This window comes from Brachyistius frenatus, unplaced genomic scaffold (genome assembly GCF_029030835.1).
Source record: "Brachyistius frenatus isolate BFR_SWC_R1_liver_20210118 unplaced genomic scaffold, ASM2903083v1 Contig_120, whole genome shotgun sequence".
NCBI classification, from domain to species: Eukaryota; Metazoa; Chordata; class Actinopteri; family Embiotocidae; genus Brachyistius; species Brachyistius frenatus.
The window spans coordinates 36,404-180,582 of record NW_027210719.1 but is presented as its reverse complement, the minus strand read 5'-3'; the positions used below and the strand labels follow the sequence as shown (position 1 = coordinate 180,582).

Sequence of the window (144,179 nt, the reverse complement as noted above, 5' to 3'; positions counted from 1 at the left end):
CCCTGCCAGACAGGCAGCTGGGAGCATGCCAAAAGTCTCAGTAAATCCTGGGGCTCTGTTTACTTACGGTCATTCTGGTGATTAGATCAGTGACAATAATCTGTTGAAGGTTTCCGTTTGCAACCTTTACAACTATTCTGTTCTGCCAGTGCAAAGCCAAAATTCACAACTCACCATCTGGATGACTATTACTCAATTTGGACATTGACAATTTGTGATTAAGCCATAAACCAAATTAAATGACACTTTTGACCGTAGGAGAACCCAGGCACTGTTGCCATCTAATGTTTAGTAGTTTTCTGGACAATAGAAAAGTGGATGGAAAATGGGACAATTGGCCTCTTGGCAAACAATGTTGCTGTGTTGCTTCTGTTAGTGGTATTTTAATCAAATACAGCATGTGAACTTCACTGTTAAATTTTAGCTGAAAATTATGACAGAAGAAACATTTCTGCTGCAGCAGATCCACAGTTACAATCCTCTCAATAAATATTATACAAAAACTATAGAATCAAAGATACAAACTGTTATCAGAAATCTGCATACTGCTGCAGTTTATCATTAATTGCAGTATGCATTTTAAATAAATGAACAAAATGTCAGTCTAACCACATGATGGCAGTGTAGGCCACTTTTTTGTATTACTCCAGCACCCATAAGAAAGAGCAGTAAGGTGAAAACCATCTGTAATGGTGTGTGTGTGTGTGTGTGTGTGTGTGTGTGTGTGTGTGTGTGTGTGTGTGTGTGTGTGCACCTTTTTTGTGTCACTATCTACTCTATAATTTATGTGGTTGTGGTTATATCTAAAGAACCCCCTAAATGTTGGTGGCAGATGCTTCTTTAATGTTTTACGGTAAGTTGTGAAGGCTTTATGAAACACATGAACCACTGTGAAAACCCTGAATACCTGACACATGTAGTAAAAAGTGTGATCACAGCACACAGTGTTGCAACTAAACAGTCTGGGATCGAATGGCTCAATACATCACAAACCATGAAAACATAACCCCCGGGCAAAAAACATGATCCCTTCCCGTCACAACAGAGGGAACGCAGCCAGAGGCTCCACATGAAGCACAATGAATACCAACATACGAGTGGGGTGTAAAAAAAACTGGGAGGCCACGGAGATGAAATAAAAACAGCCTCATAAACACCAAAATGCTTCATAATTTTACATTTGAACCATCCAAATGCTGGACTGATAAATTGCTACTGATACCTAAAACTAAAATCACTTTTAATAAGTGAGATTAAAAAAAAGAGACAATATGGTGAGAGAGGGCTGACAAGGCATACTTATGTTTCACTTATGTGGCATGCTTGCAAGCATGTACTCCTACGTACTAATATGTAGCAGTTGTTCATTACCCCCCCTCCTGCTTACAGTGGCTAGTTAGATGAGTGTAAAGACTGCTTTTAGTCCCAGATGTGTGCCAGCTCATGTCTGCCTTTGATGCCCATTGCGTCAATTTTTCTTTCTTCTCTTTTTTACAAGGACACATTTGTGAGTGGACTTGACCGCAGGCAAGTGTTTCTTTGGAGAAACGTAAAGTAAAGGAAAACAGAACTGAAAACCAGTAACACTATAGTGAGGATCACGCAGCCACGTGTGCTTCATGTGGTTTGAAGACATCAGGAGTGGTATACAATTTTCTAAACGTCTTAAAACAGACAGACAAAGACAGACACGCATGCTCTCAAATATCCTTGCAGTTGCTGAATAAATGACATCAAAACATAGACCATCATGAGCTCTGTCTCTTCGTGGGTAAACCCAAATAGAAAAAGAGATGCTCTGTCTTTAAGTAGAAGGTACACGCGCAAGAATTGATCATGTATATAAAACTGGTTACATCTTCTGCTTGCTGTAAGTGGTATATGAAATGCACTTCAAGTTGATGTAAAATATTTGAAGAATGGATCTGAGGGATAATCATTCGGAGCCAGCTGTTTGATTGATGAGCTTGATTGCTGATTGGCTACACCTGGGTGAGTTTGAGCTTAGGGTGTTTAAAAACAGCTTGTTGAGCTCATTCAAGATGAGCAGCTTTTTCCATCAACTCACTGTACAGCTCATCATTGACAGTTAACAGCTTGCTTCAAAATGGGTGTGTTTATTTGCCTTTGCTTGTAATTTGTTGAAAGTTTTGGTTGCTGAAATGCTTCTGATCTGATGGGAAGTTAATCCAATCTTTTATTTTTTTCCTTTGCAGCAAAGAAAGTGTTGATTGTGTTTGCCCACCAGAGCTCCGGCTCATTTAGTGCTGCAGCTAAAGATGCTGCTGTGGAGGTTTTAACGGCTCAGGGCTGCACAGTTGAAGTATCAGACCTGTATGCCATGAAGTTTAAAGCTGCTGCTGCTGCTACTGCTGAAGACATAACAGGTAAATGAGTGTTTTCCCCCAAAGTGTAAAAATAATGTTTTGATTGCTCTTCACTACAAAGGAAACCTCCTTCATTTGTTGCAGGCAACATTAAGAATGCAGAGCACCTCCCTTATGTAGAGGAGACCAAACTGGCATGGGAGGAAGGGAAACTGTCTGCTGACATCACTGAAGAGCAACGTAAAGTCACCGAGGCAGACCTCATTATCTTGCAGGTAAAGCCTAATCAACAGTAATGTTTCTGACGTTTAAGCCCTTCAAATGAACCCTAGATTTAAACTTTTTTTTCTTTCTGTAGTTCCCCATGTACTGGTTCACTGTTCCTGCAATCATGAAGGGTTGGCTTGATCGGGTGCTCACGGTTGGCTTTGCCTACACACAAGAGAAGCGATTCACTCAGGGAGTCTTCAAGGTAGGTGAACAGTTCAGAGTTCTGCATTGGTGTCTCAAAATGTTTCTTTTCCTCACTTTGTTTTCCTTTGTCAAGGATAAGAAAGCCATGTTGTCCTTTACCACTGGCTCTCATGACCCCATGTTGGGTGCAGATGGCATTAATGGAGACATGAATGTCACACTGTGGCCGCTGCAGGTACAGTTTCACTCTACATTAAGCTGGTCAAACGATAAACGGGCTGGTACCTGAATCAAGTGACTCTAACAGCACTTGTTTCTCTCTGCAGAACGGCATCCTGCACTACTGTGGCTTCCAGGTTTTGGCCCCTCAGATCTTCTGGGCTCCATCTTGTGGTGCCTCTGAGGCCCGTGACTCCATGCTGGAGGGCTGGCGTAAACGACTGCAAGACCTCCTGGGAGAGGAGCCGACTTTCCTTTACTCCCTTGGACTGCTTTGACAAGGAGAAGGTTTCCTGCTGAAGCCTGAGGTCCATGAGAAACATGCAAGCAAAGAGTATGGACTGACGGTGGGGATCCACCTGGGGAAGCCACTGCCACCCAACAACCAGATGAAAGCTGGTGTCTGAAGAATGAGGGGGGCTAATGAAGTGTTGTGTCTTGTCCTGTGGTGAATAAAAGCTGATTTCATCTGATTTAAGATGTCTTTATTTCTTTTTATGATAATCTTCTGTTAGTTTAACAGTGGTAGTCCTAATGGCCCAGCCAGGTTGGTAGTAAATCAAAGGACTTCTAAAAGGAGACTGTTTCAATCTTGTACAATAAGCCCCTGGGTTGCCACTTTAGAAGTACAACTGTGGCAGCTGGAGGGGTCTCTGAAATGTAGTATTTACTGGGATACAAGTTGTACACTTATTTCTGAGGTTTAGACTAACTTTGCAAAGGGAAGTAACTTTCTCTCCTGTGAAAAGTGAGTATTGAACATGTTTATGAATTTATTGTAAGAAGACTACCATTTCCAAATTTTTACCACGTTAAAAGTTTTGTGGAACTCTGATCTTCTGCCTTCATATTAGCTCTCAAAGGAGCCACAATATTGTCATATTGGGAAATGGGACAACTGGAAGTGGTTCTAAAATATTTTTCCATTCTAAGCTGAGTATTATCTCATTGTCAATGTTTGACTCTACAGACATGAATGGCCTCAAATATTCTAACAGTTACTCTATCAAAGAGGTCAAAACAGGGACAAACATGAGCTCTTTTCCTTAAACCAAAATAGAAAAAGAGACTGTTGTGAAGGTATATCTGCAAGAGTGTTTCTGGTGTATAAAACTGGCAGCAACCTCAGCTTACAGTTAGTGGTACATAGACTCCACTTGTATCTAAATATGTTTCCAATTTCAGAAAGAGATAGACTGAGAGAAAATCCATTGGTGTCACCTGATTGGTTGGTGAGCTTGATTGCTGATTGGCAGCACCTGGGTGACGTTCAGCTCGGGGTGTATAAAAGCAGAATATTGAGCCCTTGTAGAATTATCAGCTTTTTCCATCATCTCATCAGCTCATTGTCCAGAGCAGACCACCTGCTTCAAAATGGGTGAGTTGTTGGCTTGTTTTTGCTTGTAATTGTTGAAAGTTTTGATAGCAACCTAGAAAGCTCAAATAACTCAAATATTCCTGATCTGTGGGAACTTAATCTAATCTTAATTTTTTTGCTTTGCAGCAAAGAAAGTGTTGATTGTGTATGCCCACCAGAGCTCCGGCTCATTTAGTGCTGCAGCTAAAGATGCTGCTGTGGAGGTTTTAACGGCTCAGGGCTGCACAGTTGAAGTATCAGACCTGTATGCCATGAAGTTTAAAGCTGCTGCTACTGCTGAGGACATCACAGGTAAATGAGTGTTTTCCCCCAAAGTGTAACTTTGGTTTTTTGATTGCTCTTCACTACAAAGGAAACCTCCTTCATTTTTTGCAGGCCAAGTCAAGAATGCCGAGGACTTCCGTTACGCAGAGGAGACCAAACTGGCATGGGAGGAAGGGAAACTGTCTGCTGACATCACTGAAGAGCAAAGTAAACTCATCGAGGCAGACCTCATTATCTTTCAGGTAGAGCCTGATCAACAGTAATGTTTCTGACGTTTAAGCCCTTCAAATGAAAACTAGCTTTTAAATTATTATTTATTTTTTTTTTTTTTTTTCTGCTTAGTTTCCCATGTACTGGTTCACTGTTCCTGCAATCATGAAGGGTTGGTTTGATCGGGTGCTCACGCTTGGCTTTGCCTACACACAAGAGAAGCGATTCACCCAGGGAGTCTTCAAGGTAGGGGAACAGTTCAGAGTTCTGCATTGGTGTCTCAAAATGTTTCTTTTCCTCACTTTGTTTTCCTTTGTCCAGGATAAGAAAGCCATGTTGTCCTTTACCACCAGGTCCAAGTTCAACGCAAATCAAATTAATGGAGACATGAATGTCACACTGTGGCCGGTGCAGGTACAGTTTCACTGTACATTAAGCTGGTCAAACGATAAATGGGCTGGTACCTGAATCAAGTGACTCTACCAACACTTGTTTCTCTCTGCAGAACGGCATCCTGAACCACTGTGGCTTCCAGGTTTTGGCCCCTCAGATCTTCTGGGCTCCATCTTGTGGTGCCTCTGAGGCCCGTGACTCCATGCTGGAGGGCTGGCGTAAACGACTGCAAGACCTCCTGGGAGAGGAGCCACTTTCCTTTACTCCCGCAGACTGCTTTGTCAAGCAGAAGGTTTCCTGCTGAAGCCTGAGGTCCATGAGAAACATGCAAGCAAAGAGTATGGACTGACGGTGGGGATCCACCTGGGGAAGCCACTGCCACCCAACAACCAGATGAAAGCTGGTGTCTGAAGAATGAGGGGGGCTAATGAAGTGTTGTTTGTCTTGTCCTGTGGTGAATAAAAGCTGATTTCATCTGATTTAAGATGTCTTTATATATTTTTTTTTTATCATAATCTTCTGTTAGTTTAACAGTGATAGTCCTAATGGCCCAGCCAGGTTGGTAGTAAATCAAGACTTCTAAAAGGAGACTGTTTCAATCTTGTACAATAAGCCCCTGGGTTGCCACTTTAGAAGTACAACTGTGGCAGCTAGAGGGGTCTCTGAAATTTCCAATTTACTGGGACACAAGTTGTACACTTGTTTGTGATGCTTATTTGGACTATATTTGGAAAGGAAATTAACTTTTTCTCCTGTGAAAAGTGAGTATTGAACATGTTTATGAATTTATTGTAAGAAGACTACCATTTCCAAATTTTTACCATGTTAAAAGTTTTGTGGAACTCTGATCTTCTGCCTTCATATTTGCTCTCAAAGGAGCCACAATATTGTCATATTGGGAAATGGGACAACTGGAAGTGGTTATAAAATATTTTTCCACTCTAAGCTGAGTATTATCTCATTGTCAATGTTTGACTCTACAGACATGAATGGCCTCAAATATTCTAACAGTTACTCTATCAAAGAGGTCAAAACAGGGACAAACATGAGCTCTTTTCCTAAACCAAAATAGAAAAAGAGACTGTTGTGAAGGTATATCTGCAAGAGTGTTTCCGGTGTATAAAACTGGCAGCAACCTCAGCTTACAGTTAGTGGTACATAGACTCCACTTGTATCTAAATATGTTTCCAATTTCAGAAAGAGATAGACTGGAGACCTGAGAGAAAATCCATTGGTGTCACCTGATTGGTTGGTGAGCTTGATTGCTGATTGGCAGCACCTGGGTGACGTTCAGCTCGGGGTGTATAAAAGCAGAATATTGAGCCCTTGTAGAATTATCAGCTTTTTCCATCATCTCATCAGCTCATTGTCCAGAGCAGACAGCCTGCTTCAAAATGGGTGAGTTGTTGGCTTGTTTTTGCTTGTAATTGTTGAAAGTTTTGATAGCAACCTAGAAAGCTCAAATAACTCAAATATTCCTGATCTGTGGGAACTTAATCTAATCTTAATTTTTTTGCTTGGCAGCAAAGAAAGTGTTGATTGTGTATGCCCACCAGAGCTCCGGCTCATTTAGTGCTGCAGCTAAAGATGCTGCTGTGGAGGTTTTAACGGCTCAGGGCTGCACAGTTGAAGTATCAGACCTGTATGCCATGAAGTTTAAAGCTGCTGCTGCTGCTACTGCTGAAGACATAACAGGTAAATGAGTGTTTTCCCCCAAAGTGTAAAAATAATGTTTTGATTGCTCTTCACTACAAAGGAAACCTCCTTCATTTGTTGCAGGCAAAGTCAAGTATCCCGAGGACTTCCGTTACGCAGAGGAGACCAAACTGGCATGGGAGGAAGGGAAACTGTCTGCTGACATCACTGAAGAGCAACGTAAAGTCACCGAGGCAGACCTCATTATCTTGCAGGTAAAGCCTAATCAACAGTAATGTTTCTGACGTTTAAGCCCTTCAAATGAACCCTAGATTTAAACTTTTTTTTCTTTCTGTAGTTCCCCATGTACTGGTTCACTGTTCCTGCAATCATGAAGGGTTGGCTTGATCGGGTGCTCACGGTTGGCTTTGCCTACACACAAGAGAAGCGATTCACTCAGGGAGTCTTCAAGGTAGGTGAACAGTTCAGAGTTCTGCATTGGTGTCTCAAAATGTTTCTTTTCCTCACTTTGTTTTACTTTGTCCAGGATAAGAAAGCCATGTTGTCCTTTACCACTGGGTCTCTTAAGTCCTCGTTTGGCGCACATAGCATTAATGGAGACATGAGTGTCACACTGTGGCCGATGCAGGTACAGTTTCACTATACATTAAGCTGTTCAAACAATAAATGGGCTGGTACCTGAATCAAGTGACTCTACCAACACTTGTTTCTCTCTGCAGAACGGCATCCTGAACTACTGTGGCTTCCAGGTTTTGGCCCCTCAGATCTTCTGGGCTCCATATTGTGCCGCTGAGACCCGTGACTCCATGCTGGAGGGCTGGCGTAAACGACTGCAAGACCTCCTGGGAGAGGAGCCACTTTCCTTTACTCCCTCGGACTGCTTTGAAAAGGAGAAGGTTTCCTGCTGAAGCCTGAGGTCCATGAGAAACATGCAAGCAAAGAGTATGGACTGATGGTGGGGATCCACCTGGGCAAGCTACTGCCACCCAACAACCAGATGAAAGCTGGTGTCTGAAGAATGAGGGGGGCTAATGAAGTGTTGTTTGTCTGGTCCTCTGGTGAATAAAAGCTGATTTCATCTGATTTAAGATGTCTTTATTTATTTTTTTTTCTTTTTTTTTATCATAATCTTCTGTTAGTTTAACAGTGATAGTCCTAATGGCCCAGCCGGGTTGGTAGTAAATCAAGACTTCTAAAAGGAGACTGTTTCAATCTTGTACAATAAGCCCCTGGGTTGCCACTTTAGAAGTACAACTGTGGCAGCTAGAGGGGTCTCTGAAATTTCCAATTTACTGGGACACAAGTTGTGCACTTGTTTCTGAAGCTTATTAGGACTAACTTTGCAAAGGAAATTAACTTTTTCTCCTGTGAAAAGCAAGTATTGAACATGTTTATGAATTTATTGTAAGAAGACTACCATTTCCAAATTTTCACCAAATTAAGAGTTTTGTGGAACTTGATGACCTTCTGCCTTCATATTAGCTCTCAAAGGAGCCACAATATTGTCATATTGGGAAATGGGACAACTGGAAGTGGTTCTAAAATATTTTTCCACTCTAAGCTGAGTATTATCTCATTGTCAATGTTTGACTCTTTAGACATGAATGGCCTCAAATATTCTAACAGTTACTCTATCAAAGAGGTCAAAACAGGGACAAACATGAGCTAACCAAAATAGAAAAAGAGACTGTTGTGAAGGTATATCTGGAAGAGTGTTTCGTGTGTCGACTAATGGAGGGAGGGGGCGTTTCCTCGAAGCGCGTGTCGAGGCTTGCTTCATTTAGGGGAGGAGCCAAAAATGATGAGGTCCGAAGCCTCGCTGCCCGGCTGTACCACGTGACTGCTTCGGGAAGTGGTTCAGATTTTGCCTGGAGGTTTGACAGCAATATAAACCCCTCAGGCTCCATTCAAAATGTGGGTTGTTGGTGGAGAGTTGAGGTCAGCTGAGAGTTTGGATAGTTTGGAGAAGAGAGAGAGATAGAGAGAGAGAGAGAGAGAGAGAGAGAGAGAGATAGTTTGGACATTTAGGAGAGAGAGAGAGAGAGAGAGGAGAGAAGGATAGGTGATAGGATGGAGCCAGCTAGGAAGAGGAGGATTTCCCCTGTGGGAACACTTTGATTTGATAACTCCTAATAAGGTAAGCTAAATCTAACTCTATTTCAGACACATTAGGTTTGCTTATCAAGAACTGTATTTTTCACAGTTTCTTATTTTATTCAAAGGTGAGGTGTTTATTGTGCTCCAAGGAGTTGGGGTACAATAACAACACCTCATCCATGCTGAGGCATTACTGTGCCTTGCATGAGAATAAGGAGGAAACTGGAGCTTCACCCAGCCAAGGTAAGTCATTACAATATTACAAATGCACCATCACAATTTTTCCCTGTTCACTTTTGTTTATTGTGCAAATAAAGACAGGTAACAGACACTGTATTTATTCTCTTTTAACCAGCCACCAGAAAACAAGAGCTGGATGAAGCCCTCGTCTCCATGATAGTGAAGGACACACAGCCCTTCAGTATTGTGGATTATGTTGGATTCAGGGCATTTGTGTCCAAACTGGATCCTAATTATGTTCTCCCTACAAGGCAGGTATGTATGGGTGCATGCATGAAACAAATGAGTACTTTATTGTGTCTCACAGTTCAGCACTATATATTTTTTCCTTTAGGCTCTGAAGGCCACGGTGGAGGCCAAGTATGAGTCAGGTAAGGAGAAGGCTTAGGCTAAAGTGGAAAAGGTGGCTGCTGTTAGCCTTACTTCTGACATGTGGACATCCACAAAACCAAAAACTGTTGAGAAACTGTTATTTCTGAATAAAAATGAATAAAATGTCCCCTGTCCTGTACATCATTGTCCAAGTTACACAAGCATATTCAGTCCCCTCTTCCTAGTTCCACAAACACTTTCACTGTCCTCTGCCTGCTTAAGCCCATGCCATTTTCCTAAAGTGACAGAAAAACATTATTACACAACCTGCCATATCATATGATACTACCATTTTGGGAAAATTTGCACACACAGGACACATTCAAAAAATATTTTATTATGCACATATGTGATAATTTATGTACAGAAATTATTTGGTCATACATTTCTGTAATTCATAGTCATTCCCAACAGCCATAACAGACACAAAAATTCAATGCATCACATGATGTGGTTCAGATACAGCTGCCTGTGATTATACACTCGGACAGTAGGTGGTTTCGTGTGCACATGAAGCTTCGAGAAATGAACCCTTTCTCGAACCAATTGGCGGAAGTGGTTCGATGCCTCATGAGGCTTCATCTCACCATCACTAACGGTTACTCTATCAAAGAGGTCAAAACAGGGACAAACATGAGCTCTCTTCCTTAACCAAAATAGAAAAAGAGACTGTTGTGAAGGTGTATCTGGAAGAGTGTTTCCTGTGTATAAAACTGCCAGCATCCTCAGCTTACAGTTAGTGGTACATAGACTCCACTTGTATCTAAATATGTTTCCCATTTCAGTAAAGATAGACTGGAGACCTGAGAGAAAATCCATTGGTGTCATCTGATTGGTTGGTGAGCTTGATTGCTGATTGGCAACCCCCATGGTTGACGTTCAGCTCGGGGTGTATAAAAGCAGAATATTGAGCCCTTGTAGAATTATCAGCTTTTTTCCATCACCTCATCCTCTCATTGTCCACTGCAGATGGCCTGCTTCAAAATGGGGGAGTTCTTGTCTTTGCTTGTAATTGTTGAAAGTTTTGATAGAAACCTAGAAAGCTCAAGTAACTCAAATATTTCTGATCTGATGGGACCTTAATCTAATCTTACTTTTTTTCCGCTTTGCAGCAACGAAAGTGTTGATTGTGTATGCCCACCAGAGCTCCGGCTCATTTAGTGCTGCAGCTAAAGATGCTGCTGTGGAGGTTTTAACAGCTCAGGGCTGCACAGTTAAAGTATCAGACCTGTATGCCATGAAGTTTAAAGCTGCTGCTACTGCTAAGGACATCACGGGTAAATGAGTGTTTTCCCCCAAAGTATAATTTAAAAAAAAATGTTGATTGCTCTTCACTGCAAAAGAAACCTCCTTCATTTTTTGCAGGCCAAGTCAAGAATGCCAAAGACTTCCTTTACGCAGAGGAGACCAAACTGGCATGGGAGGAAGGGAAACTGTCTGCCGACATCACTGAAGAGCAACATAAACTCACCGAGGCAGACCTTGTTATCTTTCAGGTAGAGCCTGATCAACAGTAATGTTTCTGACGTTTAAGCCCTTCAAATGAAAACTAGCTTTTAAATTATTCTTTTTTTTCTGTAGTTCCCCATGTACTGGTTCACTTTTCCTGCAATCATGAAGGGTTGGATTGATCGGGTGTTCACGCTTGGCTTTGCCTACACACAAGAGAAGCAATTCACCCAGGGACTCTTCAAGGTAGGTGAACAGTTCAGAGTTCTGCATTGGTGTCTCAAAATGTTTCTTTTCCTCACTTTGTTTTCCTTTGTCCAGGATAAGAAAGCCATGTTGTCCTTTACCACCAGGTCCAAGTTAAATGCAAATCAAATTAATGGAGACATGAATGTCACACTGTGGCCGCTGCAGGTACAGTTTCACTATACATTAAGCTGGTCAAACAATAAACGGGCTGGTACCTGAATCAAGTGACTTTAACAACACTTGTTTCCCTCTGCAGAACGGCATCCTGAACCACTGTGGCTTCCAGGTTTTGGCCCCTCAGATCTTCTGGGCTCCATCTTGTGATGCATCTGAGGACTGTGACTCCATGCTGGAGGGCTGGCGTAAACGACTGCAAGACCTGCTGGGAGAGGAGCCACTTTCATTTACTCTCGCGGACTGCTTTGAAAAGTAGAAGGTTTCCTGCTGAAGCCTGATGTCCATGAGAAACATGCAAGTAAAGAGTATGGACTGATGGTGGGGATCCATCTGGGGAAACCACTGCCACCCAACAACCAGATGAAAGCTGGTGTCTGAAGAATGAGGGGGGTAATGATGTGTTGTTTGTTTTTTCCTGTCCTGTGGTGAATAAAAGCTGATTTCATCTGATTTAAGATGTCTTTATTTTTATATTTTTTTTTATCATAATCTTCTGTTAGTTTAACAGTGATAGTCCTAATGGCCCAGCCAGGTTGGCAGTAAATCAAAGGACTTCTAAAAGGAGACTGTTTCAATTTTCTACAATAAGCCCCTGGGTTTCCACTTTATAAAAATGGTACTTTGATTGCTCTTCAATACAATGGAAACCTCCTTCATTTGTTGCAGGCGACATTAAGAATGTTGAGCACTTCGGTTACGCAGAGGAGGCCAAACTGGCATGGGAGGAAGGGAAACTGTCTGCTGACATCACTGAAGAGCAACGTAAAGTTACCGAGGCAGACCTCATTATCTTTCAGGTAGAGCCTGATCGACTATAATGTGTCTGACGTTTAAGCCCTTCAAATGAAAACTAGCTTTTACAAAAAAAAAACTTTGTGTTTCCCCATGTACTAGTTCACTTTTCCTGCAATCATGAAGGGTTGGTTTGATCAGGTGCTCACGCTTGGCTTTGCCTACACACAAGAGGGGTGATACACCCAGGGAGTCTTCAAGGTAGAGGAACAGTTCAGAGTTCTGCATTGGTGTCTCAAAATGTTTCTTTTCCTCACTTTGTTTTCCTTTGTCCAGGATAAGAAAGCCATGTTGTCCTTTACCACTGGGGTCATAAGTCCATGTTCAGCGCAAATGCCATTAATGGTGACATGAATGTCACACTGTGGCCGCTGCAGATACAGTATGGCATTAATGGAGACATGAATGTCCCACTGTGGCCGCTGCAGGTACAGTTTCACTATACATTAAGCTGGTCAAACAATAAATGGGCTGGTACCTGAATCAAGTGACTCTAACAACACTTGTTTCTCTCTGCAGAACAGCATCCTGCACTACTGTGGCTTCCAGGTTTTGGCCCCTCAGATCTTCTGGGCTCCATATAATGTTGCCTCTGAGGCCCGTGACCCCATGCTGGAGGGCTGGTGTAAACGACTGCAAGACCTCCTGGGAGAGGAGCCAGTTTCCTTTATTCCCGCAGACTGCTTTGTCAAGGAGAAGGTTTCATGCTGAAGCCTGAGGTCCATGAGAAACATGCAAGCAAAGATTATGGACTGACGGTGGGGATCCACCTGGGGAAGCCACTGCCACCCAACAACCAGATGAAAGCTTGTGTCTGAAGAATGAGAGGGGCTAATTAAATGTTGGTCTTTTTCTACCGTGATGAATAAAGCTGATTTAATCTGATTTATCTTTTTGGATTACACTTTCCTGATTGGTTCATGTCCTGGGTTTCGCCTATGGTAGTGTAAAGAAGTCTTAATGGGGCTTATTTAGATAACGTGTAATGAGCTTCTCATCGGTCTCTTTAGAAGTACAGACATTCCTTGTATTTGGTCACAAGTTGTGCACTTCAAGGTTTTTGAAACCTATCGGAGGAAAAGGCTATCTGCTTTTATAATTTATAGTAACCCTGGTTGTGTAAAAATGTAAAATTTCAGTCTGACTTTTAATACTTGGTATTGTACATAATCACAATGCTTTAAATGTTAAGTGGAAGCAGGTCTGTCAGTTGGCTAAAAGTCTGTCCTTGTGCAAATTTATTTTGTCACCACTTCAAGTGAATCTACAAATGTTCTACCTCATTGTTTAACTGACTCCAATGTTAACTTCCTGAAAGTGGAGGATTTGAGCTGTGACCGTCACATATTTCCCTCCCTCCTCTAAACACACCCCACCCAATTCTCCTGGTCTCTCTTGGGACTAACCCTCCTCCAGCAATACTCCCTGTGATTACTTTGATGGGGAAAAGGGATTCCAGCAAAAGCATGCTAAACATGGAGCCTGACAGTGGGAATCCACCTGGGGAAACCAGGTCTTATCCGAGAGACAGATCAAAGCTGGAGGGTAGTGATGAGCGCTCCTTGTCAAGTAAAGCTTGCACTTTGCCTCTTGATGTTTTTTGTTTGAGCTTTGACTTGGATGTTTGGGTGAGCTGAGTTCATGTCTGTTGTAAGTACTTTGTTTCAGACTGGTTATTTTGAACAAATCAGTCATTTCACGCGCACATCTGGTTGAAGCTGAAGGGTTCTGTAACTTGTAAACAGACTGAAAAAGGTCTGCTTGCATGCAGGACTGAACTCTGCAAAGAAACACAAGTGGCTGAGCACTTTTCCCAGAGAAGCTGCTTTTGTTTGGGTATAGAGGAAATGAGACAGGGTGGGGGATAGAGGGGCTGAGGCACACTTAAGGAAATGGCCTTGCACTCTGATGTCCAGACCACAGCCTCTGACATGTAGGAACTCGATGCCGTGTATATTTCACAGCTGAGGTTTCTCAAGGTGACCGTGTGTTTGTTTGCGTTGCGTCAGGTTCGGTCTCATAATCACCTGTCTCTGTGGCCACAACATTTCCAGATCCTGTCCTTCTGTTGTTGTCAGAAAACAGAGAAGAAATTTAGTGATCCTGAGTTAACTACTGACCTGTGTGAGATATTTAATTAATTAAATATGGCGCTAAGACTTGACAAGACTTCTTAGCTAATCTCTCTTTTACCACATTAAACGAGACGGAGATGACTGTGGTTGAACGATTTCTTGACTCTAAAGTGTTTCAAATGTGCGAGTCATTATGTGCTAATTTGCTTCATCCTTATAATTAAAATATTTGCATCAGCAGATGTATACTCTATCATTAACATGGTTATAACCAGAACATTTTGAGAAGCACTATTTCTATAGACATCATTGCCCCAGACAGAAATCCATAATGTTGGCGTTAAAATGGCCGGGTTTGTGGGCATAAAGTGTTTATGTATGTAAGGGCTATACCACACTCTCTGATTTGATGTCCATCCTGCTCTCCCATTGTCCATCCCAGTTCTCCCACCCTGGCTGCAGGGAAGGCCATTTTTGGCTGGTTCAATGGGAGGAAATGGGCACCGTCTTGTACCAGGCATGGAAAAGAGTCTCCGGAAGAACAATCCTGCTTCACTAAAAGCTCTAATGGACACATTTATTCAGATAAAACAGGAAACTAATGTTGAAGATGAAGTCTGAGATCTAGTGGACTTCTCTGACTTCTCATCTTTTCCCCATGTTTTAATAACTTTGGCCTGGGAATACAGTTTGACATTTTGTGAAGTATTTTTAATGTCAGAAAGCAATGTGCAATATTGCTGTAGATTCCACCAATGACCTGTATCATATAGTACACTATCCTAGCTGCACCTACTTGTGTCATCATGTCAGTTAGAGAGGGTTGCAGGTGATGGATAACAATAATTAATATAAAAGGCTTTGTAACATCATAAACATAATATGTTAATGCATTCACAATAACCAATACGCCAATTTTGTATCCTTTGAACAGATGCAGGTTTATTGTTTCCTTTTATTTACAGTCGTTGTGCTTAGCTACGCTAACCAGCTGCTAATTCTGCTGCATAATGAGAGTGACTAAGTGTAATTTTCATATGTCAAACTTCTTTTTAAAGAATTGTAAATATGATTAAAAAAAATATATATGGCATAAAACATCTCTTCTTAATCTTGGACTGCTGTGAACCAGATGTGATTAATTGTACTTCGTTGACTTTTGGGTGTTTTGATTAGGCCATAAATCGACTGCTGTGTTTGCACCAGATGTCACAGGGTTAACGACAGGCCAACCATTAAATACTATGACCCACAACAGACAGGGAGAGCAAGAAAGAGAGAAAAAGAGAGATTGTAAGGCAAATCATTTATATCATCCATCCTCTCACTCTTTCAGGGGTCTCATTAAAAACCAATCAATCATGCCTCAAAAAAAAAAAAATGCAGCTTCTTGAACTTTGCCTGTGTGTAAGAGTGGATGAAGGATCATGAGGAAGGTGAGGCACACTTCAGGACAGCTCTATTAAGATTGGCAGCAGGAAAGGTTTGTAATGAAGAACTACTGTTGCTAACTTTCCAACTACGCCCTTTACCTTTGAGTCACAGAGTGCCCATTGTATGTTCCGCATCATTATGGAACGGAGGAATTCACACTGACATCTGAGCACAATCATCCCCCAAAGTATCGTCTTAAATCAAGTTGTTCTTCCAACTTCCATTCCAATCTATTCCCACAGTGTTGTTAAAGAAAAAAATTCTGTCTGAGAAAACGCTTCTTTACATTTCTCTTCATCAAATATACCACATTGTTAAAATATATATATATATATATATATATATATTTTTTTTTTAGGGAATAACTTGCCGTTAAATGGACTGCATACCTGGCACAGTAGACAACATATTTCAGCTCGATCCTCCTTCGGCATGATGGGAAATAAAGCATTTTGATGGTTTTATTTTTTCATAAATTTAGGGCTTAACTACTTGCATGAGTACACACGTGTGTGTGTGTGTATTTGTGTGTGCATCAAAGATAAACCTCTCAGGCCTCTAAAGCTGGATGCTTATGATCACAGTCTGAACAGCTGGTTGGACAAAATATATAAAGAGGGTTGACTACAACAGCTGTGGAGGAACATGACCACAAATGGAGCCAAGGAGTTCTATACAAAGTCCATATAAGAAGGGAAAAACACGGGTGAAAAAATAACAACAAACACCACCTCCTTCCTCTTTTCATGAACCTCTGCAGGATGTGTCTTTCATCCGTTGTTCATTTTATCCTCATTTCCATCCTTCTTTTGTGTTACTCTTCTCCTCTCACCGATGTGAAAATACACAGGAAACTTTTACCACAATGGGACTTTTCACACATCTTTTGCTCAGTGGGGATTCGAATGTTCACTGCGGAGTATTTCTCGGGGGGATTGGACTGTAGTTCACCACATATGAACACAAATTAAACTCCTGACAAGCACTTTACTCAGCTCGGCTGGCAGTGACGGGACTCAGGCAAGCCTGCGCTTTGCAACTTTGTAACTTCCACAGAGGGCCTGCCTGCTATCGTGGTTTTGATGAATGGATGAACATCACGCTCTCGGCTTCCATTCAGGCTCTGATGTATGGGGTGCCTGGTACTGTGAGGCTGACGTGAGGCAGCAAAGCTGTTTCGTATTTACAAGCCAAGGTTGAGTGTGGCTGCAGGGAGGTTCACGGAGGGCTTTTGGTGGTTAGGGGCATCAGAGTGACAGGGTTAAGACTGCAGTCAGCCGATAGGCTCCTCTTTAAACCCTTTCCTATATTGTAATGAAAAGCAGATCTCTACTATCTCCACCACATGCTGCAGAGTGATGGGAGAAACAGACACATGGTGAACACAGCACATCCTGTCGCTCACTCCTGTTTCATCCTTCGCTCCGATTATGACTTCTCTTTCGTTTCTACCTTCTTTCTATCTCCCTCGGATATTTCTGCCACTGTCACACATCGGTACGAACAATGAAAGACTACAAATGGCTGCATATGTTTTCGTCTGTGTTTAATATCTGTAACTAGGAGCAGGGTTATAGATGAAACTATGAGAAAGAGTAGATGAATGGGAGTGCTAGTGCGACTGCCCCTCACGAGGAGCTCGAGGCAAACGGGGCTCTACTCCAGATGCTGCATGGCTCGCCACATCCTGGTAATCTCCCTGCAGTGCAGCGTTCACTTATGTGTGTGCGATTGGTGGCGAGGCCTTGAATGGAAACCACCTGGACTGGAGAAAAATGGCTTGCAGTAATTTTCCATCGCAGTTTGCTTGTGTGATTTTGATCAATCATTTACTGCTGCAGGGGCATTTCTTTTTAAAGGACATGATATTTACAATGTATCGCTATTTAGATCTTTTTCCAATAAACTGAGTCAGGCTTCATTCGGCTAACATGTTTATCTGGACTATTTATTCCATTAACTTGTTTGAACGCAATGGAATTGTGTTTATACCCAATAAAGCCTGCAGTGTTTGGTTTTCCTTCAGTGCTCATGCTGTTAAAAAAAAACTTGACATTTCACATTTGCAATTGAAATGTCACCTTGTCTATGTTAAATGAGACTGTTGACACAACTTAAAAAGTTTCAAACTTGAGCTGAACTTGATCTTCGTAGCAATACGTCAGCACTGAGGCCTTCATGTACAGCCATATTCCTGCGAGACACCAACGGGTAGTGTAGTTGGTGAAGCTATTGCTGCAGGCTTCTCCAAAACACCACTGCATTCCAGCTGTGCTGATGGTCCATTTGTCATTTAGGGTGACAGGACAATAGGGGTGAAAGTTACCCACCATATCTGTGAACCCTGTGTCAGCAGCATGGAAAGACGGTGTGTTAGAAAAGCACATATCAGGATTGTCAGGATTGAATTACTAGATTCGAGCTCCAGACCCCGGGGTACGCAGTTCGAAGAACACCTTCTCATGCAGCCTGTGAACAGATTCTGTCATTCACTAATCCATACTGGACACTGTCCCCTGGAGCAAGGCTTTTTCTCAGCTATTACCCATCCTCTTCATGATCCCAGTGACCTGACACATATTATTGAACATGAATGTGTATGTTGGTGTATGTGTGCAAAAGTAGAGAAAAGGTGAGGGTGAGCAGAGTAAAGCAGAACTTGTTTTTGGTCTGAGTTACAGAGATGATAGACAAAGTAAATGGACTATATGAGCTGTAGGCCGTCATGGTCCACGGCAAAGCTTGAAGGCACTGACAGATTCAATGAGGTATGAAAAAGAAAGAGATAGAGGGAGAGCAAAGAGAAAGCGCTTCCAAAAAACAAGTGGAAAACAATGGAAAAGATTAAAGCTGCTGTACGATACTCTTCTAATAGAAAATGGGGTCTGTTCATTTCATGAAATGTGAACAGTCTCCGTGTGATGAATCCACAGAAAATTAGTTAAAATTACAGTTCCCTTTAGATTTTTATAGTGTTTTAGGATCTTTCAGCTGATTGTATTGGTTTTTTCACCCCACAATTTAGTTCACTCTTACTGCTCTCATCAGCTTTGTTTCCATCCACATGACGCATCTCTTTTCAGTGAAAAAGCTCCAAACAAGCCATTTTAAGCCCACAGACAGTTTCGTAACTAGCAGGTAAACATAGCAGAGCATTCAGCTGAATATTTCCCTCAGGAGTTGGTGTAAAGCAAAAAGGAGAGTAAGTACAGGATACATTTCCCAGGTGGTCAGGGCCTGCTCTCTTTGTGTTGGGTGTTTAAAGAGTCCATTGTTTGCTAATATGTTTTCCATATTATCGTAAAAGCTTATAATATTCAAGGGCTGCCTGTTTTACTGCCCCCAAGTGGCCAGAAAAATCGTTTAATGGAAGTGTAAAATCTATTTCACATCTCTGTTTAACACAAAGCTTCTTTGATATATTTTCACCTTTTTTTTCTTTTTTGGTGCATGTTTGACATCTGAGCAGCTCTCAGGTTTCACTGACATTCATGAGCTGGTGTAAGGGATGCTCTGTCAATGTGAGGAATGCCTTGATTGCTACATTTCCCTGACAGGGACGCAGTCTTCCTGCCAAACATGCACCTGCATGAACAGATCCCGGAGAGACACAAAAGATCACCTCATCTAGAGTGCTGAGAATCTGAGCAATGAGGAAAAAACTGTCTCACTCACTAAAAAATTGGAAGCCAATTTATCAAATGGCTTTCAACCTTTTGTCCGTTGAATTGTTTTAAAAGGTTCCAGTGGTCTCCCCCATGTTCACACACTCCTTGACAAGCTCAATCCACTCCTCGTACATGCTGCTTTCAGCTTCACTCGCGCAAACCCTTCTCTGTTTGACAGGTAATTATAAATGAATACGTAATTAAGTGAAAAATGAGTGAGGTTAGAGCAGGGAATAAGCAGGAATGTGAGGGAGCAGAAAAAAAATGCAGGAGGGAGCCTCTGAGCAGGAGGGGAGCTTGACTAATAACAATGTGGTTGAGAAAGTTTGAGGGGGACCCTCTGAATAGACATTTGCACGAAAATAGACTGTCTCTCAGACCCACCACCATGACACAGAACTAGACAACAATAGAAGTAGCAGTCGTTTAAAACTCTTGCAAACTTTCTCTTTGCTTTTCTCATCCACAACTACACCCACCCTTTCTTTTAAGTTTTTGCAACCCTGTTTCCGTTTCTTGTAGTTGCCAATCCCTTTTGATATCCTTATCTCCTGTTTGTTGTAAACTTGGCCTTGTCTAAAATACTTTTAGAGGAGAGTAGCTCAATTCATTCCCCTACATTTTACTTGAATGATAGAAAATAATAACTCTTTTTAGTGACAGATAACTCTGGATGTCTTGTTTTGAGGGTAAACACACAAACAGAACACACAAACAGAACAAAAGTCAGCAACCAAGGAGTGGATTTTACAAGTGGATTTGACTAAATTACAGCCTGACAAAGTTATCTACGAAAGAGCTTTAAAGTTTTCACGGCACAAGATACCCTCGATCTTTCAATTTTAGATTCATATGAAGAAAATAAAAACTTGTCAGTATTCTTGCAGAATTGTAAGATATTCATTAGTTGTCGTATATATTCCATGATTATTTTCAAGGGAAGGATGACTTTAAACAAAATGGAATTATAGAATTATTAAAGCTAAAGTAACTGCTATTCTTCTACTTGGGGGCGGCCAAAACAAATCGTAAAGCCATCACAAACGTACTGTGTCATACAATTTTAGTTGATAAGCTATTCTTTTTGGCAAAGCTACTCTTTTTGTGTAACTTAATTTCATTTTCGCTGACACATTAAAAGGTGTTTGGTTTTACCTTATTGTTGTTTGTTTATGTTTGTGTCCGGGATTTTGCATCATTCAAAATGTATCTGAAGTAATCCTATTCAATCTGATTCTAGTTAGATTCTTATTGAGTGTATTTTTTGCCAGTGGAAAGTATATGGTAACCAATGCTCTTTTCTCAAACACCACACACACACACACACACACACACACACACACACACACACACACACACACACACACACACACACACACACACACACACACACACACACACACACACACACACACACACACACACATCCCTACTGTTCCCACTCAGGCCTTCATGTGAATGAGGACTGCAGAACAGAGGTTGGCAGCAGTCTGCGGGCTACGGATGCTTATCAGAAAGGCTTACAAATCCCCCCTGATGCTTCTGATATGGAGGACAATGGGTATGCGTGCGTAGTGGGAGCTCTCTTTAAAGCCTCATTGAAACTGACTTCACTTCTTTGCTCTTTAATGAGGTCAGAGTAGCCTGCTGGCTGCATTTCATCACTGAATTCAAGACTTACAGTCATAATAAACTTTAGTTGGGTGACCTGTGCAAGTCAACGATATGGTTTTCATAAGGAAACGTGCTTGACACATTGTACCTGGTTAAGTCAATACTTTGCTCGTCAAACATGACTCAAAAATAGTTATTTTCCTCTGACCTTGATCAAAGTATATTATCATGCTTTAACAAGGCAAACATCATCTATCAGTGCATTCCTTAAATATAATTCCACACTTTCTACTTTTTTGTGATCCTCTCTTTGTATTGAACTTGGGGTTAATTGCCCTGGTGGGAGCAACTGAGGCCACCAGAGTTGCAGGTGAGCTTTCAGCTGCTTTCAGTAAACACATGAGCTTCCCACACTGCTTTGTCCTGCTTCCAAAGACTCTTCCTGAAATGAGACTGAATAAGGCTCAAAAGACAATGAAACAACAAAGCTCCTGCAGCTGATGTCGTAGTTCAGTTTTCAGAACAAGGATAACATTAATTATTAAAATTCAGAAAACCTTCCTTGATCAGATTAGAATATGAGCCAAATCATGCCTCTGGTTTTCGGTTTTGTTCGTTATTCAGAGGGTGTTTTCAGTTACCTCCGTGGTCCTGATCGTTGGGTTCAACCTCTGTTGGTTTTGGGTGGAAGCTGAAGTCAGTGGATGTGGTTTACCAATGTCTGAAACTTTGCTTTCATATTTAGGTAATTGGGGTGGTGTGCTGTAGGGAGTACGAGGAGTTGAACTTGAATGGTTTATGTGTGTTGCATAGGCTATTATGCATATTATACATATTACCTGCATGTAGGGGTTTACAGGTTTGCATTATTTTATAAAAATCCAGTGTCATTTAAAATGCTAAGAGACTTAATGTAAATCAGAAATCCTACGATAATAGAATGTTCTTTTTGATTATATCCACTTTTCTACTGATTTCACAATCAGACTATATGCCTATTGCATATTATTTTAGACTTGTATGTCTTACAAAAACTTGAATTTAACATACAACATAGTAAACACCAGGAAAAGAAAATCATAAAACAAAAAATAAACAAAAAGCACTAAACATGCCTGCAGATACTTGTCAGAAATATATGAAATATTGTGCTGCATACTAAGTTTAGAATAAAAAAAAGTTGGCTATAGCCTGCATGCCAGAACAAAAGCAGGTTAAAGCTTAATGTTGCATGCAACATTTTAATAGGGTATGTATATACATTTTAATATTTCTTCAGTTTCCATGCAATATTATTGGATTTCTGCTACATGATAGACATTAAAAAAAAAAAAAAAAAAAAAAAAAGCAGTACAGTATACATAAGACGTTTGGTTTGGCTCACACAAGAATAAATTCACAAAACATTATTCAGGCATGAAGGACATGAATAGACCTGCATGCCATAAATAATTTGCCTGATGAATAACGTTTAGAAATGCAACATTAAATGCTGTATTAAATATACGGGGCGTTGTAAGCAGGAAATTCGGCGGTTTTTCATTCTGTGGCCGAAACCGAACGGGCTGCCTGACGGTTTATTGAACGCCTGATGTGATGCCATGTCAACACGCATTGCTGGTAGGACCAGCCTTGGAGGCGTAGCCCTTCAGAGTATCAGCAAGTGCAGAACAAGGAACAGATTCACATTCATCTAAGGAGGCGGAGGAAAGCACACACAAGTTTCCTGCTGTGGGGCTGAAGTTATACTTCAACATCAAATCTAACCGCAAGCCAATTTCAGATTTCAGAGGGAGAAAGACAAAACAGGTAAGTCGCTTGGAGGAGCTGTCGTTGGGGAGAAAAAGTGTAGTTTTTTGGCATTTTAACACCTCTTTGAAGGTCCATGTGATGCTCGATATACGATGTTCACTACTTAACTCTCATAACAAACTATTTAGTAGTTTAAAGAAATACATTTTAACTGTTTTATTTACTATTTATTGTTAGAGATACTAACACGGCGTAGAATCGGTCCTAAATACTAAAACTTGAACGGAAAGAGAAAGTACTTGTTTAATAACATTAGAAACACTTTTCTTGCTCTCCATCTCTCCAACGAATCTTTGCCAATCTGTTTATTTGCCTCTTCAAACTCAAAGTCAGTCAGGCTTCTGTATAGGCAGCCCAAATCTGATAACAGAAGTTTGTTTCCAGTCTGATATAAATCAACAATGGCAACAATGACATTGTATGTGATTGCCGTCACCACCAGTCTGGGATCTTTCGTTGGATTTTGTGTTTGTGCGTAATGACGCACAAAACAACACTTTTTCTGTTAATCTACGCGGAAACATTATGTCCAGTCATAAATGGGTGACGATTTGATGCCATGGCAAAGCCTGCAGATCAAGACTGACAGGATAAACTTCTGACAAACATGTTGCACCTGCACGTCAGCATTTCCACATAAAAATGGCCTTCAATCGCTTTTATTTTCTGTGTATTGGGAAACAAAAGAGGCTTTCGCCTAATTTGTAGCTGGATGCTGTAGCGGGCTAAACAAGGGGACAGAAGAGACACGGGGAGATCCAGTCAGAGAGCGGGAGAGATGGGCTTCCTGCACTGTGTGTGTTATCTGTTGGGGTGTGTGTTAAAAGGTTAATTAGCTTGAAGCCTGTGGGGCTACCTGGCACCTCCAGGTCTTTTCCATATAATATAACAGAATTAGACAAACCATTGTGAGGGATTATCTCTGTTTAGCAAATCCCTCCATTAGAATGAATGGCACTGCCTGGTCTCAAAGTAATTCAAAGTAAAAATGAGTGAGGTATCTGACATCTCTTTAAACAGCGTTATCACAGGTAGTGGCATAAATCGTACTGAGATTAATTGATGTATAAAAGTAGCAATTCCAAACATAAAAAAAAAAAAATCCCTTAGGCTAAATCCTCGTTTTTAAATTAGTAAAAAAAAAAAAAAAAATCCAACATTGGCCCATGTTAGATTGCAGTAAGTGATTTTATATCATGAGCTTTTAACAGATACATTAACCAGATTTGAATGGCTGTTTTTGGCTAGATATCTGAAATAAATTTTGTAGGTATTGATACAAAAATCTAATAAAAAAAAAATCTAATAAAAATCTAAAATCTAATAAAAAACAAATAAAGCAGTTATGCTCAATATTTTCCAACATTGCCTCCAATGCCAAGAACACTCAGATAAAATAGAAAAGAGCAAAGTTATCAGTATCACAAAATCTCCAGTGAGTTATATATTTGTTTCATCTCACAGTATTTTGTAATATCATCTAAACCCAGTCCCTACATCCTTTGATTGTTACCATTGGTAGATGATCAGAACAGAATTTTTATCTACTTTACATCCTGGCTAGTTTAATCTATAACTATGAACTATGACCTGAAATGTGGTGTAGCAGAGGTGTAAAATGGAAATACACAAAGTGAGTGCAGACATGACCCTCATGAGACAGCTGCACATCCTAATATGTTCCAGGTGTTCTTTGTTTATACTTATTTTCACCTTGGCTTTTTTCTTTCATCATCCTCTGTGACTTTGTGCCAATTATCCTCTGTACAGCGCAAGTCTCCTACGCAGACAGATGTCTGACGCGGTCACATTTCACTGCTCTCTGGTGTGCTGTGTCACCCACTCGTCGGTGACCCTCGTTTTAAACCATTGCTGGACTGTTTTGCAGGCGTCAAGCCTCCCGCTGATTTCTGCACACAATTCACTCTGTGGGCGTAGAAGTCAGTTAGGGGCACCAGTGGGGTTAAGTCACTCGTGTTCTGGTTTTGATCTATCACCTTTCACCTCTGATCGTTCACACTGTGGCAAGCTGACAGTTAACTGAGAGAGACATCACAGCAAAACAAAAATACTATGAATGTAGGCCTTTCAGAGGTGAACGTTTCATCAGGTTTAACAGAATCATGGCAGGTTATTGGCATGCCAAGGGGCTCCAAACTACTACTTCTGTACTGCGCCATACCGTTTCATTAATTTTAATGTCTGCATATCTACCCTGTATTTGAAATTGTGTGCATGTGTTCCTGTGTTATGAGAATCAGATGTTGTAAAATGACGTATTGCAGGTTTTGCACAGCCTTTTTCTTTGATCATCTGAGTGATGACAGCTGATCTCTTGCCCTCTCATTGCCTTCTTCATGAGCAGAAAAAGAAACATAGGATTTGTTTTTTCTTAAATAACAAGCACGTTAAAGGAAAAGTTTATTTAAAGTGGCATCAGATTTCCCACCCTGACCAGCGCTTTATCTTGGAATGCCTGGAACACTCCGGAAATACACCCTGTTTGGACTTCTCGATCCCACTTCCTTATGTCTAATCTGCACTCTCTGCTAGTGGAGCTAATGTAAACATTTATTGTGGTGCCCCCTGACTGCACATCAATCACAGAAAACTCCAGTGTTTGTGACACGATAACAGAGAGCCTCTATTAACTCATGAAAGCAGTGTTTTAACAAGTTAACCGCATTAAGATTCTTCAGGATCTGGTGGCATACCGCAACTGGGTTTATGTTTTATTAGCTCATTCAGTCCACATGAGTCAAATAAGCCGTGCTTTATGCAACACCATATTGCTTCTTAAATATGATACCACAAGGTTACATAAAAAATTGCGAGCGTTTAGAGGCTGGAATTTTATCAAGATGAATGTATGTTACAACAAATGATAAGTTAATGTCTTGTTTTTACAGGATCTATCCCAGTCAGAGGTGGTGTGTGTTACCTCCCAGTGGTCTGTGGTCCTCTTCCAGTGCCGAAAAATGAGTATAAGCACCAGCGATCTGGAGGACCTGTGGGAGACGCTTGGGGAATTCAACTTCTCTGAAACATTTAGCAACATATCAAGTGTGGGCACAATGGTGTGTGCCTCTACGTTCAACCGCAGCGCTCTGCTGTACTCAATGTGTGTCCTCTACACGTTCATCTTTGTCATCGGTCTGGCTGCGAACGCTCTGGTGCTCTGGGTAAACATCCGTGCACAAAGAGACTCCACCCCTCGCCACGAGACGCACACGTACATAGCTCACCTGGCAGTTGCAGATCTGTGTGTGTGCGCCACTCTGCCTGTGTGGGTGAGTTCACTGGCCCAGCATGGCCACTGGCCCTTTGGGGAAGTGGCATGTAAACTCACACACCTGCTGTTCTCCGTCAACCTCTTTGGCAGCATCTTCTTCCTGGCCTGCATGAGTGTGGACCGCTACCTATGTGTGACAAAGCACGGAGAAGAGGGAGGCGCGCGCAGGAAGTTGATCCGCCGTGGTGCGTGTGTAGGGGTGTGGCTTCTGGCTCTGGTGGCCTCCTTGCCAGACACCTACTTCCTGCGTACTGTGAAGTCAACCCATGGGGACACCATGCTGTGCCGGCCTGTGTATCCAGAGGACAGCCCCCGGGAGTGGATGGTGGGAGTGCAGCTGAGTTTCATCCTGCTGGGCTTTGTTCTCCCCTTCCCTGTCATTGCGGTGTTTTACGCCCTGCTGGCCAGAGCTTTCACCCGCTCCTCTTCGTCTTTATCGTCTTCCCCGGTGGAGCAGGAGCGTCGCGTGAGCCGCAGGGTGATTCTGGCCTACATTGTGGTTTTTCTGGCCTGCTGGGGACCGTACCATGGCGTCCTCCTGGCTGATGCGCTGTCACAGCTCGGCCTGGTGCCACTGACCTGTGGCCTGGAGAATGTGATCTACGTGGCTTTACATCTCACCCAGTGCCTGTCCTTGCTCCACTGCTGTTTCAACCCCATCCTCTACAACTTCATCAACAGAAACTACCGCTATGACCTCATGAAGGCCTTCATTTTCAAATACTCTACGAGGACGGGTTTAGCACGCCTCATCGAGGCTTCCAACATGTCTGAGACTGAATACTCTGCGGTAGCTGTAGAAAACCCACCGCAGATCTAAAAGGCACAAAACTCAATCAGCATCTTTTGAAAATTTTAAATGAATGAATGAGAGCTGACTTGTTCTATGCATGATCAGCATAAAGTTTGACATTGGATGACAATGAAAAGAGAAAACCCTGCATCCTTTTTTTTTTTACAGACATCCGCTTAAGTCATAGAAAAGCTTTAAGACTGTAAAATATCAACTCTGGTTGACTGACTGAAAAGCACTTAAAAAGCAGTTTTATTTTAACAGCTGATACTGAAATCATATAATTATTGTCACTATAGTTGTAAAACCACAACAGTGACTAAATGTGTGAAATCATTGCATTTACTGTGTATGTAGGATTTTAATTGAACTGTATGTATGTGCGTTTGTGTGTGTGATGTACCATGTATATTAATACCATCAGCAGAGTATATTGTTAATCTCTTTGTATCTAATTGTATTTATATACATTTAAAGTGTTCTGCCTCTTTCTTGTTGTCCTCACACACTGATGGCTGCTCAGTGCTCCAATTCATACAATGCTGCCTCATCATTTTAGTTGAGCCACTGACTGACTCCGTGTTTTAGTCCTGCTGTCTCATTATGAATCATAACCTCACGTCACATCAGCTGAACAGTTCAGACACATAAATTATTTTTTAGAGAAACATATAGCTATTTTTGCTGAACTTTGCATGAGATGATTAATGTCACTCTCATGTCTGTAAACTAAATACAAATCTTAGCTTAGTTTAGCGTAGTGTAGCTTATTTTAGCCTACATTATTCTTCACTATTCTATTGGTTCTGAACATTTCCACATTGTCTGGAGGCTTCAGCTGGGACTACTGAGCTTAAAGAGCAGATACGTGTAGCTCCTGACTCTTCTGGGGGGTATTTTATTATATATTACAATATACTGTGCTGTCACTATACTTTGCATCAGTGCTAGTAGTGAAAAGGAACCACATGTCCATGTGTTGTTAATTCTGCTGCGTCAGCACAGACCACAGACAGCTACAACTTTATGACCAAATAACATGAATGAATAGCTTTACTTTTCTCGTGTAGGCAGCAGCTGTGGTGTGCAACACCCAAGTGTTTATTAGAGACCAAATCACAAAAACAGCACAGCATTACTTTAGACTTGAGTGTGAGCCAAAGCATGACACCAAGAGATGACGTTATATATGTGAGAGCTTTACTCACTGCCGGTTGTAGGAATAATTATATTATTTTGATGTGCCCACATAGAGCACATTGTGTCTTGTGATGGGTTACATATGTATGCTTTTACACTGAAAATATGTCATGTTGTGAGTAGAAAAGTATGGAGATGCAAACATGTGTCTACAAGACCAGAGGCATTCCTTTGACATTGTAATGTGTAACATGTGTTTTTCTATACATTAAATACAGAGAAAATGTTTAGCTGCACTGATTTCTTTGGTTTTTGTAAAAATAATCTTATGATTTAATATCCTGCAGCTGTTGATCCCCAAAAAAATGCAGATTGTTTTTCATGCAGAAGTTTTGGTAGAATGTGTTTTGAGTCACTGAATCCATACCAGTAAAAGAAAATATCAAACTTCATCTAAAAACAAGTCAGTGGCATATCTAGGCTATGCTTGGTTTACTTATGGAACGTGCATGCTTCATTGTGAAAGAAAATATATATTTTCTAGTTATTGTCACACTATGACAGCAAAGAAACAGACACTATTGTTGCTGCTTCAAAGTATCAGTCAGTCTAACAGATTTAATTTTCAGGGTCAAATGAGAAGACAGTTTGTTGCAGTTGGTTTGGTTTGTGATGTGCGTTCTCATCCAGTGAGACATGAATTGAGGGAAAACAACTGATCTCCATCGAAAATGGCAGCATGCCCCCAATAACTCAGATTAATACATGTTAATATTGTCACATGGGCATCAAAAACAATCAGTATTTGGCACCTTTAAGCGCAGTACCTGACTTACTCTTAAGTGGGTGGGACACCTCCCTGTCAGTGTTATCTTCAGGACACATGACAACCCTCCATTGAGCTGCAAAGCATCTACCCCCTCCTCCCATGGGATGACGAGCTTAAAGAGGAAGGCCATCTTGATGGCCGAGAACCACACCGCTGTGTCTGGGCAGAGGGAAGTGGCGATCTCCCTGGGAGATCTCCAGGCTGAGGTCACCCCTTATTTTTTCCGAGGAGAGGAGTGTTGACGTAGCTCTTTCCAGTGTTCCCTCCTATCCTGAGGAAATGGATATAAAAAAATAAAAAAATTCTGGCAACTGTATCCTCATGATAAAAAGTGGTCCCTTGGTGTCACTTTAAATTTTCCTCCTGTTTGTATGCCTCCTATTTCTAACGTCTTAAAATAACTTTGAACATGTATATGTCTTCTTTCCATCTTGCCTGCATATCTTCAGTGTCTTAACCTCTTTTCTTAGCATGTTGTCACATCACCAGTTGCAGCCCCCTTGAGACAGTAGTCTTGCGCTGCACTTTTCTTTGCTGAACCACTGGTGCAATCAGGCCAGACTGCAGATTACTCTGATATGGAAGCTGCACAGAGATTTAAAAAGGTCAAACTAAGTGAGTGGTCTGCTAATGATACCCTCCTGGCTTCCCTCTCCTCTCACACACTACCTTGATCTTATACTACTATGGTCACTCTTCCACAACCGTGACCTCCCTCCCCTCTCTTGTGAGTGATTTTTTTCTGACACAAGAGCTGCTCTTCTGACCTGCACCCAATCAATATCTTCCTGATGTTGCAGCCTGCTGATGGCTCTTTCTTGTTCAGTGAACTACCACTAACTAACTCATATGTAATGAATGCATAAGACAGCCTTGGAGTTACTGGAATGCAGATTCCTTTGCTTTTGACAAAGTAATGACCCAGGAGGCAGGTCCCAGAAAAAAAGAGTTATGGGCCCTAATTAAGCCCATGTGCTCCCAAACCTTGTTGTGTTGTAAGTTGATTAAATGCACATTAGAAATATGCATGATGTAGGGATATCAACTGAAAAATTTATGATATTACAAGTAGAGTGGAGACAGGAGCCCTCCATCAGACAGGGCCTAAGGCAAGTGTTGCCTTTAAAGAGCACTCCGGTGATTTAACATTTTACTTCTGCAACACCATCAGACTCATAAAAGCAGTGAAGTTGTAGTTTAAAATCAATCCCATTCCAGTTTCTATTAATCAATACATCAGATTACCACAAAGTCACTGCCAACCATTGAGCCTGGGCTGTTTGTGCCTCCAAAGTCCGAGTAGTTGCCCACTTTGACTAACTGCTAGTCCAGTCCCAGACACGGTTTATTTCATGGTTTCTTTAGAGTATAGGCTAAAAACAGCATTTGTGCTTTAGGCACAGTAATATTAATCTATGTGCGTAGCTGACTCTAGGCATGTTGGCAAACACTTTTACTACCTCAACAACATAAATACACACACACTAAAGATGGTCAGTAACATATAAGTACACAATTCCAGATGAGGTACTTAATGTATGTCACACGGATTTCCCCAGTTGGCAACATGGTTGCTATCCCAGCATTTTTGTTAATAATGTACTGCAACTTTTATACACTGAGTTGGTAATGCAATTAGAGCAATATTGTCCAAACATAGCCACAGGAAAGTTTCATTAGTGAGATTGGAGATTTTGGGGAAAGAAATGTTGTCTGTTTACATTTCACTGATTAATTTTCATCTTATGTGTGACTTGCCAAATACTTAAATTAACTTTTCCACATGAAATTGATAGAAAATGTCATACATTGGGATGACATTTCCGTCACACATATTGATGTTGCAAATTAGTTGTATAAATGTAGTTTCTGGGAGACGGGGTAACTTGAGGTTAACTGAGGGTAATATACACTTCTGCTGCTGCACAGCTGAACAACCTATGATTCAGTTATGCTGTGCTTCCTTTTATAGTTTACCAGTTATGATTTGCTTTTGATTCACTTCTAATCTCAAGTTGCTTTTGCAGGACATGTCAAACATACTGAGACAGTGGCCTGCGCAAACCAAAACACTCCGTGTGAGTAAAATGTTAAAACAGCTGCAGCAGAGCAAACTCTGAAAAATTCCCCTTTCAACACTTTAAAAACAGCATCTCATTGCTCACAGTTTTCTGTCACTGAACACATTCAGTAATGTAGACTTGTGCAATCCTTTTCAAGCAAGACAAAAGGCTTACAGCAAAACTTATTAGATTTACAAAGCAGAGTGCTCCAAAACTGGATACTGATATCATCTGATACCGGGTTCAGTCCTTGCGTGTCTTTCAGCTGGTTCATGAGTTACAGTACATGCTTAATGGGGTCTGTCTCCTTTTGTCTGATTTAATAAGTATAGGTAATAGGCCAGAGTGGGGATTATAATAGGGAGTGTCTTTTTATAGCACGATGATGGACTCAGACTTATAGAGTAGAGATAACATGAATGAATTATGAAACACAGAAGATGTGCAAAAGTGCAGAGTAATTTAGAGCAACTGTATTTTTTGATGTTGTCTACCGGAGGAGCTCTCTTTGCACACCCATTTTGCAGTTCATATTCACACGAACACTTAAGGATTGAGTAGTAACTGAAACTGAAACATTATTTCTGGATCATTTCCAGACATTTAGAATAGGTCCAATTACCAATCAAGTCTGTGCTGGCTTCACTCTGTGTGGTAAGAATTTAACATGAGGACTCAGGATGAATAAAAGGTTTTTAATTATTAATGAAGTGTAAAAGGAAAGCAGCAGCTGCTGGTGCTCAGAGGGACTTTTTGGTGTGAATAAAAATTAAGTCAGAGGATAGGGTTAGTTTGGTACTGCATGACTTTGCTACCATCAGAAAAGGGGAAGGGTTATGCCCAGATGCTGGACAGATGTTTAGTTAATTAAAAGAAAAATAGAGTTAAACACCATCAAACCTTATTTTGGAAGAAGCAACACCACCGGTATCCGGCAATTTACAAAGTAAAGGCTTATTTAACCTTTTCCGATAACATTAATTTGAGGGCAGATTCTTTGGATGAGCTGTAATGCATCAACAGGAACTGAGGCACAATCAAAGCTATAGTTCATGTTGCTTTATTGGAAATTAATGATGATTCTGTAATTGTATTCATGAGCAGATCCAGATATTTTGTAGGCAAGGAGAAACAGATCAAAAAGTCCTGCAGCTGCTGCAGAATGTTTCACTACAATTAGAATAAAATTAAATTTAAAAAAAATAAAAACAATTACCTTTATCTACTCAAGCATTGTTTGAGTTTAAGATATGCAATGCAAAGACTTCTGCCTCCATCCAACACAATAGAATTAAATACAATTTTAGAGTGAATGCAATATGTTCGACGGATCATCCAGAGTTAACTGGGACATTGTCTCTGGAAACAGATGTTGGATATGTTAAATGTGATATTTATTGCACAAACCAGAAAACTAAATTCTTTTCACACCCCTTTTAGTGGGTGTAAAAGCATCTTAGATACACTGACATTTTAGATAAAGTATGAGTAAATAAGTTATGCTAAAATAAACAAAATATTTTTTGTAACCTGAATGACACAATCATATTGAAGAGAGCATCAATGGGTTATAAAAACGATGATACAAAAACATTCCTTTTAGCTCTGCTTGGTTGTTAAACCTTTTCTTGACAGCTAAAAGTCTCCCCTTGTTCAGCAACTAGTCATTTGTCATTCTGCTTTTTGGCGCATACTTCAGAACTTTTTCATCAAAAACATGCTGCTGTGCCTGTAAAACCAAAACAATGTGCGAAAAGATGTTTAAACACTCTCTAGAGCTGAAGGCAGCTGCTAAATTTGATAAGAATATTCCGTTGGTCAGTGAAATTATGTCTATTAAACAGTTTCCATAAAGAGTGACAGGGCATTTAATCTTAAAAGGTTTAAATATGGTGTTCCCCAAACACAAACTCTATGGTTGTTATAGGACCAGTCCGAGCGCTTGGCTAAAAGTCTGCTCCTAATTTATGGAGTAAACATAGATTAGAGGCAGAGTGTTCCAAAATAAGCTTGACATAAATGATGGGATGTGATGTTTTCTCCTGTTGCCTACCACTCCATGCCTGATGTTCAACCCCTCATAAACCATCCTGTAGCTTACTGTTATTCTGGAACCTCTAATCTCTTCCAGACCTATACAGATGTAACTGTATAGGTAGGACGCACAATGCTGTGAAGGCTTGATATTAGGGGGACTGATTTATGCCACACTCCGTGTGCAGGCTATGGATCCGCCGTTTAGCCATCACCTAATTCATCCACCATCCCGTCAGCTTTGAGAGCTCAACCTGATGTGCAACTTTAAATTCACCCTCCACTTGATCATCTCAGAAGCACGCTCATGTCAGAGCCGATAATGAAACTTCAGAGACGTGTCAGAGACGGGAAGGCAGCTGCTTTACGGCTTACGGAGGCACACAAATCCATACAAACCATTTGGCTGGGTTATACACATGTCTGACATGTATTTTATAACCCAGTTATGTGTTTAGAGTTTCGGACGAGGATGATTATAACTTCATTTGAAAGTATAATCTTACTTAAATTAAACCAATGTTTATTTATCTAAGTATCATTTCTTATTAAGTATTAAATGTCTGTGGTGTGTTGATAATGCAAATGGATTACAAGACACAACATCATGACACAAAGCACTAATGCTACACCAATGTGCTAAGCTTAAAAGTCTTGCCTGAGAACACAGTTTGGTCATGTTTATCGTCCAGTATTTCGCTCTGTCAAATCCCCCTTTTTCCATAGGTGGATAATGACTGACTTACCTATAGCACTTTGAGACTGACTGCAGATAATGAAAGCCTATTGCGGTTCCCGGGAGAGAACAATAGAATAAAGGTGTTGACATACCTTTATCGCAACTGACAGGGTGTGTTAACTGTGACAGCTAAAATCAAAAGTAGGATTTATGTGTCTCTAAAGTGACAAAAACAAGGCAAACTTTTTGGCTGCATGTGATGTTTTGACTGTGGGGTTGTCTGAGGAAGCAAATGTCCTCCTTTGGTTCCCGTCTGGGGTCAGGCCCTCCACATTCCACTGAATAAACACGCCTGCTTTTTCAGGCAAAAGCAATGCTGTCCTGAGTCAAGTCAACACAACATCACTGCACCAACCAAGTTTAACAGGCTTCGTAAACTTGCAGTTGTCTCCTCTTTCATGCCAGTGAGACAGTGAGACTGTGAAACTTAGCATTGTGACTACAACTCCCAAATGTTTTTCATTTCAGGGATAATAGTTTATTTTGGCATCATTAAGTATTAAAAAATTACAATTTGAGTCAGTCCTCCATACATCATTGGAATTCTACAGCGAAGGTAAAAGCATGGAAATCCCCCAAAAACGATAGCATTACCAGCTTTTGCCTTAGCACATTAATGCAGCACAAACAATGGCAATTTTGTTTTTCTGCATTCTGATATTCTCGTTACGACATTCTAACCCAGGATGAAATGTAATATGCGAACAAATGCCAATTTGCACCATAGAACACAAAAATACACAGAGTGTACTGTGTGTGTGGTCGTAAATGTAATTCAAAATACTTGACTTTTTTTGCATGGGAATTATTAAACGTCATCAGAAAACCTGAATTCTTAAACATACCCATGTAAAGCAATAGTCCCAGGTCAGTCTTCCATCTACAAATTCATGGGGGAAAAGAAGATGATGGCAGGGATTAATAATTGTGATTCTAATGTATAATGTAGCTTTCTATACATACTGGTTCTATTACAGGCTCATGAGGTGAGCATACAATATTCTTGAAAAAAGCTTTGTGAAAGGCAGCATCAGTGCTTTAGTTGAGAACAAAGATCAAAACTCCTGACAACAGTCTTATAGAATTGTGGTACACATATATTTTAGACATTGTTTTGGACATCCCCAGCCATTAATAATATCTTCATTACAGACATGCCATAATATACACAGCATAGTTCAACAATTATTGTCGCTGAAGATGTGTTTATGTCTGTCTGTCACCAAGGAGGAAAGAAAAAACATCTCTGTCTCTTTCCCTATCTGCACCCCTTTTTCTTCTTGTCTGGATAGCAGGACAGATTGGCTCTGCATGGTATCAGTTTACAGGGAGTTTCTCCCACCTCCACTGACACACAGACACACACACACACACACGTACGCACACACACAAAATCTGCACTCTTCGATGAAAATGCATGTCTGTATGTCACTCAACAACCACCTCACAGTGTCTTGGCTGAACCGAGAGGTACTCGTCATCCTCCACAACACCCCAGTTACTGCCCCCGCAGGAGGGAAACTTCCACTGCTTCCCTGGAAATCACTCAACTCCTTCCTCCATGATGTTGTTTTGGTTGCAGGTTCCCTCTCGCTCGAGCAACCTGTGATTTATGTCATGCACCCTGCTGCGATAATAAGGAATTCATAATGAGCACAACACACCCACACAAACAAGATGGTTTACATTTGACTGTTTCCAAGTGTAATTCTGAAACTGAAACTTGTACATCTCCTTGTTGTGGTTTGCTACAGTTGACCTCAATGCAATAACCTCAATTCCTGACTGATTGCTGTTTCTGTAATTCTTCTCCTTGTATGAAAAGGAGATTCCTCGCCACTGTTTTCCCAAGCTTGGTTTCAACAGGGCTCAATAAACTTTAATGTTGCTTGACAAATGAGTTTGTAAAGCAGCTCCTGAGAAATAAAACAAAATTGGAGTGAGATGAATGGAGGAGGAAGTTGTAGTTTCCGGGCGGGGATGAGGGTGGTTTAGGGTGGAGAAGCTGAAAGCGGACACGCCCAGTGTGACACCGAATCTCAGCATTCAGCCGCACAATTGACCAAATGAAAACAAACCATGGATTGTATTTCCCTCCGGGCATTCAGTTATGAATAGAAGATTTTAAGGAACTGAACTCCGGGTTTGTCCTCTTGTGTCCCCTTTTCACCCTTGCAGTGGTTTTTGGATCGCCCTCATGTATCAATTGCTAGTTTCATTTGCTTCAATTCATCATTGTTGTCACAGCTGTGGACATGTTATTGTTCAAAAACTAAGATTTTAAAAATAAAAGCTGTATCAGAAATACTAACCGAGCTAATGTAGCAATTAGCACCACCTAAAATCAAGTCCATATGAAGCTGATTCCAAGTTCTACATAGAGAACCCAACAGAAACGTATTTTTCTCTGGGCTATATTGATTTTATAATAATGTTCCTGAAATGACGGTGCAACAGATCAACAACTCAAAGTTATTTTTGGCTAAAATATACTAAATTTATTCTGGCATCAGCTGCCAGATACAAGATAAAGATTTCTCCAACATTGAGAAACAACCCTGGCACTTCAATTATTTCATCTCACTGACTCAAAATGTATGACCTTGATAATTTGAAGCATTGTCTAATTAAGTCACAGCACAAAGCATCAAAGGACCATAATTTGGAGCTTGCAGCTAAAAAATGCCAGACAGGGAACATGGAGGGGTTGAGCAAGAGATGGAAATTTAGGTCTTTTGTGTCTGATTTTCGGATTCCAGTGGAAAGCCCCTTAATGAAAGCAAAGACCCCCTTTTTTTTTTTAAATGAAAAACATGAAAGAAAGAAAATTACTATGATTTATTTGAGTGAAGCTTAATTTTGAAGTTCTTTGATTTTCTTCTCTCTCGTTTCTTTATGTCTGTCAAAATGACAAAATGTCAGTTTTCTCCAGTATACTTTGGTTTATGACCAAATACCTGCAAAACTTTCACACTTTACTGTGATGTGTGCTGCCTCTAAATGGGGTCTTGTTTGTTGTGTTCACGAGAAGAGTGCCGGCCTTGTTGTATTCACAACATCGGACCTCAGACTTCTCCAACAGCTCCAAGTTTGCGAGTTGTGACATGTTTTCTGACATGTTGGAGGCCATGGAAATGTATTTATCATTGGATGGTAAAGAGTTTTTCTTTATAATTTTAAAATATGTAAATTGTAATTGTAAAATGAAGATTTAGCATTATCAAAGTTAGCTCGAAGCACCTCTAAACGGAAGTACAGTCTCAGAGCTTCATGGCTGTAGACCTGTTTTTGTCTTTTTTTTTTTTTTTTAATTCTAATTTCATGAGAGTTTAGACCTTAGAAATTAACAAATATTCTTCATAGGGGGGAAAAACTCATGAAAAGGACCATGGAAATTTAAATAGGATGAGGTCATGACTTTATCTTTATAACTTTATGTAGAAATATTTTGGTTTTGTCAGGGTATGATTCCAAAAAATAGTTCTTGGTCTGGTATGTAAACTTATACCTGTCTGAGTGGTAGATTGATGGATGAACATTTTCATTGAGGTCGAAATGCCACAACTAAAGACTGCAACCCAAACTGGGCTTACTGTCCCGGCCTTACACTTGGTATATGGTTTGTAATTCTATAGGAGAAGAGGGGGGGGGGGGTTTGAACAAACACACGTTTCAGGGAGGAGGCTGTGTAGGTGTGTGTTTCACTGCTCTCTGCTACAGTATTAAATAGCTTTCCTTCACATGCCCGTCACCTTGTAATCAATAATGTTAGAATAACACCTGAAACACAGCAGCCATCAGTAACCTGTCACTCATTTACACCCAAACTTCTCCACAAATACACACAAACTCAAAAGCACTCGTCGCTCACAACTGTCCAGCAGCTGTTCAGACAGCACTCACATGAACATGGTGCAGTTTCAAAGCTGCCAGGCATCATCCATCACCTCGGCCCACCCGAGGGCTTCCACGGAGGGACACACAAGCTGCTAACCCGATCCACACCAGGCCACAGACTGGACACACACAGGCTTTCCTCTGGGGGTGCACAAACACAAACACACATAAAACACAGGTCACCTCCCAGCACACACAGGTGCCCTTATGTTCCAAGGTTTAAAATGCACCTCCCTCTCTGTCCCCATCATGTGTAATTATTTTCAGTCTTTAATCCACATTCTTAATTAAATCCATTTTTCCATTACGTTTTGCCCTTTCAGTACAGATTATTTCCCTCCTGCTTCCCCTGCTATGTGGATTATGTTTGCAGTACAGTTTGTAAATAGGGCTCAGTAGGTGGCCTTGTAATGGAAACATAGATATACAGATATCAAAGACTTAGCCCCCTTCTTTCAAATTCCACACACATTAATCAGGACTTGTGTGTTTCACAGATGTGTCTGAGCACATGTGTATCAAAGGCTGTAAACGTGCAGCAAGCAACCGTGCGTGGCCGTCTGGAAAAGTTAGCGTGCATGTCATGCAACAGGTGAGAACATATGGCAGCACGGTTTACATTCTTTCACAAGAACGGGCTCGGTGAAAGTTTCATGTAAATTCGAAGATGTTTGAATGAACAGCTAAGTGAACTTACAGATTTGTGTTTTCATGCAACAACTTTTCCTGTTACGTTCACAAGAACTACAAGGACTGAAAGAAACTAGAAAGAAAGAAGTAAAGGTATTTATGACATCTATCTTGACCTCTGCTTTTACATTAGCATCAGTCATGAGACTCTTACTGTACTTGTCAGATCTCATTTTTTATTAGACAGCTCGGTCTTGAGAGCTGCGGTGTCACCCTGATGAATTTTGCCGAGATTCATTCGACAGTTTAGGTTTAGAAATGAAGGCGACCTGTTTGCAGTATTACTTCATTTCTTTGGCTGACAACTGAGTCCTAACATAGCTGCTGTGTGGTGCCTGAAGAAACCTCAGTCCTTTGAGTGCATAAGAATTATTGACATAAGTGTCACCATTGGCAATGTGTAAACTTTTGCCTAGTTACATCGTGTTTTGTTTTTTAGTTTATGTCTCGTCCTCCAGCCTGAACCAACAGTGAAGTCATGGAGTAACAATTGCAGCTGTAAATGTCTTGAATGCTGTGGTGGTGAAAGTGGTGTCAAAGTGCAGTGACTCTGCTGGGATACACACCTGACTTGTAAACCAGAAGCAGGAGTGTGCAATTAAGCCAAATCAGCCTCTGGAGCAGAATAAAGTCAAAATTTAAGAAGTGAAAAGACACCACTGCAGTCCAAGGATATATGATTTTTTTTGGCCGCTTGAGGGCAGTGAGAAGGTCATTAATGAACATGTTGCCTGTACACAAGTCTGACGCAGCTAAAAACTCGGTTAATTGCTAAATTTGTCTATCTGCTCTTCTGTGCTTGATAGCAAGTGAACAGTCAGTTTTTAAAGCTTTTGGCCAAAACAAAGACTCTGAGCAAGGGGAGAGTGAATAAAAACAGTAAAATGATCTGTTTGTTTTTCCTGTTTTGTGTTCCGCTCCTTGCTTTCTGGCTTTGTTGCTGTCCTCCGGTTTGACTTCTCTCTCTCTCTGACTTTCTAATTTTACCACTAGAGACCTCTTTACCTCTTAGAGGGTAAAAGTTGTGCCTCCTTTGACTGGAGCTTAGCAAACACAGAAGCCGCAGTGTGTGTGGATAGAGTAAACAAACTGCATATGTTGCTATGGAATGTCAGAAAACAGATCTTAGTTCTGTAACATAGCTTCATTTTTTTTCGGTTGTCAATGGTGTTTCGCACGTTTTTTATGTACCTTTATTGTTTCTCTCAAAATAGTCAAGAAGGCTGTACATTTCATGCCCATGGAGCTGCTTCTACCTATACCAGGAAAAAAGCTCGCTTCTCTTCCTCCTTCATGTGCTGCACTGAAGCCCCAAATAATCTGACTTTACAATGCCACTGATGAAAACACAAACATCCTGTATTATCACCCAGGAAAGTTGTGTCTCTGGCCACCTAACAAATATAAGTCCAATATTCTCTTTCCTTTTTGCTGTTTTTGGTCGGAGGGAAACACCTTTAGCTTAGACTCTTAAGCTGCTAAATGTTCCACTATATCCACCAGCTTTTTTTGGCAGTTGTCTGATGCAGCTAAAATCAAAGCTATGTAAGCAGCAGGAGTGAATCAAAACAGTAAGTTTCAGCCCTAAAAAAGGCACAACTCTGAGCTGAGGGGAACTGCAATCTGGGTTTGTAACAACACCTTTTATATTACACAGTAATTGGAAACATTTGTATTTTAAAACGGTTCCTTATTGGGGCTTTAAGGCGTACATTTTTCAAGGATTCATGCAGTTATCAAATGATTTAATTATTCTTTTCCGAGTAGTGTAATCCTGTGCAGTGCAGATAGAAGGAAAGATATTGTGTCCTGCAAACACATCTGGACACAATATCTACCATCGCTCCTCAGGAAGGACGCAGAAGGAAAACCAGTCCCACCCTGACAACCCATGTCTCCAGTCTACTGATCCTCACTGGAAATGTCAAAGCCCTGCGGAAGATTTCACACAACCTTATGGAGTTGAGGTGATATCGATTATAGTCTAGATTTACCCATAAATCGCGGAGCTTGGAGACAGAACGATGAAAATTGGCCCCTGATGGCGACGAGATGTTCTTTTCCAATAAAAAAAATCAAAAAAATCCAGCATGGAACGTAAAGATGTTGCCAAGACTATGACATGGATCACTTCTTGTTTTTCTGGTATTTTATGAATATGTTATTCACAGGTTTGTGTTGTCCTTTGTCTGCGAGTAAATTGATACTCCCACTGGTCACCGTCATAGTTATCCTAGACCTTTATGTATTCCTGGGTTTGTCGAGCTTTGTGAAACACACACACACACACACACACACACACACACACACACACACACACACACACACACACACACACACACACACACACACACACACACACACACACACACACACACACACACACACACACCCATAGAAAACACTCCATTTCGGTATTTGCACAACATATGCAAAACACATGAAAGCTTTGAATCTCACGGTGGCCAATTCTGTTTGCCAATGATGCCGAGTTCAAGCACCAGAAAGTGTAGAGGAACACCATGGATGTGAAAACTGATGATGCTCTTTCAGATTCCAGATTTTGTGTGGTTGAACTTTCCCTCACCTTCAGAGGCAGGGCAGGGACACAATAGTAGGACAAAAGGGAAGACCGGGGGAAATTCCTGCCAGGGACCATGAATGTCTTAATACCACAGGAATGCAAAACTCAAATTTACATGACTGTCATGACAACTAGTGATATGACGCAAGATAAACCAGCAGTGGTTGTTATTGCTGTTGTTACTGTTTGTTCTTATTTGTTGGTGACCAACAAAGAACATCATTTTTATCACTTTGTTACATCACGGATTACATTTGTTAAACTATGTTGTTTGTTTGCAGCATTTGAGCCTTTAAGGATTCACCACAGAGTGTGTGTGGTCTCTTAACAAAACTTCCATTGTGTTGACAGACGATAAATACAACTCATTAAAATACAATCAATCTTATCTAATTCCTCGTAAAACAGCAAACAAGCAATTTCCCAAAACAAATCAGTATGACTTCAGATAACATTAATTCCATTAAGAATTGAATAATCTGAGTTCAAACAAGGATTGAATCTATTATTAGTGTTGGATTTTATTTTGCGTTCACAATTTTGCACATATTTTATTTCATATTAGATTAAGACAATAGTTTGACAGTTCCCTGGCTTTCTTGCTGAAAGTTAGACAAGAGAACAGGCAAGATACCACTAGAGAGAGAGAGAGAGTGTGTGTGTGTGTGTGTGTGTGTGTGTGTGTGTGTGTGTGTGTGTGTGTGTGTGTGTGTGTGTGTGTGTGTGTGTGTGTGTGTGTGTGTGTGTGTGTGTGTGAGAGAGAGAATAAAGAGAGAGAGATGTGATTACATTAGCTCAGCATAGAGTGTTACATTTCACAAAGGGGAGGACCCAAACGCATCGAGGCAGGTAGTCGGGTTGAGCTTGACAAACAAACCAAAACTCAAGGGGCACGCTAAAGCCAGGAGATGATCAAAAATCCACGAGGTAAACTAAACAGAACCAAAACAACTAGAAAGCTCTGAACTCAGAGAGATGAGCACAGATGATTTGGCATCTGAAAGGGGGAAGAGGCAGAAGGAAATATAGCGAATGCTGATGGGTTAATGAAACACAGGTGAGAGCAAGTACAGGCGGGGGGGGGGGGGGAAACACAAGGGCAGGAAGTAAAACAAACAAGAACTGAGGGATTTCAAAGTAAAACAGGAAAATCAACAAACTAAAAGGCAGAACCACAACATACAAGACTAAAAACAGCTTACCTGACCCTGTCCAAAGAAAATCTGCTCACCAGCACACCATAGCACATGTTATACATTGCATGAATAATCTGTGTAAACGCAGCAGTTTGCTATTTTATGTGCCAGACGGCTTCCTGGCAGGTGATCAGTAGATAGCCCAGAACATTACTGTCATTTTTATTCCTCCAGGACAGCAACAGCTTTATCCAGAGGCATGTCTTGGTTTGTCTATCTGTCTGTGCTGTTCTTGTAAACACACCTTGAGAGAATTTCTTTAATTTTGGTTATAATGAACAGATTAGAAGTTGGGGGTCAAAGGTCAAGGTCACTGTGCCATAACAACTGTCACATTCCTCGAATGTGGCACAAATGTTCACTTGATTTGAAGGATGAATTAAATAGATTTTGGTTATCAAAGATCAGAGTTTAGGTTCACTTTGAACTCACGTTCGTCCTATCTGTCTGTTCCATTCTCAAGAATGTGATATCTCAGAAACACTTTGATGGTATTTCTTCTAGCAGAAGAATTCCCTTGGACTAAAGGATGAACTGATTAGACTTTGGGAGTCAAAGATCACTATGATTTTACAAAACACATTTATGGCAATACCTTCAGAAATTTTCCGTTAACTATGATGAAAAGTTACATAAACATTGTTATTTTTTTCAGTGACCTGCAGGACTTGTTATTTGAATTAAGGGACATTCAATCTAATGAACTATAATGAAGAGCTTTCGTTCTCCAGTGCTACACCTCAGCCTAGTGGGGGAACACCCTGTCACAGCCTGAAAAACAACATTGATTTTATTACATTTCTGGGTGGATCTTTTCTAACACTGCCAATGTTTTTGGTTTGTCTCTCACATAGTTTCTGCATTAGTGAGAGAAAGATTTGCTCGTGTGGATTTGTGGAATTCCCTTTCGTACCTCCATTTCTGTTTATATGAAACCTGCTGGCATAGTGCCAACTGATCCTTGCTCCTCAATTGTAATCCTTATTTCTTTCAACTCTGTTCTTTTCTGTCAATGCTATGGGATGTTTCCTGGCAAAGAAGATAAAACAGCCATTCTCCGGGGGTTTTTGCTCAGGGCAGGCTTCAGGAAACCAAACAGGGGCCAACATTACTCTAAACTATTTTAATGCATTGCTCTGCACACACAAATCCAAATTACAGTTGCTTGTCCTGTACCAATATAGCTGTCTCTTCATTCCCTCGTCTCCCATGTGATGAGAGGAGCAGTATAGCAGAGTCCATTATTAGCTGTTATACATGCTGGCTATCTGCCAGGCCCCTCTAGTAAGCCACTCAAAGAGGCCAGCACCAGACAAAGCCTCGAGCGTTCCCATGCTAAACAAAAACACATCAGTAAAGTCAATATTGGCCTTTTATACTGCCAACCAGCAGCAGGAAAAACAGAATAAAAGAAGGGAAAATACCTGAAGGGATATCTAAAGGCTGAATGAAAACACTTTGGATTGTAGGAACGTTGGTGAAGGGCTGTGGAAGGCCTGTGTGTCTCCAGGGGGCTGTAACCCATCACACTGCTGCTCGTACTTCCATCTGTTCTCCATGTGAGGTTAATTGAACAGTGAGATAACACTTTTTTTGGGATGTCCGTGTGTGAGTCTTTAGAGTCATTCACAAAGACTCCACCTCCTCCCCATCCTTTTTTTTTTTTTTTTTTTGTGGGGCAAGCAGTTTTAATAGTGCTGTATGTCTCACTCCCAGGGCTGAACATTCAAAAGGAGTATAGTTTAACAGAAATCCAAGCTGCAGGCATCATAAATGTGTTGTTTAGTGCATGTGAAGAGTTATTTTCTTGCATTTTGTAGAATAACTTTAGGCTGTCCTTTTGTGTGCTGAATGAGTAGAGGGAGATAGTTTTATGTATTGAAATATTACATTTCTTAGTGGGTGTGGGTGTGTGTAAATCAGACAGAGGATGTGGCTCTTTGCTGATATTGGCCCTGTATGGTTGTTGAACCACAGTCTGTTTGTGTTTGTGTGTGTGTGTGTGTGTGTGTGTGTGTGTGTGTGTGTGTGTGTGTGTGTGTGTGTGTGTGTGTGTGTGTGTGTGTGTGTGTGTGTGTGTGTGTGTGTGTGTGTGTGTGTGTGTGTGTGTGTGTGTGTGTGTGTGTGTGTGTGTGTGTGTGTGTGTGTGTGTGTGTGTGTGTGTGTGTGAATCAGACAGAGGATGTGGCTCTTCTTTGCTGATATTGGCTCTGTATGGTTGTTGAACCACAGTCTCTCCTGATGAAGAGGTCTTGATCTCACTGAGATTACAAAGGTTTTCATAAACAATGGGGAAGCTGAAAACAAGGCTGCTACCTTTGTATTTTTAAAACCTGACATTTAGAGTCGACGATTGTAGTGCTTGACCATTAAATACATCAGAAACATGCTGACATTAAATTACATTTTCTTTGTTTGGTGAGTCATCTGGACATCTAAGAAAAATACACCAAGATTAGAAGAGGTCAGGTATATTGTCATTTACTATATTGGCTGATCTTTGGGGGGGAATTACTGGGTTTTTCCTTTAGTTTTCCTCATAGTTTTGCCTTTTAGTTGCACTCCTAATACATCTGCTCGCCTTCCCTCTCCCATTCCCTCCTGCAGATGGATAAGATTTTTTTTGTTCTTCTAAATGCTGGCAAGGTTTGGTTATGTAAGACATGTCAGTCACCTCAGTTGCAGTCCACATTAACAGTGATGGAAAAGGTTTAAATACATTATTGTAGTACTGTAATAAAAGCAAGGTACTTGTTTTACCTATTATTATTTAACCTGGTATTTTGCCACTTAATACTCCAACACAATGGGACATGTGGTATTTACTTTTCCTTACGTTTACTTGACAGCTATAGTTTGTAGTTGCTTTACAAATTAATGCTTGATGTGTAGTACATTTTGCACACAATGTAAAGAGATTTGAATACTTGTTCCAGCACAAAACTACAACATTTGAAGATTATTGTTTTAGGCAGTTTGATGTGGTTCAATTAGCTGTGAGCTCCCTGGAGAGTCATCCTGAACAAATCCCAGGAGCCCATTTGACCTCAAAGACAGGAAGAGAAAATGTCATGGAGAGTTAACGTGTCTATGTTCACCATGTGAACACGTGTATATGTTTCAACTTGCATGTATGTAACTGCATCCATGTTCATCTCACTTACTCATCTTTCACTGTGCTGCTGTTGAAATCCCTCAATGTGAGCCAGTGAGGAGCTCACTGAGGACAAGTATTTTGGAGAATGTGTTGAAAGTGCTTGACTCCTTAGCGCTCTCCACAGTGGGTCCAGCAGCTGTTGGAAACACCAGCTGGGGTCAGGATTCTCAATCCCACTTGTATTATGGGATAGTGTGATTGTTCTCACTATTTTTTCACAACAAATTTATTTCCTCCGCAGGAGGTGGCTGCTCAGTGCCAAAGAGTTTCCCACATGATCCTTTGTTTTGCCACAGCTGGGCAGTGTTCAGCAGCTGCTGTTCCTGTTGTATTCTTAGCTCTACAAGCATTTCATATTCTTCCCAGCTGAGTATAAATTTGTCATGATTTCATATTGCAGCATCTACATGGCTACAGACCAAGATGCTCTCTGCAGAGTCGGAAAAAAAAGCTTCCTAACTCCCAGATTTGTTGGCAGCTTTGAAATACTGTCAGTAGACTATGTGTTTGCTGGAACGTATCTGTGCAAAAAATTTATATTGAGATTTAGGTTGATATAAAGCTGACACCACAACCTAACAAATACAGCATTGCATCATTCTGAAGGAAAAAGGAATTTATAAGATATATTAAAATCTTTCTATCTGATCTCAGAAGGAGGGTTATTAGAGGTGGATTTCCAGTTTTAATAAACTAAACTCCTGAACTCTAGGAGCACATGTTGTGAGAAAATATTATAGTTGGCAGTGTTTTTTTTTCTGGCAGGTCACTTTCATCTACAATCTTCAAATATTAAAGATTAAAGCAGGGGGATTAGATTTTATTACGAAGTCTGGAGGTAATATTTGCTTTCATGAACTACTTGGTGGACTACTGGTATTAAATCACAAAAAAGCATTCTCAATAAATCTGTGTTTTTATTTTTTCCCAACCTCGTGCTATTATTTTGAAATGCCACTGATGGCCCTGCACTCTCATTTCTTTGAAGCGACATGTCATCCATAAAGCAATAAATTATGACTGGTGGAGGGTCCATTTCTCTCTAGGGGATTTTCACTGGCAATTACTTTTACGTGAATGTAGTGCTCAGGAGTGTGCTGTGGCCAGGGTACATCATGCCATGACATGAGTTCATGTCAAAGAAGATGCACTGAGACCTAAATTGATTATTACTGTCTAAATAACTAATATAAAACCAATTATGCTGATGACACTGGCAGATTTGACCACATAGCAAAACATGTGCATACAGTACGTAGGCTAAATAGGACCACATCAATGATTTCAACATGTTTGTATGTACTTGTAATGGTTGGACATGCTGTAAATTATAATTTGCTAAGAACAAACCAAATCACGTGAACACACCAGGACAAGCATTACAAACAGTGCTCACTGTCTGTGAGCCACAACAACTCTTTGCAGCTATTGCATTCCCTGTAAGTGTATCATCATTAGTGTTGGGAAGGTTACTTTTGAAATGTAATAGGTTACTTATAACTAGTGAACCTTTTAAAATGTGGTGAGTAATGTAGCTATGGCAATTACTTTTCACAGTAATGTAACTTATTACATTTAATTACTTTTGATAACTTTTCTGACAACTTTCTAAACTGGGCAATAAAGCTAAAAAGTCTGAAAAACTCAATTTAAACCCGACAGTCTAAATCCTAAGTCTTAAATATAAATATAATGTGAATTTTTAAGCCTTTTTACAACACCCACTGAGAAAAGGCAAGTATAATAGGCAAGGCTGAACTCTTTACAAAAAACCAGCCAAATAGATCTTAAATCCATGAGAAGTGGTGATCTCTAACATTTCTTTTATGTCTTACCTCCTTTACATCTGCTCAATGGGATTCTGTGAACCTGTAAAGTACATCTTTAACAGGATGTGGAGACAATCCTGCTGTGCTTGTTCCTAATCTTATTTAATCATTTCCACGGATATCCCTCATCAAATATTTACCAATCAAAGTGTCCCTGTAAAGAGTCCATATTTAAGACACAAACGTGCTCCCTGTGACCTCTTTGGCAGGAAGACAAACTTGATCAGTAGCACAGCAGAGGGAGGAAGCACTCACCCCACCCTTCCTTTTCCACTTATGGACCCTGACCACAATGACATAAAACCTGAGGGGGAGGCTAGAAAGACACGTTCCACTCTCTCCTTCTGACCATCACAAGAAACTGCCTTATCGCTGTTTGTTGTCTCAGGCGCTAAGAGGCCATCGCTGGCCAGAAGAAGGAGGAAGGTTTCAATCAACATAATACATGAAGGGTTTGGAGTCGTACCAAGTTCTTATGAACTACCGTGCTGGAAAAAGACAAAAATAGAGCAGCACAGAAACCACTTATGTCCCTGCCTTTAGAGGTGAAGAGTCACATAAACTCAACCTATCGAGGTTCGCGCTCACAATACGGCTGCAAGCAAATGTGTGCATCTTGAAGAGCACTTATAGCATAAAAACAGGAATTCTTCTTACTGTATGTGGATTCACATCATTTCCACCGTTGTTATAGGAGAGGTTGTTTTCAGTTTGTTGTGTTATCGGTATGTTCTTCAGTGGAGCTGAGCTTGTCCTTGATTTACTAGATCATTAGTTCAGCGCTGGTAAATGATGCACTTCAAAAGACGAGTTCAGACCTGCTGAAGAAACGCTGCTATGCGTCTGCAGCCACCTGAAAAAACTCAGATCTAAACCTCCTGAGACTTAATTGTAAGGATGTTTCACTGCAGTAGCTTGATAGTTGCAGTATGACAGGGAGCACCGAGTTCCTTGTCAATTTTTTGAAATAAATAAACAAACTGTAATTCCAGTCAGCCAAGCAAGCCTATTCCTGTTTTTACTATCAACACGTCGGATATGGTTTGACTAGAGCTTACACAGTGACAATTATTAACTTTTTAAATCGGGTATGCTGTGGTATTTAACCTCCCAACCCCACCGCAAAGACACACACACTCAGAGAACCTACCGAAGGACCTGTCAGAGCGGGACATTGTCTGTTGTTATTGTTCATGGCAATCATCATCATTATGTCCTGCTCTCCCTAACTTGCATTCAGACCATGCATCCATGGTGGCCTTATGTCCAGCACTTATAAGTGCGTTGAATGGCTGCGTTTAGTTTATCGATGGTGCTAAACCTATAACAGGTAAATACAGTTTCTTTAGTGAAAGCTCTTGTGAGCGAAATAACAATACCCACAAAGAAATGCATGTTTCATCATCACTGGGTTCTCACTGGTGAAAGCAAGGTTGGAGTTTGCGATCGTTAATTTGATTTAAGAGAAGCTTCTCCATGTTCTATTGGAGCATGCTAGATAGTAAGCCCGGCTCATGACCTCTGACCTCTGACCCCAGATACATTCTCACAAAACTTACCTCTTGCTTTCCACCAGGTTTTAGTTAATACTTGCTATAAATCTATAAAAAAAAAAAAAGTGTCCACAAAATTATCATTATTATTATCAAAACTATTATATTTTTTTTTTATAGATTTAGATCATTTTTATACAATTTTTTTTATTTTTTTTTATAGATTTATATATTTTTTTGTTTTCATAACAAAAGCATTGGGGCTGCTTAGTAGCTGGTCTGAAGCAGCCTAATCTTAGTTTTGCTAGAGCAGGTTACCATCTGGCGCCAACACCATTAAAAGTGCTGATTAGTCAAATGATAAATTATTGACAACAGCACGGACATCTTGTGGGACCACTGTAATATGAAAAAAAAGTAATTTTAATTTTATTTAAAAAAAATTCTCAGTAAAAATAAACAAGCCTATTAATTGCTGTAGCTGTTCAACAACTTCAAATTACTTAAAATGGCAATAACTAATTGACTGCAATGGGCTCACACTAATTTAGAGGATTTGGGAATGGAATTGATTAGTTTTCAGCTTTTATCCACTTCAGCTCATAATTGTCTCGATGTGCTGCTGAAAAGACATGTTTTAACTGTCTTCACAGACGACTCCGATGCAGGAACGCGTGTAACGAGAAAACCTTCATCCACCAGCTCATTAGGATCACAGCATGTGTTTCACATGCCATGAAGTAGTAGAAGATGGAAAGTAAGTAAGACGAGATGGCACTGCATTATACAGTGGGCAGATTTAAAAACCAATAAACAATTCAGGTGTGGTAAATCAGCTTTCCACTGCTAATGGCTAAATTTGTGATTTTATTTAAAATATGAAATATCTATAAGATTTTTACATCTCACTTCTCAACGCAAAATCTTGATATTTAAAAATTTCATTTTTAGCTCATATTGCTTTTTGAATTTTTTTCATTTTATTTTCTTACAGTACATGTCATCAAGAAACTATGTGAATACATGTGATTGTACAGTGCTGGTTATTCGAGTGTTTTGTAAATAGAGAATATGCCAACAACGAGCAATAGAGAACAGCATGACAACATCCTTAAAATGAATGCAGGCCACATTCCTGGGCTGGTTCTGCTCTGCAAATCGATTAATAGTGACCTCCGGTAAACAGAAGCCTACAGTTGACTGAAATGATGAGTTAAGTGTTAAAGGTGTTTACAGGAAAGGTGAAGAATGTGTCTTAATGTCAGCAGCAGGAAAAATAACCCCTCTTAAAACCTGAAACACAAACGCCTAAGCCAGTCTCGCCAATTCATCAAACTTGACCGTGACCCAAGTGGAAACACACTATTCAAGCAGTCCTAAATTTTCATGTTGTTCCACTTAACCACTTCATGAGATGCAGTGAATTACCTCCCATCAACCACGCTCTTGAGAATTAAAGGGACACTTTTCACAGAGGTACCATGAGGGACTTTTGTATAGACAGACCAATAAAACCCCTTTTGCAGCTCCACTGTTCCACGATATGGCTGTCAAAGCCCAAACTTAAAAAAAAATTGTTTTAACTACTTTCCTCCGAGTCTCTTGAGACCCTATTTCTCTGTGGCGCCAACTTACTCTGCCTCAGCCTGACCCAAACGTTGTGCGTATCATGTCTGCCTGTCTACCAGGGTAAGATATGCCGCCAGTGTTTCCATCACTGCGGCAGTAATGCAAGACATGGGCACAGCTCATAAATGTCAGATTCTGTTTTTCCTATCTGCGTATATGAGTGTTGCTCTTTATGGGTTGAAACCCAGCACAGTGCTGCTGAGAGGCTTTTTAAAACCACAGTCTTCTGCTCCTTGTAAATCACAGCAACTTGCACACTCATCTGAGGAACATTTGAACTATTTCACTGGACTGCATCCAAAATGAAGAGGGTGACAAGCAAATCACAGAAACAAGAGCTTTATGGATGCCACGTTATGAGATAAATATTCTAAATAAAAGTCTGGGATTAATTAAAACTTCACATTTTCTTAACTTTTGTCAACTAACTTCATATGATCAGATTTACACAACATCACAATCATGTCATCATTGAATCGGACGTACTAAGCAGGCAATAAACTATAAAAGTGCTATTTAAATTGTTTATTCAGGACTGCAATGTTTTTAATTAAGCTTTTCGTACATCTGCACTAAAGATCTTTGTACTGGAAGCCTTTTTCTTGTTTTGTCTCTTTTATTATTTGGTCAAATAACGTGAGCCGCTTAATGATTCTCTATGGGCATTTTTTTTTTTTTTGTAAGAGGTTTTCTTTTTCATGTCTTTTGAGGAATAGATTCACAACAGGTCCTCTGAGACAACCGTAACCTGCAGGCTAACCTCTCATCCATCCAGTTCCAGAAGACTGCTTGAATCAATAAAAACTATTTTTTTGTACACCAACTGAAAGGGAGGCTTTCTTATTATGGCATTAAACCATCTGTCTGGTCATACTAACACATAACATATATGTTAAGTAATGGCTTTGCAGAATAACAGAGACCGATGGAGAGAGGTGGTTGATAAGGATAATAGCTGTGAAATCTGAAAGAGAAGTTAATAAATAAAACCAATGGCCAATTGCAGAGAGAAAATAGAAGCAGAAAGCATGCTGGGTAATTTGAATAGGTAAATAACTCAAAAGTTTGGCAGTCTTATGCCTTTTTTACTGTGCCCCACATTACCCACTTAACCAGTGTCCTACTACGTCGGACACAAAACACTGATTACAAAAATGTTTCCCATATTACACACATTACACCACTAACTATCCTATTAACGGCCCAAAAGAAATCTGGTTTAAGTTTTAAGTAACTGACATGGAAAATGCTTTGCCATTCTTCAGAGGAGGCGGCAGGGACATTATAAGAACCAGAGATTTGAAGGATTACATGCTAATTAATTCATCTAGGGGGAATCAGAGACGAAAGCTGAGGAGCCGTTTTTTTTAATTATTATTATTATTATTACTGTGATCTTCATGTTAACTAACACTGCCATTCAAATCCCCCACCACGAGGAGCTGAGATAAACTGCACTACCATACGGGCTATGCGCCATCTAGTGTTGACATGCGAGCATTGTGCAATTTTGAAGCCGGAAGTATAAATAGAGAACAGAATTATCAAATGTACCATCGATACCTAAAGTAAAACCGGAAGCTGGGTAATTTTGTCTCAAAATAAAACTGTAAGAGACTTCAAGGACAATAATGAATGAAAATAGCCTATGAAACTTTTTAGATCACAATGAAGATTAAAAAAAAAATTAAAAAAAATCCTAACAACAGTCAAGGCCAACTGTATAAAAGTACAGCCAAACATGTATTTATATTTCCCGACGACATATGGTGGTCATGAAAGTAAATTTCCGGCCAATTTCCGGTATTTTATTTTGAAAGTTATCAACGGAAGTGGTGCTATATGCTACAGTTAGCTTGGCGTTAGCTGCCACTAGGCTGCATGCAGACAGTAACGGCAGCAGCAGCAAAAAAAACCATGATGGCTTACAGTGCGAAGATCGGTCCGTCCATCCTGAGCAGCGACCTGTCCTGTCTGGGCAGCGAGTGCGTGCGGATGATGGAGTGCGGCTCTGATTATCTGCACCTCGACGTCATGGACGGGTCAGTTTGTCACGGGTTTGGGATTACGGTTAGCACGGTTAGCACGCGCCTGAGAGGACAAAGTTGGCCAGTTTGATAATTATTCAGCTGGAGTTTTCCGGTTTTTAGTCCGAGGCTTTCGAAAACGTCATGCGGTGCACTTTCCTCCCGAGTTTTAGCGCCTCTTCCTCGCGTTAAGAAGTTCAGACGTGTTTCTCTTCCTCTTCGCTTGTGTGTCTGACGTCACGTTGCAGCTGTTGCTGCAAGATGACGTCACGTTGCAGCTGTTGCTGCGAGATGACGGGATTTCTCAACGGTTGCACGTTGAATATCTGATTCTGTCCCTGTCCCCCCCCCCCTCCCACTTTTTTATTTTTTAATTTTTTTTTTTTTTTAAAGGCACTTTGTCCCCAACATCACTTTTGGCCATCCCACGGTGGAGTGCCTGAGGAAGTCCCTGGGCCGGGACCCTTTCTTTGGTGAGACACAAACACAAAACACACGCTCCCGATGAACTGAACCACGCATGCTCTGTGTGGTGGAACACAGTTGTTGTGATTGTGTTCATGTTGCAGACATGCACATGATGGTGTCGCGGCCGGAGCAGTGGGTGAAGCCCATGGCTGCAGCGGGAGCCAGCCAGTACACCTTCCACTTGGAGGCCACCACCAACCCTGGAAACCTCATCAAGGACATCAGAGAGAGCGGCATGAAGGTGAGGCCATGATACTGCACTCCAGGAAGAGGAATTACGTTTAAAAGAATAAATGTATAATGATTCATAGGATGGATTTATGAAAACATGCTGGTTTGGCTTATATTGCTGCTAAAATATGAAATACTGACATCAGCGAACATAAGATGACTGTATTTTAGTCTCTGTGACCCTCCACCAAGGGGATTCAAAAAAAAAATCCCTGCTGCAACCAGTGCTGTTGCGTTGCATGCCATGCCCCACGGTGCCGCCTCCGGTTTCGGAAACATTCGGGCATCGCTGTTTAAATACGCTCTTGTGTGTGAGTGTTGTAGGTGGGTGTGGCCATAAAGCCCGGTACCACAGTTGAAGAGCTGGCACCCTGGGCTAACCAGATCGACATGGCTCTGGTCATGACTGTTGAACCTGGATTCGGAGGACAGAAGTTCATGGAAGACATGATGCCCAAGGTAAGGACAAACGAAAATGAAATAATAAAATAAACAACAGAAACACATATCGTACAGTCACTCTTCTGTCAACAGCCCTGGCAAACATTGAACATAATGAGAAGTGCAGTACAGCTGGTTTACGTTGTGGATGTGAACTACTTTATGGTCCCGCTGTTATTTTAATACGCAATGAGAGATAAAGAACGATCCTTGTGGAGTACATGCAGCCCACTGGTTTGATGTAAGAGAGCAGAGAGAAGTTTGCATCATTAAAATCACCGGTGTGGCAATACTTAGCGCTTCTCTAAAATGTGCAATATCCCAACTCGTGCACACAAAAGAACACGTTCCGAATGTTTAGCGCACTGACACCTGTTCCCATATATAACATGCCACACATTTGTGCCTCGTGTAAACTCACAACGTAGTTTAACAAGACTATATATTGCAGACCAGTTTTCTTTAAGCCAGTTATAGATGATATGAAACATTTGTTGTGTCTTCTCCAGAGGGAGGACGATGGAAGATGATCTGCTGCCATGAAATGATTTCCCAAGCAAAGCTCACTTCAGTTCAAGTAATTGTGGGCTAGATTTGACCAGTTGTATAAACAACAATCTTATGATTATTACGCACCTGTTTTATACATAGATATCAGTGTAAAATGAAAGGCTACAGTTTCTCACACACCTCTGCTAAACTGAAATTATAGACTCGCATTACATAAGTGCTGTGTAAAGTTTCACTTTCACAATAATGTGAGACTTAGAAGTTTATGCTAAACCACAGAAATACAAAATACTGTGTTACATAAGTACTAAAAAAAACAATAGATTTGCACTTAGTGCTGTCGTCGCTCGTGTTAATTCTCTCTCTCACTCTTTTTAACACGTGGTGATTAATTATTGAATTGTAGAAGCACCGTGTCTTTTTGGCAATCCTACTAATTTATCAAAATTGTGTGGTCAGGTTTTGAGTTCTGTTTTATTTCTGTGTGCCCAGGTGAGCTGGCTGCGGAGTCAGTTCCCTTCATTAGACATTGAAGTAGATGGAGGGGTCGGCCCCGACACCATTCACAAGTGTGCAGAGGTAAGAGATACAAACATTACAGCCCACTCAAACACCCACCTATAAATCTGCGGATTTGTTTTTCCAGTTTCTCTTACATTACTTGTTTGCTCTCGTCCACTCCAGGCAGGGGCTAACATGATTGTGTCAGGCAGTGCTGTGATTGGCAGCGACGACCCTCGTTCTGTCATCTCTCTCCTGCGCACCGTGGTGGCGGAGGCAATCCAGAAACGCTCGCTGGACCGCTGAGGTGTCCTATTTCTGGAAGTCCCCGCAGCGACGCTCCACCTGCCCGTCCCAGCAACACACCACAGCAGCCGGAGGAAATGACTCAACACGGACATTTCTGGGGTAGAGGTCAAGGGTCACGGTCAGAGCGGGGGCTTCAGCAGAGGCATGAGCTGACAGCCAAATTATTCCAATCGCTTTGATGTGAGTGAAGCTGCGTCGTGCCTCCACAAAACTGTTTGAACTTCATCCTCTGCTGCCACAGTCTCCTTTCTGAACTCAAACTGAGTCTTACCTCAGCTTGTGGACAACAATTTCAGGACTGAAGCCAAAGCTACTCTGATATTTTCTTTTAACATTCCTTGATGGTGTTTTGAATTACACTGTACGTTTTCAGTATAAATCACTCATGAAAATACAATGGTTAAACATACCTCCAGTTTTTCTAATTATTTTTTGACTTCCATCTGAAATAATGTTTCATGGATCAAGACAACAATTTTGGCATGTTTGCCGTTTTGTTGAAATCACAAGTTACTTACTGTACTACTGAGCAAAAATGTTGTACACTACTAAATTACAACAAACTTTGGGTTGGCAGATTAAAAAATCTCAAGTTAAGTGTGTACTTTTTGCATTTTAGCTTTGAATGTTTCTCATATGATCATATTTAAAAAAAAAAAAAAAAAAAAAAGAAGTTTGCAATTCTGTGAAAATGATTGCTGACCTAAAACTAAACTAAATGTTTTTATTACATACACAACAAAATACTGAATGACATGCAGCGGTCATTTCTCTTGATGTTTGCAAATTGAAGACTGTCAGTTTTAATGTAATGTTGATATGATAATCTATTGTGAGGATGCATATTTGGAGATAATGCTTACAATATTTAGCATTAAATAAAAACAAACCGTAATGATTATAGACACCAAATATTGTTAAATAAAAAAAAAAAAACTAAACCACTTTAATGCAATTTTACAGTAAAATCCTCCTTTTAAAATAAATCCAGCAATGTTAATCTTATAATCTAATAATATGACACTCATAAATCAGTTTTGTTACTCCTTGCTCAGGTTTTGAATGTTAGACTTCTTGTTTTGTATTTTTCCTTTGTGATATTGCTACTTATACTCAAGTAAAGGAGAGTAATGATACTTCCACAGATAAAATGTACAGTACATGAACCAAGACTTTTACTGCCTTTGCACCCTTCAAACACTAGGTGGCGAGTTTGGACAAATACCCCTAATAGTTGGTTAGTATAAGAAATCTTGATTAAATTGTTTGAGATGTATTATTCATTGGTAAATATAAACAAATATGCTGCATGGCTCTAAACCAGAACTACAGTCCTGTGATGTCATCAGGTTTGATGGTGTGAACAGGGCCACTAAGAGTTCAGCTGCGAATCAGACACAGTTACTATAGAGTAAATCTTTGCTGACAAACCGCTTATGGCAAAATTGCTTGAATCGTAAGTGCTCTGTCTGACCGTGTGCGTACTCACGGTGCAGTTTTGACCTTTGATCCCTTTTCTCAGAAACTTTCAGCACCCCCATCAGTTTAAATCAATACATTCCCCGAAGCTGTGTTGTTGTTTGTCAAGTGAGTTGCGTGCGGCAGTGGTCCCGGTGACCGTTTAGTTGGAATAAGTGGAAATTCAAGCTTTCTTAGCAGGATGTGTTTTCAGGAATAAATGTGTAATTCTGCGTTCGTCGAGTCACAATTGAATGTGGAGAACCCTGTTCCTGAGGACACCCACAAAGACCAAAGGCTCGTCGATACTGTCTCTCATCTCTTTTGTCTGCTGAAAGAATCCCCCCTGTCAATGAGAATCAACCATGACATACTTCGAACTGCAAGCCGCTTGTACTCAATAATGCAGCACATGTCTCGAAGGCTATCGGAGACCCGTTAAAATATTGATGCCTAAAATCTGTATTTTCATTTCAAAGCCATATATAATGGCAGATTATGTCATCGCCTTTGCTCACTGGATGCTATGTGCATGCAGAGGTTCATTTAGGGGACATAAGTGTGACCACAGGGTTTGTGTATGGTACATGCCTTTGTACATGATGAGGGAATCTCCTGTGACCGATTTCTGTTGTAATAGATGATGACAGGCGTTTGTATGCCAGTGTCACTGAGAGGGAGAGAACATTCAATGTGAGGGAGTTGTCAGCCCCTACACATGCTCCACACTTCTTAATCCGTGTCGCAGTCTCATTAGCAGTTAACTGACAGTTGTTGTTTCTCTCTCCAGATTGTCTTGCACTGTTTACACACTACGTGTTGATTTACTCTGTAATTTTAAATAGCAGGGAGTGATAGAGAAAGAAAAGTGAGCAGCAGCAGTGGTGACAATGAAAGAGATGGTCGGATGGTGATGCGTATACTGTGACGCACACACACGTAGGGCTATTAACTTATACATCAAAGTCAGTCAGTCCTGTTCTGGTGCCATGACAACTACATCCACAGGTACTGTCATTTGTGGTTAAAAGCAGTTATAGATTGGGTGGAGGGGTGTGTGTGGGGGAGGGAGGTTGCAGACCAGTCGAATGGTCAGAGATCAATCAGTGCTTTTGCTTCTCCTGGTCATGTGTGACTGTCCTTCCCAGCGTGCCACTGGGCACATACAAAAGACAACACACAAACACTGGGAGAGGTTGAAAAAGAGGGAGCGGGTATATTTACAGTCCACAAATGATTTTAGTGCAAAAATGAGTTAGACAGCCATCATGTAGAGCTTTTGATCTTCACAGAACTGCCGGGAGGGAATGTCTCGGTCGCTGCCAGAGGTGTGTGCACGCACCTCCACGGTGTACGACTGCACAGGAACTAGATTGCCAAACAGCATGTCCCTCCAAAGTGTGTGTTGATGGACTGCAAGAAGCTACACACGCACACACAGGAACACATCGCCACTCACAGGGAGCTGCTTTACGCCTGGTTCGAGCCGGAGTAAAACCCACACGTGGAAATTTTACCCCGGGGTCTCAAATTCTGATACCAATGTCTTTAAACATATTCATGATCATGAGAGATGAAATCCTGGATTGGAAAGCCTTGTATATTACATGCTGTCAAATATTCAACTGCCTCTTCTAAAGATACTGTTTGAAGTAGCTGCCTGTCGCAGGGGAATGTGTTTTTTTTTTTACATTTCCTCTCCTTATTTTTTTCCTTTTTCATGCACCTTCTGCTGCCATTTATTTTGTTCATCTATTCCCTGCTGCATTCTCTTCGCCTCCTTGACTCCCCCTTCTCCTTTCATTGGATCATTATATAGTAGAATTATATATTTCTGCTTCTCTCCTCATCTTCAGCACTAAAGGCACATTAGTGAACTGGTTTTGCCTCCTCCTGCTCATTCATAATTACTTGGCGTCCCACAGGAGAACAAGATGCACATCGCTGATTAGCTCGCTGTTGTTACCAACTTTACTTATGCATAAAGGCCTCATCTGATTGAATGTGCATGCATCGTCTTATTAACAATTAAAAACGGGGTGCTTTAGATGACACAACAAAATATCTCTTAGCTTTTCCCTACAGCACGGGGGGCTACTGTACAGTACATACTGTAGATCTGATGGATAACCGAGCATCTGATTCAGCGAAGTGAAAGAGGAGGGGCCCCGTTTGCCCTTTTTGCTTCTCAGCGCTTATTTATAATATCAATGTGTGAAATGCCTGAAGGCATAGCTACTACTGTGCTGTCTATATTATGAGTTTATCTTCTCTTGAGGATGGTAATTTGCTTGTGTAGAACTCTCTTTATAGATGCAGCATACTCTATCTGGGTCTGGGATGAATAAAGGCAAATCAAAGGGATGTACTATATATATAAAGTCTGGTTTTTAGCCAGGCTAGCAGTGGAGATGACAATGTCGGTCAGTCGGTTGGTTGGTCCACTACTTTGGGTCTGAGATATATACTGACTGGTGATACCCTGAGTAGTTTTAAGAATAATTCCTTGACAACTACGCAATAGATTTTGTCATTAAATGTTGTAATGATACCCACTGAGGATAGAGAATGAATACTAAAGACCCAGGTGAGTGATCCCCTGACTTTTCCCCAGTGACCACCATGAGATTGACTTTAATTGAAGTGTCTTTACAGCTATTGAATTGGCCATAAATATGACTTGCAAAACATAACTGCCACCAGCCTCAGGAGAGCTTTTGCTGCTGAAAATGCTAAAATGCGAAGCTAACTTGGTAAATGCAGTAAACATTTTACCCGCTAAATTTCAACATACTGATATTTTTTTTTATATGCTCTCATTAGCTCAAAAGCACCACTGTGCTTACGGCCTGAGAAATGCCAACACTGCTGTGGACTAGCCTTCTTTAAAACTGCCTCAGGGCTCGTATCTTCCCCTTCATCTGCTCCTGTTCACCAAAGCTTCATGTTAAACTACCTCTGGTAAACACACCCGTAGACAGTCAAAAGTTCCTACATGCTTTCAAAACCAAGACAGATTAAGTGGGCTAAAGTCAAAATGGTCTCTTAAAAACCTTAATTTTTCAAGATCATTTCGCCCATCAACTATTACATTTTCATCTAAATTCCCAATAAAACAAATAAAACAATGAATACCTAGAACAGTTAATTAGCTCTACATCTGAATCTTCAGGCTTTCACGGGGCCTCAGAGAACGGGTAGACTAAACGTTGAGGTCCCACGGGAACGCTGCAGCAACCTTAGCATTAGTTTACTGCATCTAAAGAAGAGCCAGTGGAAGTACATAAACAACTTTAGTCTTTATAAAATATGGATGAGATGAGAATATTTTAGAGTGTTTGTAAATTTGTGCATGTTTTTAATCCATAATGAATGATGTGGGACATTCAGTGTTTTTGTTGCTTGCATGTCAGCAGGTGTCTTGTGATCTGCCTGGAGGTTTCATGATCATCATCAGTAAACTCGTGACTTTTTTTCCCCCCACTGAACAGCCTTAACTAACAGGCCCTTAATACAAGTATCGATTCTTTTTCCTGGAGGAATTTGCACAGATTACATAGCCCGAGAGATTACTGACTGCTGCTGATACATCAATGTCAAATTGTAGTGCTATTTTCAGCAGTACAGGTAGTGCTTCTGTTCTCCTTGCCTCTCCATCTCAAGAGAAACCAGTGTATTTGAAACGTGAGTGTACCAGTTCGTGTATTAACGTCTCCAGCTGATTTCATCTTAAGTATTTTTACTTACCCTTACATTACTGAGTGAGTCATACCACACAGAGCGATGTGGTATCATACAAGGGTGAGAACCACAAGTTGTGCACAGGCCTCAACAACTACCAGTCACACTCTACGAGCTGTTAATTTTGTACCACTGCCTCCCTTATGTCTCCTCTCTTAGAACTGCCTGTCCTGCTTATAGAGAAGATGTTAAGCATTGGGAGTAAGTCAGCATGTTTTTGCATACAAGCAAATATTCCTTAGTTAAATTAAAACTTAGTCTGCACCCACTTTCATAGATTTTTGTCTCTGTCCTTGTTATGATGCACCTCAGTTCAGACACTACAAGCAGGACAGTGGACATGTTCCATCTTTGCATTCTCTTTAATGCTTTCACTGTTACTGGTCATAAATCATGATATATTTGCCTAACTACCGCCCTGCCGCTCTGGATCGTTAGATACTGGGTGGCCAAGTGTGCCCTCTGTAGTCTGCATCTTCAGTGAGAACTATGGATCTGCAAGTGTCTACTTTTATGCAAAGTCTTTCCTCGTAGGGGGTGCGCTTGAGAAAATGGAGACCGAGCAGAAAAATCGAGCAGAAAGTGGGACAGGAAGATTGTGCTGAAAGCGAGACGATTTGGTGTATTTCCATCCTATGAAGTTGTCACAAAGCCTGCTGACAAAAAACATCAGCAATATGTTAGCAGCATACTTCAATAGATCTTTGAGTGACGGGGTTCTTTCAGTCAAGACAGTACGTTGAGTCGACCAACAGCTCTCACAGAGAAACCTGTCTGCATCACAGAGCGCAGAAAAAACATTTACTGAACCCACAAGCAAAAACCAAGCCATGATTTTTCTTACAGTGAATGCAGTTTCCCTTTGTGACACTGTGATTTATGGAATGGGTGGTAGCATTTGTTTTTGGCCTTATTGGTTATGTGTGCATCAATATGAGTTAATATGGATTCATGGGCGAAGGAGTCAGGGAGAAGTACAAATGGCATGCACTAGTGGCAGAAAGCAGTTTACTGCTTAGGAGTTATGTGCATTTGTGTGTGTGAGCGAGAATGATGGAGGAGGCGTGAGGAGGTCCATCTGCATCAGATGAGTTATGAAATGTGAAATGGTTTTGCTGAGGCAGTCAAAAAAAGTTTCTTGTTAATTTGCAGCAGGCCCTCCAAGCATAATTTAACCTTTGACATGCTGACCCAAACCTTCCCTCTCGCTTAGTCAAAAACACATTCACACACAGACCTGGCTGAACATGCAGAATAAATAAACCCTGGAGTTGTTTAAGGTCAAGATCCCATATTAACCAAACAAGAGCCTGCTGCCTGCAGAGCGTTAACCTTGATTTTACGGTGAAAGCAGAGCTAAATGGTTGAGAAGGGTGCTGGTAGTACTTCAGTAAATCATAGTTACTGCATGTTGTTTTCTTATCTCCAAATACAGCACATGGTTGGAAGGAAAACGGGAAGATGCACGGAATGTATTTTATTGCAATGAGCTGAACAGCGAAATGCCGTTTTAATGGACACAATGGTATTTGATGGAATAACAAAAGCAACAAAAAAAAAACATGGTCATATATGAATACAGCAGTAAAAAGCATCGATGGCTCAACTGAACACATCAACACACTGATTTACACCTAAATCTGGAGCCAGCACACGGCCAATACATGCAGCCCTCAAAACACAGCTACAGCACTGCCAGAATGTGTGGAGGAATCTTGTGAGGCAGCTACGGATGGTATTAATATTATTATGACAAAAACACCAGAGTTTGACTGTATGGCGCCAATGATGGTGGTTGTACTGTGACATCACACACGGCAACTACGTCATCCATTTCCTGGCTCAAGTCTGGAAAGATCAATTTAATTTCATATTAAGTCTAGGATTATGTGATTTACACACTGAAGCTAAAGCAGCTGTTCCGTGGCACCATTTACCCAACATGCATCTCTGTGATTGTTTTAGATTTATAAAAGGCAATCATTCAAACAACAAATAAGGTTATGCAGGTTTGCTTACGGAAACTGATATTAGCATCCCGTTAGCATTTACAGCCAAAGCAAATGCAAGTCAATAAGATCTGCAACCATTCTGTCAAACTACAGTTTGATAAATTATTCCCGGTGATGTTGGGGCCTGAAACTGTACAGAATGACTATCGTGCTGTTTTAGATAGTCTTTGAAAAAGAAAAGTAGTCCTCCCAAACACACTGAATGTTGCAATTTAATGAGGCAACATTTGGACCACCAAGTCTTTGTTTGAAAAGAATATTTACTGGATACACAGACGATTTTGACAATCAGGAGATCACATGATGTTACAAATTAACACTATTTACAAATGCATTTTTTTCTGCATAATCCTATCTTTGTACATATTTCTATGATTGTACATTGTCTAAAATGTTAATTATTCTGGGTGTATATACCCTGGATAGGCTGTTAAGACAGTTTTACATACTGTATTGTACGTAGTGGATAATGTTTTGCTTACACAAGGTTTTGTTATCATGTGTTCTCCTCTTATTGTAGGTTGTATTCATTTATTTACATAGTTATTGGCCTGAAAAAAACTCATTTTTGCCTCATTAAATTATAGATTTTTTTTTTTGTGTGAACTGCCTCTCTCTTTTCATTGTGTGCTGCTTGTTTCTAGCACCTCAGCTGTGATGAGTGCGCTCTGCACACTAACCAGATTCTCTGCTAACGATCTCTCTTGTAAAAGCACCTGGTTAATAATGAACTGACATCTATGGGCTTTTTTTCTTTGATGACATTGGTGAGTTTAGTTGTAGCTGTGTTTGCTGCACGTGCATCACATTTCTAACTCTAGTAACTAAATAGCACCAGGCTTACTTACCCTGGACTAGTGTTCGTCAGATGGAAAGGTTGAAAAGAAGAAAAGTTGTCTCGGTATCAGCAGCAAACCTTTTTTTTTTTTTTTTGACATAAATCTGTTTAATGAAGTGCTGCATAAAAGCAAAGCAATAAAAAGACGAATATGAGCAATAATATCAAACACAATCTTCACAAACACCCATTCTTGAAATTAACTACTTCACAAGTTCAAAGGGCATCTGGAATTGGATGTCAAATATTGGAAATGACTAGGAACCAGGGACTTTGCGTTGACTCTTGGCTCAGGAAGTTGTGGGTGGGGGTAGGAGGTGCGGGGTTCTCGGCTCTCACACAAACACAATGCTCAAAGAGTTCAAAGTTTACAAAACATCAAAATTTCCTCCTGCGATATTGTCATGCAATATACATGTTGACACGACTGAGACAACAATGTCAAGTTTTTCAAGAGTTCTCATGTCCCGTCTTGGCAGTGAATGGGTTAGGGCCCACGTCGGATCGAGGATTTCACACCTCTCCCCTGGCTGTTGCATTCCAGAGAAGGTGACACAGGTTTCCAACCCTTCTGCCGTGCGTCAGGGGAGCTGAGGAGGACGCCTTCAGCCAGAATCCATGATTAGAAAACATTTTAACAGTTCAGTTTCAGTCGTCTCTGATCAAACATCCTACCTAGGTGTTACATCACATTTGACTAAATAAACGCGACTCAAGCAAAAAGCATTAAGTGAATCCATTTTTGTGACTTGTCTGTTCAACTATTGTACATTTAAAGCCACAGTAAATTTCATTATAGGTATAAGATATACAGTGTTTTGACACTGACTAAACTTGACAACCTGGTATGAAATGCTACAGACTGCAATGCGCAGGACAAATCTAGCATTTCTACTTCTACCACATTGTCAACACACAAGCTATTGACAAATTGTGCTTGGTGCAGTTGCCCGGCAACACAAGCAGCACAGTTATTTGAGAACGCCAAAGCAAAAACAAATAAAAATAAAAAATCTTAAAAAGCTATGCAAAAAAGTATAAAACAATAAATAGAAAAGACTTTTAAAATAAACACAAAAGTCAAACATTTGTCCTCGTTAACTTGTTTTCTTATGATGTGCTGAAGACATTTAGTGTTTCATTATACTTCTACACATTTATAATCTGTAGTGTGGCTCTTATCAAATGAAAAGTCTTTTTTGGGACTAATATGCATCTGATATCTTTTCAAGACAGGACGGAGTGGTCATACTGGGCAACTTAAAGAAATGTGCAAGAATTTAATTTCAGTCAGTAACTCCAACTGTGTAATTTAATAAGGACAATTTAACTGATTTAACATTAGTGTAGAAATTGCCCTTTTGCCAACAAGGCCCATAAATCCACAGCAGGAGGTAAGAAGACATATTTACAATCTGCCTCCAAACTAATCAGCTTTCCTCTCTGTAAAACTTCAAACATAATCTGCAGAGGACAGCATGGAAATAAGGAGGACTTGGCACTGAAAAAAATTCACTTGTGTTAAAATACATATATTCTCAGTAGCAGAGAAATGTTCATTTATTCTCCATCATTTCTGACCTCTTTCTCTTTCTCTCACTGCCGTGGAGGCAGAGGATGGAGGAGAAGAGCGGGACCGTCTCTCACTAAGGCCAGAGTGTCTGGCAGTGTTTAAGTGGCACACCAGGACCTGTTTCTGTCTGCCAAGGCAAATTCATTGTGAAGGCAGGTGGGCCAACACACATACACACATCCTCACTTAGGACACAGACTTGTGTGTCGTAGCCTTTGTCTCTATGCAGCCTGGCAACCAAGTCAGCAGCTACGAAGTCAGTGGGCACAGAGCATCACTATGGCAACCAGCATAGTGGGCAAGGCTGTGGCTGCTCTTGGATCAGTGCACAGACTTTTTTTGGCATCCACGTATTGCCGGAGTCGATTATAGAGTTCCTTCTCTTAAATGTTGCGCCCAGATTGGCCATTGTTCTCATGTGCACAGGATTTTTTTTTTCCTCTTGAAAAATAGACAAATATTTTGAATAATAAAAATCAAAATGCAACTATGAGATTAAGTTACACAGAAAACAAAAATGAGAGAGGCTCGTGGCAATCTCTTGTCCTTCAGTTTTTGGTCGCACAATAAATTGTGCCAACATGGAACATCCATTCTCATTCGCGCACGCACATACAAACAGTTGTTAAAAATAAAACAGACAGCCACCAGGGTAGGAACTTTGAAACTGATCAACTGATTGACTAATTCAACACAGTAGTGAACGACAGTAAGGTCTGAAGTTGGAGTCCAGATCTGCTCCCTGGCATTGTGTTGGCTGAATGCACGATTTGCACAAGGCAGGAGGGGGGAGGCCCCTCACTTAGTCAACAGAGCCGGGGTGCAGGCTGAGCGCAGGTGGGTCCAGACAGGTGGGAGAGTAACTGAGATGAGGTTCTTTAATCCACAGGAGCGGGGCGCCGTTCTTGCCCTCTTGGCTCTTGCTGTTGTTGCGGCTCTTGAAGCGCACCAGCAGCAAGGCGATGAGGAGAATGCCGAAGATGGGGAAGGGGTAAAAGAAGACAAAGTAGAAGAGGGACTCATTGGAGCACACCACTGACTGGAGAGTCGAGACTGTTGACAAAGAATAAACAAATCAAAGTCGTTCACAAATGCAAAAACATTTTGCAAATAGCCTTCTCTTACAGTTCTGATGATGAAAAATGATGACTACAGAATGAAAAGAGGTTTACTTTTCATGTCTCTTACGGCTAGTAGAAGGCACTTCTTACAGTTACATATGATTTTCATCTATCCGTTTACACTTATAAATACATCTATTTGACTTATTTAGGTCCTAAGCCTGATTCTGAGTCTATTCACGACTCAGTCTTATTCCTAAACAGTGAGTGGCCATCGCTGGCTCCCATTTTAACTGGATTTGTTTTATTATCATAAATGTTGCAGTAGAGGAGGCCAGACCATTCAAGGCAGAAATTACACAAAGTACATAAGAGCTCTATAATTGGACCATTAATATTCTCAAGTTACTTTTACTGAAATACAAAGGACAGGTTAGGACTGGGCAATATGACAATACACACCATGAGCCAAGACATACAAATAAGTAGTAGTTAATTACATCCTGTGAAGAGCATTTCTGGTTTTTAAATTGCCAGCTTACTATATATAAAATTGTTCATTACAGTAAACAATTTGAAGAAAGCCATTGATACAAATGTGGTTTTGTCACAGTGTTTAATGTCACCTTCATTCATAGAAAACTCCAAGGACTCAGTTACCTTGTTGCTGTATATTGACAATAGTGAACCCAGAATTGTTGGTGGCCAGGCGGTACCATGCCTTGCGTGGGTTCAGAAGCCACTCCTCCACATGGCAGTAGTATCGGCCTGCGTCTGTTGGCCGGGCTCCTTGGATGGTCAGGCTGTACTGATCAGAGGTCATCCTCTCAAACTGCAAGCGGGAATTTGGCCCCGCTTCCTCTCTCGGGCTGCAGTTTCCATTTCCGAAAACAGCATCATGGCCGATGGAGAAGACGCACTCCCGCTCGCTCTCTCCTTCCCCCGGCTGGTCCTCGTTGTCCTCGTTGTCCTCGTTGTCCTCGTCGTCAGAGCGCTCCACATACCAGGACACGGAGAAGCGGGAGTCTCGGGACGACTGTGAAGGAATGCTACAGCCCAGTCGGATTGAACCGGACTCTTCCACTGTCACATTTGACTCCAGTTCTTCCACCTGCAGGCGAACCTCTACAGCGATACGAGAAGAAAAGAAAAACAAGGATTGGAACAGAATAAAATTAAAGTATTGAAATGTGCAATATATCTTGAAACTGTACGACAGATGAAAAAGGCAGTTTTCAACCAAATTTACAATAACACTGGCTTCTCAAGAATATCTGATCATTTCTGCTTTAGTTCCAAAATAAACAAACAGATTAGTCACTTAGTAGATTCATCTGCAGCTATTATTTTTCAGATAAAAATAGAAACAAAAACCTCAAATGAGGATTTCCAGGTTTTTGCTGTCAACTTGGGACAAATTGTAACAGATGAATTTCAGTATTTTCTAAAATGTTGCTCTCAAAATAACAGAAAATAATCAGCAGATTACTCGACAATCAAAATGAATGCTAGTTGCAGCCTTAATTTGAACAATTCAAACCAATTAACAGCACTTAACATATGACTCGAGTGGGACACCAACCTTTTAAAATGCACAAATACCAGGAAAAAAATTATAAATCCCACAGTGCAGCCCATAGCTATTATTGCCAGTCTTTCAGCTTTCCAGCAGGTTTATATTCTACCCCAAGGCCAGTGTGTCTGTCTGTATTGGTATGCTACAACCCTTGAGGGGTGGTACTATGACCCACTTCCACTGCAGTAAAAAAACAACAGTAGCAGTAAAGACTTGGCTTGCTTGGACTCATTTGGAACGGTCGTCTTGTTAAAGCAAAATGAGAAGCAGAAAGCACAGCAGGAGAGCAGGAAAAAAAAGCCTAATTCTAGCACCCATCTCCACTCATCTTTCCTCTTGACAGGCTTCCTGGGTGAATGTTTTAACACCTTAATGAATATACATGATGTTTATACGGCATGATATATTCATTTTACGGAGATGTTTACATGTCATAAACAGTTAAAATCTACATGGTTATGTGTGATACATTTTATAATAACCTAGTCCCTCAATGAGCTTCCAGAAATGTATTAAGTCTTTAAATCAAAGCTGAAATGCACCCAAATCATAAAAGTAATCTGTATATCAATCAATATGAGGTGCACATATTCCCAAATCTCTAGTACCGCAGCTACATTAATTGTGAGACCAGTGTCAACTTGAAAGCAGATTACTATATTGAGTAAGCATTTTCTTTGCTCGACAGGCTTGTCACCAGATGTTTTCGTCCTCACATTTAAGTTGGACAGATGCCATATCAATGATTTCTCTCTGAATTGTAAATAGGACACCTGGCAGACAAACGCTGCTCTCAGAGATGTCTGCAAGAAGTCACCTTCAGCGGGAAAGGTGAGTTATTATTTTTTTGCATTTTGGGGTCATGATGTTTTATTGTATAAGAAAAGGCATGAAGGCTGTGGTAAAATAAAAAGGGAAAATTCTGTCGGGGAGAGAAAAAGATACGAGATGGAGTGTACTTAAGAGAACTGTCATGAGGTGGGATATCAGGGTGTGGGTGGCAGTAGGTACATCGTGGCTTTAAGCGGAAGTTTTTGAGTACAGGACAAGAGGATTACGTTCTCAGAGAGCTGGCATGATTTCAATACATTTTTCTCTCCACCTGAGGCAGGTGTAAGGGCACCAGTGAGCGATGGCCATGAGGTGTTGGGCAGAACATGTGACAGAGGGAGGAAAGGTTGGGGCAATGTTAAACTAGTGTAAAGCATTAAAACGCGTGGGGCTAAAGTGGCAGCTAATGCGTCTGTGTAGTGGGAATAAATATGCATTCTGTTAAAAAGAGCAGTACTTTTGACTGCTTGCTCACCTGGCTGTCTGACCAGAACCTGCGTGAATCCTGAGGACTCCCGGGAGAGTCGATACCAGGCTCCATCTGGGTCACTCAGCCACTCTTCCACCAGGCAGTAGTATGTCCCAGAATCACTGCTTTCTGCCCTGTTCAGCGTCAGCACATAGAGACGGGGTGAAAGCCTCTCGGCTTGCACACGCCGTCTAAGTCTCTCCTCATCTGCGTAGGCACCGTACTCGAAGGCCCCCGAGCGTTCGATCCGCAGAAGCAGCTCATCGGCTTCTGACCCAGTTGCTCGTCTCACGTACCACAGCACAGCATGTTGGGAGTCCTGGCTGGTCTGGGAGGTGATGGAGCAATTGATCCTGACACGGCTGTCTTCCAGGTGCACCTGAGACTGGTTGTTCTTTTGCACTTTCAGCTTACTCTCTGCAAGAAAAATGTAAGGAGAGAGGGTTGAGGAGAAAAGGAGAAAATATCAGACAATCATTACGATGGGTGTCGGAAAAAGTGAGTGCCAGTGACAGATACACAATGCAATTTCTGTTTTGTGACAGAGGACCTGTTGCTGCGTTTATTTATTTCTGGTGGCAGCAGGGCAGGTGAAGATAGTGTTGTGTGGGCGGATGCAGCAGTTGACAAAGAGAGAGAGAGAGTGAAAGAAAGAAAGAAAGAAAGAAAGAAAGAAAGAAAGAAAGAAAGAAAGAAAGAAAGAAAGAAAGAAAGAAAGAAAGAAAGAAAGAAAGGGATAAATGGGGAAATGTCAAGCAAATCAAAGCTGGAGAGATGGGAGGTATGTTCGTATCAAGGTAGAAATGTAAGATAAGATGCAGAGAGAGGAGACAAGGGTGAATGTGAGAGGTGAGGATTGTAAAGAAGAGCTATGGATATTATTAGGTAAGATATAAGACAAAAGCAGGGCAGGGGGTCTTGTCAGTCTGCCAGCAAGAAAACGGAGCAGGAATGCATTTATAAAGTCAAGCAAGCAAAGGAAGAGAGCGGACGGGGGAGGAGGGAGATGACAGAGAGGTGTGACTGAGATGTCAGGAAGGAGCTGAGGCTGTCCTGAGTGCTGTGACAGGATTGGTTACAGTGACATCGGTTGTGGGATAGGATTAGCTGCAGGTACATCAGGTGTGACCGTGACCAGAGCCCTACTGTCAAATGCTCAGGGGGGAGGATTAGTTCAGCACAAAGCATGTAGAAATACACAAATGCGCACATATCTCTGACACAAGATGTATGAAAACACAGGGACACAAGTCAGAAAAGAATTTGTCCCTTACTAATCTTTAACAAAATGCTTGAAAGCAGTTTATTTTCCCTGATCACAGACCTGCTGTGATTTGCATTTGACATAATCTGATATTAATTGGAGAACCTATTCAGGAGATGTTGAGAAATTGAGATGATTATAATACAGATAACAATAACTATTTGATTGGTAGCACTAGTAATCTAGTGTTGGCACACAGCCAGCAAACAAAGAGTTGTTTGCTGGCTGAGAGACATTTGGGGAAACAATCAGAGGGTTGATTTCCACCAGAATTACCTAAATAATACAGGTGATTTGTGTATGCACAAATGACAACCAGTAAATATCTGAGAATATCAACAAAAAAAATTTAAAATATACAGGTGCTCAATAAGCTAATAAACACCGTTTTTGACTGTTATTAAAAGCATCAACATAAAAAAAGAAAAAATGAACTTCTGTATGAAAATTCATATATGGAACTAGCTGTCCCAAGATAGGTGTTAAATACTTGTGTTAACGAACAGCGTGAGTATGAAGCCTACATGATTTTGTACTTGGCTGATATCCATCTGTTCCACTGAAAGTACCTAAAACTGGCACTGAATTCTGGCTTGCAATTGCACTCTTGTTCTCTTGATTCTTTAAACAATGTTTCTGATCAAATATTTTTGTACATTTGGAGGCATGGTTCTTGTACTGCTTGTGTTAACAGTTATGTTAACATTTATTTAGTCAAACAAAATAAGCGATTTTGTCGAAAAGGTATGCATTCATAGTTTTGGTATCGGTCCAATAAAATCAGATAACAACAGAACTTGACCAGTACAGTACATTCATAGTAATTAGTAATTGTTGATGAGTTGTCAGAAACATTTCAAAGTCTTTTTTTTTCTTTTTCTGTTCAACTGAAATAGTTTTGACTCCATGTGAACGTCTCCATTTCCTCTCCATGCTTCTCTTGTGTTAAACAATCCTCTGCATTTCCAATTTCATGCACCCTCCTATCTCACACCAGGCTTTGCTATGACTGACTGACTGATTGACTACCTGGGGTCACAGCCATCTGCCTAGAAAACCTCATCCTTATCCACAGATTGACAAGCATGCTCAAATGATAGCTGTTTCTGATCCTCCATATTTGCACAACACATTCAGCGTCGTGCACTTGGTTGCATTCAAAAGATGTATGGCTACGAGGCATCGCCAGACCACCCCGTTATGCAACAGTATTTCAAGCTAGCATCTCAAATTAGTCATCATCATTGCCTCTGTACCCTCTAGACTTTGTAGGAAGACTGAAAATGTCCCCAACTGGAATTACTTTAGAGCCCCTTTGGAATCCAAACAATCTTATTTTTTGCAGAAGAATTACCTCCGAACCTCCTGAAGTGGAACCACGCAGGATTGGATTGGCACAGGACAAAGCAATTCTCTGCTGTTCCCATTTGAAGTTGAATTCGGCAGCTAGGAGAGAAACTGGGGGCTGAAAGCCTGTTGCCGTACATCAGTGTTTACAGAAATGCCTTTTTCAAATCTAAAATAGGCTAATTATTTAAGCCCTATTAGACGGCATCATGAGCTATTTCAAGTTATTATTGCTAAAGACTCATGCAGAGACCGAAGGGACAAATAAAATGGAGGGGAACAATGGGCAAAAAGGCGGAAGAGAAATAAAGGGAAAAGAAATGCTGTCTTTTTATGTTCCAAAACAACTTTAAAGTCTCCACTCCCTGCAGAATCCTCTTACTGTGAAAGCGACTTCACAGACCCGCCTGTCACATCCTCTGACATGTGTCCGTTCCCACAGAGAGTGAGGCTCCTTCTGTCAGCTACAGTGTCGCCATCCTACCAGTTACATCAATGCATCTGCTGACGCATGCAGTATACAGGCTAAAAATTCAATTTGATGTACGTACAGTATGCAGCGTGTTTGTGTATGTGGTATCGATGAGGGAAGCTTCATTATGTTTGTGGGAAGACGACCAGCGTGAGGAGCCAGTGTAAACAAGGCTGCTCATCATGTACAGTATGTGTACGTAGCAAGAGTAGTCCTGTGTTCTTGTGCATCAGCAAAGCTGTCAATACCATTTTTAAAGTGTTATCACACGTTCTTTGCTGCAGTGTTTCCTTAATAAGCCTCAAGGGTTCATCCACAAAGTAAAACAAAGCTGTAATTGGAAACACTTCTCACAGCTCCGCATTAGTTTATGTGCCAGTGAAGTTGTCATCTGAGTATGAATGAAAATGCAAAACATTTTATATGCACTAGCCCTTAATTTGTCTTCTTTCAACTCATAAAAATAAAATCATAATTTTCTAACCTTGAGCCTGCCTCTGTGGTTTCCAGGGCAACCCTGTCTCTAAGATCAACGTGATGTGGCTATGATACGTTTAAGGCCGTCACTAATCCTCAAAAAAGACAAGACTCACTTAATCAAGGTGAGTGCCTTTTGTTTACATCAGCAGGCATGGATAAATTAAATCAAACCAAAAGGCTAATTCTCCCTCTGCTAAACACCTTGAACACGTAGTATTGGGTGAAATGGAGATGTAATGAGAGACAGAGCCTTACCCCACAACTGTCTCGGCTCCACTGGAAGCACTTGAGTTTCAGCAGTTTGCTGGGCATGTACCGCCATTACAGTGCACTCAAACACGCACACATCCACACAGTACAGTTACTAATTGGCTCATTGAACCCTTGTCTCACCTCCTTTTCCATGTGTGCCTAATTTGTCTGGTTTAATAGCTGCAGGAAACTGCTGAGTTGAGACAAAGCTGTCTTTATTCCTTTTATTTTTCAGTGGCTGCAAGTACACAAAAGCTACAAACAGCAGCCCAGTTCTGATACAAAGGAAACACAGCAAAGTGCACCGCAAACCCCAAAAGCAGCACCGCACAGTAGTTGTTTACGAAGCAGAGCAGATGGAAACAAGTTTGATTCCGGGGGGAGGAGAAGTGAACAGCTAAGGATGCCACTGTGGCACATCAGAGCACACTAACCACCGCTCACGCTCACGCACACGCACACGCACACGTGTGACACAATCTCAGGATAACTTCAAAGAGCTACAAAACTGCCGGGCCAAGTGTTCAGAGGAAGAGAATAAAACTGGAGATGGTCAATCACAGAACAATATCCTTTATTCTTTGTATAGGGAGGAAACTCAATTCATTTTTCATTTCTGTTTTGTGCTGCGGCTCCAGGTGAAGTCTTTTAATACAGGTCAGGCTCCAGGGTTGAAATGTCTGACTCAAGCCTCTCGTCCTCATAACAGTCTTCGTTTTGATCAATCATGTCATACTCTGGTATTACCGTGATCGATGTCACTCCTGTCTAATCACCTGATGTTTAAATGAATATTCAGCACAGTAACCTGTGGCGTCATTAATATTAATGACACCTAAATGAAGTGCGAACACCAGAGGTGCAGGTGGGGTCTCAGCCTAACATTTTTGTGCTTTTAAACCAATCCGCTGAGCCACAGATGTAATTCATCCACTTAAAATGAGGACAAAGCAGGCAAGAGTCAGAGAGGGAGACACAGACATTAAAAGGATGAATACAAGAAAAAAGGCGGATGCAGAGAGAGGGTTGGGATTTTTTTTTTTTTCAAAGTAGACGGGATGAGAAAAAAATAAATGAGAAAGTTAAGGGATATATCACCGAACTGAACAGATATTCACAAGACGAATGAGAGCAAGTATGCAGAGGGAGGGAGAGAGCCTGAAGAAGATGAGAGAGATGTAAAAGACAGAAAGTGAGAACATGCTCCTGGGGGGATTTTGGAAAGCAGCAGGCAGTCTCTCCAGCTGTACTCCAATGGACTTATAGTCTTAATGGCTGCCTGCTCCGCCTTTTGCATTAGCGTTAGCACAGCCCTGGGCTTATCCGCAGCCAGGACACCAAGCATGTCAGGACTGAGGGCTTTAGCCGCACCCTGATCCCCTCCAGGACAGCTCACTTTGGCCCGCTGCTACTTGCCAGCCTCTGCCACTTTACACACAAACACACTTGACAAAATGCTGCACTCTGTCACAAGGGGCATGGATCAGACCGGGCCGTTAGTCAGAAGCGATGAAGGATGGGGTTCCCCCAACTAAAAAAGTATTTCCACTGCTGAACTGGGAGCCTAATTTCTATACTAATGACTGTGATGTATCCATGATCCCATTGTGTCAGAGGGATATTACCACTTGTCATTTCTTCCCTGAAACTTCCCCCTCTGTGTCATTAACACTGGGCTAATTATGGGGATCTGCGCATGTAATGGCAGCCTTGGACACACCCATACAGAGACCACACACACACTAAAACCTTGCCCCATATCTTCTCTACTCTCTATCATTGGTACAAACACACTGACAAACTGACTGCACTTTCCTTATTCCTGCCTGCCTGTCTGAAAGACTGACTGTTCGATGGAGGGTAGACAGTGGGAACATACATGCAGAAGATGTGGGAGAGACAAAGGGTCAGGGAAGGTGAACTCTGGGAGATTAATGAGCCAAAAGGAAGCTGACACGGAGAGGAGAGCATAAAGACATATCAGATTGAGCCATGCGTCTGCAGGCCGTATGTGCATGTGTGTGTGAAAGGGCTCTGCCAATAAGCATAAAACACATTATGCTTATTAAACCACAGAGAACAGTGGCCATTCAGTTAGTACAGGCTGGGAAAGGGTGAGTGTGTATGAGCGCATATATAGAAGGCAGCACTGCCGAGCCCTTCCTGCTTGCGCCTACTATTAGCCACTGATTTACATGGGGAGCAGCGGGCACTGTATCCAGCTCTGAGTTATGACTTCAATTACAGCAGCAGTAGGAAACACAAGCGCACGTGCACACACACACACACACACACACACACACACACACACACACACACACACACACACACACACACACACACACACACACACACACACACACACACACACACACAGGTGCTTAAGAGAGATGGAGAGACACAACACAGAGAATCTCATTGTTTCTGCAGATTGGGCCGAACAAGGAAATGAGCCCAAGATTGGATTGAGTTTGACAGAAGAATGTGCCCGTGTGAGCGCACAAGAGCGAGTGTGAGGGTTTCCTCCTGTGAAGGGGGAGACATGTAAGGATGGAACCTGACCTTGAATGTCTGAAACAGACGTGATTAATCAAAAACCTTTTATGAAATTATTTTCTGTGTCAGTGCACCCCTCAGAGCGTGTGCAACAGACAGACGGACTGCGAGCACACTCTTATTATTTGCATATGCAGAGTACAAACTGTATAAAGGTGGTGTGCTGTAGAAAAACATCCCACTTCCTTAAGCCTCATACACACAGTTCTGCCTCAGGTGAGCTTGTGGCAATCCTAAACTACATCCACTGCAGCCAAAAAGAGGGCACGTAGAAGATCTACAACCCTGTCAATAACAATAACAATAACTGTGATAAAGCCACAATTGTGTGCAAACAAGTACAGTGGCCATATCCTTATTATTCATGAAATACTGACAATGGTAAGAAAGATATTTGAAGAAAAACGTGAAGATAATGGAGAGAATTATGAGGAGGAGGGAAGTAGGGAATTATAAAATATTGAAAAATCACAAGAGTGAGAAAGAAGCTGGGGGCGTGTGTGGAGGGAAACATGCAGCTAAGTGAGAGTGAAGGGGAAAAAAGACATTAGAGACTTATGGGGAGGGTGAGGACAAAATACAGAAAGACAGAGATGGAGCAGCAGCAAGAGAAGAGGACAAGAGGGTGATAGGCTGGGCCTTAATGAAGATAGACAGCTCCTATCCATGCCTCGATAAGCAGGAATGTGCAATCACTGCAGTAATGCCAGCACCATCGATGAAAGCAGGGTGGCAACAGCGTCAGTGGCATGAAAGGAGAGCACATGCAGCATCTGCCGGTGCCGGCCCAAATTAAATGGGAAGACACCCTCAACTATCACTGAGAGAGTGTACCAGGCAAGGACAAGATAGTAGGAGGAACATATCCTCTAACTCAAAGCGCAACCACGAGAGCAAAACAAGAGAGGAGGAAAGAAATAAGTAAAAAAAAAAAAAAAAAATTTAAAAAAAAAAGACACCCTGCATACTGATGTTTGATCATGTGAGTGAAAGGTAGCCAGGCAAGCGTAGGTGTGTGAGGAGAGATGAGAAACTCTAAGTGGGACAATTCCCCCCTCCACCTCTCCCATCATTCTAACTCCGCCAATAACCAGGTGGTCTTAATATCCCACTCTTCATGCCAGACACACGCACACTAATGTGCACATGCACACACTCAAATGATGAGAAAAATGTATTGATCTCCCAAAATCATCATTAATCTAAACTCTGGCTCCATTAGGGGAGATTCGGCATAATTAGTTTTGCGTGTTTTAAGTGCATGTGTTTATGTGTGTGTGTGTGTGTGTAGTTTGAGTTATGAGTAGATAATATTAGATTGTCTTGTGGAGACTGAGGCTTCCCTGGTGATCTGCCATGCTGAACATGTGTTTGCCGTTATTGCATTTCAGAAAGAGACAAAGAGAAAACTCAATCAGGTGAAATTTAATATCACTGCCACTGTACGTGAAGCTGTATACCGTGTATTTATGCTCTTCTTTTTGTGTTTGTGGATATCCCTTGCTGCGAGGGTTAATATTGAATCATGTTCCGTCGTGAGATAATTACACTTTTGCTCTGGGAGGTAACCCTCTCAGTGTGTATACACACACACTGCATGTTTGTGTAGGATGATGATGTTTGTGCTCCTGTGTGTTCAATGGTTTTCTGCTTCTGGCCCATGGTGGATGACTCAAGCCCAACTGCTGTACAGTGTTGCCCTCTGAGTGAACATAAAATCATTACATGTGCGTGTGCAGATATGGTGGTGAACTCTCTTGATATGACCCACGGGACTTGGACACGGGCAGCATGCTGCTAATGCAATCTGGAGAAGGAAGTAGGCCTGGGCGGGGCCACAGGCACTGCACTGGTTTGACCAAACACTACAATGACCGGACGACTGCTTCTGTGAGTGGGTTTTGGTCCAGCTTTTATCTTCATCCAACATTTCTCTCCTGCTTATTTAAGATGCATTGATGTTGGATCAAGAGCTCTATCTCTGATGTTGGTTTTCACTCCCCGCTTTTGAAGTTTCACAATAATTTATTGAGGAGTGTCACTCTGAATTTGAAAACCTTATCTTAGGCACACATATGAATATAGATCTTTATTCTGAAGACAAGATGATGGTGCATTAGATCATCAGAGCGCTAAGAGAAGGAGTTTAACTTGTGTTTCCGGGTGTCACGGGTGAGTTAGGCTCCTGTACATATGCATAGTAAACATATGAAAGCTCTCAGCAGCACATCACATGGGGCCGGGGCATTCATGCAGTAAGTTTGACATGCACACAAGTATGTATTTGCACACGTAACGCTGGTGAGGTAGCTCGTACATATTAAGCAAGTACCTCTAGAAGCTTGATTTAAAGTCTCTCAATTATGCATCTGGTCAGATTCTGTGTTTGCTCACACCTCATTACACACACTCTCCTTCATCCCACTTCTTTGAGATAGGAAGTGAAAATGCCAGCCGCTCATTTAGCCAGGAGTGGTTAACATTTAGGAAAACAGTGAGGAAATAGCAGATGGGGAGGAGAGGCGTGATGCACAGAGAGACGTCCTACATTCTGACAAATGAATCATCGGTCTAAATGAAGGTCTGACTACACAACCAAAAAAAAAAAAGAGAACAGGGGGAAAAAAAAAAAAGACATAGGAGGCAGAAAAGACAAACACAGCATGACCGGGACTGAGCCGGGCCTCGGCAACCAATGAGATAAAGGAATTACTCACTCTCCCTCCCCTGAGAGATAGTGCCCTTACACACAGAATGATCACACTGTTACAGTTACTGATTGGATTTTAGTCGGCAACTGCTCACATCGCCACGGTTACTGATGGCATTACCAAGGTAACTGATCACTTTGTCATGGAGACAGACACTGCTAGAGAAGAGAGTGAAAGGAGGACCCAGTCAACAACAAAATGTTTGCGTGTGTGTGTGTGTGTGTGTGTGTGTGTGTGTGTGTGTGTGTGTGTGTGTGTGTGTGTGTGTGTATCTGTCCTAAAGGTTTTTCTGGTTAAGGATAAACAAAGTAAACTGCACATCAGGGGAAGGTAAATGAGCATTCAGGATGATAGGTCGATTTTCAAATGACTCCTGAAGGGCCCGGGGAGGCTGTGTGCTCTGCGTGAACGGTTAAGGTCAGAGCACAGTCACTCAAGCAAGTAAGCCACTGTCTCTGCACGGTGGTGCTGCTAGATGTGCGTGTGTGAGTCTGTTTACATCTGTTTGCTATCGTGTGTGTATCTGAATCAATAGCAGCGAAGAATGAGCGACTATCCATGGTGTACATGTGGCCACATTCCACTGGCTCACTTTAAAAGAGGTATTGATCATCACACTCTGCCTCTGAACTCAATACAGCATCTTACTCATCCTAACCCGAACACGACGAGGACAGTGGGCGCACATTGCTCACACTCACAAATATAACATTGCAGACCAACACTTGGCATTTCAGAAGTTGTTCAGTGATTGCTGATATTATTACAAGTTGAAAACCTACCTCTCCTCCCACCCACACACACTCACTCATATTCCTCATGCTAAATTCAACAAATCTGAACTCCATTGGTACTGAAGGTAGCACAATGCTGCTTCAAAACCTATAAAATTTTTATTTTTATCAGCGGGATGTGTATTTGCCTGAGGTGCATTCACCTGAATAAATGAAGTATCATACTGTTGGGGCACAGCAGACTCGGCTAAATTGGGCCGATGTGAGGTTGGGCTTCTGTGTGTGTTTTGTTTGTGTTCTTCCACTAATTGGGTTGTGTCTGAATGGGTGTGTGTGTGTGTGTGTGTGTGTGTGTGTGTGTGTGTGTGTGTGTGTGTGTGTGTGTGTGTGTGTGTGTGTGTGTGTGTGTGTGTGTGTGTGTGTGTGTGTGTGTGTGTGTGTGTGTGTGTGTGTGTGTAAATGAAGCACTGAGGGCCAATGAGAGCGGCGTAGACAGTTTAATGCCTCCACTGAGGAAAAAGGTTCAAGGACAGATCGCCCACTCGCTTTATAACTCTCTCTGTCTCCATCCTTTGCTTGCCTCTCTTCTACCTCTTTCACTTAGTTTTCTCTTCCTATGGGATATTTAGCAATCCATTCACTGCGCTCCATTAGGAGACTGCACCCTGCCTTGCACACACACAAAGACAGACACACACACACACACAAACAGGTCCGCAGACGCTCCAATTAGTGCTAAACCAGAGACTAAGAGCAATTAGAGCTGGCAGAAATCCTCTAAGCTCTGGTGAATTTGCCCTATGTGCACGTGTGCGTGTGTACGTGTGTGTGTGTGTGTGTGTGCGTGTGTGTGCGTGTGTGTGTGTGTGTGTGTGTGTGTGTGTGTGTGTGTGTGTGTGTGTGTGTGTGTGTGTGTGTGTGTGTTTATCTGTGTTTGTGTGCCGGTCTGTGTCTGTTCCAATTAGGCATGCGTCCGCCTGGCAAGCAGCCATGCAGTTTTACCTGGCTGTAGGACACTGATGCCAAGCAGGTTGGAAGTGCGGTTGGCCACTCTGCTCCAGCTGTTGTCGTAGTTCCTCCTCCACAGGACAGCAGTGCACTGGTACTTGCCCGCCTCACGACGCCCTGCCCGGGTCACTGACAGCCGGAAGTTTGTGTTGGAGTGGGAGCGGTCCACCGTGGTGCGGGTACCCAACCCAAGCAACTGCTCCCCCCACTGCAGAGTGCCTTCGCGGGTGAAAGTCACCAGGTCTTTGAACTCTCCCTCATCCTCGTCGTCAGCTTCTGTGCCGGCTGGCATGAAGCGCCAGGTGACAGAAGTAGGGACACGAGGATTATGACGGGGCTTGACCAGGCACAGGAGGTCAAAGGAGTCTCCAAAGGTTATAGATGGCGTCCGCGATGAGGCTGACACCATGAAGGAGGACTCTAGATGATGGGAGAAACAGATGGGAAAGGAAGTTAGGATTTTATTTGACTACAGATAAACTTTTCAATCATGTAATAGCACAACACCAGCTTGGTTGTGATTGAATTTATTCTCTATAAGTTTGAAGCTCCGCAAATTATGTGGGGATTCTGAATCTTTCCGTGGAAGTAACTTACCTTTTAAGCACAGCTACAAAGAGGAACAAAGCCCCCTGCTGGAACTTATACTGACAGTATTTACTTCAAGTGCATTGATCTATAGGTAAAGCAGTTCTGAATCTCCACAAGTATTTCCCTTCAACATTGTGGCCTTAGAGAGCTATGTGTATGTAAGTTTGTGTGCTTGACAGCGAGAGTGCGCCTCAAAATTAATGGGTGATGCAACAAAGAAAACCCAGGGGACAGATTTTCTCTAAGCACCGATGTTCGATCTACGCCCAACTCCTTGCCAAGTCTAAACTATCCTCATTAAGCTAAAAACATTCACCCAACTCTATATATTACTGCCAAGATACACCTACACTGGAAAGCAAAAGAAACAAGAGAGGGAGAGAGACTAGATAAAGAAAAATCCCATTTCTCCATGGCTCATAAAAACTTGGCCCTGCTGCGCCTATTTCGGGGCATTTCAATGAATGAGAATGATTGAGCGTGAATATGAATGAGATGGTCATACACAGATAAAATAAAGTGGCAGGTGGAATAGAGACATGTTGATGAGCTTTGATTTTTGCCAGATCGTATCATTCATTTCCTTGAGACTTTGCAGATTGTCCATTATGTTCTTGTCAACAGCCCCGTTGTTTTCTCTCCGTCCCTCACCCTCTCTCGTCCTCAGACAGCCATCATCTGCGGTGTCCTTCAGGGTGTGTAATCAATGGCTTGCTGTCCAGACTTGGCTTCTGCTGGGACAGCCGCCTGGGGCCATAATTCTCTAACAGACAATAACTCTCCCTTCTCGCTCTATCTCTCATCTCCCGGCACCCCTCCTCAATCCATCCATTTCCCACAGTGACTGCCTGCCTCTGTGACAGAAAGACGATATCACGCCAATCTTTTTTTTCCTCGTACAACTCTGTGTTCGTGTTTCTGTGAATAAACTTGAATGCGTTTGTTTTGTTAAGTTCGTGTGGTGGTTGTTTGGAAGATTGTGCCTCTGGGTATCTACTACACGTAGGCTCTCACTCATACATATTTGCCACTCCTGAAACACTAAGTGCCCCTTTATCCAATCAGCTGGAAAGAAGACTCTCCACTGGGAACCTTTGTCTTCACTGTGGCAACAAATACTCAGAGGGCCTCCCTCTCCCATTTCTCTCTGGGTCTGGTCAATAAGCAAAGGGAGTCTATAAAGGAGGGAGCTCCAGACTAAATAAAGGTAGAGTGGCCATATATAATATGCTGAACTACAGCCTCTACACTGGTTCACTCAGAGGACAGGTCAATGTGAAATACAATCTGAGCCGGGAGAGAAAGTGGAGCACAAGTTTTTTTCCTCTTTCTTTTATAATTTATTTTTAAAAAAAGCAAGGACCAAAGGAGCAAGAACTGTTGAAAAGAAAAAAAGCTGGAATAAAAACAAGTGCTCTACTTGCATGTCAGGCTTAGGTCCAATAAAACTGCAGTTGCAAGCTAAAGTGAGAAAAATGAGGGCCAAAACAAATCTGAGATGAAGTAAAACACACACGTTGACCGTCACACAACAGTGCACATTTAGAAAATCCTTTGATCAACAAGCATGGAGGAGAAGAAGAGGCGATGTCAAGGAGTGTAACTGAAGAAGGATGAGTAGCTTTGTACTTCTTTTCCCTTATTTGCATTATGTGTCCCTTGTTCCTCAAACTAATGTTTCTGTTGTTGCCCGGACTTAACAAATGCCCACTTAAAAACTGACATCTCTTCTTTGCAGCACCTCTGCGTGCTGCTGCATGGAGCTAATCCGCTAGTTGTGTGTGTGTGTGTGTGTGTGTGTGTGTGTGTGTGTGTGTGTGTGTGTGTGTGTGTGTGTGTGTGTGTGTGTGTGTGTGTGTGTGTGTGTGTGTGTGTGTGTGTGTGTGTGTGTGTGTGTGTGTGTGCATGCGTTGCACCCAGTGCTCCTGGCCTGCCAGCTCCTCAGTGCTCCGCTCCAGTGGCTTCCTCAGCCTGTACCGAGGATGTTCAGCTTAACTTAGCAATGACAGAGGAGACCCACAGACTGTGAAACACATTGCCGCTGCATTTCCATTCTAATAATTCTGGCTAATCCATATGGGTGTGTGTGACTGTGTGTGGGTCTATCATGGGTGTCATGGAGGCATTGCTCTTGAAATGAGGCAGGTGGTGTTAGAGTGTATGTGTGTCATTATAGCTCTTTCCCTTGAGCGATGCATTAATAAATCATTGTATTTCTACTATGTGGACTGCATGTTTTTTTTTTGTTTTTTTTTTCTGAGCCGTTCATCAATCTTTAGCTAATCACAAACCATATGCCTCTCTCTGATTCTGTGTTCATCTGCGCAAACACGCCGTACTTGTCAGAACGTTTACACGCCTTACTGACTTGAAGATATTAGAATACAGATTATATTCGGGGCAAAGACACATTAGGATTCAAATAACTTACCAACAGTCTTGACGGTGACCGTTTTGGTGGCTGACTTTTCTCCAATCTTCTCCCAGTTCAGCTCTGGTTCAGTTCCAGTCTGAAACCACTCGGTGGCCATGCAGCGGTACTGGCCCTCATCCCCAGGTAAGGCATTGTACAAGGACAGAGAGACCGTGTCGGCTCGCAACTTCTCCACACGTATCTCCCCATAACTGGAGCGCTCTCTGTAGGTGGGGCTGTGCCATACGGTGCCCTCCCGATCCACAGAAGCCACTTCCTGGATCAGTCCGGTTGCTTGCTTGTCCAGCCACTGCCAGACAATAGACAGGGGCCCCGTAGTGGAGTAGACTGAGCAGGTCAACTGGATGACGTCGCCCTCCAGGACCTCCGAGGAGTTACTCGACAGCGACACTGTGATGTTGCTCTCTGAGTAGGAAGAGGAAACACAGAAATATATAAAGTTGAAGTACAACGAAATAGTATACTTGTAAAATATTTTACTGTATAAAAATGTTGTAAAAACAAGGCTAAATCCTTTATCATTTGCATGGCTAAAGTATTACTATATTTGCATGTTGACTATGGTCATTAAAATATTTCTCAGTACAGTAGATTCAGAAAGCATTCAGATCCCTTTTACTTTTTCAGTTAGTTTTAAGTGAACAATTTTAGAAATGTTTGTAAGTTTATTAAATCAAAATCTCTAATTTGCTAAATTATTCAATAATTCTATGGAAAAAAATAAGGGGAAAAAATGAAGGCGTCTGGACACTTTCTGAACCCACTGAAGGTGGAGTTGATACAGATGCCAGTACGCAGAAAGGCAGGTGGAGAAGAAGCTCGAAAAAAGTTCTCAAAAATGGAACTCCTTTTCACACCGAAGCCCAGAGACAACAAGAATCAGACTGTCTGTGTCAAAATATTCCGTGAGGAGAGGAGGCCAGGGGCAATAAAAACAAATTGCATGGAGCCTCTTCCCGGGAGTTTAACACAGTGCTGGACAAGTGCTGTGCATGTGTGTTTGCATTTTGTGTGTGTGTGTGTGTGTGTGTGTGTGTGTAAGTACGTGTTTGAGAGTAAGATCATGCAGTTCTGTAACTGGCCTCGGGCCCATCAGTGACAGCTAGAGTAGAGACATTGGTGAATTTGTGTGTGTGGGTTGAGATTCTCATTGCGAATCCTGTGAGTCCACATACACAGGAAAGAAGGCTCAGATCACGGGGCTCAGTGGCACTTCAGAAGAGAAGGATAAAAGTCTTCACTGGCTCTTCTGCTCTGTTTTTCTTCTTTATCGTGACTCACATCACTTCAACTTCCATCCAACATCATGGAGCTCTGGTTGACCTATAAGCTCTCTTCCCCCTGTGGGGTCAGTGATTCTGTCTCTGAGGGGGTGTGGCTTAAGATTTCACTTTTTTTTTTTCTCCCTTCCCCTCAGGCCAAGCTCTGCTGCTTCCCTCTCAGCTCGCTCGTCCTCCTAATAAGCACGAGCCCTCTGTGAATATGGAATAAACTCGCTTCTTATTTCTATCACACTCAAATGAACAAAGGGGGAAAAAAACTTCATCCTTTTACTTTCTTTTGTCTTTAACTAAGAGTTTCAGAGCTTTTTCTAGAGCCAAGAACATATTTTATTCTGACTCTTTTTTACACCAAGACATGAGGAGATGATTTTTAGACAGTTATACCTGTAGATATATCTGCCTTCCATTAAAAGTGTCTAACTCCAGGACAACTTTATCTAACTTACCCATTTAAACTTGATTTCTTTTTCGTATTTTCACATTTCTCCACCAGTTGATTCTGTATTTTGTTGAACAGAATGCACACTCACTCCATTACAGTGCCCTCCCCTCCTCTTTTCCCCTTCTAACTTTGCACTTGTCCTTTCTATCTGATTCACTTTGGCAAGTAAGGTCTCACCCTCTTTCTCATTGCAAAGGTAAACTCATCCATCAACATTCATTTGTCAGATGTGTTTACCCCGGTTTTTCCTTTGCTGTCACCTCTGCCTGGCTCTCTGACTCATCAACTCTAACCTATGTCACAACCTATTACTAACTCCAGCCCAATTCTCCCCAATTAGTGTGATGAACCACATCTTGAAATTGTGTGCGTGTGTTTGAGAGAGAAAGCGGGCACGAAGGGAAAATTTGTGCATGAAACACCGGCTTCCTGACCACTACTGCTGTGCTTTGTGGAACTTCTCCCCCAATAACCATGGCTATTATCTTGTGTAAACCCTATAAACATCCTTTATAGGGCATTAAGGTCTTTTGTTGGAAAAACAAAACCTTGCATACAGAGATATTCCCTGGAGACTGCTGCAGGCTGTGAGCCATTGTTTTGGGCTGATTTAGCAGGGGGTGCAGAGCAGTCGGAATAAGGTAACATTGGCTGCTTGAGAGGAGATACCACACTGTAGTTATTATGGTTTATTATGCTGGTAGCAGCTGGCTCTATACACTAGTCCAGTCCTAAGAGACACTGAAGTAAAGAGAGAGGAGGGAAATGCAGCATATGACCCAAACTCTATGAGTGAGAGGTGGAAAGTCTCAGTGACAGATGAGAGAATTGAGAGCTAAATTGGACTGTATATTTCTATCAATCAACTGCGACCCTGTCACAGCCCCGATGGCCAGCCCTGCTTAAACCAGATGAAGAGGTCTGCCCCAGCAGAACACATTAATTTAGCCTGGGGAACCACTTACAGGGCCCCGAAGAGATGGTGCTTTTCTGTGCTTCTTTTCTTTCTCCACACTTTCATTTCATGGCTGTTAGCTCAGCGTCCTTCAGCCTGGACTCGACTCTTCTGCCTCCATTATCCTACTATAGTGTTACCCACCCACCTCCCCCAACCAACCACCCACCCACCCAGCCAAGGAAATGGGAAGGACCATAATGCTGCATTACCCATCCTTAGCAATCCACTCAAACAGAAAATACATTAAGAAGAGTAGCGTTATCCTCTCCACTCTTACTTACAGCTAACAATAGAGGCTGCACAGCTATCTGTTACGGGCAATACTTGGTGGGACAGAGGGGGAGGAACACAGAGAGAAAGGCTGGAGAGAAACACAGCATGATATTGCATATGGCTTGTATGAAGATAAAACTGCATTCATGAAAAGGTCATCATTCCTAGTTTAAGTGACAACTAAGGACAGAACAACGGAGCCAGTGGCCTTGTGTATGGATTATTACTCACTGAGCGGCTGGACTGTGATCTGGACATTGCGGGACCTCTTGCTGCGGTCGATGAAGTCTCCCGTGGGTGTCTTCTCCCGCTCCGTTACGCGGCAGATATATTTCCCAGCATCTTCGGGGCGTAAGTGCTGCAGCTTCAGCAGGTGCACGTTGGCACTCTCTTTCCGCACCGTGATGTGACCGGCTGCCTCGCGGGCGATGTAATCGGGGCCCAGGACAGGCACGGCACTGGGGCCCACCACGGCCACCGGTGAGCTGCTGAAGACCCATGACACCGAGAAGAAACGCTCGGGGACATTCTGCGCCTCAATGGTGCAGCGAAGCTCCAGCGGCTCACCGGCCGTGAAGGACCGTCGCTCCGTGCTCACCTGGATGCTGAAGTCCCGGTCTGAGCGAAAGGAAAACAGAAGAAACATCAGGGTTAAACAGAAGATTTTCACCAAACACCAGAAAAAGTACAAAACTTTTCATATGCCACTAGATCTCAAATCAAGCCGTTAATAAGGAAAGAGTCTTAAAGAAGGTTTTTACGTTTCCAAAAAGGTCTACAATTGAAATGCATAACACTGCTGCATTTTCTTAATATCCAGTTAGGTATGCTGAACCTGCATGCATGGGTACATCAAAATAGCATCAGTTAGTGTCGAAGAGAGAGAGAGAGGTTGAGGTCACAGTACACCACTCCAGTAAAACTGTGATCTTTCAGACAGCTCTGCTCTCTCTCCCCCCTTGGTTTCACCTCTGCAATAAAAAAAAAAAAAATATCTAATTAAAATTCTGTTCAAGCTGTCTGAATCACAGTCACGCGCTCTCTCCTCCTCCTGCAAAGTCTAAGACAACAGATAGAGTAAGTGCTAGCCTTCCACTTCACTAAATTATACTTGTTGTCTGTGCATGCGCTGCTTTACTTGCATATGCATGTGTGTGTGTGTGTGTGTGTGTGTGTGTGTGTGTGTGTGTGTGTGTGTGTGTGTGTGTGTGTGTGTGTGTGTGTGTGTGTGTGTGTGTGTGTGTGTGTGTGTGTGTGTGTGTGTGTGTGTGTGTGTGTGTGTGTGTGTGTGTGTGTGTGTGTGTGTGTACAGTATGCAGCTGTGTGTCCACTTGTATTTGTTTTATTAATTTCCAGATGATTTACGCAGCTCTACCAGACACAGCTGCTTTGCATCCCAGTGAGGTGGTAGCTCCAAGCTGTAATTATAAAGACTTTAAAGGGGATTCCTGAGAAACACAGTCATGTGGAAAAGTTCAAACCTTGCCCCTGGTATAGAGCTCATTATCAAAGTGAGCACTATGATGGGTGAGAAGGGGATGTTGTTTACACCTACACAAATACATACACACACATACTTAAAATAACACACATGCAAATACACTACATATATATGTGTGTGTGTGTGTGTGTGTGTGTGTGTGTGTGTGTGTGTGTGTGTGTGTGTGTGTGTGTGTGTGTGTGTGTGTGTGTGTGTGTGTGTGTGTGTGTGTGTGTGTGTGTGTGTGTGGGGGGCGGGGTGTGTCTGGAGCCTATCCCAGCTAACATTGGGCTAATACAGACACATAAACATCCATTCATGCTTACATTCACACCTATTAGCCAATTTAGGATCACAAATTAACCTCACATGCATGTGGGAGGAAGCCAGAGCACCTTCAGAAAATTAAGGAGAACAATGCACAACTGACCCACAGGATAATGAGAGTAAGGATTATTTGCAGCAGTGGTGCACACAAAGTATGCATATGATGCAACAGGGGAGAAGGAAGCAGCCCACATATGCCAAAATTGGTTGCTGCAATGACAATAAGGCAGTAGGACAGAAGGACATTGTATTGTGACATCTGAATGTGATTAGTTGTGAAGGAAGTGGAGCACACTAAAAGTATTGTGGACTACTTAAGCCAAGTTTGGTCACAGCTCGGCATAGAGCTCTATTATTAAGAGCATTTTTACAAGAATAAATTATGGTATGGACCATTAGAAGATGGCTTTGTGCTGTACATCTTGGACGCAATTAGAAAAAAAAAAAAAAAAAAAAAAAAAAAAAGGCAAGTATGAGAAGTAATTTTGAGGGAACGGAAAGACCTGCAGTGATGACAAGTGGTTGCAGAAGATGAGAGGTGATGTGACAGCGCAGAACAAGGGAGGAGGTGAGAGGAAAGAGAAAGAAAGAACGATAAGGTGAAAACAGAGTGAAAGGTACATTAGGATTCTGTCTGTTGCTCCTCTCTCTGATGCTGGCTGTGGGTGATTAGCTAGTGATGGGGCTGTCTTGAGATCCACTCCATCTTTTATAATAGGAGCCTAATGGAGAAGTTGCTCCCTCTCCCCTTCTAAATTTCTCTCGCCCGCTCTCTGTCGATTTTGCACTTTGATAGGTGGAACCTCAAATCCACCAGTTCAGCTTAAAGCTGCAAGTCGCACCCTCATCATGTAATAAGTACACACAAAAAAAATCAAAATGAATTTACACATATGCTTAAGTTTGTGCACTTGCATTCACAGCCTCACACTGCGGCACAACTGCTTTATTCTCTTTGTCACGCAACAATACCTCCATCCATTATAGATTACAGGGAAGACAGAGAGTGACAGAGGGTATTGAGAGGGGATCTCTTCGTGCCTTTTGTCTGCTCCCTGAAGGAGCAGGAAGTCATCTGACAAACCTGCTTTACATCCAAGTTCCCACTCTCCGTCTCATCCACACAGCACTATCTGGGGCACCATCAATTCGCATTGGTCCAGAGCGGATCTGATGCTTAATGGAGAAAGGCAAAACGATTCTACTTTGAAGTGATTTACTGGTATGAGGCACTCGCCACTGCGTGCCTCCCTGGTAATTGAGCTAATGTCAAAGCAGTTTATCACCCATCTCCGTGGAAGCACACAAAGACATTCTTTATGTATGTGAAACACAGCACAGTGGATGTGTTGGGGTCGAGTCGGGCGAGACGCTAGAAGTACACGAGGAGTCGTGAAACTGCCTTTGTTTCTGGTCCTACTGGTCTCGCAATTGATGGTTTATTAGATCATTATCATGTGAAATGTATTTCTCAGTCATCCTCCCCAACACAGTCTTTGTTTCTCCCACACACTTCTATGATGCACCCCTTGTTACTTAATTCATCCCCCACTCCCCCTTTCCTCTCCCTCCCTTAGCTTGTAACTTCCTTTCTCTCTTCCATTAGGGAATCTCTTCCTTCAGATTTGGCTTTGGCACTTAACCAGCACGGCTCCCACTAATGCACGACAACACAAACTAGACTGGTGTAACTATTGGCAAAAGGTGATTGAAAAACCCATTTTTGGCTTCTGAACCCAGGGCCACTTGTTGCCTGGGGAGGTTGTTTATGTGAAAGTCGCAGGTCTCCCGTGTCAAACACCCACACTATTTGGAGCTGGTTAAATGGATTCTTGGATTCTTGTAATGTTGCCCATTAAACAGACACAAATACAAAAGTGGGGAGTCTGTGGGGGTTTAGTTAAGCCCTTTTTAGTAAGCTAATGAGCTTAGTGTGAGATACTGATCAGCAATCAGAGGAACCCGGCCCACATACAGGCGTGTGTGCATGTCAAAAGGACAGCGGGGGATCTCGACCAATGTCTTCACCCTCTCTCTGTTTCCCACAGAATCTCTTCACTTTACAGTATGGTTGTGACTCAGGAGGTACAGGGCACAGGGTTGCAGAGTAATTACAGGGACGGGGGTTCGACTCCCGGCTTCTTGTGTCAGTGAGTCAATGAGTCAAAGTGTCCTTGTGCAAGACAATAAACCCCCAGTTGCTCCCCATGGGCACGGTCATGCATGGCAGCTCAATAACACACACACGCACACACACACACACACACGCACACACACACACACACACACACACACACACTGCTGAATGAATGCTCATTGAAAGGCTAATTGTAAAGTGCTTTATCTGTTAAAGTAGAAAAGCGCTACATAAGTGCAGTCCATTTACCATTCACTCACCAGTGGGCTGAATACGGAGCTGAGTCTTGTCGCTCTGCTTGCGGGTCATGGCGAACCAGCTTTCGTCTGTGTCCTGAATCCACTCAGCAGCCTGGCAGTAGAGCAGTCCCTGGTCCACTGGCTGCAGCTTGTGAATGGTCAGCCTGTAGGATGTAGCGCTGGTTTTATCGAGCCTGAGGTCCCCCGCCGCCATCCTCTGTCGATACGGTCCCCCAGAGCGCAAAACAAAATCTCTCGACAGGGTGACCAACTCCTGAGGCGGGGCGGCTGCGTCCTCCGGGGACCTTAAGTACCAACCTACTGACAAGTGAGTGTGCTGCATCGTGGTCCGAGACACCTCGCAGGTGAGCTGTAGTGTGTCGCCCTCCACTTTGGACAAAGTCTGAGCTGGAGCTGTTACTGTCAGTGAGTCAGCGATGACTGCAAAAATAGACAGAAGAAGAAAAGAGAAAATTATCACTCTGAGTCAGAATATGTGGAGACTTTTATGTTAGAATTACTAATTTTAGAAAGGTGTTATCTCGTCTCTTACATAAAATATGAACCTTCTGCCTCACTAAAACATCTTGAAAATCATGGGTTGCTGTTGTTAAATGTGGAGTGCTCACCATGGGAAAGCTACATTTCTTTGGTTTATGGTACTCTTATGGATGAGAAAGTAAATAGACATGCTGCTGATAGTGGTTAATAATCTGATTTACTCCCAGGAAAAGAGTGTGAGAAAAAGGTGTTAATGCAACAAAGGTTTTATTCCGAGGTGACTGCCACCTATTTCCTCTTCCATACATGACTTTCATATGTCGCTGTGTGTTGATGTCATTTTCTCTATCTCACACAGCCAGAAGCCTCCAGAGACCCCTCAGGCACTTCTTTCAGACTGATTATATCACATATGGTTTGCTACAGCGATCGCAACACAATGTCATCTTACAGCAACACTTCATCTCACTAAAGTTTTCAAACAGTTTTTTGATCACACATACTAAAATATACAAATAATGAGTTAAAATTACTATAATAAATTCAGCACCGTCTTTCTAGCTACAATACGACCAAGAATAAAGGACAGAATTCAAGCCAGATGGTTGAAAACAGCAGAGATGAGAGACGGAGAGAGTCAGGTGCAAGGAAGCAAACGAGACATCAAGATGAGATAATTTCAGAAAGCAGGCTGGAAACACTCAGCACATTGACAGAAATAAACATGTATAGCTTTAAAAAGGAACTTGTATTCACAAAAGAGGTATTTTTGGATGTGGAGCAGGGCATCTCTGCATTTTCTGTGTGTGTGTGTGTGTGTGTGTGTGTGTGTGTGTGTGTGTGTGTGTGTGTGTGTGTGTGTGTGTGTGTGTGTGTGTGTGTGTGTGTGTGTGTGTGTGTGTGTGTGTGTGTGTGTGTCTGTACAAGACGGAAAGAGAGAGACAACACTAGATTTAAGACTTCAAAACTTTGCATTAACCGAAAGGAATAAAGGTCAAAAGGTCGCAGATGTCGCACTACCAAAAATGTAAAGGACAACTAATTGAAGATATGCTCGGATAAAATTAATGTAGCAAATAATGCAGACATAAGCTTCCCTTTATAGCCGTGTGGTGACTGAGCATTTCTTAAAAAGCCAGAAAATTGAAGTGCATTGTGTGGGTTTATGCGAGTGGAGTGCTTTGTCAAGATGTTTGGCTATTGGGGCTCTTAAGGGATTGTCATTGTGCAGACTACAAATCAGCATGTTTGAGGCCTCTACTTTTCCCCCAGTCACTTGCAATGACTAATCATAAATGCAGAAAAAGATTTATCCTTGGCATAATCTGAAACGTATGCAAGGACATACTACATGCATACACACCAAACGTGTATTTGTGTGTGCGATCATGTTTCTATATGGAAAAACGTGGGTACAATTTTGAGATGGAGAGAACGGAGACACAGCCACCTCTAATGAAACTAACGGGGGAACAAAGGCAGAGAGATCAGAGAAAAAATATAGAGGCGGAGGAGAGAAGAGACTTGACATGTGGTTACTGGAGTTTAACAAGGCACTCAAAAGAAGAAACGACGATAAAACAAAAGCGGCAGGCAAAAAAGGTAAGTAATCAGATGGGTCAGACTCAGCGGCACTCTAATAAGATGCATCATATTTGAAGATATACTGTATAAACTAAGTCTAAACAGGAATAAACAGTATTTTGCGGCATTTTTGAAAATACTGATAAGATGCGACTGAATATGACCTCTATTGCTCTTTTCAATTGCTCCGAGTGCTTGAAAAACTGGAGCAGCGAAGGATGCAAATGGTCTACCAGAGCAGCAATAAAACTATACTGCTCATATATTTGTTTGTTGGTTAGACAATACAATGACTAACATGGGAATTTACCTGGGCCGGTGTTGGTGTTTTATCTTCAAAAGCTTTGTTTATACCAGTGAGCAATCGTTGATCGAGTTGGAACTCCTGGGCGATAATTGTTCAATATAATCACTTTCTCTCTTTTAGTGGATTCCTTGTGTTATATGATCTTGTGAAACTGTTGTTGAATTTGTGTTGTCAAAATGAATGATTCTAAATTATCAAATGAAAATGAACAAAATTTGCCAGTTCATTTATGCTTCATAGATATGAAGATGATCTGAAGTTCACTGCTTTGAACATCAGCTGGATAATTTGAAATGTTGCATATATTTGCAATGTTGTGATATAGAAAAAAATATATATCCTCATTAACTATTGCTATAAAAATGTTAACTATATTGCCAGAACCTTTGAGGTAGAGGAGAGTTACGCTTAGCCTAATATCGCTCTTGCACTCTCTGAAGACAATTGATTATTTTCATTAACACAACCATAACTTCTGCTTGTCAAGAACCTGCTGTTACTCCACTCAACAGTGAGTGAAGGGCAGCGTTGCGCAGATGTGGTGTCATCACAACAACACACCTACGCTACAACCTGCCATTGCCATAGCAACCCTTCCACATGACGCACAGGGCATTTGAGAACAGTCAGGAGTTACTATAACAACCGCACCCACCAACACCAACCCAATTCTGAAACCGACTCGCGTTCCCTCTATAGTCCCACCTACGGAGGGTAAAAACAGCAAACCGAATTCTTCATGTCCCTTGACCCACTTCTTATGGAGATATTTCAGATTTTGACTTCATCTCAAGTCCTCTGGGCCAATCAGATCTCTGCACACGGATAGATCAAGAGGACAGAACCAATCAGACGACACCAGCCAAGAGGGTCGGGCTGAGGTTGTAAACACACCGAGATTTTCCAATAACCCTACTGACCTCAATCTGGGAAGGATTAAGAACAGCATGAGATAGCATTCTCTGGCACAAACACAAACTCATGTTTGTCACTTGTGGGGACATTGCACTCACAGTTTATCTCCTGTGTGCCCAATTACAACCCTTACAATAACCTTCATTGACAAATCTGGAGATGTTCTATGTTTTCATTGTCTTGAACAAATTCCAGAAAAAGACCAAATTCAACAATGAACTCCTCCAGCTCCTTAATACGGCTGAAACCTGGCCACTCCAGGGCAAATCAAATAGATTGTTGACTTTTTTGAAAAGAAGTATTTACTTTTTTTTTTATCTTAAAAACTGCACTAAAGCCTTCAGTTGTTGTCTAGAAAAGTATTCTAAGGAGTAAACACACCATTCAGCCACACATTTGCCCTGAGTAACATGTTTCTTCATTTCAATGAACAAAGGCACTGAAGTGACTTGAAGTCCTGCAGAGATAATGACTCACTACAGCTCACTATAGTGACAATAAGGACTTCATTATCTATCGGGCTACTATAAAATGAACTGTGGGTAAATTGGGGCTTTAAAAAAAAAAAAAAAAAAGCATTTCTCCACTGGTCCACATTTCTTCATTTCTCCATTGGTTGGATTTAAGAATATTATACTGAGAGAAAATTCAGCAAGGACCGCAATAATGATAAAAGAAAATAAAGTAAGGAAAACAGTTTTTGGAGAAAAAAAAATGACAAGAGCAGTAAATAATCCATTGAACAGGAAAATAAAATAAAATAAAATAAAATAAAAAAAATAAAAATTTCCTAAAAAAGGAGGAGGACAATATTCAAATCTTAAATACTCCATGGAAACGGTTCTGAAGAAAAAGTGGACAGCCACCTCTTTTTTGGGGTGGTATTATAGACCATCCAAAATGTGTTTGTCAAACTAACCCTAAATGTGTATCACTCCACTGCTGAAAATAGTACATTATACAAGGACTACTTATTCCTAAGTAAGGGGAAAAAAAAAAAAAAAAATGCAGTACCCATCAGTTTTATGACATTATGGAGCCTTTTTTTAAAATGACAGTGTGGATTATGTGTCCTGTTTTTAAAGATTTACAGCCTTATTAAGAATGAATCGGCTTGTGACACTTAAGTCGTTGGGAAAGTTGGAAAGTAGTGAAGGACAGAAAAAAGTTTTGGTTTTTTCATAAAATTCAGAGACGAAAAAAAAAAAAAAGAATGGCAGCAGCCTTATATTAACATGTACCCAATTCTAACCTATCCAAAAACATATAATAAAAACTTCAAAATTAAAAATGGCGGGAACAAATTTGTGTATTTGTGTTCCCAGACTGCTCACCCAAATATTAATACAAACAAACACACAAACACGCACACACACATGCTGACATTATTAATTAGCTTAATAAATTAGAAAATGCCTGATATCTTTGTAGTGTTAAATTAACTTGCTTAATTTCTCAAACTAACCATAGAAAACTAGATAGACAGAGAGCCCAAGTTAGCAAAAATGCCTAATTTTTTTTCCACACCTTTGAAACATTCAGCATCACATTTAGTCATTTCACCACAGTGAAAAACTCAGTGGGTGCTCAGTGGAATCAAGTCTTTACCACCCTGAAAGAAATACAAAAATCTTGCAGTTTATGAAAGATTGCGGATCATTTTCCTCATTTGTATATCATTTACAGAGACTGGAATCTCAAAATGCTTACAATTAATGCATTTTCTATCCGTGAATCAGGTAATTTTTGATACTTTCAGATGGAGGTTCTCATGTGGATGTAATTCTGCTTTTATGACTGACACAGAAGCTGTCAATCCTTCATAAATCTTTAAAACTACTCTCTTCCTGCTCTACCTCATCTGCAATTTTTGCTTTCATCTCCCCCTACTCCACCTCTTCCTCAACTCTTTCAGCCCTCTGAAGTGAGTGACGGTTGTCATCCCTCAAGCTGGCCTTTTAAGTCCAATCACACAGGGATGGAAGTGTGGGGGACACGAGGACACAACAACGGAGGAAAAGGGATTTTGGAAAGATGACATGAGGAGAAAAGATGATAATTCATGAAGTCGGATCTGCACGCTTTGCATCTATCAAAACTTTTAACATCTCTCTGTAGTGTGTGATTTTGCTATCGAGGTTACAGTGGCAGTAAGAGTTCCTTGCAAAAAAAAGAGAGGCACCAGAAAATCAAGTGGCAGTGCTGGTTTGTGCATCCATTGGTTTCACATAAGAGGTTGGTTTTTTTTTTTTAAAGATAGAACAAAATTAGCACACAGTAAAGATCCTACCACTGATCAGTTTCATTTTTCTGATGTGGCCTTTGTGGAGGATGATTAGGATACTGGAGGTACTGCAGAGAAGCACATTGCCCTCTGGTTCTTACCAATGCTGAAAATGTTCAGGCTCTCTCTTTTTCCTTTCAGCAACACAACCAACACATGTACGTACCTACACGGATGTCTTATATTGAACATGTCATTCTAAAACCGTGAGCATTAATCTGCTACGCTGACATCTTTACCTCTGGTTTTATACAAAGTGAGGCCTAAAGGTTATAGAGGCGAGTTTATGATTTGCTTGTTCAACCCCCGCAGCAGCAGTTTAAAGTCTGTTTGGGAAAGTTAAAAAGCAGCGGTATCCTCTCCCTCATTAACATCATTGTGGTGCCCTTAACCCCAACGAGCTACAGAGTGGCCATCAGATGAGACCGTGGTTGTACAGGGCAGCTGCAGTCATTATTGATGTCAAGTGACAGGGCCTGGCTGACATTTGTCATTACAATTCACGTATTGTTGTACGGGAATGAATCAGCTCTCTGTACACCCAAACATTTGCGCTTCACTTTCGAATAGCCCTCCAAATATCATTTCCAAAAATTTGGAACAACATAATAGCTTAAAATATCACTACATGCTGTAACATTTATATTTTCCTAAACTGAAACTAATGGCCCAAACCCAAAGAAAGAAAACAATCAAAGCAAGCAAAGTATGGACAGGCAGGCATGTCTATATACTTTTTGGCCCTATACTGCGTGCCACTCAACAGTACCACTGCCAAGCACTGCAGATGTTTGGCCACAGCTGAAGTGGTTAACACTTTTCACTGTATAATGACCTTAAGTGTGTGTGTGTGTGTGTGTGTGTGTGTGTGTGTGTGTGTGTGTGTGTGTGTGTGTGTGTGTGTGTGTGTGTGTGTGTGTGTGTGTGTGTGTGTGTGTGTGTGTGTGTGTGTGTGTGTGTGTGCGTGCGTGTGTGCGTGCGCGCGTTGCTGCAAAGCAAATGGCCATTTGGCAGAGCCAGTAGGGTAATTATTGTTAATTACTCTGTGAAACTAAGAGTACTGCTGAGAGGGAAACAGAAACGAGTGGGCGATCCTCAGCTCGACTTCATGCGAGTCCAACCTTATCGCTGAGCAGACGTCATTTACTGACCCAGGATGCCTGCAACGTATGCAGGCGTACTGGGGCCAGGAAGTAATACAGGGAGAGATAAATACAGATTTGGTGCCTACACCTGTCTTTTGCATTCTTATTACCCAATATCATGCCCATTCACATCCTCCACTCCTTTGTTCTTCTCTGTGAGAGCTGCTGATGAGTCAGAATGAGGGATGCAATGGTTCAACAGGGAAATTGGGATAGAGCAGGGAAAGTAGGAGGATGAGGAAAGATGGTGAGGATGAAGACAAAGAGATAGGAAAGAAAAGAGCAAAGACGAACAAAGGGGCAATGCTCTTTTTGTTTGATGCTGCACATCCCACTTCACTCACACCCATTCTCCCTGATTTCAGGGCAGGAAGTGAAAAATGTTCAGACAGAATATTATTATTCTGTTTGTAGCCTATATAAAGATAGTGTACTTGTCATTCCTTCTTCAGTACCCTAAATTCATGCTCACACTAACGGAAATCTGACAAACAACCCACAGAGCGAGCACTTTTTTCAGAGACCGGGAAATCAAGAATGTTTACAAAACACTGTGAGCAAGTAGTAAAGCAAACTCCGACAAACTCAGGTCTACACACCATTCCCAGGAGCCCGTACTGATGATAAAGGACAGGATGTGGAGTAAAAAAAATAAGAAAAAACTGGGCAAAGCAAGGAACATGACTTGGATCCATGTGGAGGCCCCCTTTAACAGAGAATAAGAGGGTGGGTGGAAGAAAAAAAAAAGAGGAGACAAGAATGGAAGGCTGACGTTTGGGGATCTGAGTCCACAGCAGGAGGTACATCCATAATACAACACACGCACAGGATCAGATGAGCGCTGCACCTAATTGAATCCAAGCTGCAGAACACAACTCCGTCTGCCTATTATCACACGTGTGTTATGTAATTCAAGCTTAAAAGCAGTTGCATTGTATGGACCCAGGGAAATGATTTACCTGTCAAAATGATGTGCTTGTTAATGCGACATTCTCCTGTGAATTTGTGACAATGTGCTGCTTTGGTGCTGTTATTAATACATGTTGTTTCAGTTTCATATCCTTTTCTGAAAAACAAAATCCACTGTTTACAGAGAATTTATGTTTCTTTTTACCTAAATGCCATTGTTTCCCTGATGAAGACAAGCATGGGCGTAGTAGTAGGTGTTTACCATAAATGAGGTCCTGTTAAGACCACAGTTTAGAAATTCTTCCAGTAAGAAAACACGTGGAGATGAATTGGGCAAACATAGTAAAAACATATGGGACTGTGGTCTCTACAAAACTACTTCTGGGACTGTACTTTTAGAATCCCTATCCAGAATAAACTTTAGTAAACCTCACAAAATTCCTCCTAGAATGAAATAATTGCCTGATTTCAGAAACATGTCATCATTGTGGTTTCGCTAAATTTGAAGTGTGCTACTGGTCATTTTGGATTAAAATTCTCAGTTAATGGAATTTGAATGGATTTAGAAAGATTTGTTGTGTGCCATGTGACAGCTGTGATTGACAGCTCATCTGCATCTCCCGAACTCCCGCTGAGTCTGACTTTTAGAGTTTCTGTTTAAGGAATAAACTGTGATTTTTCTGCATGTGTCTGTCACATGTCACAGCAAAAAAACAACCTTGCTGGATGTTCTCATGTAATATTTTGTAAGATTAATCTCTGTAACTGGGAGTCCTGTCCTGTTAGCACAATATAGCTGAAGTAGTTAATACTACAGTGGCGTGTTTCCAGCAAGCTGGCATCTGGTCTGAGGAAGTAGGGTTCATTTAAAGAGTGTGACAGACGGAAGTCCTGCAGTCCTTATTCAGCTTCAAAAAGAGAAGATGGTGCCTCTGGGCTTCAAACCAGCTCTAAATGTAAACCAATGGGTTATGTCACACCTTGTGACGTCCATCATATACAGTCTATGGCTGAAGCTAATAAAATATCAAGATAATGTTAGCTAAGTTTGTTAAAAAAAATGCCATCATCAGCCTTTTTAATTTTTCCACCCGACTCACTTTACAGGATAAAGGGTTAGGGTTCTCAAATATGCACTAGATGACTATGCTGAAAATTGTAGCTACATCTGCATGTCAAATCAAATTAAAAGGTGGCCAGATCTGCTAATGACACATTATAATAATTACAGGTTGCAACACATCATCGAATAAGAGCCTAATGAGAAAATCTTTTAATAATGTAACATTCAGGTGTTAAAAAAAGCAAAATACGTTTTCACTACCGCAGATTTACTGTATCTGCACAAAGTCAAAGCCTGCATGCACAGAATGTCTTTTGATTTTTAAATAGTTCTAGTAAAAATATATCACATTTCTTCTCAAATATTATTTTCCCTCTGCAGATGACAGATGCAGCCTTGTAGTGGGATTAAACGTCCCTGAAAACATTTAGCCCCGTGTTGCATGCTAACCTTTAACTCTTCTTCCCTTCACATATTTCCTGTGTTTACAATCATGTCATTTAAAAGCAAAAATGCAAAAAGGCCAAGGCACATCTGAGTATTACAGCCATATCAGAGGTGTCACTCTCTTTTTACAGTAATGGTTCAATCTTCAAGGAATATTGTGAGTGAAGCACACCAGCCTGCAAATAAAGAAAAAAACTGAATTTTCTACATTTACTGGAATCTATCAGGACAAAGGCTGCTGGATGCAAAGTAGTGCAGAATAGTAAAGTAACTCTTTATGAATGCATAAGCACTTATTGTTTTATCAGGAACACAGACCACTAATTGAGAATAAACTCCTATCATATAACCCCATAATGTAAAGTGCCAGATCTGTAAATGTTACATAAACAAACTAAAACAAATTAGGCAATAATTTGCTGTTTAAATGGGGCCTTATGAGTTGGATATCTCACACTATCTGGCCTGATCAAAGAGACTTCCACACTGTCCTATCATATCACACCAAATCCAATCTTCAAAAAATGTGAAGAGAGATGAAATAGAAATAGGAGAGGGGAGGAGGGGCGGCAGCTGAAAGGGTTGAGAGGATATGAGAGATCTTACAGATGCTGTTATGAGATTTCCAGGGAGGAACTCGGAGGTCTCCTGCCAACGGAGCATCACTCTCAGTGGGTGTGTGAGAGTAGGTGTGTGTCCTGCGCTGTAACTGAGGTCACAGTGACTGAAAGGAAAAGGCCTCAATTTAATAAAGGGGTCTCTCAAATCATTTCTTTCTGTCTCCTTGCACCGTCATTCATGTTCAGGCCCCGTGCCATTTTTCAAATCACAATTTTCACTCAGGCTTTCCTCCATCTCCACCACCTCCAATCCAAGCCGCCCTCTCACATCCACACTATCTGGTGAGTTTGCTTCTTTTTTTTTTTTTGACAAGTTACTTGTCACTTTTTCCGTTTTTTTTGTTTTTTTTTAAAATCAGCCTCATTTCTCTTCCAGCTCGTCCTTTTCGTGTTGGTCTTAGAACACAGGAAGGTGCACATTTATTAGAGTATTAATCTCTACCAGCTTGCACTCTATATACAATCGTCCTTTCCTGCAAGTTAATTAAAAGCTCTGCAGTACTACTATAGTAAATGGAGTAACATCTTCTCTGTGTATGTCAGTGTTTTTGAGAGGGAGCGGGAAACAGGGCTAGGCCCCTCTGCCCATGATGACTCATTATGTCTTAAGGTAGAAGGAGAGGCACATCAAAGTTGGTCAGTTTCACTCTTTCTTACCAACCCACCCGAAAACCCACAGATAGTCGAGCCTGAGGGAACAGCTGCTCTCTGACACACACCGATGAGTGTAAGTGACGTAGGTATTCCCCTCTGCTCGCCAAAAAAAACATCTCCTCCAGAGCCGTGACTCAGCCGTGATGGGTCACAGAATCACACACAGGCCCGAGGGATGTGTTGCTTATTAACGCAATTTTTTGTTTGTTTTTTTTTAAGAACATACAGTAGGTTAATACCAGAACTTACTTGCACAGGATGTGCTGGATTTTAAAAACGCACAAATAAGAAGGTTACTAACCCTTTCACAGCATCTTGTTTATATTACTACAGCGTGTTTTGAAAGCATTTCATCCTAACGAACTCTTATTTTCCTACTAATTTTCCAAATACCATAAGCTGAGCTTACACTGAGGGCGGCAGACAACTTCAAGAGATTTAAAAGGAATGACAGCATCTCAGAGTGTATTTTATCTATGACTTCAGTTAGGAATATAATGAGCATCTAGCACGCACATGATAACGTGAACATACATTAAAAATGGATTGCGTCACTGTATAATGTGAAAGGTGTCCCTATTGAGGACAAACCCAAAGGTGTCGTTGCTCTCCCCATCACCTCTGTAGAACATTATAGCATCTTTTAGTGTTTTATGCTCTGCAACTAACTATTTTTTCTATTCTATATTCCGTTTACGGCTCTCAGCAGCCTCGTTTCCAGCAGCAGCAGCAGCAGGGAGTCATTTTCTGCTAAAAACTTGAAAACATTACTATATTTTACCAACCCAGCATTCAACTGGCAGAAATACATAGTTGGCAACAAGCTCATGAATATCAGGGGTGAACAAGGAGTTGGTAGAGAGTGGAAAAGAGGTGAGAGGAGAGTAATAATCGGGCCTGATCGCCAAAAACACAACACTAAATGAATTCTAATTGTCAGGACCCAACTGGGGGAAAATACAATAAGTTATTACCAGTTTAAGAAATTCTAATGAGTACATACCGAGTCTACCAATTTAACAAACACTGTTGTGCCTTTATTAATAAAGTACAAAGTGTGGCCTTTCCCAAAGAATGGCATGAGGATTAATACCAGCTCTCATCCAAAACAAATAATAAATATATTTTGAAGAAATTAGAAGAAAACTAAGGGACACACAAAACAAAGCCTTGCTAATACAGTAAATGGGAATAATAGTTGTGTATGATACAGTTTATTTGCCCCTTTGTTTGACCAGGTTGCTTGTATGGGCCTTATATGCATGTGTCCAGGTTTTCTCACTATAAAAACACGAGCAGAGAAGCAGTGGTATAACAAAAAGAAAAAGTGGGAGAAGAAAAGAAAAGAAAGATGGGCAGTGAGTGAAGGAGTGGGCTTTGTTATTGTAGCAGGAGAATGGTGACGTGGAGTTAAAAGGCTGAATGTTGTGATAAGAGAGGGATTCATGGTGAGAAGAAGCTTTCAAATATGAGACGCTGTTTACACAAAAGGAGGAAGAGGAGGATTTAACACTAACTGAGATGCACACAAACACACATTGGCGCACACGCTCGTTCATATACACAATGTGACACTAGCTCTAGCTGAGGCCCAGCCAGGAAATGAGCCTGAGTGAGTGTGTTGGGAAGATGGAGAGTAAAGCGACAGATTAAAAGGCAAGGCGTGAGAGGAGGGGTAGTCTGAAGAGAGGTGGGAGTATGAAAGACAAATCTTCCTAAGAGCGTTTGAGAAGAGCTGTGTGCAAAGCTATCGTTGACTGAAATCCTTTAGAGCATCAAAGATTTACTCATCATGCCTAAACACATGAAATATTCCTTCTACTCCCCCCAATTCAGTAACACCCTGTTTTTTTTTCTTCCCTATGTTTCTCTTCTTCATCTTCATCAGCTTCAGACCAACTTTATCCTTCTTTCCATCTGTCACTCGCTTTCTTCAGTAATTTCCATCTGCCCGTGTATTCACTGACTTACAGCAAATGCTCTGCAACCAAGAAGACAGAAATACACACTCATACGCCACCCCCATGTGGGTTTGTTTGTCTTCTCCATTGCTGCTGTCCTGGAGGTTGTTAGCACATGTGCAGGGTTTTGCCCCCTGACTGCCAGCATCAGCACAAACACACATCCCAGAGTCATTATCACTTCTATACACACACACACACACACACACACACACACACACACACACACACACACACACACACACACACACACACACACACACACACACACACACACACACACACACACACACACACACCACACAGACACACATGGATGCACAAACACACATGAACACACCGTGTGCAATCATTCGCCTACCTCCCCACTCGTACACTATAAACAGCATTTATCAAGTATATTATGATTGTAATATTACTGGAGGTGCAAGTATTAAAACTAATAAGCTCCATCCCTGTGCTGCACTTACTGCCGCCGTCCTCACGCTTTTTCCCCCTCTTCATACCCCTTAGAGGATCTCCCACTACCTCCCTTCTTCTCCCCCCTCTGTCGTCACTCCAGCCCCAGATGGTAAAGCACTGTGACCAATTAAAGACTTCCCTGAGGACAGAACCAGTTATAGCCCCAGCCATCTGACCATTTCTGTGTGTGTGTGTGTGTGTGTGTGTGTGTGTGTGTGTGTGTGTGTGTGTGTGTGTGTGTGTGTGTGTGTGTGTGTGTGTGTGTGTGTGTGTGTGTGTGTGTGTGTGTGTGTGTGTGTGCACATAAACCTTATAAAACATGTCAATGTGTTTTAATCAGAGTACAAAGCCTTGCTTTTCGGCCCATTCCACACTTCCCTGAAAAAGGTACACTGGCATACAAGTCCAGGAATAGGCAATCTGAAGCATTTTGTGTGTTGTTTGTGTGCATAAGCACAGTGACATGATCTACACTATCACTAAGTTGCATGGCAGAGGTTGAGTGTGAGATTGGCCAGAGGTTCTGTCAGCAGCTGCACATGTGTTGAACAATGTCAGAGAGAGAGAGAGAGAGAGAGAGAGAGAGAGAGAGAGAGAGAGCGGGGAGAGTAGAGTAGAGCTAGGGGAGGTGGGCAGTGCTCAATCACCAGGCATCCATCCAGCAGGGCAGCAGATGAGGGAGCAACTGTCTGTCTGAGCTGCCAGCACTGAAGGGAATTAGGCATATGCCCACCCCATCTCACACACACACACACACACACACACACACACACACACACACACACACACACACACACACACACACACACACACACACACACACACACACACACACACACACACACACACACACACACATCCCAATGTGGTCACCCTGGCCAGGGGCACAGGTGGCAGCATATGTCTGTCGTCTGCCCCGCAGTCAACTGAGAAGGAGGAACACCGACCATGCCTCTGTCTGTTTGTGTGTGCGGTATTGCGCAATTCATGTCCTTTCTAAAGCTTTTCCATATCTGCGAGTGCGCGCTCATTACTGGAATCCGTACAGCAGATTTTTGATAGTAGCATGTCCCCGAGATGGTCGTCTGACTCATCCGACGTAGGCCGTAAGCCTTCCGCTGACCAACCATTTCAACAGACATTCTCCACCCGTTCCAATATCTGCATTATAATGTTTTCAAAATCCCCGTTGCTACGTGAATCAACGACAACAAGCTATGAGTTAGCAACAGACACACCGAAATTACAAGTTTTGGCAAAGATTTGGATCTTGCAACAGGGCAGGCCTGCTTGGGTTTTTTTCCGGTCTTTTGCAGGGCTTAAGCCCTTTTAATCCCACGGCTCACCTCCGCATGTGCAAATGTTTCACCAAAACAAGTCCCGACACTATTTTGCAAGGTTGTCACGGTTGCGTGTTACTTAGCGCCACCTGAGATGGTTGTGATTGACTTAAAGAAATACCAATAAGACAGAGTATTTTTTGTTTACTCCAAGCAGACCCTCCTCCAGCAGTGTTGGAGCTATTTGAGGGAACAGAGATGGAACTTGAGGGCCATCAGCTTCCCTGCCTCGGTGCTACTCCACAAAAATGATTTAAGCCTCGCAGGCGTCTCCACTTTTACTTTTCACTTCAACGGCAGCACTTAGAAACAGCCCGCAGCTGGCTCTCCAAGCCCACACTCAAATCCATGACATCACACGTTTTAACTAAATCTCTGTTTCCCATTGCAAATAATGTGGCTGTGATTGGCATGCTAATGAGGTGGGTGTGATGCTAATCTTTAAACCGCCATCGTCGGCGCCCCCCACCTCCTTGTGTCTTTCTTGCCACAAGCCTGTGAACAAGGACTACTTCAGGATGTCCACCTCACACTACTTCAGGATGTCCACCTCACACTACTTCAGGATGTCCACCTCCCACTACTTCAGAATGTCCACCTCACACTACTCCAGGATGTCCACCTCACACTACTTCAGGATGTCCACCTCACACTACTTCAGGATGTCCACCTCACACTACTTCAGAATGTCCACCTCACACTACTCCAGGATGTCCACCTCACACTACTTCAGAATGTCCACCTCACACTACTTCAGAATGTCCACCTCACACTACTTCAGGATGTCCACCTCACACTACTTCAGGATGTCCACCTCCCACTACTTCAGGATGTCCACCTCACACTACTTCAGGATGTCCACCTCACACTACTTCAGGATGTCCACCTCACACTACTTCAGGATGTCCACCTCACACTACTTCAGGATGTCCACCTCACACTACTTCAGAATGTCCACCTCACACTACTCCAGAATGTCCACCTCACACTACTTCAGGATGTCCACCTCCCACTATTTCAGGATGTCCACCTCACACTACTCCAGGATGTCCACCTCACACTACTTCAGGATGCCCCCCCCCCCCCTCACTTTGCTCAGATAAAGCTTAAAAGCAAACGAGGCTATTACACCGCAAGTTCCAGTCTTTCCCAACGTGAATACAAACAGTCGTGAGCACATTCATTCACGTCGGTATTCATTCTGAATTCATATTCAAACCGTGTCTTCGCTCAGTTAATCTCACAGAGAAGAACCAGCGGGCCCCTGAGGGTTAGCGCTTAGCTAAGCTAATCAAATCAACCGGAGGAAAAGTGGCGCATCTTCAGCCCCGTTATATAAACATCAATAAACATATACACCTAAACGCACACCAACAAATACACAAACACACACGTGCATTTTGCCATATTGTAATTTGTTAACATATTAAATCCTTTAATTAGCCTAGCTCAGCGTGGGTGATGAGCTAAATGCAGAGATCACAGACATCATTTATATTTTCCTAAGTGTAACAGTCAAAATATGCAAGGCAGTGTAAGCCTGAAAGAGCATCCGTGGAGCATTTAGAGTCATGTTTAATACAAAAATCACTTCACAATTGGTCCATCATACTCTTTAGCAGCAATATTTGGAGCAAGAGGTAGGGCATGCATGCTATGGAGGTATTTGCAGTTCCAGTAGGTCCCTTCATTTCAAAATTGGATCCAAAGATGGATTTTTGACAACATCCAAATGATATTCTGTGTAATCTGGTAGCGTTGTGTGAACGGATCCCAGCTAACATAATCATCATGATCTGTTTTCAGGTCAGGTTCTGGATTGGGTCTAAAACTTTGCACCCGTGAAAGTCAGTTGTTACTTTGGTCCCTTTTGACTTTGGCAGTGTTCACGGATAATTTGTCCAAAAATCCAAAATGCCCTCTGGCTAAATTTATCTTCAGAGTTTAAAACCACTGCTTCGACAGCGTCAAAGAGCCAGATGTGATTTTGACCTTTTTGTAATGAGATAATGCATCTAAAGATAAACTGAAAATACAGTGGCTCCTCCAAAACTAAATGAATTGCCAACTTTATGAGGCCGTAGGACTGGTATAAAAATAATCAAATTTGGAGTACATTTTGTTTCTCTCACTTATCCACTACACCTGTAGATACAGTATTGTACAGCTTGTCCTACAAGACCAGGTATCACGGTGTCTGGTATATCCTGTTCAGCGCAGTTTTACTCGCGGTGCTACATGTTCTCTTCAGCAGTTGTATTGTGTACCGCAGTGATCCGCTGGGTTGTTAAAGCCCTCTTCAGTGATGTTCAGTAGAAAGTGTGCGCTCCGATGGGAGCACTACAGCACCGTCCCTTTCAGACTCAATTATGGTTGTGACATCTGTCGTGACTGACAGCTCAACACAGTGTGTAACTGCAACTGTGTTGGTGTTTCCAGTGTGTATACGTGTGCATCGGTGTATGCTGGGTCAGAGTGGCAGTAATGTTATTGAGCAGGAAGCCTTGTCCGCTAAAGTAGATGAGATGTGCAAGGAAATGACGAGCCAGACATAGCGATAAAATCTCTTTCCATTTGGAGTCCTGCCTGGTCTGCAGCTTACAAGCAGTTTGTGCATACACACGCAAGTGTATTTCCGTGCTTGTGAGGACACTCGTCGACATAATGCACTCCTTAGCTCCCCACTCTAACTTTGCAACTAAATCCCAACCTTTGCGCCAAGATAAACTTAATTCTAATCTTAACACTAACGCCAAGTTTAACTCTCAGAAAGCCCTTTGAAAGTGTGAGGACCAGAGGAAAAAAAAAGTTACAACAGAACACAGAAACATCCTCGCCTGATGGTTTCATGCTACACACAACGGACAGGAAGATGTGTGTACATACACGTGACAAAAAAAGGAAATGTAATTATAAAAGAACCTTGGAGGTGATAGAAAGGCCAGAGAGAGGGAGGAGAGACAAAATGCTTCAGTAAGTCACGGGCTTGTGCTCCCAATCAATACCAAGAGATACAACTCCTCTTGTCTATTCATCTACACTTTCTCTTCTCTATTCACCTTTTTCTCCAGCAGACAATGTCTTACTATCATTTTTTTTGTCGACACAGGTTTTTTTTATCCTTATGTCTTTAAAAAAAAAAAAAAAAAGGAGAAGAAATCCTACCCTCCTATTTTTCTCCCTCCATTCTTCCTTCTATGTCTTTATCCAATCACCGGTTTCCTTCCCGATCTTACGTGTCGATCACCACCATCCTTTCTCCTGTGATAAAGCTCAAAGAGCGGCTGTATTGACAAAACCATATACCTGCATGACCAACACCGACTTGAGGCCGAGTCAGGGACTGGGAATCCAATCTGGAGCTTTCAATTGACGGAGCGAGCAGTATTCAGATGGGGAGACAGCGTGGAGAATAGGGAAAATGGAGGCGGGGTCTCTGTGTCACCCAGTGTAAAAGATGGAATGCGAGATGACATCTTCCCATTTGGTCTATCTCATTAAGTGAAGTAGAGAAGTGCAGCTTGGCAGCGTCAACTCCCTCGCGAAAAGAAAGGCAGGGGAGACACACAAATCAGACACACACAACTACACACACACACACACACACACACACACACACACACACACACACACACACACACACACACACACACACACACACACACACACACACACACACACACACACACACACACACACACACACACACACTCAATGCTGAGCTCAGCAGAAGCATGATTCAGCCTCTCCGACTGACTTTGTATGTTTAACAGTGCAGGAAAAATCAACATTCTTGTTCTTTGCCCTCTACATGAACACCCACACAGTTTGCCTTCACATAGTCACATGCACACCGAAAAGATAACTGCCTTTTGACCTCAGAAGTCACTGCTTCAGTCCATAAACAGATTTTTAGCTTACACTGGGTCCCCACCTTCATCAGGTGAAAGGATTCTGTTTTTCCTATCAAGACGGAATTAAATGGCCGCTATGTTATGGGCCAAAAAATAATGAAAATAAAGTGTATGACTTGAGATGTGTGGCAATTTGCCATGGCTTGTTATTTGCCAAATAGTTTTCCCTAATTGAAATTCCTAGGTTGCATCTCTACCCTTTTCCTTCCCCGAGTCTCCTCAATTTGTGCTGGCTAATTGCATTTAGAACTTGTGTGGTGGTTCGTAACTGCATTAACCTAAGGAGTCACATCAGGCAGAGACTATTTAAAACACACCCCTATAGCAGCAGTTGTATTGTGGGTAATGCCTCGGGGAGGTGTAACCAATCACATTGAAGTGAGGAAGAGCTCATCATTTATTGGTCACACACTCTATTCAGCATCGCTCCACTACCTATTTCCAATACGACTGCTTCTGTCCCCATTCCTCTCTTTTTCAATTTCCTGCCTTTTCACACCATCCATCTACCTTTCGTTTTCTTCAAAACCACAAGCTGCCAAACTTATTTTTTTCTAGTGTCACACATCTGAAGATGGACGTCTTCTTCCTCTCTCTCGTCCAGCGGATGTGAAAGAAGCGAGAGATCGCCTTTGTTCCAAGATTCCCCAAGCTTTGGCTCTCCAGCTTTATTACCATATTACTACAGGACAGGAAACGGACGACTACTGCCAAATGCGGAGGCTAGAATCTGTGCATCTGCCAGCACAATGACTCCTATGGAGCATTGTATGACAGCGAGGGTATATGGGAGCTTCAGAAGTAAGAGCAGTGTGTCTCAGCGAGGGCTTGTTGTTCTGCTAGCTGTTGGACACGCTCACATACAGGCTGGTGCGTAGGATAAGGACAACCATGATGGCCATGTCAGGCTGTTGTCCTTTTCTTCTGCAATCTGATGAGTAGGAGGAAGTCAAACAGGCACACACAAAAACAAATGTACAAACAAGTACACAGAAACGTGCACACAAGTGCAACAGACTGAGCTTAGTCAAACCCTAACTTGAGAAAGTGGAGGTGTGCAAAGCGGAACTACAAGAGATCTTTGACTTTAAACCGCTTCAAAACATCCAGGTTCAATGCGTCACTTTTGTAACAGAACCACGAACAATGGAGCACAAACAACATCCACTACTGCAGTGAAAAGACAAACAAAAGAGTGTGAGAAATAATTACAAAAGCAAAGAAAAAAATGTCACACTGATACATTTGTGTGAGATTAATGACATGCTTTATTTTGATGAAAATGGCAAGTTTTGGTGTACTCCTCTCAGTTTGTCAAAATAGTAAAGCGCTGTAAACACCGAAAACATGTAAACATGATTATTATTATGTTATTGTAGGTTTCTGTGTTTTCAGGGTCAATTCTTGCTAAAAGTTAAAAAAAAAAAAAAAAAAAAAAACCCACAATTGATTTTTTTTTGGGCCATGTGGCGTCAACAGGAACAACACAGTGACTTTCTCACCTTATGAAGTAGATATAGGAAATGTGTTAGTTTCCTATTTACACATCCAACCAACATTAACATACAAAGTGATGTGTCTGGTCACCCGATTAGTGAAAGTCCTTTATTCACCCGACTTTTTGCTCCAATTTTGTTCTCTACCATTTCCTTTGGTAAATAACTGGTGCTTTGGCTTCAGAATGCTCCACTATGTTCACCAGCTAGTTGCTAAATGTGTCTGTTTATTGTTTGGTGGTGCTCTAGTAGCTTATAGTGTGTTTTTAGAGATTCTTCATTAGGAAAAACAATTGCCTGCTGCAGCTGGAGACAAGCCAGTAAGCTTTTCCTGCGTTCCCATTTAGAATCTTGGGAGGAAAATTACAGACGAAATGTCAAATCAAACCGTTTTCTGTATTTCATAATAATGATGTTCTATCATCTCGGCGCCACTCCCTGATTTAGTGGACATGATCCAGAATGTGTGCTCTGATGCCCAATTATTCTTTTCACATGTGAAGTATTACAGCATTGCCTAAGGCCTTATTGGTGCTTAGAGGCTGAACAAAGCTACATTTTCATTTGATTAATCTAGGTTTAGTATCACAGAGGGCATACAAAAATAAAAAAAAAAAACACTAACTGCTCACTCCCTTAAAAAGAAGCATTCAAATAGAAACTGGTATCGTCTTTCCAGGCAATTAACCACACGTACAGCCGTGGTGTCCGATTCTATGTGACAGACAATGCAACACATGAAAACATTAAGTCATAGACGGTGTCCAGATGTACTGCTGAAACTGTTCACCTCCTCAGGCAGCAGGTATTAAGTTCCACTTTAAAACCCTACCCTGCTCTTTGTACTGAAAGGTGACAGTGGACCAAACACATCACTGTGAGTAAGACTTAATGTAGTGCTCAGGGCACAGATTACAGCACCCCTACAATTAACCCAACCACCCTATCGCCAGACACTCACACAGACATATCCACTCTGTCTGCCCTTCTATCTTATATCCTTCCTCCACGTATTTCCATCATAATACTCCCCGCTTATGGTTGTCCTTTGACATTACCCTTGAAACACACATGCCCAAATGCAGAATTAGCAAAGGGCTTTTTATTTTAACGCTACTACCTTTAATATTTTAGAATTAGAGCAAATTAGACAAAGAAGCCAGGGCTCATGAATGAAGAAAGTGACATGACAGTAAGGCACACAGAAGAATTGGGGAAGAGAGGCGCAATAGGATCGTTGTCAAGGGCCTGTTTGCTCGCAAGAAGGCGTGCAGCTGCCAGAGGATCCCAGGGGGCCGCTGGTGCATAGCAGAGAAAAGAGTGGAGAGACCCCGCTGCATGCCCCTGACCTTTGAAACTGGGTTAAGAGGTTAGAGACACAGAAAGAGGCTCAGATAACAGTCCCTCAACACCTCTGCTCTCACCCACTGTTCAGCTCTCTCTCTCTCTCTCTCTCACACACAGATCTATAAATACTGTGTGCTATCACGGTGCACTGCAACGGAGCCCTGCCCCACATTCAGTCCATACTGCACACACCAGAAAGTACAGCTGCCGAGGCTCTAATAATAAAACCTCTGTCATAACGTAACAATGAAATACTGACCAGAAAGAAAGCATACAAATATCTGTATTCCTCAGCTCACAGTGCCACACAGTGACTTGGATACACTGGGATGCAAGTGCAACTCCAACTTTCAGCCCTAGACATTTGGTTTGCACTGTGACCTTAAGAGAAAGGTCAGCCATGTGAAGGACACAGGCACGAAGCTATGGAAGGAATGGAATCTGCAACTATGCCAGCTGTGCCTTCAGTACTGCGGGCCTTTTTGGGTAGATCTGCATATGACTCTGACAAAGAAGGAGTTGGAAGAGGGAAACTTGTGCTACTGTTTGAAACAGTCACACATCCTGTGTGTGTGTGTGTGTGTGTGTGTGTGTGTGTGTGTGTGTGTGTGTGTGTGTGTGTGTGTGTGTGTGTGTGTGTGTGTGTGTGTGTGTGTGTGTGTGTGTGTGTGTGTGTCATTATGAGCCTGGTTTTCCCCGCTCTGAACAGGTGGGATTGTGTGGCACTGGAGGGGCACTTCCTCTGACACTCGATCCAGAAGGCGTGATTTTTAGATTTTATATTAGTTATCACCCTGACTGTCATTGACTTACAAACCACTAACAATAAGACATCACATTGAGTTCATAAACTGCTGAAAGCCCCAGTCCCTTCAGAGCCCCAAAGGCCCCAGGTCAAAAATAGTATTTTAAATGTGTTAAGAGAAATGGACATAAAACACAATATCTAGTGAATTGAATGGTTCGGCATTGTTATGTCATCACAAGGGCCAGTTTAGTGTCGAGCCCTGAGTCACAATCTAGTTTTTAGAGCTTTCTAGTTTCATTGATAAAACGTTTACATGGTGAATCAAGCAAAAATAAAAATGCATGTTTAATCAAATCACCCCTGACTAACTGACACACAGTAAACTTGAGGCAGGACATGTTACATTTTTGGGAATGAAGTTGCGAAGTCTATTAGCAGATTAATCTGGCCTTGAAGATAATGGAAATAGCATATGCAATGCATTGTAACACTGCTACAAAGGTTACATGAGCGCTAGTGAAATACCTCTGTGTTTGAAAGGTGCTACAGTATACAAGTGGACTGGCCTTGACAAGGCTGAAGGCCAATTCAAAATAAAAAAAAAAATCCAATATGTTTGTGTATGTCTTATACGCTGCAAGGTCATGTGAAAAAATGTGTGTCCTTTGCTGGCAGAGCACGAAATACAAAACATTGTTCTCTAGCACAGTAAGTGGCCATCTTCACCTATATTTACAGCTTTATCTGCAGCAACAAGATGTGGTTTATCTCTACATTGAATGTGTGTGTGCTTAGAGACTCACCAGTGAGGTTGGTGCGTGCGCTGTAGGATCCCAGGTACCGCCCATCAGTGTTGGGCGTGTAACATTCAAACAGACCCTGGTCCTTGGCCTGCACTTTGGTGATGTGGAGCACAGCCGAGTCCCGGCTCAGCCTCTCCACAAAGATCTCTTTACTATTCACCCTCTGGGCGTAGAGAGCATAGGCATAGTTTGCCTGAGCCGTGCTCACAATGCGGATCTCCCGGTCTGGTACTGATGGCAGGTACATGGACCACTCAAAGTCCTGCTCTACGCCGTCTTTGTAGCCCGTCACGTTGCACCAGATGGTCACATGGGAGCCCTCAGTCCGTACCAGCGGTCCACTCTGCACCGTCACCACTCTCTGAGCCACAGCAACACCAGCTACAGATGGAGGTGGGAAGAGAAAGAGATGGAGAGGACAAAAAGAAAGAAAGAAAGAAAGAAAGAAAGAAAGAAAGAAAGAAAGAAAGAAAGAAAGAAAGAAAGAAAGAAAGAAAGAAAGAAAGAAAGAAAGAAAGAAAGAAAGAATGGATATGGTGAGGGCAGGGAGAAAGGAGAAAGAGAACATGGGTTACAAAACTGCAGTTTAAATATTTAGCTTTGGCAGAGTTTACGCACCCCACATCTCCCTGGAAATACAGAAACAGCATGACATGTGCAACTAAGCATTCTGGAGAGTGCTTACTGAGGTTGAAGTGCACACATACGCTCACACAAACACTTTTTGAACACCAAAAGCCACTTAAAAAAAATTCACGGTAACTCTTTTTTAACAGCTGTCGTCTAATCACGCTCACTGCTATTACACAGTCACATGTTAACCCTTCACCACAAGGACAGCAGCGTGGCTGTACTACACTGGAGGTGAGAGGCAGCCATCTGGGAGTTGGAAGAGAGGTCAGTATGAGCTGGTAAAACACCAGTGGGGCATATTAAAGTGTGTCAAGCTGCACAGAGTATTTTTTTTTTTTTTACATGGATAATAAATACTGTTATCCCTAATCTTAAATCCTCATCATGATTCCTGAGCAAGGATGTGTGGAGACTACAGATTACAGTCAAATGGATAAATCAGCAGAGCTGATATTATTGACAAATATTTTGGTTATTGCCAACCTTTTAGAATAGTAATGCCAAATATACTTTATGGTTGTGGTCATTTAAAAAGGTTTAACCATTACATTCAATAACTTGTCTACCAGACAGCACTGATGGGTTTATTTTTTTTTTTTAACTGTATTTCTCCCACACAGTCCACATCTCGGTCGGGGGGATCGTAACCGCAATGTTTGCATAATTGTCATATGTTCGTGTACAAAATTGAGTATCAGTTAATATAATGTCACCAGAGTTTTTAAACTCTCAATATGTGACTAAGCACATTGCGAACTGAAAAATATGTGCTGTCCTTATTAATTCAGAATTACAAATCTGGGCACCAAATGGATTTTTTTGAAAATGCCAGAAGGGGCAGTTTAATTACATACATTAACACAGCGGTCAAAACTGCTACCACTTAAATCACCATATAATGTATCCTGTACACGCACTGTACTCATCTATCGGTCTATCATTTGAATTTTGAAAATAAAAGATGCAGGGATCTGAGAAGGATAAACTTCAAAACACCATGCTTTCAGATGTATTACGTTTGAGGGGAATAAATAAGAAATCCTCTTTGGTCAAATGCTGATCTCTTTTAAACAAAATAATTATTAGAGTGAACCACAAACCATGTAATGAGTATTGCAACCATCTGTGAGGAGACTGTATGGTGTAAAAGCCCCTTGCAGACACACACACACACACACACACACACACACACACACACACACACACACACACACACACACACACACACACACACACACACACACACACACACACACACACACACACACACACACACACACACACACAGAGAACATTCACCATTCAGGGAACAACTACAAACATCCCTCTCATTGGGGCTGGAGACAACAGAGCATTTACACATACCCCAAATCCAGACAGAGTGACAAGTACACTGTTTCCTGTCTGCACAAGCAACTGGGGATTGCAGCTGTGTGTGTGTGTGTGTGTGTGTGTGTGTGTGTGTGTGTGTGTGTGTGTGTGTGTGTGTGTGTGTGTGTGTGTGTGTGTGTGTGTGTGTGTGTGTGTGTGTGTGTGTGTGTGTGTGTGTGTGTGTGTGTGTGTGTGTGTGTGTGTGTGTGTGTGTGTGTAAATCTGTGAGAGGCTGTCTGTGGGCACATTGCTCAGCATTAATAATTCACCAGAACAACTTTTTAAACTTTAACATCCACGCTCTTCTCACACTTTCACTGCACCCCTGTTCTTCCATTCCCTGTTATTTTTGTGGGTCCATTTAAACCCATGTACGTGTTTCCAAGTGAAAAAACACAGGTGACTCCTGTGAATGCGTATCAGGATCCAAGGTTATCCTGTTGAAAAATTAAATCATTTTTTCAAGATTTAGTTCACTATCAAACGGAGGAGAATGGGAGGAAGGGATGTAATCATTTTGTTAAATGTGTATATATTTATGAGTGTATTATTTAAGCAAACATGTATATCTGATTGTGTGCATCACATGTCTTTTTCCTTCCTTCCTGCGCTTCCTGAGCTTCAGGTGTTTTGCTTCCTTTCTGGGTAACATCCTTCTCATGAGCAAGTAAAATCCTTACAAATCTACAATTTATTTTAGAGTCCCTCACATGAATATGATTTGAATATTTTCACAGCGGCATACCAAAGTGAAAACTCATTAATGTAATAACTCCTTATGGCATGATTTCTCCCAAAGAACCCCCACAGGACTAATCAGGCAATGATTTATGCAGCAACTACAAGTTTGTTAACCCCCTCAAAAGAAAAGAAAATTTTTTTCTTTGTCAATCATCGGCATCTCGGATATCTCTTTGTTGTGGCAGGAACATCAATTAATACTCTAAAGTTAATATATAAAGACAATATATAATTACAGAAATACCGTGAAATAATAGAAACTATCACTGCAAATGTCACCAACCCCTCCATCCGATAAGTCCCTATATAAATATTTTAGGAATAATTTCGGAACTGTTGCCTCAAAATGATAAACGGAGTTAACAAGTGTTCCCAATGTATTTTTAATAATTCTGTACTTGTTATTGCCCTCATGCACATTGCTTACATTTGTCATGCATTCTTCAGTGCATGCATTTTTCATGTTGAATAATATCTCTCGCCATCTCCTGATGCTTTGTTTGCAAAAATATAATCAATAACAAATAATGCATTTAGACCAGTAGTTTTTTGTTTGCACATAGAAATGAAACGGAATAAATAAGGCACTTAAGAAACAAAATATATACCCTCAGATTTATAAGGAGCCTCCAGGGGGTCATGTGCTAGAGCAATATTTATCTGAGGGTTTATAGAAATTAATTAATAAACCGTGCGCACCATGCAGATTTGCATTTCAATATCGTTTCCCAACATTTCCATTTATTCATAGTTTTTGGGATAAATTTGCATGTTTTTCCAATGTGTGCACTCAGTTTGCCCGTCTGTGACCTGCACATACCGCCGTACCACACTGCTGTGAAACGAGAGGTACACATTTAGCCCTTGACATTCAAAAAGTCAATTAACATCGAGAATCCTTCCACAGCGAGTAAACACACAACACTGAAACTGACAGGAAGTCTATATCAAATCTGGCTGAGCATGTTATGAGATGCAGTAGGTAAAAGAAGGAGCCATCAAAACTGACTCAGACCTTGGTTCCCAGTTTTCCTTCAGTGTGATGTCAGTGTGCTAATCTGGCGGCACCCAGTCTACCCACATCCAGCTAAGATCAGCTCAAAGCTGTACCGCTGCATCACTGCTTCTCGTGTTGCAGCTTCTCATCTAGAACTGCTGGAAACACATTACTCATACATCCAGAAAAAAAAGACCAAACTACTCATACTGTGTTGGTGCACTAAGAACTTTCCTCCACTTGTCCGTCTCCTGTCATCCTCCTGAAACAAGCCTCCTTACTTCTGATTACGCTCACTCCCCTCCCTACATGCTTCACCCATCATCAATCCTTCCCTTCGTCCTGCCCTCCAGTCTCTCTTTCTCTCTCTGTGTATTCCTGTCTCTTCTCGATGCCTCGCGGTTCCCTGCATCTTTTCAGGCAGGATTTAGGCAGCTCTGTGAAACTTCAAAGTGCCCATCGCTCCGCAGGCTGTTTAGAAAGGATGACAATGACATACCAAACCCTGCAGACCTTCAACTGATCACTCTATACCACCAGCCTTCCACAATAATCCGCCGCCCGCCACTTCCCCCTCTTCCTCACCTCTGGCTGTGCTCCCTCGATCTTTAAGTGCCCATATTTGCTCAACAAGGCCTCATATTCTATTATTAACACTCATCTCCATCTCTGCATACCACAGATGTCTTGTTTTGCTACCCCTCTCTTCCTCCCACCCTCTGTCTCCCTGGCTACCCTATCCAATGTCTCATCTCTCATCTTAGCTGCTAGTTGCTTCCCACACAACTTCACTGGTTGCAGGGAACGTGTGTCTCATGTCAGACAATGGTGAATGACCACAAACAAGCTGACCTTGCTGTTCATCGGTTGGAGCATACAGCGCAATGGGAGCAGCAGATGATTCCAAAACACACACACACACACACACACACACACACACACACACACACACACACACACACACACACACACACACACACACACACACACACACACACACACACACACACACACACACACATACATACATACATACATACATACATACATACCAACACACATACAACTATACACACACAGAAGGCAGCAAAGAGGATTAAGTTAAGTGGAAGGGGGGTTAAACACTAATCCAATCATTTGTGGCCAGTGTCTTATTCTCAGTAGAAACAGCAGTCAGGCTACTCACATTCATGCCTACTCCTCACATCATCACTCTTCTTTGACACATGATAATTATACACCTAGAAAGGTGTATAATAAAAACACTACAGGGTGCAAGTAATATAGAGGACATTCGCAGCAGTCGCAGATGTGCTAATGTGGAGAGTCGAGCTGTCCATCATCTCCTCACTTTTTTTTTTCCATACACACAAACAGGCAATAATCTACAGCTAAAAGGTGAGTACATACCTCAATAAGACATTGAGAAAAACATACACTCTCACAATCTGAATGACTGAGGAGCACCAGTGAATAATTTAGCACATTATTTTGTAGCAATTAACGTAAACTCAAGTGACCAGTTAACAGTGAATTCATGTCATAAATCACTCAGTCATGACAGACTGCTCCCCAATACATTTGCCACAATCACCTTATTACTGTGAGCGACTGGGTACGACACAAACACAAGATCTTAAACCCAAGCAACAACAGCTTTTTGTATTTGTGTCTGGGTTCATCTCATTGGTTTGAAGTGAGAATGACTCAAATGGAAAAAGGAGATGTCACGCATTCCCACACACCAACAAGGATTTAGCAACACAATCTTAAGAAAGTTGGTTGGAGATGTTTGATTTTGTCGAGTTTTTCCAATGCTTAACTCTGGTATCACCAGCTCTCAATGACAAACAACAAAAAAACTATTTGGGAAAGTTGAAGTGAGACCTGAAATGACTCGAGACAGTAAAATATGAATAAAAAAAAATATGAACATGCTGGATGCCAGACATAAATCAGTGGATGAAATCAATGTCCTATCTCCACCGGGGAGGTTCAAACTCCTCCACCACATCTGAAATCTTGTGAAGCGTCACAGACAGCCAGGTGGTGATGAGGAAAGCAAAGGATCACATGGTGGGAGGAAAAAGGTAGAAAGCTAAAGAGACAGCCTCCCTGGTGCAGAACACTATAAAAATGCTCAGAACCAAGTGAATATATAAGCATGTCACCGACTCATGTGCGGCACATACGCTTTACAGAGATGTACACTCCGCAGAGAGATGAAGAGTATTTTCCTCTCCACACTTCTCAGCACTAGTTAACCATTCTCCAAAATCACTCCACGTCTTTTTCCCTCTAGGCCCCCGAAAGCATTTGACCCCGTTAACATCATTACCAGAGAGAGCAAGAGTGCGAAACAGACAGAGAGATTCCAAGATGAGGGAAAACTGGATGGAGACAGATGAAAGCGGCAGAGAGACGGGGGTTTTTAAGGAAGTGGAACGTTGACATTTAGAGAACATATGACCATGTTACAATGCAAATTGTTCCTGTTTTCTAATATTGTCCGACAATATAAACCTGTACGTGCTTCATTATAGTTTGGCTTTCCAAATTCAGAGTGGCCTTTTTGTAGTGCCTCTCACACTTTATCTGTTTTGACATGAGCAAATTTGTGCCAGGGCTGATGCTTGAGTGATGGACAAATGTTGTGGTTTGAGAGACTGAAAACTCACACTGTCCTCGAGCAAGGAAGGGAACATTTGGCTTCTCACTCTTTGTACATGGCACTGGGTAATCCTCACATCCTAATGTAAACTGTGTACTGGATGGATGAGAATCCCCATTTTCTTCCCCTCCTCCTCCTCATAGTATTGGCTCTTTGAAGGGCTTTAGACAGCATCAAATATTGCAATTCAGGCCTCATCCTCTCCTTCTTTTCCAGTCCATGTCCTTCCCGCAGCGATAATCATCATCTGCGTCAGAATGTAGAAATCACTGTAGCAGGGATGTCATTAACAACCCCTGACCCTTTTTCCAGCTTCAGAATCTTCAGCAAATCCCTCACTGACTGCCTAATTTATTAAATAGAATCTTTTATGGGACAAATAAGGGAGACTTATTCCTTCTGTAAGGAACAGAATGTGAAAGGATTTTCAAGGGAAAACATGGAAGCTCTGTCAGCTGAGAAGCAGCTGTGACACCGTGTCTGACATGGACAAACACAGCGAGAATGAGACAAAGTGTTGTATCTTCCATTGGAGGCCAGTTAGACGGGGCGGCTGGTCACTCCGACAGCTGACAAACAGTTACAACAACTGTCCATTACACCCACGCAGCTCTAATCAGTGCAGGAACAACAGAGCACATATGAAATGATTACAAGATGAGGAGGGACAGTTACATGCAGAGACAAAAAAAACACTCGGGGAGCTTTTGTAAGCCACCAGTGTTGAGGAGGATTCGCCGTCATACTTTTCAAAGACTTGGGAAGAAGGAAACATTGCCAGAGGGCTGGAGGAGGATCACACATGAAGAAACAGACAAGTGCTCTCCATGTATACTGCATGAATGTCTATGCTCCTTCTTCATTCTTATGCTGGAGCAGAGAGACTTTGGATGCAAATATCATCAACGTAGTTCTCGCTCTCTCTTTTCACAACTGGGACAGAGCTGATTTTTAGAGAAACAGTTTGACATTTTGGGAAATGCATTTATTCACTTGCATGCCCTTTTTTGTTGCCCTGAAGTAATTGTGGTAAACTTAATACTCCAGCCCACAGCCAGTTAGCTTAGCTTAGCAGTTTGTCCAACAGTAACAAAATCCACCCATAAGCACCTCAAAAGCTCACTAATTAAAAGATGATATCCTCCATACAAAAACCACAAGCTGCAGTTTCACAGAGGCGTGTTGGGCTAATTTTTTTTGGCTAAAAGCAGTAACGTTCTGGGGTCTCTGCCTGGCAACCTCAAAATGATGTCAAGACTCCTACTTTTAGTCAGAAAACAGATGTAACAATGAACGGAGCCAAGCTACCTGCTCTCAACCGTTTCCACAATGATTGTAAAACATGGGACATAAAGGATTTTTGCTTTTAAGTGTCAAGTGAGTCGAGCCTCGCTGTATTCAAGTCATAAGTGTGCCTTTTTGTGACTCAAATCTCTGTCTGAACTGGTAGTCCTGCTTTGAATCACACCTGGGTCATGCCGTCCTCTGCTCTCACTATGCTAACTCGTCCTAATTTATGGGCCCCCTGGGCCACAAAAGTCATGACCCCACCTGAGCTCTTGCTCATAACAGCTGGTGATTTCAGGATGGAAGCAGTGTGTGTGTGTGTGTGTGTGTGTGTGTGTGTGTGTGTGTGTGTGTGTGTGTGTGTGTGTGTGTGTGTGTGTGTGTGTGTGTGTGTGTGTGTGTGTGTGTGTGTGTGTGTGTGTGTGGAGGGGGATTTCCACGCTAATTCATATTTGTGCGTCAATGTGTGACTGAATACTGTAGGTGTGAGTGACCACTACACTGTAACTAAGCGTAGGAGCTGTGCGTGCGCAGCAAAAATGGGATTTTTTTTTTATTATTATTTATTTTTTTTTCCCCAATGTGGGCTGATTCATATTTTTTTCTTTCCATTTCCGGAGCTGTGAGTATTTGTCAATAATGTCAACAGCAGATCATAATCTATCCTTTTCTGCAGAACAGCTGCCTCTTCATCCTCCCTCCTACACCTCAGCTGCTTCGCCTTCCTGTTGGACCACGACGGAAAAGAGCTGTTGAGTTTACAGCGATCATTTGAGATTGAAAATTAGCACACAGTAATTTCTCTATTACTCTTGAATAACATTTAACAAACTGTTTCAATCCAAATTCTCATCACTGATACCAGATAAATTATTTTTCTCCTTCACATCTTGCAGAGCTAATATAAAGGAGAGGGAATGTAAACATGATTACTCTGAAACTTTGCATGACTCTGCTTTTTAGCTGCGCAGCAGTGAAGCACAAGTCAACAGGGAGAACTTGTGCAGAGCTGGAACTTGCACCGTAGCCACATATGACACAGCCGGAGCAGCATCTTGACATATAAATGTAATTAAAACCTAAATAGCGCAGGTGAAAAAAGTTCATTACCAACCGTACTATGAATGAATAATTAAAATAGAGAGAGAGAGAGAGAGACCATGAGAAACTCTAGCTGGGTAGTAATGCGTCTATTTCAACTTTCTAGCTTCTGTCCAAAAGGCTACATTGAAAAATGAAGTGTTTGAAATCTCCTCATATGACTGTATAACTCCAGAATTATACAGCCTGTAACGGGAGCTTAGTAAACATCTACAGTGGGACAGATGGCTACGGTTAGTGTACACTGAGGAATAAAACTCAAAGCAGGGCTCTGTACGCCACATGGAGGTGTTTGCTTAAAAGTTAAAACTGACATGATCCATTTTTTTTTTTTTTTTTATAGAAAATGTGTCCATTTTTTTCCCCATATATTGCTTCTTATAACTGAGGGGGACAAAGGGGTCGAAAGGGAAAGTCATACTGGTCCATTCATATCAGCCCGAGCATACACACACACATATACACACACACACCTCCAGTACATTAAGTGCCCCCATCTACACCCCTCCCCAAACCCATTAACTCTATATGGACACCTGCTACCCCACTAACCTCCTCTTCCCAACCCCCATTCATAACCATCCCGATGCACATCCCCCACCCTGTCTGACTGACAAAGCACTGGGGTCTCAGATCCAAGACAAAAAAAGAAAAGAAAAATAAGCAAATCTCAACACATTATATCCCATCAGCAACAACTGTTCCAGCAGATTCGAACGTTTGCATCAATTGTTGTTAGAGAAAGTAAGGTAATAAAAAAGTCTCGGCTATCTTCAGTTATTATCCATCTTGTGCTTGTGTACAATTACGCCTGACAGATGTATCTACTTTATGTACAGTGGATTTTTTTTTTGTTTGTACGGCTGGCAACTTGCTATCAGTTCCTACGTTTGCGCATTAAGCTACAGATTGGAAAGGAAACTAATTTACTATTAATTAGACGACTTCAAACAGACTTTTTCTGCCATTGTCAGTCATTTTGTCTCTCCAGGAGTCAAAGACATTGTGCTTGTAAATTTATGCATTTATGCATAAGCAATTAGGCACACAAACATACACATGCACATCTTTGGTTTTATGTGTAAAGCAGAAAAAAAAAGCTGCATTAATAGAACATAATGGCAAAGCGAGCGAAGCGCTCGTCATTATTAGGCGAAGGGATTTTTAAAAGGGGGAAACAAAAAAAAACCCACTTCAGATGCATGTAGACGTTTAATTACGTGCATCCTTCAACGTGCACACCAAGCTGAGCATGTTTTGCTAAATATGGATCAGCGGTGTGCAAGTGGGGAGCGGTCGTCATAGTTACAGCGCCTGGTGTGCATCCCACCAGCGTGGGATCTGCTCGGGTGGAGGATCAAGCAGGGGAGTGTAGCTGCACGGAAGGACAGCAGCTCAGAGCACTGTGGGTGCTTGTGGTGTGTGTGTGGTGTGTGTGTGGGGTGTCCGTGGTGTGTGTGGTGTCCGTGTGTGTGTGTGTGTGTGTGTGTGTGTGTGTGTGTGTGTGTGTGTGTGTGTGTGTGTGTGTGTGTGTGTGTGTGTGTGTGTGTGTGTGTGTGTGTGTGTGTGTGTGTGTGTGTGTGTGTGTGTGTAGGAGTGAAGTGGAATCCTCTCGCCAGCCAGTCATCATGACTCCCAATGCAGAATGGCAAAAGGGGAGGAGCAGACGAAATCCCAAAGTGAAGTGGGGGTGCGTTTGTTTTTAGTAGCTCCTTAGGATCGGGCTTGTAAACAGTCTGAGGTAAATGTGACTCTTAAGCATAGATAGTTCCTCTGACACTGTTAGGAAGATGAAAATATCTAGTTTGGATCACACTTGAGGGCAGTTTCTAATTAGTGCTCTTTGAAGAGGAGGTGGGTTGGGCAAAGCATTGTTTAGAACAGAGTGGGGGAGGGAGGTCAGGGGCTATTCACTGGAGGAGGAGGAGGCGGCAGCAGCTGGAGTACCTTTTAAGTGTGAGTGAGGAGCAGCAGAGATACATGCAAATCAGCCCAAAAGAACACTTAAACGGTTTACGAAGTGAATGGCCAAAGGCTTTCTGCCGGGTTGTTATCACAAAAACACGAGATAGGATCTGATGCGCAAAGAGATGTGCAGGCGTGGCTTCATGAGATCGAGGCAACGTGACAGTTACCAGAGGTAACAGAAGTCAACAGCAGACACAAAGCAGACACGGCCTGTGTTCTGTCTGCAGCTCCAGCCACTTTCCTGGTTCACTGTGGCAGGCAGGAAGTCTCCCTCAAGAACTTTGTTTCTCGTTAGTCATTCATCTCCCCACGTGAACTGGAGAGAGACTACCGCTCCAATCTGGGTCACAGGGGAGGATCATCATTTAAAATAAAAGACACTGCATGAGAGGAGTTATGATTACACATAACTAATTTTAGTTTTTCATTTATGGCTGCGGTAGCAATAGCGTTGAAACCAGTTTAATAAAAAAAAATGTCCTTGATGTTTTCCAAAAGCTCCATCGGAGGAGGAGCTGCTTTGCTTTTTTTTTTTTCTAACTTTCCACCGTTGAGAGGACACAGAAAGACGAGGGGTCTGATAACAGACGCCAGTGGTCTGTTGTACAACTGCAGTGGTAGCTGGGTGTGAGTTTCTGCAGAAGACTGTGAAGTCTGTATTACAGACTGTGGACGGTAGACGGTCACCCGTGTTTGACTTGCTTTTAGCTGCGCCTGATGCAAGAAATTCCACAAGCAACAACCGCATGTTTGTATGAGCACAATCACATACCCCTCATCCACTTCTATTGATCCACGACTAATGGGACATCTCAGTCGTAGCGATAGCTTGTGTTTTCATGCATCCCAACTTTAATGAATATTTACTGGAAACTTATCACAGTTGGTGGATGAATGCCGAGCTGACAGTCTCGCTTCTGATTTTCCATTGTTTGTTTTTTTGTCAGTTGAGTCAACGATGTTATGATATGAAAAAAATAAAAGAACAAAAGGCATCTTGTCATGGGTGTACACAAAGACATGGGTCTGGTGCTTATGATGCAAACAGGCGTGCATGCTACACCCGAATACAGCAGGCACAGAAAATAACAAGGGGAGCAAACAGCACTGCAATCAGACAGCTGCACAAGCCTGTGTTTCCCCAAACAGAGCGAAGTACGTTCTCTGATACGGGTGACAACAGGCATAAATAATGAGTAACAAATCTTGGGACAGTCATATGCACGCATGCCAGAATTTCCATATCATATATATATCGCACCACTTTATAAACAGCTAGGACAGTGAGTTACTGCAATCTGCATCACTGTCTAGACAGAACTCTCTCGTGTGTCAGCTGAGGCTTAGAAAACACACGAAAAGTATTCCCAGAGCTCCAACAGCTGACTCAAGGTGCTCAGTGAGAGGACGCGCTGGCTTGACCACACACAAGCTAAAATCCCTCTAATTTCCGGGTGGGGGCTTTCAGCTGTCCTTCCTATTTGGGACAGAGGAGAAGCTGGGTGGGCATCAGGGAGTGGCGGGGCAAACTTCAAATCCCGACAAAGTTTCAAATGCCTGAGTCAACATCAACCACGTCACCACGGCCTTTATAGATTTACATAATTATTATACTTGAGTATTTACCACGGTATCTTTCATCCTGCTTTTCCTTAAACCTTCACCACAATATTGCTCATACCGTCAGTTATCGGTGAGCCAGATTTCAAATTTATTTTATTGTTAATCATGAAACTTGCTTTACATTAAGAAATGCATACATTTTGAAGAGATTGTCTGAAAGGAACAAGATTGCTCCACTTTCAAGTAGTTTACAATTGTCACAGCTTCACACGATCAGTCAACTCTGTACATGAGTGGATCGGAGAGCCAAACAAAAAAAAACAATTCACAGTTATGCCTAAACTTAAAAAAATTAGCTTTTAAGTGGCTTCATGTGCTTTGATCAGGCCAATTATAGAGGGCTGGCATTACACTCAGCCCGCTGGTAATCAAAAAGTTTGATGGTGTTACTGCAACTAGAACTTCTCCCTTTTCAATCAATAGCACTGTAATGAGCCAGGATAACAGGCTATTGTTTCAATGTCTCTTCTGATTAAAAATAGCATCAAAAATTTCACTGAAAATGACTGAAAGAGAAAAAGAAGACAGCAGACAAGGATCATACAGTTTTTTGGCAAGTTTGACTTCCTCTCCTTTATATTGCTGCTTGACTGGGTCGACAATAATATATAGAAAGTATACTTTATATTGCTGCATACCGTTTTAGCTTTTTTAATTTATTTCCCAGTTAAGTCCACATAGTTGAGTTGCGTCATCCATCACAGTGTTCATTCAATTAAGAAAGAAGTTTAACAGCAGACTCATTTTAAAAGTTTATGTTGACTTACTTCACAATAATAAATGATAAGAATGCAAACATGACATGGCATTTCATTTGTCAGAGTACTGTCATTCCCATACAGGAAAAAGAAAGAGAACCGATGAAAAGCTTCTGTAGGGCTCAATTGATACTGCTGTTGGTTTGTAGCAAATGAGCTGATTGTTTGGTTCTTCACGTGTCTGACTTGCTGAAAATTGAGACATAAAAACAGTGTCTGTAGGAGTCTGTGTTTTGTAGGAATGTTGGTGAAGCAATGTTCCTTTCAAATAAGAGGCCACACCATCAGCAGCATCCCTCCCTTCCTACACACAACCAACGTTCTCACACAGTCATGTGCAAAATCATTCACAGCACGAAAATACAGTGAGAAGAAGGTAAAAACCGTCTTTCTCACATGCTGGCAGAAATAATGAAGATACTACATATAAAATATCATATCACGAAAAAATGCGTGAATACGTGCAGGTGGCAGAATATGTGCATCCCGTCAGACACAAGCTTCGAGATTTGACTCTGTTCACAGTGAAACTGCTCTCAGACCAGCCGATAAACAGGACCAACGGCAGCTCCTCATAGCAAGGTGGCTGTTTGCAGCTCTCCTGTCAGCCCAGTAAATGGAAACCACCGAGGCATTTCACAGTTAAACTAGCCAGCCTCGCACATATTACACTTTCAATTTAGGTTACATAAACTGGGACGTCTTGGATACTTTAGGTTGGCTCCTTGCTTCAAACATACTCTTACACAAACAGGAGCACATCCCCCCAAAAAAAACCACACACACACTGTTATGCCACACTGAAAGCATGACATCTTTCTCACTCTCTGTGGGAGAGAAGGAAGACATCCTGTTTGTAAACCTAATAAACAGTCATTCCTTCAGGCGACTCTTTTATATGCTTTATATCATATACCCCGGTGCCTCAAATAAACACACGCACGCGCACTCACTCGCACCTGGTTGCAAAGTCAGTAGCATAAATAACCCGGTATAAGATTTGCCTGCCAAAAAAAATGTAAGTGGCACCTCTGGGTTTAACAATGACTGATACAGTCTCAATCTAACACAGCTGTCACACACCTTTATTCTATCCTTTTTTTTACAAACAAATTCAAGTGCAAACATGCATGCCGGGTGACACATGGTGAATAAATCAGACAGCTGATGTCTCTCTCACACACACACACACACACACACACACACACACACACACACACACACACACACACACACACACACACACACACACACACACACACACACACACACACACACACACACACGGACATCTCACTTAACACAGATGCTCATGTATGCACACTAGATGACAGGTAAACAAAGTGATATGGCATTATATTGCAATGCATTGTCTAGTGATGCAGTGTTGTTGCAAGTTGAACATAGCCTTATCCTTCATAAAGACAGGTCATTTTAGAAGTATGTTTTCCTCTTAATATTAATGAGTTCAAGGCAACAACTTGGAAAAATAAACAAGAGTTTCTGATGTTATAATGCTGACTTGACTGCTCTTTTTCAAATTCAACTTGGCTACTACTATATTTGATGCTTCCCTAATATTTTTAATGATCTGTATGGTTGGCAGGCAGAGCCTTTTTTTTTTTAGTTCTTCTGAAGGAGGGAAATAGTGAAAAATACCCATCACAAGTTCCAAAATGGGATGCCTTCTTCTGTGAGAAAAACAGTCCAATTCCAAAGACATTGTTTTCTATCAATCAACAAACTTTTCAACCCTGGAGATTTATTATTTTGTAACATATTTCCAGGCTAAAACCACTAATGCTGATAACATTAGTGGTTATCATGAGAAACTATGATTTCCCACATCACATTAAACACAACCACCTCCTTCCTAGCACCTGAAATGTTCTTCACCACTTCAAATCGCTTCCCATCTATCCACAATTATGTAATATGAAAACCCTCTGGTATCCCTCTGACTGCGTGTAGGCTTCTCTATTGTACAAGGAACAATTCATCTCACATTTGGATTAGGAAAACCTGTCTAGGCCCCATCTCAGTGAAAGTGACTTCGTGATGTGATGAAAGGGGAGGTGAAGCAAGGCGCAGACTGGTAATCCTCTTGGCCAAGTGGGGGCCTCCAGCGGGCCCACTTCCACTCCCACTCCCGCCCCCCTCCCTCTGTCTCCCAGCAGCACTGACAGGCCACCCCATCCAGGAACAGAAAAGCCATCTGGTGTTTGTTTGGGACAGTTCACAGGCAGGATGTACTGTGTGTGTGTGTGTGTGTGTGTGTGTGTGTGTGTGTGTGTGTGTGTGTGTGTGTGTGTGTGTGTGTGTGTGTGTGTGTGTGTGTGTGTGTGTGTGTGTGTGTGTGTGTGTGTGTACGTTAGCCATTACGCCTGTATGAATGTTTGTGTCCCTGTGTGTCATCGTGTTGCGCATGCTTGTACTTGTATTTGTCTGTGAAATCCAATAAATTACAAATCAAGTGACACATGAGGGAGAAGTGAGCACACTCGTTCACCTTATTGGGATGATTTACTGTGCAACAAAGCAGGGACGAGGTGTCTTCTCACGGCTGGGTGGCAGGTTAGTGACGTGCAATCCAGGTGTGTGATCATCAATATATAAACTGGCTGTATTTAGACATGTGTCGTGAATTACAATAGCAGGATTTCTATGTAATAACACAGCAGGTCAGACAGTAAGGGGTTAATCTGTGACTAAAGTCCAAATATCACATTAACCTAGTTCACCACACACACCCAGCTGTTCACAGGCATCTGTTATTAGTGCCGTGATCATCGATGTAGTCTACTTCCACCTGACTCATGATGACTAGTTGATCTCCCAGCTATGAACCGTTAGACTCCTGTCTCATACAGGTGTGCCGTGACAGAAAAAAGCAGATGCTGATTTACCTCGCAAATCTCGACAGAGAGGGTGAAAGAAAATTGAAAAAAAAAATCTTGAAATCTTTTTTCAGATGACTTACCAAGCAGCGCACAGGCGAGAAGGAGCGCACCGGTTGCCATTGTGTGTTGCTCCGCAGATTCACTTCCAGTACCCCCTTCAGATGAGGAGCCGACGTCTGGTCGTGTGGTCAGCCGCTGGTCCTGAATCAGAAATTACAGGAGGAAGCTCTGCGAATCCCCGGCGACAAAACGCTGCCGGAGCTCGTCTTGAGAGTGAAATCCACAGCCGGTGAAGCCGGCGGTCTCCAAGTGTACGACTCACCTCTCCAACAATGTCCCCCTGATTAAAAAGCCTCGGGTGTCGCTTCCTCACGCCTTCACCCTCACCTATATCTGCCTTTATCGCTGACGACGTGTGCGTATGCCAGGCACCAAGGCGACCCAACCCACTCCCCGTTTACTACGCATCGGAGACTGCGGAGGCGATTCACACTCACAGCCTCCTCTGTATCCTAAAAGCCAAAAGTCCAGTGCGCGTATTTGGATACCTGATCAAAGGCAGGAGACTGACAGATCTGGATGTGCAGGCGGTGTGGAGTCAGACTGGAATAAGTCCTTGCTAATTTTCCTCCCCTTCACTGATGGGAGAGCAAATCACAGTCCAGGCAGGCTCCGGCTTCTTTCACGGTAAATCCCGGAGAATATAATCAATCTCCCACTATCGCTCCGCAGAAAGCCCGATGGGCGGGCGTTCTCGATGAAGCAGACAAGGCTTTGTGCTCTGACAGAGCAGATCTCAATTAATAGTTCTAACTCAAAAACACTTGGTTCACGATACTGCACTATACACCTGAGCAAATATGGTTCTAATTACTATGTGCCTAAATTTCAACAAGATTGTTGAGCGGTCATGAGATCAGTTCGGTTTATGAGATCAAACAAAACTGCTTCATTATAATCTATCCAACAAAATGCTGTTTAAATTCCAGAAAGAAATCAGCCCACCGCGTTCCCTCTTCCAAGGTTACTTCCTCGTTTCCTGCTTGGCACTGCACTTTAGCAGTTTGAAAAGTTAAAAGCGTGCTGTCTGCCTCCACCCCCTTACAAAGACCACGCCTCGGCCGTGTGGGGCCAGCTACTATGGGAGAGGCCACATTTGCATTTCTGAATCCATTTCTAGAGCAGGCCTTTGTTGGATTGAATAGGTTAACCGAAGTGCAGGGTAATTAAAGCTATAAAGCTACCAAATTTCTCAGCCTTATATTTTGAAATGTAGAGTTTAACCAACCTTCTGCGGCTGATATGAGTTGGTAGCACAAAATCATTTGCATATTAGGTGCATGATGATAGAGCCTTTTTTTTTTTTAATTGGGCTTTTCATTAATAATGTTTACTTGTCTTGTGCAGATGACAAAAGCCACCTTCTCATGCGTAATTTCCCCAGCTTTCTGTGTGTGTCTGTTACAGACAAAAATGATGTACCACTTCCTCCCCCCAACGTTTTTCTACCCCACACTGCCATACACACTACAGGCAATCAGCATAATGATACCCACCCTGGGTACTGTAGGAAATATCAGAACAAACTTCTTTTTTTTTTCCCCAACGCGTTACTGTTCACCTTTCAGAGGTGGCAAGTTGCAAATTCCATCCTTCTTTGATTCAGATTAGAAGCAGCTAAACCGAGCATCACTTTGCCATAAGCACAGATTTATTGATTTTCTCGACTCTGCTGCATTATTAGGAGGATCTCAAAATAGACAGGGTGAATGGGAGTTTGCAGGGAAACAGAAAATAGCACAATGAGATAATACTGCTTTGGTGGGAAGCTGTGAAAAGAAAGCTGCTTTCTGCAGAAGAATAGGAATATGGAATCCAAAAAGCTCTAACTTAGTGAAACCCAAAGCTCCCTTCTGTGTAATGCATAAATAAATTAGTAGGGCCTTTGCATGTGCATACAAAACGTAATTGCAATGGACCCATCTGGTGTTCTCTTCATCAACTGGGAATTCCAAGTTCTGGACCCTGAATGCAGCATAAATGCTGTTTTTTGGAAGCAGTAGAGACAATTTTTCTTCCCTTGCTGTGTTGATTTGAGCTCAGATAAAACTTCATAAACAACCAGTGAATGGGTGTGCACCCTGAGGCACAGAGAGAGATATTTGCAGAGTACAGTATATTAATTAACCTCGCATCTGAATAACAGTTACAAATAGTTTAATGGGGGGGAGGGGGGGAAGAGATCTGTTGGTCTGTCCCTCTGTCTGAAACTGTGTCACAGTATTATCAGAAAAGAGAGCCAGCTTTTATCATGTTTATACAGAAAAAAACAAAGGCTTTAGCGGATATTGCTGCCAACTAAAAGTAAGTCAGAATGGGATTAGACACCCCTATGAAGCATGTGGGCTATTGGTCCAGCTTCTCCAAAGGCCTATCCAGGTCCAATGCAGCTGAATTAATACACAGCCAAAGAGAGCAGGCTAGGTAGGCCATGTGCACTACACCTGGTCTACATATTGCTGCACCTAAAATTAGCACAGTTCTCCACAGACTCCTTATAGCATGGCCAAGTGATAGCACAGTTTGCACAGGCAGGCAGCTAAAAGGCAGCTATAACACTGTTTTAGCCCGGCGCCGTGTTAGCACTGAAGATGAGACCACCTTTGACACCTCACGCCAGTTCTGGCAACTGTCCACAAATATATGAATTCGCTTAGAGGAGAGAGGGAAAAAAGGCTTCAGAGGAATGTTGAGCATAATGGGTGCAAGGGATCACAATAGGTCTCCATGGAAACAGAGGGGTCTGCTTTATGTGTGCTTCATGACAGGGTCCATCACTTAGATAAAGTCTTGATATCCACAGCTTTCTTATGAATATCCTTCAGTTGTTGAGCAGTGTTTGATAATGTAGAGACACACTTATTAGTATCATTATTATCATTGTAAATGTAATATTTTGTACCCTTTAGCACTATCTTTTGAGCTGGTGTCAGCAATCGGATGGCTGAGAGAGGCGCGGAGTGTGGAGAAAGAGAGAGTTTTGTTCACGCATTTCATCATACACACATTTTCATACTACGTCCCAAAAGTATATGAATGATTTATTGGATTTCTCTGTGCATTCTCCTCTAGTCTCACATGAATGTTGTCAGTATTACACAGAGGATAGCGTAGAGGAAACTGACGTAGAAGCACATGTGCAATCACGTTTAGTTGTGTACATTTAGAGGATATGCGTGCATACAGATGCAAGTGTCACTTCAAATTACAGAGGAAAGTTCCTCATTTGAGGCAATAAACTTTGAAAACAAGAGTTCCATACGTAGAATCTCATGTACATCCTTTTGCTGATGAATCCTGACTGTAATCTGGGGTACGCCAAGGATACATAGAGTGCCCTTATATAAATGGTCTCTGAAACAAATGAAAGAATTATAAATAAGTAAACAAAAGCTCTTTGTGCCGGTGCAGTCAAAAAGCATAGACAAAAAGAAAAACAACTTTTGAAACTACTCATCTCCATGTTTATTCGAGGAGGCTTCCCTGAGAGAAATGAGACAGAGACAGAGAGCACAGCAGAAAGGGGATGGGAAAATAGATAGAGATGGGGGGGAAGACAAACAGAGAACCGAGAAAGTGTAACATTTCATCGTCAAACAAAAGTTATGTTATAATATCTCAGACTTAAATATGAGTACAAGTGAGGTTTTGAGGTAGAAAGAATTACAGATTGTTTTTGAGGGGGAGTTCAGCACTCCAGCGAGGTCCACCCAGACAAATTCAACTGTGCCAATCTCAACACGAGCTGAGTCACTTCACACTCAAAGTAATACTGTCCAATTTCTCACACCACACTTCAAATCAGCTTGGAAGATTACATAGTGCTTTGTCAGATAACCTGTCATTATTTACAGCAGAGTGGTGCAGCGATTTATTTTGTCATTATGTTACAAACCAAGTGTCAAGCCCAAGCAGTTGGGTTTTTTTAAAGATAAAAATCACACTCAGTTCTACATTAAACTTACTCTGTATACATTCATAGACATATCTTTTTATTTTACTGTACATTGCATTAGCTGGCCAGGAGCACAAATAACTACATTTCCCAGCAGATTAATTATTCATCATAGGGGGGCTTTTAAATTAGAGTATTAATATGAAATGAATGTCAAGCTTCAAGTTTTGAGGCCTTCTATCTGTCTGTGTCTCCTTTTTCCATCCTTCAGCAATTACAGACATTTTCTCCTACTTTCTTCCCTCTGTGCTACAAACAACTCATGGCACTTTATGTCTTTGCGTCTTTACACTTGAAAGCATTGATTGCCATGATTGCTTAACAATTATATCGTCTGGTACTCATGTTTGTGTAAATGAATGTTCATTTTTATATGTGCATGCTTGCATGAACACAGTTTTTCAGTAATTACACACTCGAGTGAAACCGTCCACTCTTTACCTTTGCAGATAGTTGTAAAGACATTAGTATGTGTTCATTTTAATCCCCTTAGGTTTTACATTATAGCACAGCTGACACGGCAACAAGGACCAAATACCACAAGTAATTATAATTGTTATTAACAGACAAGAGGGCTGCAGGACACTCCCTATATTTATTCAATTGCAAATGCTGAATGTGGCACTGAATGAAGTGAACAAATACATGAACATCGGAGAAACAATAGATGCCTTCACCCGGCCCGGTGAGGCTTACTATTATTACGCTGTGTGACACCAGGTGTTCACATACGCAGCAGAGTAAGTCAGGTACAATTATAGCAGTTTCTGGCAGCAGTGTGGATACAAATCCTCCTGTCATGACGAAGGACAGCTGTGTCCACTTGTTCCTCATTGCAGGCGGTAAAAACTAATTTTCTGTGATCTTCATCAGAAATAATTTTAGTAAGGCATTGTGTGTTGTCTTCATCTCTTCTCTGTCTGTCTGTCTTTGTCTGTCTCCTCTTGATTATGTGGGTGTTGCCCAACATGCAAATGAAGCTGAATGTCATACATTATTCATTTGTGGTGAACTGGTCACACACACACACACGCACACGCACACACACACACACACATGCACACACACACACACACACACACACACACACACACACACACACACACACACACACACACACACACACACACACACACACACACACACACACACATGATAGCGAGAGCATCAAAGTGAGCTCAGACAAACTGTGAAGATTGTTCAACTTTATGCACCAAAACACCAACCACATTACACAACACACACATTTCATCATCGCCCCTCGCAGGTAAAGGCTTGTCCTTTTTGGTGTTGGGAAACAGCAGCAACGCAGATGCTATCTATCAACTCGGGGCTGCAAAACATTATTTGCTTTTCATGGTCACACTTACTGGAGCTTTTGGTAAGGTAACTCATTTGTATCACACACACATGTAAAACTGATATGACTCATGGGTGGAAAAGGAAGTATGTGGGCTATAAAAGCTTTTGGAGGCCCAGTTCATACAACATCAGATGACTGAATCACATCATTACCCAAAGAAAAGAGGGGTAATGCATCAAAGATGTATTATTTCAACAGATACATGACAGCATGCTAAGAGTGTATTTACTTATATTCGCAGACAGTACATCCTTTACTTTTATATTGCATGTTTTACTATATAGTTTCACAAATACAGCGTATAACCTGACATTACTGCAGTAAGTTTAACTTTAATTCTTTAGTTAATGGGATTTCTTCAATCAAAAGGCATCAGCTTGATTCTGAAGAACGTCTTCAGTCCACCTTCAGACCAACAGCACAACCTCAGACATCTTTATCTGACCTGACTTCACAAACCTTCTCCTGACTTTTGCTGAACACATGTGACACGGCTTGATTTTGTATGAAAGGTTGATAACAACATGTGTCAACAATATTAATAGGAAAAGGCTGCTACGTGATTGTGCCATCACATCACCCCTTTCATTGAGGACAGCAGTGTCTATTCCTGTTCCTTTACGGCATTATTATTTTCTGTCTTTGAGAACATTCATTAGCTTTTTAGAAGATAAAGAAAAGAAAGTAATTCTCAAAAAAAAAATCTGAATAAGTAAATACAAATAGAAATCCTGTTATATCAGACTACCTTATTAATGTTGTCTGTTATTGTTGAACAAGTAGTGTAGAAACTGCAGCAACCAGTGTTAATTAACTGAAAATCTACTGCTGTTTTTTGCAAAAGTCTGGCATAATTTTGTGATGTAGTAGTTATCTGTATGGAACAACTGTGGGCATTAGACTAATGTTATTAACCCCTGACAGCAGTCTAATTGGTAAATGGGTGAAACCTGTTTCATGTTATCCTGTGTCAAATATAAGGTCTCCATGTGAAAGTGGTTTATAGTGGGAAAAGATGGATTTAATCTGACAGCAGGGACATTAAGTGGTAATTATTTCATAAAAAGCTGGCACATAATTGGTGGCTGTGAAATGGAGATTATTTCTGTTTTATACAGCTTGCTTGCAGGTCAGTATTTTGTTCTACACTTGCTTTACTTGTCGGTATCACTTGAGGGGGACGCAGCCTGTCCCAGCATTAACAAAGGTTTTTCTAGGCCTTGCATCTCCAGCCAAATCTCCAGTCCATCACAGGATGTAAAGACAGACACCCATTTCTGCATCCACGAAAAAGGCTTGGCATCAAACATGGTCTTCTACTCAATTTATAGAACAGGATCCAGCAGGCAGGTAGTTTAATTTACACTGGAATTAGGGAGAAACAACCAGCCTGCCTTTGTCCGAAAGGGAATAAAATAATCTTACAAGCACTTCTAGAGCGGACTAACACTTGGTTTAATCCTAAAAACAAACAACATCTAATGTGCTAATTAGTGAATTTTGCTGGGTTAGCTGTTTCTCTAATGTTTGTAGTTGCTATGCTAAGCTAAACAAGATGCCTGCAGGCTCCAGCATCATGTTTAGTGTATAGACACAAGACTAGTATCAAACGGCTCATTTTTGTAAGTAAGCAAAAATAATAATATCCTAACTTTATCAAAGTATCATCACCCTAAAGGTGACAATGTGTAGCCCTGAGCTACTAGGTTGCATCATTCATTCACCAATCAAACTGATCACAACTGACATTGGGTTGGAAGCAGAGTACACCCTGGACTGGTCACCTGTCAATCATGGAGCTGACACATAGAGACAGAAAAAACATTCACACCTATGGGCTATTTCTAACCACCAATCTATCAACAACAAGCAAACTCCACCCAGCTAGGGAGTGAGGTCCAAGCCAGAACCCAGGCCTATTTGTGTCATTCAGTTCAGTTTATATTCAGTCATAAAATTATGAGTGAGACATCATGCTTTATGTGAATTCAATTACAAACCCATAGTCATTCACATGTCAACCATCAACAAATTAGGTTCATGCATATTGAACCAGGAGGTTGGAAATGGACTCAAGTTGCTTTCTAACTTCGTAGTTACTAGAAGGAACTGATGGGTTCTCTAATCTGCCACAACCTCTGTCGAAGTGTCTTTCAGACTGAAAATCAGAAAAGTTACAATCATGCGATGCCATGCTGGTTTTGTCTCTGCACCAGCACTGTGAAAACAATGTGACATCATCACTGACGGTGAAATCTGAGAAGAGAAAACTGGAAGCGCCACAGTCTCTTGAACACAAGTATTAAATCCTGTTAAAGGTCACATTGAGGTATTGATTACACTGACACACAGTGAGTCACAGAATAAACGCAAATAATGTTAAGTGGTGTATCTATCTATCTATCTATCTATCTATCTATCTATCTATCTATCTATCTATCTATCTATCTATCTATCTATCTATCTATCTATCTATCTATCTATCTATCTATCTATCTATCTATCTATCTATCTATCTATCTATCTATCTATCTATCTATCTATCTATCTATCTATCTATCTATCTATCTATCTATCTATCTATCTATCTATCTGTCTATCTGTCTGTCTGTCTGTCTGTCTGTCTGTCTGTCTGTCTGTCTGTCTGTCTATCTATCTATCTATCTATCTATCTATCTATCTATCTATCTATCTATCTATCTATCTATCTATCTATCTATCTATCCATCCATCCATCCATCCATCCATCCATCCATCCATCCATCCATCCATCCATCCATCCATCCATCTAACTAATTAGCCGTATTAATGCCAGTCTGGCTAAACTCTATAATTTCAATGAAAGTGACAAAAATGAATCCTCTTATTTTGATTGAGATCAAGGCGATCTGTGTACTGATACTTAATCAAACTAGTCAGATGGGACTTGAGAGTTTTCAGATAAAGATTTCTGAGTCGCTGGTGTTTGTTGCTGAGGTAAAGCCCAGGGCTTCTTAAATGGTCGGGTCAGTTCGATCTTATCTGTGCCGCCTGCCAAGCAGAAGAAACATGAGCTGCCTGCCTACCTCGGGCTGAGTCATGCACTCCACTGTCTTAAGCAAACACACTTCCATATTCATCTGTGTGGACACTCACAAAGAGACACATGCGCACACACAGATTAGAATACACATTCATCTGGTACGAGAAAACACAGCCTCTGATGCAAACACTATCTCATGCCATCAGAACGTGTTCCATATGCCTTTAAGCCTGCTCTCTTTATTCATCTCTCCTGCATTGATTAGTAACGTTACATGCTTTGCATGTCCTTCAACAATCATAAACAGAGGTACACAGTATTACAGCTTTGCTCCCAGTGACTGGCTCCCTTGCTGGATAAATACTGTTTTTTAGAGAGAGAGAAGGTGGAAAATATCAGCATGTAACCATCACGAGTAGACTTGCAGACAATCACGCATGCCCACATACAGGCTAATATGAGTATGTGTTGACTGTGCTCAAAATCTGATCTTGCTCAAACAAACTTTGACACACCTCACATTTCAGAGCCTTTATATTATGCGAGCACTTGTGTAACAGAGGACCCTCCATCCAGTGACTCATAACATACAACATTTAGCAAGTTTTGGCATTTTCATCTTACTGCATGAAGCCAGAAATAAGACTTGTGAGTCCTTATTGATTTGATAGTTCAACATTTGGCACTGACAGATTGTGGAGAAAATAATTACAGTTTATTGTGGAGTACTGTAAATAGAGTAAGGCTAGAGTAAAGATTGTATTGGCATAAAAGAGATTATCATTTTAAAATCAATTGGAAATTTTAAATCAGCAGCACCAGGTCATGTGATATTAGTTTAAGCATAAGAAATGTTCCAGAGGATATTAGTTCAAGGACTTGCGTAAGCGACAGGAAGTTCAGGGAGTTCATTAATCAGATCGCCGTTGAAAGATTTGGCTTGAATTGCACAACTGATAAGCATAGCTGGAACATCATTCAAACCGATCAAAAGTGGATTAAGACTGTATGTTTATAAAATCTCCTTTCCCTTTCAGTTTTACTGTGATGACCGTAGATTGACTATTATCCCTGTGGCAACAACAAACTGTACATAATCAGTTCTCAACACTGAAAATAACTTGTGAATAAGTTAAATGCACACACCTGCAAAATAAAGGGGGGAATGACATAAAACCGAGAGTCTATATTAGCCCAGATGGCCTATGTTTTATACGTGCTTCTCATTGTCACACCCTGCATGCTTACAGTAAAGCATGCAGAGTGCAGCGCACATGCAGCAAAGATAATGTTACAGCTGAAATATCTGTATCCATGACTTTTACTCACACTCCCTCAGGACTTTGTATCTCCGCTCCTCTTGGTCCACATTCTTTAAATGACTGCGTGTATGTCTGAGAGAATTAGTTTTCCTCTTTTGAACCAGGCAGAGCTGTTAGCAAAGGCGTTTTAATTGATTTTGAAGTAGTAGCTGTTGGGATTGCCTCTCACCGTTAAAACATGCTTGACACACAGAAATCAAAACACCCTATTACCACATCAAAGGGGCAACCACCCTCTTGCCATTTGTGTAAACCGAGCAGCCAATTTTGATGACACAGAGCAATTAAAAAATGTAAATTTGTATGAACTTCCCTTTAGCTGTGTTGGGGTCATCTTGTTGAGTATGCTTGGGAGATGCAACAGACATTTTCCAATTGGGGAGGGATTGTTGTTTCACTGGTATCATACAAAAAGGCTACCGTAGCAGGATATGGAGCAAAAACCAAATCGTTCAGTCTATGATTGAATTTTGTTGGTAAAGTCTTAGAGTTTCCTTCAAACTCTGGGAGGAGTTTATCTGAGTGATATGTCGCTCGCTGTACAGGTTCAGTCATGTGTTCTGTGCGGCTCTGATATCAGACAGACTCGAGCACAGCGTGAGGCTCAGCTCAGGGAAAAGAAAAGAAAAGAAGCTGCTTACCAACAAAAATACCAATTACAGCACACTGCATCATGACGCCTAATGGGCCTGCTGTGGCAGAGAGATGCTCAGGATGAAAGGCTAAATTCTCTTACAATAAAATCTGTATCTCTACCCTTAGCTGCTTGTTTAAAGACCACTAACAGTATGGTTTTAAAAGATCCACTGCTGACACTTGGTTTTGATACACCTTAATCAATGCATGTTCTTTTGTTCAGCTCATATATGGCACTAAATATTGTGTATGGTTCATTTAAAGGACATCGTCTGCTGTGAGGTGACCATAAACGAAGATTTAATCTCACACGAGCTTTGTTGCTTGTACATTTTCACCCAGAAAAGCGAGACTAAGCGTGACAAACATGCTATGGGGCTACATCTCCTGCATGAGATTTACAAGGAGTAAGCCTTTCATGTTAGCTGTGTCTGTAACATATCTGGCTGTCTCTGCTGTAAACACATTATTAAAAGCTCAGAAAATATCTACATTATTAAAGCATTTAAATAAAACCTACAGCTTGCCCAGTAACTTGTAACCTATGTAAATATTCAAGTTGGAGGTTTATTCTTCATTTTCAACTCTCATGAAGAGAAAAGAAAAAAAAATCTAAAGAATGGCAGCATTTATTGTCATGTAAAATGGTGTGGAACACGTTTACTTGGTGATTGGATTTTTCAAAGAATAAAACTCTTTTTAGAAACTTGCACTGAATTACACAGAGGACAAAACTGCTGCTGAAATGTTCTCTATAGGTAAAACTGTAAAGCGGCTGCATTCTTGGCCACACTCCAAATCAGGGTTGTTTTCAAAAAAGAAAATTACATGCATTTACATCTCTGATTGAAGCGTGGCGAATGCTGGACACGTTCAAACTTTCACAGCAATTTTCTACCAAGTGTGCATCCGTGTGGATTATTACTCTGAGTGGAAAACCAGTTAAAGAGAGGAAGGATTGATATATAGTAGTATTCACAACCAAGTATTATATAGGTAGTCATCCCTGTATCACCAGCATGTTATATAATCAAAAATAGCCTTGTTCTAATTCCTTATCTAATCCAGGATAGTTTGTTATAAATAAAATAAAAGGAGCTGCTTCTTTAATGGCTACATCTGCATTGCATGTTATTTAAAATGAGACTGGCTCATGATGAATGGAAGAAAACATTGGATATAAGTATTATGGGACATTTCGTTTGCTCCTTTAAAAATCTTCATGAGTCTTCATGTGCAAAAAAAACTAAAATACCGACGTGGATTTGGCCCAGAACGTCTTTCTGCCTAAAGGCCTACAGTGTCACTCCTCAAGACCATCACAATGTGTGACAGGTCTGTCGGCCTCAGTGTCACATGTAGCAGCTGCTGAAAGAAAGAGAGAAGCTGCATGAGTGAGATTGAAAGAGACAGAAACACTGAAAGTCCTTTAGTTTCAAAGTCCTCCATACACTGTTCCAGTTGGCCAAAGATAGAAATGTGACTGAAATTGTATAAACAATCTTAAATTAGATAAAAATCAACATTAATGTCTGTCACATGCAGTAAATGTACATTCTGAAAACATTTCTTTTTTTTTGCATTTACTCATCTCAAGGAGTTGGTTACCATGGTAGCCAGGATGATTTAAAAGGGGATATGGTAATCAGATTCTCTATCTCAGCTGATCGAGTACACTTTAAAAATCAATAAAATGTATGCTACAGTGTATATTTTCTATGTGGAATAATCTTGAATGATTGTAGCATTTTTGGGTCGTTTTTCGTGCAGATTAGGAAATGTAAAATAATGCATTGACTTAATTTGTACCCATTAAGAACAACACACTGTAGGGAAATGTTTGCATTACAGCCATATGTATGTGATATATAATGTATCATTAGGGAGTGCGTATCTTCCATATTTGTGTGTGGTTGCCGAGGTATACAAACATAAGTTTTTTAAACATGCCAGCCTGAGTGGAAGTGTACAGTGTTTGTCAGCTAATTAGCAACATGAGTTAGTGCTACAGCAGTTGGGAGAACGCCTCACACGCAGGGAAAGGCTGATGGGAGCTGATGGGCACAGCAGAGCGTCATTGCTGGTAACTTAGGAGGAGGAGGAGGAAGTAGGGGAGGAGGGTACAGCATCTAAACCACTGCTAATGAAGACATCAGCTCAGTAGCATAGCCATCTTAGTCACAGGCGAGGCAACCGTCAAAACTGGCATTACTGCGTGGATAAATTGCTCAGACAGCGCAGAAGAATTGTCAGACGTACACATGCCACTGAAGAACAAAAACATTTGTGCCAGTGAACACACAATTATCTCACCCCAGTAAGGATGGCGGTGTCCTGATGGCACAGCACAGCTATTCAAATGTGCATAGTGGAACTGAAAAACCAGAGCAAACACAATCAGATTGGCTTGGTTTGTTTGATGGATCTGTCTGATTTGAGCCCTGAGCTGATTTATGTCATCTTAGTCTTTCCTGCATAATTTGGGCAGGCAAATACAGTAATCCACAAAGGCTGGAGTGGAGTGGCTGAAATCAGCAGAGGAAGCTGAAAGTTTCATTTTTTGTTTGTTTTCAGGTTGCTCTTGATGTGCTTGTGTTTGTTTGCACATACAGCAGTGGGTGAAAATGATCATACATGGCTAATGAAAAAGTTTTGGATGGAAAAAACTGGTAAAAAGTCATATATCGGGTAAAATACAGATTTGCATAAAAAAATATGAGATGAAATCATCATTAGGCAGACAGGCTTCAAATAATGTGTGGCAGAAATCTCTTTATTTGGTCACATCTCTGCAAGACATTGCAAGAAGAAGGAGTAGTTAAAGTCATACTGACCATGACATTTCTATCCTTGCAACCTTTCAGGAAAACATTCTGGCTACAAGACCCTAATGAGCACTGGTAGTGAGGAAAGCCTCCGTCCCAAAGGCTGATGTACTGGCTGATTAGCAGCTTGGATGGCCTCTGTTGATAGCTGTATTTGTTGCACTGCTTGGAGATACCAACGAACAAATGTTTTGGAAGCAGCTGACATTTTCCTCTTCTCTCATCCCTTCACAAAGAGGCCTCTTCTCTGCAGCAGCTCTGTCAGTATCAAAATCGGATAACATCAAACTGCACACAGAGTGTGGAACCAGCTTAACTATTTGCCCATTTTCTCACCAAGGAAAGTTCACATCAACAACATCAATCAGAAATCGCGGTTGCGCTGAAATAAAATAAAATCCTTCTGCAGCTGACGTCTGTCAGCGATGATGCTTGATTCTGATTGCATGGCAACACTATGCCAGTTATATGTGTTTCACACTTGGAACACGCCACTGGTACGTCTTCATTATAAATGGCCAATTATTTCTGAATGAATCTAGCATGAATGATGACAGATTACGACCAGTAGCTGCAAGGCTTGCACCATAGGAAGGCAATCGTCTCTTAGTAAAAGCCCCTGCAGTCCTATAAAGAAACACAGACAGAGGGAGCGTTATCATTTTATCAGCTCTGGAAAGTATGTTGCATTTAATCCCAAAACGACAAATCTGTTTCTTGTTTGTCAGTGAGATGGGAATGTCTTTGCTGTCTTATTAAGTGGAGTGGTCTGTCGAGAATAGGCAAGATAGAATGGCAACGGAGAAATACTCTCAATCAAGACTTAGTTAAGGGTGCATTGTTTTTATTCATGCACCAACCAGCAGAATAAAACAAAACAATAAAACAGAAACAACAGAAACAAAATGAGCCATCAAAAGAGCAAATCAATACATGCTTCATGGTGCAGTTATGGGGAAATCTGAACTTGTCATCATCAGTTTTTTGTATCTTCTGTCAGAGGAGTCAGTGTAACCCCCATGCAGCTGTTGCTTCAGAGACAGTGCAGAATAGACAGAAAAGAGGGGAATTATCAAATCTAATCCAGGTTCGATGAGGAGACTGGTTCATCTATCACTCGTCTGACTGCTGCACAGACAAGAAATATCCACCCCGAATTACGCTTACAACAACAGGTTTAATATATTAAATATACACAATATATTAACCAATACTACAACAAATTAACAATTCCACACATCAAGAAGTGTCCAAGCAGGTAATATGAAAATTTAAAAAAAACTCTGAGATCTCAGGAATAAATTAAATTGAAAAAAAAGGTATAAAAGAAAGAGTTGAGTCCTCAAATGTCCAACCCCCCCCCCCCTTCCCCTGTGCACAAACAATGTCCAGCGAAATGGACTCCAGATGAACTGTGATGTCCAGCTGAGATGAAGATTCTCTCAGGTGAAGGCAGACGGTAAGATGGATGAAGATGGGGTGAGTGGTGGCAGGCAGGACGGTGGATGGACGGTACCTCTGGTTCCAACGAAGAAGTTATTCCAAAAAAACAACAACCTCTGCACATGTGCAGGACAATAGTTCACTACTAATTCAATTTACTCAACTGGGCCTGCAACCCGCATGGCTGTAAACATCACACACAACTTACTTCTAAATATCGTCGAGCATTCCTGCTGAAGCATTGAACTTCAATAAACTCACCAGGATATCAAATGTTCAAAGTTCTAAGGATCTGTTGGCGAACCTGGAGCTCTTCAATGGCTCGTCGTTCAACATTCAATTTAAAGTTGTTCACTTTTCTTTCGTGGAATCTGATTAATCTTATCCTGCTCACAACTCGTACCATACCGAAGCACAGACGACGGAAAAACAAAGATTAAGAGATGGATGATCACTTCTATCGACCTCTGTGCATGGAGTAACAAAGATGAAATATTAAGGAAAAGATTGACTCTCCTCGTACTTTTCTGTGTACAGAGGAAAACGGCTGTGACAACCTGTCGACCTTACTTAAGGGGACAATAACATAGTTCCAAAACATAATAATTGAGATCCCAGATTAAATTATTCTGGTTACAACAGCATACTGCAAACATGATTAAAGGACTCAGTGACAACATATGCGCATACATATGTTGACAGGCAAGCACACCAACATGAATGACATATGCATGCATTCTTTATAATAACAGGAGGCGCACAGATACAAAGCTGTGCTGGGATATTCGGATATTCATTCATGCAGTTCCAGCATGTGAGAGTACAGCTGTGAGAGAAAAAAATGTGAGCTCTGAGTTTTGTTGAGAGCTCCCTTGACACGGCACAGAACAGGCTATTACTTCATATTGCACCATTTAAGCTGTTTTTATTTTGGACTCTCCAGCTCCTTCCACCAGCCGGTGCAGTCTCTGGGGATAACAATCAGGCCTCAACAAGAAAAGGCGAGGAGCTCTTATCAGTTTAGAGGCTTGTGTATAGTTTTTGCATCCATATATTTATGTGTTGTGGTGTGGGTTAGAGAAATGAGGTAATTCTCTGTGTGTTTGCATGAAAGGACCTGTCACTCATGCCGTTTACTACGACTTTCTCAAATGCTCCTATTTTAGATGACAAAGTGGAGCCTGAGGTGTCATCACACCCCCAATAGCCCAGAGACATCACGCTGACTTCCATCCTCTCCACCTGTACAGTACGTCTCTATCCTCTCTTTCTGTTCTCTCACACATACACATGCTCACCAAGCTCCCAGCACCAGGAGACCTCATATCAACAAGGGAAGGGAAAGAAAGTCCTTACTAGTTTTAGAGTCTTAGATTTTCAGATTGGGTGCTTTGATGACAAGATGGGAAACACTTTAACTTGCCATCTCTATGGTAACCTGTTGACCGCTGTGTATCTCTGACAATAGCTCCCTCTGGTGCTGACAAAAAATTAAACTGAGAAAGCGAGAGAGAGAGAGAGAGAGAGAGAGAGAGAGAGAGAGAGAGAGAGAGAGAGAATGAGAGAGAGAGTAAAACCATGTACCTCTTGGTTCAGATCAACAGAAGGCAGCTCTGTCAGGCTGTGTCCTCTCCTTGTGAGAAAAGGGAATATCAAAGCAAAGACAGGGCCATAAGGGAGAAGAGAGGAGTTGAGGTTATGAGCAAAGAGATTCAGTGAGTTGTAGTGAGAGGAGGCAGTACTTTAGAGAAGACTTTCAGATTC

At 41.7% G+C, this 144,179-nt stretch overlaps 3 protein-coding genes and 5 pseudogenes across 3 annotated transcripts; 7 read left to right on the top strand and 1 right to left on the bottom strand.

Annotated features, from left to right (window-relative positions):
• The first annotated feature begins 2,107 nt into the window (after positions 1-2,107).
• LOC138629747 (NAD(P)H dehydrogenase [quinone] 1-like) lies at positions 2,108-3,367 on the top strand (annotated as a pseudogene).
• A 967-nt stretch (positions 3,368-4,334) lies between these two features.
• On the top strand, positions 4,335-5,616 carry LOC138629746 (NAD(P)H dehydrogenase [quinone] 1-like; annotated as a pseudogene).
• Positions 5,617-6,599: 983 nt separating this feature from the next.
• LOC138629745 (ribosyldihydronicotinamide dehydrogenase [quinone]-like) lies at positions 6,600-7,876 on the top strand (annotated as a pseudogene).
• Positions 7,877-9,560: 1,684 nt separating this feature from the next.
• LOC138629744 (NAD(P)H dehydrogenase [quinone] 1-like) lies at positions 9,561-11,823 on the top strand (annotated as a pseudogene).
• A 141-nt stretch (positions 11,824-11,964) lies between these two features.
• Positions 11,965-13,055, top strand: LOC138629704 (NAD(P)H dehydrogenase [quinone] 1-like; annotated as a pseudogene).
• Positions 13,056-22,731: 9,676 nt separating this feature from the next.
• ackr3a (atypical chemokine receptor 3a) lies at positions 22,732-28,361 on the top strand. The gene is made up of 2 exons (XM_069713635.1): positions 22,732-22,837; positions 25,750-28,361. The coding sequence occupies exon 2, from the start codon at positions 25,819-25,821 to the stop codon at positions 26,950-26,952; it is 1,134 nt and encodes a 377-aa protein (XP_069569736.1). The 5' UTR covers positions 22,732-22,837; positions 25,750-25,818; the 3' UTR covers positions 26,953-28,361.
• Positions 28,362-52,061: 23,700 nt separating this feature from the next.
• rpe (ribulose-5-phosphate-3-epimerase) lies at positions 52,062-55,289 on the top strand. Its single transcript, XM_069713651.1, has 6 exons — positions 52,062-52,247; positions 52,626-52,705; positions 52,802-52,941; positions 53,256-53,390; positions 54,375-54,461; positions 54,567-55,289. Exons 1-6 carry the CDS (start codon positions 52,087-52,089, stop codon positions 54,687-54,689), a joined length of 726 nt encoding a protein of 241 aa, XP_069569752.1. The 5' UTR covers positions 52,062-52,086; the 3' UTR covers positions 54,690-55,289.
• Positions 55,290-61,353: 6,064 nt separating this feature from the next.
• On the bottom strand, positions 61,354-128,822 carry igsf3 (immunoglobulin superfamily, member 3). Its single transcript, XM_069713664.1, has 9 exons — positions 127,870-128,822; positions 111,740-112,120; positions 89,261-89,680; positions 85,288-85,674; positions 82,098-82,505; positions 79,070-79,495; positions 68,258-68,668; positions 66,036-66,500; positions 61,354-65,367 (listed from the first exon to the last, which is right to left on the bottom strand). Exons 1-9 carry the CDS (start codon positions 127,907-127,909, stop codon positions 65,117-65,119), a joined length of 3,189 nt encoding a protein of 1,062 aa, XP_069569765.1. The 5' UTR covers positions 127,910-128,822; the 3' UTR covers positions 61,354-65,116.
• Between the last annotated feature and the right edge of the window lie 15,357 nt (positions 128,823-144,179).

Coding starts and splice junctions, on each gene's coding strand:
- ackr3a (XM_069713635.1), top strand. CDS start 25,819: ATGAGTATAAGCACCAGCGATCTGGAGGACCTGTGGGAGACGCTTGGG.
- rpe (XM_069713651.1), top strand. CDS start 52,087: ATGCAGACAGTAACGGCAGCAGCAGCAAAAAAAACCATGATGGCTTAC. Junction 52,248..52,625: donor CACCTCGACGTCATGGACGG/GTCAGTTTGTCA, acceptor TTTTTTTTAAAG/GCACTTTGTCCCCAACATCA. Junction 53,391..54,374: donor TGGAAGACATGATGCCCAAG/GTAAGGACAAAC, acceptor CTGTGTGCCCAG/GTGAGCTGGCTGCGGAGTCA.
- igsf3 (XM_069713664.1), bottom strand. CDS start 127,909: ATGGCAACCGGTGCGCTCCTTCTCGCCTGTGCGCTGCTTG. Junction 82,506..85,287: donor GATCACAGTCCAGCCGCTCA/GTGAGTAATAAT, acceptor CTTCCTACTCAG/AGAGCAACATCACAGTGTCG. Junction 65,368..66,035: donor TGTCAATATACAGCAACAAG/GTAACTGAGTCC, acceptor CTTTGTCAACAG/TCTCGACTCTCCAGTCAGTG.